This window comes from Podarcis bocagei (genome assembly GCF_964188305.1).
Source record: "Podarcis bocagei genome assembly, chromosome: 6".
NCBI classification, from domain to species: Eukaryota; Metazoa; Chordata; class Lepidosauria; order Squamata; family Lacertidae; genus Podarcis; species Podarcis bocagei.
This window is the reverse complement of record NC_138130.1, coordinates 90,902,200-91,004,575: the sequence shown is the minus strand read 5'-3', so window position 1 is coordinate 91,004,575 and position 102,376 is coordinate 90,902,200. Positions and strand designations below refer to the sequence as shown.

The window sequence follows — 102,376 nt, the reverse complement described above, 5'->3', positions numbered from 1 at the left end:
TTTGCTTTGTAAGTAAAATTGCACAGAAATCATTAAAATAATTGCCAGTTTTGCAGTTATGATGATGATAATGTAGCATTACCTGGCATTTTCAGAGGGTAAAATTACAATCTTTTGGTTTCCCAAAAGCAATTTATGTGCTTCTTCATCAGATGTAGTCAGCAACCTTTTTAAGCTGTGGGCCGGTCCACCATCCCTCAGACCATGTGGTGGGCTGGACTGTATATATTTGGGGGGGGGGTGAACGAATTCCTATGCCCCACAAATAACCCAGAGATGCATTTTAAATAAAAGGACACATTCTACTCATGTAAAAACACGCTGATTCCCAGACCGTCCATGAGCCGGATTGAGAAGGCGATTGGGCCGCATCCGGCCCACGGGCCTTAGGTTGCCAACTGCTGGTGTAGACAATACAAAGCTTGATGGACTTAGACAGCTAACTCGGTTTAAGGCAGCTTCCTTAGTAGAATCCTTTCCCGCCTCCGCCCCAGGCAGCTGATTTCAGGTTTCATGCAAGAGCAGCAAACTGCTTATTTATTTTATTATAATCATTGCACTTTTATAACCTGGACAAGGGCTCCTGGCTGTGGGATTTTAATGCCTCGGGTGCCAAAGCACCTTCTCCAGCCTTGGGCCACCTTGACTTTGATGGAGGGGGTGGGCATTTTGCTGCTCAGCCACTGCGCGCTGCTGCTGCGTAAAAACCCTTCCCTGTGACCCGCTGGCTGGAGAAGGGCGTCGCAAGCGCGCCATGATCGGCTTAGCCGGAGCCACTGACCCGCTGCAGCCTCTTCTCTCTTTCCCCCTAAGTGGGTGGCAGGCCGGGCTGGCAGGGTGCTGCATGGGCGCGCGGGGAGGCGATTCTGCCCGAGCCACCCGAAAGGCGTGCTGCTGGGGATCCCCACTGCAATGCGGTCCTCTCTCCGCCCATCCTCTCTCTTCCTCTCCCTCCGCCTGACACCAGCCGTGGCCCGGAGCCAAAAAAAGAGAGGAAGATAGCCTGGCGCTGATCTAGTGACGTAAGGGAGGCAATAACTCGGGATCTTTCTTCCTCCCCTCCCCTTCCTTCCTCCCTCTTCCCGATCGGCGGCCTGCATGCCTCTGAGCGCGTGCAGAGCGCCCATTTTCGCTTTTGCGGCGTGTGTCACCACGTGTTGGCGCTGCGCGCGGAAAGCCTCCTCGCGCCTGCCTGCGGTTTCGGGTTTCACTTCCCTCCTTTAAAGGCTGCGCCGCGCGCCCAGGCGCGCACACACACAGTCACACACCCGCGCGCCTCTGTCGCAGCAGCGTCTGGTCTCGCCCTTTCCCCTCCGCTGCCAAGAAGAGCCAAGCGGATCGCATCCTCTCCTCGCCCGGGAGAAACTTCAGGCAATCCTCGTTGCTGCTCAGTGAAGATGCGGACCTCGCTGCCTCTGCTGGCGGCCGTGGCGCTGGCCTTGGCCGGCTGGGCGCAGGGCGAGGTGGTGGCTACGAAGGGAGGAGAAGAAGCCGCGAGCTTCGGAGACTGCGACGGCTTCTTCTACCAGCGGACACCCCCCGAGGGGCTCCAGGGGCAGTCCGGGGATCAGCACGTGAAGATCTGCCAGAAATACAACCAAGAGCCGCGCTTCGCCACCCTCTACAGCACGCGGGACAGGATCCCCCTTTACGCGGCTTTTCTGTACACGGGAGGCGGCCAGAGCGGGGAAGAGAGATGGCTGGTGGAGCCGCAGGTGAGGAGGGAAGTGGCGGGTGGTATTACTGATGATGATGATGATTTCTATCAATATGTTGTGAATCGCCCAGTGATCTTTGGATGAAGGCCGATACACACATTTTATTTATTATATATATATATATACACACACACACAACACACAATATCTGTCCTTCTCCAGCAGTTCCAAGGCTGGGTTACAATCTAAAATTCATAATTCAAAACAGTTAAAATAGATTATAGGAACAGTGTAAGCTGGCCAGTTTTCTTTTTTTGTGTGTGTGTTCTGCGATATTATGTTGTGAACTGCCCTGAGATCTACGGGTATAGGGCAGTATACAAATTTAATAAATAGAACAAGTGGGGGGGGCAGGGGGAGTGGATTTTGCAAAGCACCAGGTCAGGGCAGCTTGCTGTGAAACTGTTTGCCGCCATCGTTGTTACTTAAGGGAAGCTATGGGCTTTGGAACTCGCTGCCACGAGAGGAGATGGCTTTTTTCGTCTTCGAAGGAAGGGATTAGGCACCAGAACAGAGCCTGGTACTTGGATGAGGCCAGTGCCCTGGTCTTGACAGGTGCCTGCGGCAAGCCTGTAAGCAGGAGAGGGTGCCGCTGGACAGCCCTGCTTTTGGAAACCATGAGAGAGGATTGGCTGTTGCCTCCCTGCTTTGCTCTTTGCCACTGTGGGAAGGAGGATGCAGGAGGGGATCACCCGGCAGGGGCACGTAGGTCATTGGAGGTTAGGCATTTAATGGCCTTGGAGAGCTCCCCTCCTTCGCACTTCAGAAGGCAACGGCCATTACTTCAAAATGTGGTAAGCCAGCAAGCCAGCCTCCTCCCTTTTGATTATTCAGCTGGCTGAGACTCCAGACTTCTAGTGCGACACCGTTGTGCTGGGTTTGTGTGTGGAAGACATAGCTTCAAATGTGATCTCGGAGCCTTCTTCCGTATTCTAGGGCACCTTGGAGACCAGACAGGGAGCTATATCCAATCCTGGCTTTTTTTTTACCTGTGTTATCTTTCTGATGGAAGTGTTTGCTGCATTCTGGAGTGACGGCTCGTCTCTTCTTTCTCCCCCACCTGTCTACTCCGACTGCCAATTCCAACAGCAGTAAGGTTCTCCTCCTCCTCCTCCTCCCCTTGCGCATCGAGAGCATATCCGAAAGCACATTACTTTGTGCTGCGAGATTCAGAGCACAATGATGTCAGGGGGAGGATTGTCACATGGGGTGGTGGTGGCTCCATGTGTCTTTTTCGTTGGCCCTCTCTGCATTTAGCACATATTCATGGCAATCCCATTTTATACTCTCAAGAACCCTGAGAGTTTGGTTCGGTTGAGAGGCAGTGTCACCAAAAGCCACCCATTGAGTATCATGAGCGGGGATTTGAACCCAGGGCTCCCAGTTCATTGTTCATGCTGGCACTCTCTTACATCTTAAAGTGGACCCATGCTTCTGACAGCGATCGATCGTGCAACTTGCCAAGGCATGCACCCGTGTTACACCCATGTAGGGGCCTCTCGAATGTGTACTCGGGGATGTTGAGAGTTGCCAGGAGGCCCCTATTCCTCTCACGGAGCTGAGAAGAGGGATTGATTGTTAAACCGCTCTGGGGATCATAGCTCTGTCAGGGAAATCTAGGCTGAGACTGGCAAAGCCATACTTGGGCCAGGTGGGTGAATGGGAAAGAGCAGCCTTGGGGATTCCCCAAGGAAGGGGAATTAAAAAAAAAAACCCCGCTGCAAAAGCTTGGGAGCTATAGCTCCTACTTTTACAGATGACAGTTTTCAGTTTGAAAGGCTGTTGGGTCCAATCCTGGCTTAAGGATAAAGAGCCCCAAGAAGGGAGAACAAGGCTGCAGAGAATCCTGGGAATTGGCGTACTAGAAGGTATAGCTCTGTGAGGAGTAAGCTACAGTTCTCAGGGTTCTTTGCCAGGGGTGGTGGCATATGAACTTCGTATCTATGGGGTGTAGGCTGCCTAGAAAAGGCCGCAAAGTTGCCCGTCAGCCATGAGCACCTAGAGAGCAGATTGAGCAGCTGCACACAGGTCAGTCTTCCTCACTGTGGAGCAATGCCAATTTCTGTTTAATCTGAAGCAATTGCTTCTAAATTTGCACCTGTTCATGTAAATTGGCAGATGCAAACTTGTGCCTTCTTTTTAATTATGATGTTGCATTTCCTCCCTTTGGGAAGTACAGTGGTGCCTCGGGTTACATACGCTTCAGGTTATATACGCTTCAGGTTACAGACTCCACTAACCCAGAAATAGTGCTTCAGGTTAAGAACTTTGCTTCAGGATGAGAACAGAAATCGTGCTCCGGCGGCGCAGCAGCAGCAGCAGGAGGCCCCATTAGCTAAAGTGGTGCTTCAGGTTAAGAATAGTTTCAGGTTAAGTACGGACCTCTGGAATGAATTAAGTACTTAACCCGAGGTACCACTGTAGCTACCTCAGGAAGGAAATTAGAAAGTGTACTGATAGAGTCTCTTAGCAGGCAGGAGGAGCAGAACATTGGCTTCATCATACACACACACACACACACACACACAACCAGATGTGGGGGACCTTTGGCCTTCCAGATGTTGTTGGACTACAACTCCCATCTGCCCCAAGCAGCAAGCAGTGGTCCAGAAGTCATAGTCCCATAACACACCTGGGTGAACACAGCTTATTTCTCCCCAATATGTATAATTAAGAAAAATCCAAGAAACCAGGTGAGGGTTGTTAGGGATGATCTCCACCTTCCCCTCACATCTGGCAGGGTTGCCAACATTTCTTTCCTCATCCAGCAAGACTCCTGCACCTGCAACACCTGTATGGCAGGCAACAAAGAACTATCGAAAAGTAGAGGCATTGTCACACGGCTGCACATCTATGCTGGAGGGAAATAATTGTTCAGCTCAGTTTCCTCCTTTTGGGTCATGTCTACAGGCAGAAGAAACCTCGGCACTCTTGGCTAAACCAGAGGTGGGAGCCCCTCCAAGAAGTTGTTAGACTACAACTCCCATCATCCCCAGCAGCCAGCATGGCCATTAATCAGGGGATGGTGGGGGTTGTGGTTCAGTGACACCTGCAGTCATTCTTTGGGGGAAGCTATGGTTGCTTAAGGGGACACAGGTGGCGCTGTGGTGTAAACCACTGAGCCTTGGGCTTGCCGATCAGAAGGTTGGCGGTTCGAATCCCCACGACGGGGTGAGCTCCCGTTGCTCGGTCCCTGCTCCTGCCAACCTAGCAGTTCAAAAACACGCCAAAAAGTGCAAGTAGATAAATAGGTACCACCCCGGCGGGAAGGTAAACAGTGTTTCCATATGCTGCTCTGGTTTCACGAGAAGCGGCTTAGTCATGCTGGCCACATGACCTGGAAAAACTGTCTGCGGACAAACGTCGGCTCCCTCGGCCAGTAAAGTGAGATGAGTGCCGCAACCCCAGAGTCGTTCGCAACTGGACTTAACTGTCAGGGGTCCTTTACCTTTTTTTATGGTTGCTTAAAGTGGTGTAACATTGCTTTAAATGTATACAGTGGTACCTCCAGTTGCGGACAGGATCCGTTCTAGAGCTCTGGTCGGATCCCCAGGTTTCTGCAACCGGAAGGACCACTTCTGTGCATGGTAGAGCACTTCTGTGCATGCGCGCACGGCGAAACACTCCTGGGTTTGCCGCTTTCGCAACCCGAAGGTTACGTTACGTAAGCCGAGGTGCTACTGTACTGCGGACGGAGACAAGTGCCCTAAAGTTTGAGTAGCCAATCTGCAGCAAGGGGCCAACAGGTGACAGAGACAGTTTGTGGCGCACCTGGGCGAAAGTAGGCGGAACCACAGGCTGTCTGTGGCGCAGAGCCAGCCTTACATTCCTAGCTGCCTATCCAGAGCTGTGCTCGCTGCTGTTGCCTGTTCCCAGGCTCAGTGGAGGAGAGGTTAAAACCACACAAGCCACTGAGATGGGTGGGGCTGTTCTTGCAGCGTGCACTGCAGCGACTTGGGCATGCTTGCTGAGAAGGATGCACATGGGTAGTTGTCAAGACTTCCTGTGCTTTGAGAAAACCATTGGATGCAGGAAAACAGGAGGAAGGCTCATAGCTTAGTGGTAGAGAATCACGCTTTGCATGCATAAAGTCCCAGGTCCAATCCTTGGAATCTCTAGATAGCAGCTTGGTGGCCGTCGCAACACCTTGCGGGAGCAAATCCGCTAGTTTTAACTCTATGTTGCATGAAGAAACTGCTTTCTTTTGTCTCTCCTGAATCTTCCAACATTCGTCTTCATTGAATGGCCCCGAGTTTTAGTGTTATGACAGAGATCCACCGACTTTCTCCCCAACCCCATCCATCATGCTTTCGCCACTTTACTTGGCTCCCCCCCCCAAACTAAAAATACTGTGACCTTCCTCATTGGGGAGCTGCTCCAACCCCTTGACTGTTTTGGTTGCCCTCTTCTGAGCCTTTCCCAATATCCCTTTGGAGGACAAAATAGGAGTGTGCGCAGTTTGTCCTTCTGGGAAGGAGCGTCTGTCGTCGCTGATTTCTTGGAGGACCTCTGGCCATGACTGTGGTTCCCACAGGAAGGAGTCGGAGGCTGTCTCCTGAGGGAGCCAAGAATGGTGCCAACCTCTGCCCTGACCCCTGCGGTACACAAATAGTCTTCTCCAAACAGACAGAGGCTTGACTCCAAAAATGAACAGGGAAGGAAAAAGGCAAGAGGGGTGGGCGGTCGTCAGCTATTCTTTGCACACAAACGCATCCCATTGTCATGGCCCCTTGCTTATCGGCAACAGAGCCGTCTGCAGAGGCTTCAAGAGGGGCATTGTCTGCCCAGGCCATTAGCCTGTTTGGCAGCGATGCTTTTAAGCATGCGCCTGTGCCAGCTGATGCTCTGCAAGGATCGCCCTTTCAGCTGCAGGGACATGCATAAGGCACTTCCTGCTAGCCCCAAGGGGGGAGAAGGGCTTGTTACCACTCTAATCTTAGGAGCTGTAAAGGGAAGCATCAGCAACATTCAGAGGCAGATACCGCTTGCCTCTTGGGACCTTGAGGAAGCAAAACCTCAGAGATACAAAACTGGCATGCCAGTCACAGAGCCTTTCTCCCCCACTGATGTCACTGTCAGCCTGGCTCTCTTAGGGTTGTCAGCTGTGGGCCAATTATCTCACCACAGGAGGGAAGAGGCTTTTTAACTTGGAGCTGGTGCAGCACAACTGGGCAGGGAGAAGTTTCTCCTCTCGAAAACTTGGGGGCATCCAGCAAAACTGACTCTGTTGGAAGATTCGGGACAGGCGCGAGAAAATGCTGCTCCATGCAGTGCACTATTGAACGGTGGCGTTTTCTCTCACAGGAGGCAGCAATCGCCACAAAATTGGATGGCTTGGGAAAAAAGGATTAGATTGGGGTTTCCCAAACTTGGGTCTCCAGCTTTTTTGGGGGGGGACTACAACTCCCATCGTCCCTAGCTAGCACTGTTGGTGAGGGATGATGGGAATTGTAGTCCCCATACAGGTAGGGAAACCCTGGATTAGATAATGGAGAATTAGGCCATCAACAGTTACTATATGGCTGTGTTCTTTCTACACTGTCAGAGGTGGCAGGCCTCTGAACACTGGTTGCTGGCAGTCCCAGGTAGGAAAGACTTTTGTTGTACCCGGGTTCTCCTTGGGAGATTCCCACAGACATCAGGTTGGCCACTGTGAGAACAGCATGCTGGACTCGATGGGCTTTTGTCCTGAACCAGCAGGGTTCTTCTCATGTTCTTAAGAGGCATTCTCCACTTCCTCAGTCCTTCGGGGAGTGGTAGAGGAATGTGCAGAGAGCTTTCAGCCAGCTAGCCCAGGGGGGAAGGTGTGTCTGGCAAGGTTGCCAGAAAACAATAAAGTATTTTGAAATAAGAAACATTGGCTGTGGTGCAGGGCACAGCTGAAACCCAAGGTTGCGGGGCGGGTGTGTTTGCAGAAGAGACTGGTTGCTCTTTTCTTCATTTCCCGAACTCGCTTTCTTTTGCATTTTCTGCTTCAGGCTGGGAGAGAGCAGATTTCTGCAAACCGCCTGTCAAACTGGATGGCAGTGGCCTGGTACATGGATGCAACCCCCCTCGCTTGATAACTGCAGTGTCAGATGGGTGGCTTGCATGTCTAAAAGCTGTGGACAGTGCTTTTGTACTCTCCCCTGAAAGCCGGTGCTTCTCAGTGGAGGCAGATCACACATTCAGCGGACAGTGGAGCATTTGAGGGTAGGGTGGGAACTGGCTCCAAGCATGGAACAATTAAGTGCAAGGAAACATAGGCATGTCTGAAACAGGCCTGAGTGAGGCTTTGCACTTGGGCATTCACATTCTAAGTTGAGAAGACTTGCCCACACTGAAAAGTGTCGCCAGTCATTTGTGATGCTGTTGCCGTCATGGTGATGTGGCTAGGGATGGGCGAATGTGCCAATCTCAGTTTGTCATTTTAGTATTTTAAATTCTATACGTTTTAAGGTACGGTTGTAAAACTTTACTAGTAGTTTCCTCTTTTGCAAGCCGCTTTGAGGTTTTCCCGCAACCAAGCGGTGTATACATTTTATGAAATAAATAAATGGAAATTCAAAAATTGCAAAGCCATTTCCCCTAATATAACGTTTTTGGGGGTATATTTTCATGTGTTTATACGCACATTTTACCTTTATGTGTGCCTCTCATTGCTTACCTAGACTAGAGAACTGCACAGCAAATTTGGGGAAACGTGAAATTTGGAGGTTGGCTGGGCTTTCTTGGTCCGTGCATTATTCTGAAAAGTGCAAATTTAGATAAGTTTGCATTTAAACATAAAGTGCATCAGATCCCACCCCTAGCTGCCAGGTACTGGTCTGATCTGATCAGGGAGGATACAAAGGAGTGCCGTGGGATGTGTTCTGGACCCGTTCTACCTGAGGAACTGCATGACAAAGCCGGGTGCAGAAGTAGCCCCAGAGCTGGGGCGAGTGACATAGTCAGGCCATCTGCTCTGTGAGATTGCAGAGGCTTTAATTGCTGGGGACCCGCATCAGATTACAGGCAAGGGGGCAAAGCACATGCTCTACCCCAGCCCTTGAAATACCAAATAGCCTTTCTAAATACCAGCGAGAGTAATGGACATAAATTTTTAATAGCCGTGTGTTCAAGACGGAAAGGGCAGGAAGCTGCAGACAAAAGGGCAACATCTGCTAGCGCAACAGAGCGGCACAAGATAAGATGCCCTTGCCTGTGCTCCTGTTCAGCTACCCACGTCCATGTGTACACACATTGTTGCTAAAGAATGTTTTTATCCAGGGTCGTGGGCAATAGCTTAGCTCTGTGTGTGTTATGTACAGTGGTTAAGAACTTAATTCGTTCTGGAGGTCCGTTCTTAACCTGAAACTGTTCTTAACCTGAGGTACCACTTTAGCTAATGGGGCTTCCTGCTACCGTCTCCTGATTTCTGTTGTCATCCTGAGGTAAAGTTCTTAACCTGAGGTACTATTTCTGGGTTAGCGGAGTCTGCAATCTGAAGCATCTTTAACCCAAGGTACCACTGTATTAGGCTGTTTCATAGAGGATAAGTCTAGAAACCACTGTGATAGCTAAGCTGAGCCTCTCTGCAGAATGGCAGCTACCTGAGAATATCAGGTGCTAGGAACGAATTGAGAGGGAGTGGCGTTCACTACCTCATGCCTTATTTGTGGCCTTCCTGGGTGCTTCTGCCTCCGCGGACAGAACCGGAAACAGAATATGGAGCTGGAAGGAAATTTGGTCTGAACCAGGCTCATGTCATGTTCTTACCTTTCTTCCCCTATCACTGTAGTCTGTGCCTATGCACGACTGGGCCACTTTTTCTCTCTCTCAGGCTCTTTCAGCACCAGCAGGCATGGGTTCAGCAGGTAAAGTTTTCCCCTGTGTCAGGATGATGTGATGGGGGAAACGTGTGGAATGTCAGCCATGCATGCAGCTATTTAAGCTGCAGGAATTCAGCTTGGGTTGAGAGGGGTTAGTTCTGTGTTTTGTCAACTCCTCCCTAGTCCCAGCCTCTCAGTACATTGCCTCTTCCTTTTGGAATCCTAAATATTCCTCTACATATTCTAATAAGGGGCATTGAATTTCCTCCTACTCTTCAGCACCTACCGTAACTTCCCATTCCCCTCTGACTGACCAGGAGATTCTCTTTCTCCAGCTGCTTAACCCATTTCACCCCCTCCAACAATCTCTGGTGAAGCACAGTGGCTCCAAACTATGATTTTGGTTAGTCTTCCCTAACCAGTTGCCCTCTAGGTATCTGGGACTGCAACTCCCATCAGCCCCAGTGTGTTGGCAGGGGCTGACAGGAATTGTAGTCTGAAAACCAGGAGAGCAACAGGTTGGGGAAGGCTGATTTTGGTGACGTCGCTTTCCAAGTGTCCCAGTGGACAAAGCACTGGATTTGGAGAAAAGACTCTGGTTAAACCTCTGACCTCAGTGTTTGGCTGCAGATCAATAACCGTTTTTCCTCAGCTTCACATCTCTAAAGAGGGAAGAACACGTACCTGCGTTTCTGACTGAGTTGGGCATGGGGCTGAGATAAAGTTGGCAGCAATATACAGTATCAGTAGTAAATAGCAGTTGCTGTCCCATTTTCCTTGTTCCAAGTATTTAGTTACATGAAGAAAACTTTGGATCACTTATCCAAAACCTAATACATAGGCTGCAATTTGAGAATGATCGCAGGATGTTGTTTGGCTGATAAAAGTGAATGAGTATAAAACTAGCAAACAGTGGACACAGGTACACAGCCCCTCCCCTCCCAATACAGTGGGAGAAAATGGTGGTACCCAAGGATTCCATTTTGGCGGCAAGATTCCATTGAATTCCATTTTGGCAGCAAGAATGCGTGTTTCTTTATTAAGATAATTTCTACCCTACGCTTCTGTTCCAATAGTAATATTCAGGGCCAAATGTAGCCCCCTCCAAGAGACCCCTCTTTCCCTCACAGAGCTACAATTCCTAGAGTTCCCTGGGAAGGAGAGCTTGATTGTTAAACCGCTCTGGCTATTGTAGCTCTGTGCGGGAAATAGGTGTTTCCCGAAAACTCTCGGCACCCTTAACGAACTGCACTTCCCATGATCCTTTGAGGGAACCAGTGACTGCTTAAAGTGGTATGACGCTGCTTTAAATGTTTAGTGCACATGGAGCCTAAAATAACGGTAGTGTGGTCTTCCCAGGTTCCCCTCCCTCCAATTTTGACAAGTAGCCGCAGGCTGTGTCTGAAAGGCACATGAGGCCCCCTCTTTGCTGAAGTGAAGGAGGTCTAGATCTAGTCAGGGCCTGGATGAGTGCCCACTTGGGAACCACAGGGCTCATTGATGGGAAAACAAGTGTGATATAAATGTAATTAGTAAAACAGAAGAGGCTCATCCAACTCCTGTTTGGACTAGTAGCCATGGCTGGCGGGGCTGTGCGTGCTTTTGCATGGGCGGTGGTGGTCTGGGTGCTGAGAAGCATTCTCCCCTTGCAGCAAGCTGGTACCCATCATTATCAAGCTTAGTGTCGTCCTCTTTGCAGGAGCTGGAGAAAGAGAGGAGGGATGTGGGTGAGGACCGGGTGGTTGCTAGGCAACCGCAGCACAGCTAACCAGTTGTTAAGCAACTGCAGCAATCGGGAGCCATCCTTCACGGCATAAACAGCTCCTGCTCCCTCATTAGGAAGAGAAGAAGGGAAGAACATTGTCCAGATGCTTCTGTAATTGCAGGCAACACAGCGCAGGGGGATGCTTCCGCCTGTTAAATGTAAGAGGAGCTAACCTGATTAGCAGCAGTCAGGGCTTGGTTTTTGAGCTAGGAATCAGCACTGGAGACAAGGAACAGCCATGCGCTCTCCTGGAATACGTAAAGCAGTAAGAGACTGGAGGAGTGGATGAAGCAGATAGAGAGATGGTTGATACTCAATGAAGTTGAGTATTGGGGGTTCAGGAGGACAGGCAAAAGGAGGTGCCTTTTTTGTAGAGCACATAGTTAAACTACAGAATTCACTACAAGATATCCCAGTGGCCACCAACAACCCATCAGCCCCAGCCAGCATGGGCAATGGCCGGGGTGATGGAACTTGAAGTCGGTAGCATCTGGAAGGTCAGAAGTTACCCCACCCCATCCTCATCCTAGAGACTCAACGACTCCCAGCCAGCCAGCCGAAGATCTGGAGTTAAGGACAAGGTGGAGAGACTATTGCTTGCAGGATGGCTGGAGCCCCAGTCCTTGTCTGCTTAGAAATTACACAGTAGCATCAGAAGGACTATGACAGCCTTGCAAATAAGCCCACAGACGTTACTAGCCTGTTTCTTCTTTTTACCAGCCAACTAAGAAGCTACTAGTTTGCATCTTTGGTTGTAACAGAAGGAAGTCCCCTCCTCCATAGTCCTCATGAGAATTCGGGCTACTCGCAGGGTAGTTGAAAAAAAGAAAATTGACTTCTACCAACCAAACTGGTGGGATGGGTGGAATGTTTGTCTCTCCTCTGCCAGCCGGTTTGGCTTCCATGGTGGCCACAGAGGAAAGGGCTCTTCTACCTTCAAGGCTTGCATGGAAGCCAGGTGGACTAGCAAATGAGAGAGAGGGCAAGAGATGGACCCATACTTCCTCTACCAAACCACTCACTCACCTGTATGGAATCTCTGATTGCCTCTGGGTACCAGGTGAGCTATGAAGTACAAGGCTAGATGATGCACATTCCAGGAATGGCTCTTAAGGATGGAGGCTGACTGGCCATGATTCACATTGACTCCCTGACATTCCATTCATTTGTATGTGTAATTGAGTTGTTCCAAAAGCTGGTTCTGATGTAATCTCTGCATCATACACACATCAAGCTATTTACAGTGTCATTTGGAAAAGGTCATTCTAGTGGTCACTCTGTTACTAGAGACCTCTGGAACAGGCGCATTCCTTTAGGTGACTCAGGAGAAATGTGTCCTCAACCAATGTAATAATCTGAACCTGGCAAAAAGCTGTGTAATGTAAGAGGTGTGTCCACCTGTTCAAAATTCTACATTGATTGTGGCAAAGGCACTGATTGGCCAAGTTGGCATGGAATGCTGCTTACGGATATTCCAACTGCTCAATGAAATGAGGTTGTCAGGATGTTTGTAGATCAGCTTCTGTAAGGGAAGGGAGAACTGCCAGTTTGGCTGGAATTGTAATAACTTTGTTATTGTAACAACCTTGCAAGAGGTGGGGCTTTGCAGGAGAATCTAGGAATAGAGATGCAAAGGGCCAGGAAGCCCTGAAGGTAAAGTGAGGAATAGGTCTCATATTAAAAGGTAGCAGCGTTACTGGGGATACTGTTGACTGTATCAACATAGAGGTTTTATTAATAAATGTTGTGTACAACAGTAGTTGTATCTCGGTAATTTGGAGACAGCAGTAATTACCAGTGTGTCTTTTAAATATGATGGGTTGGAGCTAATGCTAGTCCTACTCAGAGTAAACCCATTGAAGTAAACATACATTAATTTCAGTGGGTCTACTCTGAGTAGCAATTAGTTGAATGCAATCCAGGGCATGGACGTAGCCAGGATTTATGTTGGGGGAGGCAGGATTTATGTTAGGGGAGCAGAACTGAGCTATCTGTGACACGTTTGTCAGCTAAGTATTTTTATTTATTTTCTTGATGGGGGGCAGCTGCCCACTGCCCCCCTGGCTACACCCCTGATCCAATATTGAGATTTATGGAACCTTGGATGGTGATGAAAAAGTTTTTGAACCATAAAGTTACATTGCATGAATTGCAAATTTTTCAATGTCAGGTTTTGACGGTTTTTTAAATAAATTTAAAATTCAAGACTTCAGAAATACCACAAACACTGAACTCCAGCTGGTTTTGTGCTGAATTAGAGAAATGGCTGGCAAGTTTTAAATCATAAACTTTTGTTGTTCTTGTTTAAAGGCTTGAAACAAAATGTAAATTTTGAAATTAGACAGTCTTAAGATTTCTAGAATCTGTATTGTCCAGGAAATTGCACATAGGGCCCGAGAAATTTAATGAGTGACCTTTGTTCTAAAATCCAGTTATTTCTCTTGTTCGCATTTTAGATCGATGATCCTGAAAATGGCCTGGAAGGAATGATGCCGGAAGTTGAGGTCACGGGTTCAGTGGACAACTTGGGGTCTAAGCAGGCCCTCACAGCAGACTACGTGGACTCTGGCTATGAGAGGGGGCAACTAAACCCTAGTTCTCTTCATAAGGGCGACCACGAGATAGCCACCTACACACTGACCAATGCCGTGCCATTGACCCCGCCTCTCCATGAGATATGGCACTGGGAGATTGAGAGCCTGGTAGGCCAGGCCTTGGCTCCACACTGTGACAATGGAAAGGGACTCTATCTTGTTTCCGGGGCAATTCCTTCCACCCTGAAAGTGAAGGACAAAGTCTCTGTCCCTGAGTCTCTCTGGCTGGCCGCCTGCTGCGATGATGGCTCCAAGACCTGGTCTTTGGGATTTATTAAGCAGGCAACTGCTGAGAATCGCCTGGAAGACCTCACTGTGGAAGCCCTTGAGAAGAAGCTCCACGCAGGAGCTCAACTGTTTAAGAACCACTGCGGCCAAGACAGACACGACCCCAAGAAACTGGAGGAGGTCCACCATGCTGTGAAACACGTCCGAGCTAAGGAACCGGTGCCACAAGCGAAGAAGTCCACCACAGGCCAGCACGCCGGCACACAGCCAAAGGAGGAGAGCGGCTTTCTGAAGAAGTTATTTTATTTCATCGTTACACCTATCTTCAAACTGCTGAAATTGGTCGTCTACCTGGTTGTCCATATTGTGAAATACACCTTCTCTCTCCTGTGGCGCCTCATCCAGACAATCGTCGGAGGGGTGTTCACCTTCATCAAAGGAATTGCCACAGCGCTGCTGAATGTCTTTGTTGACGTGGCTCGCGTGGGCGTCAACATCCTGAACGGCATTGCCAAAAACATCTACAGCGTCCTGATGGTTACATACAAGATTCTCAGCATCCCTGTGAGTGTGATACTAGACATCGTGTCCTTCCCTTTCTACGTCCTGGGTGCCATCCCTACAGTCCTCCGAGATATCGCCTCAGGTATTGGTGGATTATTCTTGCTGGCAATTGATGCCACGACAAGCATTGTGACGGGCCTAAATTACATCGTTTCGCATTTAGCCAAAAGGTTCCTTCCTAAGATTTACGATGCCTGAAAAGCGGTGTGAGAAAGTGAATGGCTATGAAGAACTCTGGGGAAAGAAACCCAAAGCAATACTTTCCGATATGTTGCTAATCTCCTGCTGTTCCTATAAAGTATTTATTTGTGATGACATTAACAGTAATGAACCGATGTTCTGGTAACATGGGTGAGCTTCATGCCCCCTTCCGCTCTCGAAGGGGCATTTTATGGCAAAATTAAATGTTCACTTATTGTAAAATGTTGCACTTTGGGTGGCTGGTTGACCTTTCTGTCTCATGTCAAGTCTTTTGAGAACCAGGAAAAGTTCTGAACAGGAGAGAAACCTTCATCCTCTCTACTAGAATATATGAAAATGGTGGATACAGAATCCTCTGCAGTGACTGAGCCTGCCAAAATACTTCTCTTTGTAGTAAGTTTGCAGCATAAGCAGAGAACCTTACTGGGGGCAAGGGGTTTTTAGAGATTTTGAAGAAATCATTTTCCCAAGTCAAGAATTATCCATGGAGAGGAGAGTCGCTTTCAAAATTTCCCTTTTTGGTTTAGGCTTTAACTCAATGATAAGAGAGAATCCTTGGCATGTCGTGGGTCCCACATTCAATCTTTGACACCTCCAGTTAAAATAGAGAACTGGGCTGGAAAAGACCCCAGTTGAGCGTCTGTCAAGCAAAGGATACAGCATTTGGCTGGCCAGTGCTCTGACTCATTGTAAGAATTATTTCTGCACTTTTTTGCACTACTTCCGCCTTCCCCCCACTCCTCTGGCAAATAATAATAATAATAGTTATACCCTGCCCATCTGGCTGGGTTTCCCTGGCCACTCTAGGCGGCTTCCAACAGAATATTAAAAATACAATAAAACATCAAACATTAAAAACTTCCCTAAACAGGGATACCTTCAGATGTCTTCTAAAAGTCAGATAGTTGTTTATTTCCTTGACATCTGATGGGAGAGCGTTCCACAGGGTGGGCACCACTACTGAGAAGGCCCTCTGCCTGGTTCCCTGTAACCTCACTTCTTGCAGTGAGGGAACCGCCAGAAGGCCCTCAGCGTTGACCTCAGTGTCTGGGCTGAATGATGGGGGTGGAGACGCTCCTTCAGGTATACCGGGCTGAGGCCGTTTAGGGCTTTAAAGGTCAGCAGCAGAACTTTGAATTGTGCTCGGAAATGTACTGGGAGCCAATGTAGGTCTTTTAGGACCAGTGTTATATGGTCTTGGTGGCCACTCCCAGTCACCAGTCTAGCTGCCGCATTCTGGATTACAGTGGTGCCCTGCAAGACGAATGCCTCGCAAGACGAAAAACTCGCTAGACGAAAGGGTTTTTCGGTTTTGCGTTGCTTCGCTAGACGAATTTCCCTATGGGCTTGCTTTGCAAGATGAAAACGTCTTGCGCTTTTTTTTTAAAGCCGCTTGAAGAGGCACAGTTGCGACGGACCGTGCTTCGCAAGACAAAAAACATCGCAAGACAAAAAGACTCGCGGAACGAATTATTTTCATCTTGCAAGGCACCACTGTAGTTGCAGTTTCTGGGTCACCTTCAAAGGTAGCCCCACGTAGAGCACATTGCAGTAGTCCAAGCAGGAGATAACTAGAGCATGCACCACTCTGGTGAGATAGTCCACAGACAGGTAGGATCTCAGCCTGTGTACCAGATGGAGCTGGTAGACAGCTGCCCTGGACACAGAATTGACCCCTGCACCTCCATGGATAGCTGTGAGTCCAAAATGACTCACATAAAGCATTTCAGCTGGCAGGTCATCTGCTGCTGTCCCTTGAAGGTAGAAGAATGAGTTCCTACAGGGAGGAATTCAATCTAGCGCTGATGGAGCAATCTCCCCTCCCCTTGTGTGCTGTTTTGGGGTTCTTCCAACCCCCTCAAGCCAATTTCAGAGGGGGAAGGGAGGAATCCCTGTTGCACTAGTGGAAGCCCTTGTGTGAGGTTCTGCTAGTGTCGTTGGTTAGTTGAACCTGGTCAATACTGGTGTAGAATATCTGTTTAAGAAACGGAGTAATGGACTGGGAAGTTCCCGGTTGAATTTCATCTCTGCGATGAACTAAACTAGGCAACCTCAAGCCCCTCCATCCACAATATGGAAAATAATTATGCTGACAGGAAGATGTGTAAGGTAAAGGCATACTGTATGTGATGCACCTTGAATCTTGCAAGCGCTGTGCACAATTCACACAATCCATTTAAGGTACTACAATACCTCTTGAAACAGTAATGGGTTGCCTCAAAGGATTCTGGGAGCAGTTTGTTAAGGGTGCCAAGAATTGTTCAGCCTTCCTTCTTCCCCGAGCTACAATTATCAATCCCTCTTCATGGAAAACTGGGAATTGTAGCTCCGGGAGGGGAACTACAGGTCTCCTAAGAACTTTCAGCACGTTTAACTACTCCTCCCAGAATTCTCTGAGGCAAGTCACAACTATTTAAATGGTATGAATGTGGCCGTAGTGCAGTATCTATTCTATGCTCTGTTCTTTTCAGAGTGAGGCTCTTCTAAGGCAGGTCTGGGTTTCAAACCTGTGCTTAGATTAACTTCTGAATTGGATTGTTGTAACACATTGGACATGGCTCTGCCCTAGAAGAGTTTAGGCCGTTTTAGTGAAAAATGAGGCAGCTAGACTTCTTATCTGTGGCTAGATGTAGGGAGCACCTTACAAGTTTTTTTGTTTTCGTTTTAAGAACTAGCCATGAGGCTCCTGGTCGATTTTAATCTTTAAAAAGCCTTTAAAAGGCTTGAGACAAGTTTAGCTTAAGGACCACTTTCCCCTCCATGAAGCTTCTCAGCTCAGGAATGCTTTCCCCATGGTGACTGGCAGGGCACCAACCCATATATCTTCCATGTTCCTGGAGAGGATCTTTCTATTTGCTCAGCCTTTTGAAGTCACAGAGTTTTAATCTGGTTCTCTGCTTTGATCTCTGCTGCTGTTTTACATTGGATTTTTGGTTTCATGTATTTATTGCTAACCTTTATTTCTGATTTTGTTTGCCACTCTCAAGACGTTTCACATGGAGAGTGGTATAGAAACACCACCTAAGTGAATAAATAGTATTTTCACTACCTCTATAGAGTGAGGTTTCTCACAGCAATCTTTATTATTTATCCCTTGCCACATACTACGGTGTCGGCAGAAGAAAGGTGGCAGTTCTGTGCATAAGAACCTATAGCCCAAGGGCAACTTCCATCACCCATGCCCATTGGCCACACTGGCTGGAGCACCTGGGAGCAGGAGTTCAACTGGAAAGCCACAGTTTCTCCATCTCAGTCTTAAAAGGTGGCATGGCTGACAACCACAAATAGGACCCATCTTTCCCTAATTTGTCCACAAAAAGAGTTAGCCACTAGGGAAACTTCTTCTAGTTTGCAAAATAAGTGGACCCAATTGGGGGTCAGGGAGAGGAAGAGAAAATCCTGTGAGTGCTTTTATGAACTGTCAGATACTGCATCAGGTCATGCCTCCATGTTTAAGCTGCTAAATTGCAGACAAATAATTATCTGGTACAAGCAACGCCAGGAAGAAGTGTATTTGCAGCATTTAGTGCCCCCCTGTGTTCAGATCAGGTTAAACAGGCAACAATCTCCTTTTAACTGGCTGGTTTGTATCCTTGTTTTGGGGCGACTGCCGTTCCTGGGAATAATGGGTATGATCCAGCCGAAGTTAAGGATTTTTAATCACACCTCATGGAGTAAAATGTGGAATCCCTCCCTTTGAAAGGCACAGGCAAGGCAAAACAAAACACATCAAGTTAGCTGTGTATTTTGTGTTTTTTTAAGTGTGTAACAGCAAGAAGTTGAAACATAGGAAGATCATTCTGGAAAGCTACAGATTTTAATTACATTCTAATTAAGCTGTCTGGAGATAAGTTTGAGGACAAAAGGAGTACTTCTACACACCAGGTACATGGGATTTACACAAACTCGTTACCACAATACGTGATGGTGGCCAGAATCTTTTAAAAGAAAGATAAGACCCATGGAAGATGTGCCTTATTAATGGCACAAGCCGCAAAAAACCTCCATGATTAGAGGTGGTTTACCTTTAATTCACAAATGTTGGGGGGGGAGGGTAGGGTAGATGGCTCTCTTGCACCACACATTGCCTGTGAGCCTCTCATGTCACACAACTGGCTTCCTGCTTGGAGACGGGAAAGCTGGATTTTAATACTGAATGTTTATATGTAAAATCAGACACACTCCAGTTTTCCTCCTAAGGCTAGAACCTGTGAACATCTAATGAAGCTGAATGTTGGAAAATTCAGGACAAAAGAAAGTACTACTTCGCACTGTACATAATAAAACCTATGGAATTTGCTCCGGACCAGAGGTAGTGATGATGGCCACCAACTTGGATGGCTTTAAAAGAGGACTAGACAAATTCATGGGGGATAAGGCTAGCAGTAGCTACGAGTCATGATGGCTATGTTCTACTTTCACTTTGGGGGGGCTGCATGCCTCTGATAAACCATTAATGGGAGCAATTCTTTTGCAGTCATGGCCTGCTTGCGGGTTTCCTATCTGGTCGACCACTTCGAGAATAGGATGGTGTGTTAAATGGGCCTTTAGGGCTGATCCTGCGAGGCTTTTCTCGTGTTCTCATGACTATATGGACCTTTGTTCTGATCCAGCGCGACGGTTCTCAAATCCATATATAAAATTAATTTCAAAAGCACCTTCCAAGAGAGCCACTGAACTGAAGAAAGAAAGACACGCCACATTACAGGGCTGGGGTTTCTCGCCAGTTTTTATTGAACCAATAAAATTCCTACCGATAACAATGAAAGAAATTTCAGCAAGTATAAACGCTATACAGTTTTTAAACAAACCCCATTGTTCCGTACCTATAAATAGAATTTTTCAAAACCTCATAAAAAGTGCAGATTTTATGAATTGCTGTTAACAGGTTAATAATATGCACACACAAATTCCTTTATTGAAAAATATGGTGTGTTTTTTTTCTTTTTGTCTCAGCTCGCTAAAAAGTTCCTTCCGCATCTGTTCAGATACAATTCAAGTTGCGTTAACTAAAAGCTTAACAGAAAGAAAAAGAGTCACACAAACAGATTCAGTTGGATAGGCTTGTCCAATAACCACGGATGTCAGGAAAATGCTAGCTGAACTCTTGGTTCTGTTTGCAAGAAGTCCTAAATTGACACAACTGCAGCAAGAGACACACGTGCAGTGCAACTCTATACCTGTCTACTCATAGCTAAGCCCCCAGGGAGCTCAGTGGGGATTACTCCCATGTTGTGTACGAGTTTGCACCCCGAGGGTGTGGTGCTTTTAGGATGGGCAGCATCTAGGCTTCACCCAAGTGCTCCAGCTATTCCTGGAGTTAAATATTTCTGGGGTGTAGGAAATGCTCTGTTGCTCCAGAGGAGCTTTATCCTGCACTTGTCCTGAGATAACAAGAGTTCTCCTAGACATATATGCTGTAGTAAAGATACGCTGTTAGCCTCTTCTCAACCCACCACCCTTCAGTGCCATTAAACTCCTTGTTGCCAAGATGGCACAGCCATTGGTAGGCAACCAATAGCCACTTGGTGAGGCAACCATCAGCTGAATGAGTTGCATACACTCTTAAGGAAAGAGTGTATTTGTTTTAGTCAGCTTCTCTGCACAAGGAAAGCTCTCACAAACATGTTGGGTCCATTGCTGCCGCCCTTGGAGTTTCTGACCTACTCCTTTTCCCTCCCGGGATAGTCTTTGGCTAACTGCATCCCTTGATGGCAAGGGAAATGGGCCTGGCGTCTTCTTATGGAGTTCAGCCTTAGTTAGGACTGCCTTGTTGGCCCGTCTAGGCCTTTGTGGTGGTTCTTCCTGGGTGATCATGGGAGGCCATCGCCTCCATTCACAAAGACTTTTGCATTCCCCCTTAACACATCCACTCAAGAGCTAGCACTGTACTCACTTAGTTTCGAAACAACCTTTCCCCTCGCGTGGTGCAAAATGAGCTCGTTTCCCCAGGCATGGGGTGGTGGTGGTCACTATTTGAAACTTACAAAGAACGTGATCTTGCCTCTACAGCAAGGTCTGTTCAGCATGGACAGTCCTAAGCGGCTATGGATTTTACCAAGTCAGTTACTTTACAAAAGGGAAAAGAAATAAACCAAAAAAGCTTAAGCCTATATAAAACACATCACCTTTCTCTCCCCACTCCCGCAATACACACGTACAAAATGCATACACGTGGACGTTAAAAAAAAAAAAAAGCTGTGCGAATCCTAAATTGCATCATCGATAAGCTTATTCTACGTACAGCCATAATGTAGAACGAACAAACTGAAAATGGGCAACCTTGGAGGACTGGACCACCCAACTCGGGTTAGCCCTACATTTCACAAACTTTTTTTTTATTAAAAAAAAGAAGTTACAGTAACAAAGTCAAGGACCACAAAGGCCTATCACAGCTTCTAGAAAGACACTACGTTTAAAAGGAGGGTGGGGGTGTAAAAAAAAAAAGATGCCGAAAGAATTAAAGCAACATCAATACTGATTATTTTGCAGAGACCAGGTAAGACGTTCACAGCATGCTACATATAGGACTTCAAACTAAGAAAAGAAAAAAAGGTCAGTTTGCTTGGCTACCCTGCATTTGTTCAGGTACCATTTTGGTTTTTACCCTAGAGAACCCCATGCATGGACTAAAGGATTATGTAAACCAGGGGGTGGCCAGCTTATGGGTCACCATAGTCTGCAGGCATTCATTGGGAGCCAGAACACTCAGTACCACTGCCACCCCGTGGATGACCAAGCTGAACAAAATATTTAAAAATGGCTCATGTGTGCCGAGATGGTCATTCAGGCTGCAGATGGAATGTGCAAGCAACAAGTCCAAGAGAATCTATGCAGAATGCTAGGTGGACATTCAATTGCTTCGCTGCCGTCTAAGCGAAACTACGGAGAAACATCTGACCACCAAGTTGATCAGAATGTATTTGATAGGGCTACCAAGAGAGAGGGGGCAGAAAAAGGTGCTTTGGGGGCTGGATCCTACCCTTGTATGGTTGGCTGCTCAGCCCATAGCTTTGGTATCTCAGCCTACTGTACGCTCAGTTAAATTGTGTACCTCTTTAAACAGGGAGCTCCTTTCTACTGTGAGCTCAGAAGTGAGAATTAAGGGGAAAGAAGGGGAGACAAAATAGCATGGAGCAGAATACTGATATAGCTGAGGTTTCTACTGCCTCTGCAAGTTTTATTCATTTATTTCCCAAGGTCCACAATAATTTAAAAGGCAAGGGCTCCTGGATGTTGCCTGGGCCATGGGAAGCTGCTGAACTGCTGCAGCTAAGCAGATGTGGAGCTGGTCATTCCTTTGGATGGGGGGCTGCTGGGAGCAGAATAAAAAGCAGAATAACAGCAGAATACAAGAACTAAAAAGGATTTTAGATAAGTACATACGCCTTCCTCTGGAACAGTGGTTCTCAACCTCTGGGTCCCCAGATGTTGTTGGACTACAACTCCCATCATCCCTGAGCTCTGGTCTTGCTAGCTAGGGATGATGGGAGTTGTGGTCCAACAACATCTGGGGACCCACAGGTTGAAGATCCCCATTTGTGACCAAATTTATACAGAGGGTTGTTATTTAAGAAAATGAAGGCCTCAGTCCGGAAATCAGAATGAAAGCTCAACAAACAGTACACATCATCTGATCTCTCTGCAGACAAATCTGGATGAGTGCTCAACAAACAGGCTGCCTGGAAGCGCCTTAAGGGTTGTGGAGCTTGTGCCTAAAACAAGCATACAAAAAACCCCCACATCCACTTGTGGCTTTCCTTGCTTTGTAACAAACATCTGTGGCAGGAGTCTGGCACCCTCTTCATTTAGTCCTGCCACTCCAATTACAGAGGAAAATGTACACTCCACAGAGGTGGGAAATCCTTACAGTTGTGCAGGAACCTCACATGCCAATTCTGATTTCTGTTATTCCCGTCTCATAAGATGTGCACCTTTTGACCATGTTCCACCTTTCGAAGGATAGACCTGAGAGCATACAAATCTAGAAGACGTTTGTGGGGGAAATGCGAAACTTTTAAAATTTATTTGGCGCTGTAGAAAGCAGAGCCCAAAATACCGCAGATCCAACTTTCCAACTCAAGCAACAGCATTCTGACAGAAATCTCCATTAAAAATGGTCCATGCCGTTCAGCAAATGTTTGTGTTGAAATCTGTCTTTGTATGATGGGACTCTATGCTCCTTTTATAATGCAGGCCCAATTTTCTGTTTTATTTGTGCAAAGAACCCTTCACTTACTAAAAAAAGAAGCACTCTTTTAAAATGTCAGCAAGGGATATAAAAAACCCGAATGGTTCTTTTGAGGGGCAAGAAGGTTCAAAGCTAGTTTGAATTTCACCCTCTTAACTAAGATGGGCCAGTTCTGGAAGGCCAGTTTAAGCAAGCAAATTTCCAATAGTATGATACCCGAGGCAATCTTAATCGGCTGTGAACGATCGCCAAAGAAGATGACGATGCAAGGTACCATACTCATTTGAAAAATCTGGCCAGGAGGTTTGTACATGCCTTCCTCAATGCAGGGAGTGTTAAGTGTGTACCCCATCATGGTTTAAGGGATTTCACACACTAGCTGGGCAGTGTACCAAGAGCCCTGATGCACCAGTCCAATGCCCATCTAGTCCAGCATCCGATTCACACAGTGGCACCGATTGAAGCAGACTCAGTTGAAAAGAGTGGATTGGCACTAGTAGCCAAGAAAGGTATCATTCAACCGCCTTCCAACAACATTAAGACACAGAGGAACAGCTGTACCCCAGTGTGGGGCAAACAAAGGTGGGATGGGGGGGCAGTTCTAATGACCGATCGGACCCTCAAATCAGACTTGGGCAAAATTTCAAGTAGTAACCATGCTATGTGTGCCTGCGCTTGCAGAGGGGAGGCTGAATACGCAGGGAACCTAGAAACCTGTTTGGTTAACATCAAATCACATAACAGTCCATTTGCTTTTGAGCCTGGCAGCTGCTGCAGATCGGAAGCACACCAAACGCCAAACTATTTAAACAAGTCAGTTCTGTGGATTAGGGCATCTGAACACTGTGGGACTTGCTTCAGAGTAAACATAACCTGGAGCTGGGCAGTAATGACCTGATCCCCTGCCCCTGACCAATATGCCTTTATTTATTTATTTTTTGTTTATTTCTTTACTGGAGCTAGAATCTGGAGTTTCCCCACACATACCTATTTCCTGCATCTGCACTTGCAGGCTCATGTTTGAAACTTCTCTCTCTCTACCGAATATGTGCAATTCCACCTGTGAGCCCTTCTGTCTCCCACCCCAAATAAATTTGATGCAGTTTCCCACACACACACACACCTAAAAAAGGAGGGGTGGGGAGCGGTCTTGACAAGTTCTTGAAGCAGCCATATTTTATTTTTGCAATCACAACAAAAATAGCAGAGGGAATAAACAAGCACTTGAGGGGCCTTTTTATGCACTAAGTGGCAGCCTGAGTCCCACCTCCCACTTTGGGGATTTATATCCTGCCATATAAAATCCACAGAGCCTGCTGGGGGACTCCCTTGCCACCAAGTCCTGCTGCTACCTATGGCTGCAGCCTATGACACTCTTTTGCCCCTTGGCTGACAACTAGGACAGATTTTGGCCCAAGGGTGCCAGTTGCTGACACGTAATCCAAAGCCATACTAGAAGAAGCAAAACAAAAACGAAAAACAAACCCCCAACTATGCCTACACTGCGAAAGAATGATATACATTTTTGACATCCATGAAGTTTGATGATTCATTCACATGTGCTATTTTATAAAAAAATAGATTTTGCACATTTTTAAATTTGGCACATCTGTGAGCTTAAGGGGTATATGTCAAGCAAAGAAGTACAATCATATTCACTTGGATGCCTACTCTGAATGTCAGCATTTAAAAACACACACGTACACACACACACACACACACACACACACACACACACACACACAACCCCATCACATTTGAGTATATAAAGCTATGCACCAGATCATGACCACATAAAATGTCTACTCTGAATCAAACATCATCACCTTGAAACATTTTGTTAACATTCAAGTTTGCCATTCTATTTCTAAGGAAAAAACACAAACTGGTTTTCAAAACAGCAGGTCCCAACCTTGGACACCACATGTAGGTCTGAAATCATGTGAAATCAAGTTTACGCTCCTGTTAATGGATTCACTTTATATATACTTCACAGAAGAGAGAGAGAGAGAGAGAGAGAGAGAGAGAGAGAGAGAGAGAGACCAACAGTCTTATTGATTTAAAATCTAATTGCCTCTCACTGAGATGACTATTCAGTTCGAACAATAAAAAAATCTAGAAGAAAAGGCACTAATGCTTCTGCAATTGGAACACCAGCCTCCCTGTTAAGGAGAAAAGCCACGACTGCTCTGAAGAAAACGTTTAAGCTCTTACAGTTACATACAAAGTCTGTTTATGTCTCTACCTCTAAATGTGAAGACAGATGTTATATCTGAAGAGCTGTGGGGCCAGAGGGCTCAGTCCTTCCCCAGCCGATTTCCCTGCATCCACGCCCTGCCTGGCTTTTCTCTGCAACATGCAAACAAGTGCCTGGAACAACAGCAAAGGGTAAACGAAAGAAAGAAAGGGGCAGAAGTTCCCCTGGCAGAAGTTGCTCCTTCCCCCTCCCACAATCACCAGGGAGGTGTTTGGTGGAGACCTGTCAGCACCTTGCTGCAGTTCAAATCCAGTCAGGGTTAAGCGTCTTAAAAGTCCCAGGGAGTCTCCAACGGAGCCCTCAAACTCTTCCACTGAAATCAACCCGGCTTTGGACAGGACAGGGGTCAGGGCAGCGCAATTCCAGCTTCTGCAATGGTGCCATGCCAAACACAACCCATAAAGGTAAGCTGCAGGCAGCGTTTGCACAACCCTTCCCCATTGCAGACCGCAGGTGCAAATGGCTGAATGCTCTTGTTAAATCCAACGCCATCCTTCAAAACGCTTAACTTTAGCTGGATTTTGATTCGGCTTTTTAAAACACACACACACACACACCCCTCCCAGTTTCACACATGCACAGACAGAGCAGTGAGCTACCATTCATCCTCAGCAGCAATGCGTCGCTCATTCAGTAACTTGTCATCACTGTAGTCATTTCCTTCCAAGGACACATAGACACACTACTGACTCCAACAGGTTTCAACGGTTTCTTGGGAAGCTGAACTGGTTTGGGAAATGTGTGTTTGGGGGTGTCTTTTAAGAGAAAGCCCTCAGCACTATTCCCAAACTGCAATTCCCAGACTTCTTTAGGAGGAGCAACACATGCAGCCAATACGAATCTGTAGTGTCAATATCGTCTGGGAGAGTTTCCATGTCAAAACAGCCCTGGCAATTCCAAGCGCAGAAGGTTACGTCTCTTCAAAGCAACAAACAATTTTTTCAGCAGCCAAGGGGTGTGTGTGTTGCAGGACAATCACACAACATCACAGCCGTTAAGAGAGAGAAAGATCAAGTAATTTTTAAAAATTTTTTTTTAAATAAACCCAACAAAATAACCACATCCAAACTTTAGTTCCTCTACCCCCTCTTTTTTTACTTTCCAAAATTGCTCTCATGAAAGAAACCACTGCAGAAGTCTTCAATGTACAAGCTTATTCTATATTGCTTTCTACAGCCTACTGGAATGAAGGTCCATCTCATTCATTTCCAATGTGTATAAAAGCAGGTAAAAATAAATATTCAGGGGGACACAAAATCTGACATCAATCTCAATTCAGCAAAAGTTAGTCACAACTGAGTCTTGTAAAAATCAAAAGAGAGGAAAAGACTGGGGCTTAAATCGCTTTATTGACTACCCAAAAGGCTTGAGGGCAAGTTAAGGTTCCTTTCCTGGATCCCAGATAACTGGCAGTGGGACACAAAGGGGTGGTCTCCAAGCCCCGCTGGGCCTAAGCAGTGTTGATTTCAAGGGGACTCAGTTGAGACTAGCTTTTCCTGAAGCAAGCCAGTCACGTGAAATTCTCTATCATGTCTTGTCTTTCTGGCCTCTCTTTAGGCACTTCACTGGATCATTAATGCAAGAAGGTAAAGCTCTAAAAACCAAGACATTTGTGCCCTGAAGGGAAAAAGTAATCAGTGTAGTCAAGCAATGCAAGGGCAGGACTCTCTTGGCTGCTCACTTCTCTTTCCCAACAATGACATCTGCCCATGGGCACAAGCCAATCGGCCCGGCACTCCTCTGGCACCTCCTCCATTCACTTCCATGGAGCTTGCATGGGGTCTCCCCTGCTAAAAGGAAGGTGTAGAAGGGCTTGGGGACATCCGATTAAACCAACGCTTTGGTGCTCGAGTAGGAGCCGATTGTTTGCAGCAAACACTACCCAAGTTTGGGAAGGAGAAGCCATTTTCCACCGCGGTTGTGTTGAGTGGGACATTTCAGCAGCGACTTGGTTAAGGAAAGGCTCGCTCTTCTGCTATATATTGCACTTCCTTTGTTCACTCACATCAACGTATAGAAACATGATTCTTAGCTTGAAAATATTGCAGAGCGTTCTGAAAAATATTTGACGGGAATCAATTTCCCCAAAGCTTAAGCTGAACACTGATATAATTACCCTTGAATTAAGAAGTGGGGGGGGGGGATGACAGTGGAGCAAAACGAGACTGCAACTCCGGGGCAAAGCACATTCTTTGTTTGTAGAAGGGTCCCAGGTGCGGTCTCCGACACTTTGAGTTAAAGGTTAGGGACGATTGTGACCCAAGACCTCAAGGAATCACTGCTGGTCAGAACAGACAAGTCTGACTCAGTAAAAGACAGTGTCGTACAAGCAAAGCTTTCAGGGGAGGGGGAAATCTAGCTAAGTGACTAATACATGCTCTGCATGCGAAAGGTCCTGGGCTCAATCCCTGCCATCTCCAGTTAAAACCATCTCAGGTAAGAGGGCTGGGAGAGACTTCTCCCCTCAACTTTGGAGGACCAGAACAGACAGACCAGTGGCCTGATTCAGCACAAGGCAGCTCTTTACAGTTTTAAGAGAATGTGCTCTTGCAGATTGCTCTTTTGTTTCTTTCATTGGACAGCATGTGTGCGTGCGTGTGCTGGATTTGCACGCATCACATTACCACCAGATCAATGAACCAGTTAAGGACGAACCTGGATTTCAAAACTTTTTTTAAAAAACCTCTTAAAGTCAAACTTCTACAAGTTCAGATATCCCAAGTTAAACTGGCTTGCTGGCTGGGCAGTAAGTACCATTCAAGCATCATTAGGGTCAGCAGAAAGAGCAATTGTAGGCAACACAGAAGAATGCAATCCCTGAACTGATTATGTACAGTTGAAATGGATATGGTAGAAAACCCTCTTCGTTCAGGAAAAAAAAAGCATTTGAATGCTGTGTCTCAGTAGCACGCTGCAGGATTGGCAGCAGTTCTTTTCACATTAAAAAAAAAAGGCAGACAATAGTTGCATCAGCTTTCACACAGCCTCCAAACTACTGCCAAAGTACTAAAATTCTAAGAAAACTCTAAGAATAAGCCAGTTGAGCACTTCAGTTTAAACACAGCACATACTGGATTCAGGAAAGCTGCATTAATATTCTAGAAAGAACTAAAAGGAGAAAATAAAATAAAATCCTTCGCTCTGGATTCCATTTGCAGGAAAAAGTGGGTAGGAACAGAACCTCGGAAGATGCACCAACAAGTGTTTTTCTTCCGAGCATGAGAAGAAATAGCAAAAGAATCAAATATAACAAACCGTTTTAGGGTTTGTGACCAATACTCCAACTGGAAACAACTTAAGAAGTAGTGTTCCTCAGTGCTATTTTTGCTATCGTTAGTAATGTTAAGCATCAAGAAAACAGGGGGGGAAATATATAGATCATTGCACGTTAACCACCGCGAGGAAGGCGGCTTCAGCTTTTGACACTAGAGAATCCAATAACCTGATGCTACAACCACAGGCAGGTGTTTCTGCACATCTGTTTGGAAGCTTTCTTCACACGCTTGCAACGGCGGTTCAGGTCAAGTGGCGCGTAATGGCACGAAGGGCGTAAAGGAGTTCCGCCTGCATGCGCGCTTCCATCAGGAGAAGGTTCACGTGGACCTGGAGGAAATATTCAAAGAAAAAAATGATGATGGCATCTTCTAAAAATACATAAATGTCATAGCTCACCATGAGGTCGACCAAAGGGCATTTATATTTCTTTCAGCTTTATCGTTCCCGAGTTGAGATTGTGATAAATGGGTTTGCCACTCGTCAGACTGCAGCATCCAGCAGTGACCTGCACATGTGAACAAGCCATTGCAGAGACGATCTTTTGTACTACCTTGTCATGCGGTGTGTGTGTGTGTGTGTGTGTGTGTGTGTGTGTGTCAGCATTCAGCAGAATCCAGTGTGTTCATTTTTCCAGGGTGTTTCATAGTGGTGTGATGTGGCAACCCCAAAGTTTCGCTCTTGGTGGCTGTGCAGTGCAGAACTTCACATTAATGAAATATGAACTTCGGATTTATGGATATGGAAGCTTCCCTTCTTAACAATGCCATTTCCCCTGTTTACACATGCATCCATCAATGAGACACTCACCTTCTCCGAGTGCTTGAACTGGCGCCAGTAGCTATCGTACATGCGCTTGGTAGTTCGCTCTGGGTAGCAGGTCACTGTCTTAATGTAAACCTTCAGGCTCCGTTCAAGTAACTGATTAACTTCTCCATAATCGTAGTCATCATACCTAAGCAAGATTAAGCCGGCCTGAATCTCTCTTTTCTGAGAATGCACATCTTAAAAAGAGCACCTTTCTACTGCACAATTGTTTTTTAAAAAAATATGCTGGGGTAAATCTGCCTGAAGATCAGATGATAAGTCTCCTAAAGCCAGGCTGGTATTGTTCAACTAGATTTGCAAAAGGAAGGGTGGCTGAGCTGTACAGCTCTTCCAGTAGCCGGCAGAACCCACATTTGGAACTGCACAGAGGCCACAAAGAATAATGCGCTAAATTGATTTGAATATAATTTACACCCTTGTAGATTCTTGGGGCCCAATTCACACTGTACATTTGACGGGCTTCAGATGATGACAACCATGACTCCCATCCTGAACACACACACATTTCTATGGTGGAAATGGATTGCACAGCCCTTTGGCTTCCTGGAAGTCGTTTTGAACAGCTAAAGGGAACCCATAAGATTACTGTTCAATTAATTTCCAAATAACTGGCTAACAGATTTTTATATGCACCCTAGAGAAATCACTTGAGGGTCTTTGATTCCAGAACACATGTTGCATGAGTGTGTCTAAATTTACTGTTCTGCTTGGTTTAAGAATACTTCGTCCACCCCAACATCACCCATGTTGTCTCCATATTTATGCTGATAAATACTGCAAACACCTTACAGGGTGGAGAGAAGACAAATGATTTTACCCTTTTATCCACTCTTTCTCCCTTCCACTTGAAACATGCTATTGTGAATGCTTAAAAGGTAAAGTTACCCCTGCCCATACGGGCCAGTCATGTCCGACTCTAGGATTGTGCGCTCATCTCACTTAAGAGGCCGGGAGCCAGCGCTGTCCGAGGACACTTCTGGGTCATGTGGCCAGCGTGACGAAGCTGCTCTGGCGAGCCAGCACCAGTGCAGCACACGGAAACGCCGTTTACCTTCCCGCTATAAAGCGGTACCTATTTATCTACTTGCACTTAGGGGTGCTTTCGAACTGCTAGGTGGGCAGGAGCTGGGACCGAACGACGGGAGCTCACCCCGCCACGGGGATTTGAACCACCGACCATACGATTGGCAAATACTAGGCACTGAGGTTTTACCCACAGCGCCACCCGCGTCCCTATTGTGAATGCTTAGGCCTGCGCTAAGCAAAATGCAACCACTGGTCCAATCCTAGCCCTCAACTTCATTCCTGAAACCAAGGACATACAAGCCTCTTTAATATAAGGCATAGCTGCATTCTGAACCTGAAGCAGCACCCCAATTACAGAATACCTCCAGAAGTGCACTTATTTAGCCAGTTCAGTTGGTGACATACCTGATTCCAAACATACAGTGAACATAATTAAATAAAGCTCTTCTTAACATGGTTGTGTCAACATCTTCATGTGTGGCCATAGTGTTGTACGTGAGGCTATAGACCATTCGGAACTTCTCATCCAGGAGATGCCCAATGTCGGAATAAAGCCTGTTCACAAGGGAGAATCCATGGTTTTCCCAGGTATAGTCCTGCAAAAAAGCACAGACTACCAATTTGTACATGGCATGTTTGAGCAGTCCTGCAGAATGGTTTTAATAATAATAATAATAATAATAATAATAATAATAATAATAATAATAATAATATCTTTATTGTCATTGCCCCCTCTCGGGGACAATGAAATTTTGAAGACACACGATGCCGTTCTACTGCTGAAACAAAACAGTGGAGGTAACAATTTGTTGTGTGCCCTTGTGTGAAATGCACAGAGCAAGGGGGTCCCAATTTAGTCTGATTATGCACCTGTATCCAAATGCATACTTCTGATTTAAGGTGAAGCATTATCAAGAGAAGAAATTGAATTAAGTAGGAACCGTGTATCATCAGAATGTATATAAACTGTAAGTGCAAATTTATATGTAATAATAATTGACACAATGAAGTTATATTAGAATATGAAAATCAATTTATTGTTGTTGTTATTTTAAAAAAATCAATAACTTTTGAATTCAAATGTAAAACCTCTTTCTTGCTCTGAGATGAGCAAACTTGTCGTGATTTTTGGGAATATCCAACTGATGTACTTGTTTATTCTCTACTGAAAGAACAGCGAGTCATGAAAGCCTGTCTCAAATCAATTTTAAGTTGCACCGACCATTACGTGGAAGTTTTGAGCAGCTTAATTTTGGAAAACGACTTTTCAGCTGTGGTAACTGACAGGAATATTAAGAGTGAACATTAAACCCACGTGGATAATAGGGGTGTGCACTGGCTTTGAGTGTACCTTGAATTACAAATCAAATCAGGGTAATTTGGGGAAAGGCTCTTATGTTTTTCCAAGTCAGATTGCACCGTTAACAAGGCATCGCAAGGCAGCCAGGGACTTCTGAAGCTTCCAAGGTGATATTTATTTAACTGAACTCAATCAGATCATGGGTGGCACCAAACTGGGTGGATATCTGCCTAATTTGGGGTGAATTCTCCACTCCCTCAGCAGCCCCCCATGCCCCATTCCACATTGTTCAGCGAATGTCCCCATGCCCCTGAGGCTTTTGGGGGGACATGCATGGCTGCAGGTGGGAAGAAGTCCCACAAACTTCCTTAAATTCACTTATCTCTAGATCTGAACCACTGCGTAGTGAGTGTGCTATCTGGAAACTTTGCATTCTGACCTCATGCAATAAACCACCTGGTTTTTCAGAGGGTTACAAACGTAAGCTACACCATGTTAAACGCACCTGGGCTCGGAAAGTTGGAAGATGCTCCTCACCCCGCCTGGCAAAGTCTTTGTACCCAAAGCCAGGATCTTCAACGTAGCGCGAAACGTCGGCTGTGGAAACTATTTCATCGTCAAAGGCTGGCAAAGGAAAATATTGAAGCCAATTAAGTGTACTCTTCTCATTCCTCCTCCAAGGTGTAAACCACTTAGAAGTTTCCTTTGTCAATTAAGCAGTATATAAATCTTGTCGATTAAAAATAAAAAATAAGGTGCTTAATGGGAAGTATTCTCTGGAGTGGCATTCCATTTTATTCTTCCTGGCACTATTTCTACATACGGAAGTAAAGCAATGGCTCGGATTTGGGTTAGCCGCTTGACCTTTTAAAGGTCAGTGCCAGGCAAAACAACAACAACAGAGACCGCTGAAGATTTGTTCCCCACTGAATACACATAATAGAGGCTGAGGGCTGAATTCAATGCTAGTCCTACTCACTCGTTGAAATTAATATGACTAACTTATGTGCATTAATGTCAATGGATCTACAATGAATAGGACCGGAATTGGATAGTGTGGCTGTCCCTGTTGTGAGCAATAACATTTCTGTAGAACCACGATAGACACCCACTTGCTGCAACTTCTGGAAACAATCAAAGACATTTTTGTTCCAACAAGTTTTCCCAGGTAGGTGGCTTCTGCCATGAGTGTCTACTTTGTATTGCTTTTAAACCCACCTATTGTGCTATGTTGTTTTAAACTTTCTCTCTTTTTTTGGCATTTTCATTGCATTTTGTACATCGTGTTGAGACATCTGAGGAGTGAGATTAATAACTAACTAACTTACTAACTAACCCTGAGGCAACGCAAGGAGCCGATAGGAAACAGACTGGAGATGTTCAAAGTAATCAAGAATGGAAGAGCCCTCCTGTGGTGCAATGGGCCAGTTTGTCTGGCTACCAACCCGAAGGCTGGTGGTTCTAGCCCACCCAGGGATGGCTGTGGGCAAAATTCCTGAATTGCAGGGGGTTGGATTAGATGACCCTCAAGGTCCCTTCCAACTCTAGAATTCTATTATTCTAAGAGACATTGTTTTAAAATAGCTCTAACAGAGGAGTCAAATTTAAGAACCAGGTGATCATAAATATTATACTTCAGAACACTGTGCAGTATATACATGCAACGGTATGGGGCCAAGGCTTGGGGGTCTTGTGCTCTCCCACACTGCACACAGAACCTTAGAGTTGAATAAGACCTTATGCACACAATGCCTGGGCAAGGAAGCCCAGCTCCTCGATGATTAGAAAGGACCTCGGAGATCAGGGTTCAAATCCTCACTCAGGTATGAAGCTCACTGGGTGACTTTGGGTGAGTCACAGTGTCTAAGTCTAATCTACCTCACAGGGTTGTTGCAAGAATAAAATAGGGAGGGAGAAATGCATGCAAACTTGAGCTCCTTGGAGGAAAGCTGGAATATACATTTAATTAATAAAACAGACCTAAGTCCAGAAAAGGGGTGGATAGGGACCAGCTAAACAGAGGCTACTTGAACAGGCATAGACACACATAAGCCTCAAATCACAGACATGGTTGTGTATCATAGTGGGGTGTTCGCCTAAGCCCTGGGGCTCACTTTAAGAAGGGGGAAAGCCCCTGTAGAAGGACAGAGGTCCTTTCCCATGACGCCAATTCAAGATTGCCAGCCACGCACATGACAAGAGATGCCACAGCCTGAGCATGTCTGGCAGGAATCATTGTTAGCCCTGTTGAATCAGTAAGGGACAATCATGAACCACCTTGGCGTCATGTACTGTGGGATATCAGATGCACTGAAAAAAGAAATCCAGGCGACCCAACCCTTTACATTAGAGCCATTTGGCTAGAGCGGAAGGGTTCAGCCAGTTGATTTATGGCTATGTAACCAAGCACCATGGAAGAACTTCAGCAACACCAGCACTAAGGAAGGCCAATTGCTCCCATCCAGAGATGACCTCCACCTCGTCGCCTCCTGTCTGCCAAGCGGCTTGAGCGCATTCATCACACTTCCGGAGAGCTGACTGCTGCAAAGTTACTGCAGTTGACCTTGATGGTCCAGCTTGGCTCACTTTCAGGAGCCCTAATGAGCCTGGGTGGGGAAAGTCTCCTGTGTCTACTGCTATAAAAATCACTACCCGGGGGGCGGGGGAGAGATCAGTTGATCCAAGAATCACAAGGCTGCCTTTATCCTCCCTTCTGGCTCATTAGCCAATCAAAACATAAATCTGTGTGGGAAGAAATCAGCTTGGCAACCATCCAAATAGGTCCTCAGTGCAGGGGGGGGGGGGATGAGCTATTGAGCCTGGGCTTATCCTTTGTTTCCTGGTTCCTGCAATCTGTTTTGAACTAATGCAGAAAGGAGGTCCATGCCTGCTTCTGCTTCTTTTAATGACTAGGCTATTAGACGCTGACTGTCAGGGATGAAATAATTTCCACCTTAAAGTTCCTTGCTTGCTTTTGAACTCTTCCATTCTAAGAGGCACAAGGAAATTTTTAGTTCACAAAATAAAAAACGGACCACTTTCTAACTGAGTTTCTTAGGCTGTGTTAGCCACCAGTCACTTTCAAAATCTAAAATCTTTTGCGTTATCTTTAAGTTAACTCTTCAGGCATCATGTGTGCCTGGATTAGCTCCAACATAAGATTTTCTGGAGCTGATGTGCCATTTTGGTCTTCAACAGTTGCCTGCCAACCTTTTTGGTTTCCCCAAGATTGCCACCTTCCTCTATGGCTACAGCATTTTAATGCATCACTCAACTGGCTCCGTGTTGGGTTGAACTGGGACTCACCTGGAAATACGGGACTCAAACAGCACAGAAGTGTGATGGAGAAAGTGCTCTAAGGTGTTAAATTCAAGGCCAAACTCTCCACCCAGCAAATGTTCTGCTAATAAATGTCAACTCCACCTGAACCAGATGTCAAAACCACCATTCTACTTCAGACACTAACATCTGAACAATTATGGGCATTTTGCCTGCAGCTCTGACAAGTTCTCTTTCTCTAAATATTTATAGCATGAATGCAGTAAGAGAAAGGTATTTTCTATATGCACATATGCCTATAAGCTCTTGGGGAATCCAAAGCAAATATTAATGCTGTTAAAACAGGCATACATGTCACCAAAGATGGTTCAGTTATTCATGTCAAGTGTGTAAAGGCCATTCCGAAATCTTCTCAAGGTCCCAAATAAACCTCTTTCCTAAGGATTATTTACCTACAGAAGGAGGCCCTGTGGATTAGCCTTCTAGATATTGTGTTGCTTCAGCCACAGGTGGTTAATCAGGCTGAAGAATGTTCCAAAACTCTCCACAAGTTTATTTCGTTTTTTAACAGTAACATGTCAGAAAGAAGGCTAAGCTAGAGGCTGTCAAGCTACTTTTCTATGGGCAAGTTGTTGTTCTTAAACAGGGGAGCAATCATAGCTCTGTTGGTAGAGCATGAGACTCTTACAATCTCAGGTTGGTGGGTTCAAGCCCCACATTGGACATTGCAGGGGGTTGGACTACTAGATAATCCATGGGGTCCCTTCCAACGCTACAATTCTATGATACTATGAAACAGGCAGCCTCTGACCTAGTGTATAGCTTTATTCCAGAGAAAATGGATTCCTCTGCATGTATAACTTGGCTCCAATCAAACATCAGAAAGTGGAATTCTTGTTTTCCTTTCCATCTGTTTTTATTTAACTTGGTTTTGTGTGTTCTTTGCTCTTCAGCAAAACCTCTGAAAACTGGATTAAACGAAAGCAACTAAAACGAAAAGGAGCAGTACCTTCAGTGACAACCAGGAGGCTCTCAGTCTTTTCCTTTTCAAAGCGAGTATCCATTTCCTCCTGAGAGGCCTCCTCGTCCTCCTTCTCCTCCTGCAGCCTTTTCATTCTGTCCATCAGGGCCTCCAGCTCACTTAAAGAATCTGAGATCTATAAACACATCACATCCTTCAGGATCGAATACAAATCATTCCCTCTCCGGCCCCCAGTTCCATACTCAACATTTTTGGGGAAACGCTCAGGTCTGTGCACTGCATGCACTAACAGATTTAAAATTGCGCCAAGCAAGTTTTATGCACTGCCTAAATCATGCAAACGTTCCTGGGGCTCATTAAAGAATCCTACCAATCTGATCCAGCCACTCCTCTGGCTAACGGAATTTCAGCAGGCATTGCCCACAGATGTTTAAGTGTATTGTAAAAGCAGTTAAGAGAAAGGAACTTCCTTTCGGTTTTAAAATGAAAGCAGAGAACCTCCGGAAGCTTGTTTTTGGGTCTAGAATCACTTTCTGTGTTTGCAATGCAGCTGCAGAACCCACAAGCTCTGACCATACCCAGCCCGTTCCTTTAGTTCTTTTGTGCCAGGCTCTTCTTTGCAAATTCCAATCCAATATGCTGCTGTGCATTTGCCAGTTCAGCCCCTAAGAGTCCGCACACTGTCACTTTTGCCTCCAATCTCCCTGTATCACTTTACTCTAAGCCAGTCAATGATATCTGATCCCCCCCTTTTAGTATCCCAAAGAAGTTGTGACACATCATTTGAGAAAGCCACTTTTCATTTCATAAGTAAGTCACTATTACATCATGAAAACCATTCGTTACCTCTGCCTACTGACGTTTCATAAAAAATAATTACATGATTTATATGGCCAGCAGAATCCTTGGTAAGGAATGCGAAAGCCATCTTAGAAAAGGCAATTTTTAGTCATCTGGAAGAACCCAAGAGCTCTTTGTAGCTCCTTCCTCTAGAAAGGTTTGCCGTTTAGGGCTATACAAAAGGGTCAAGCTCTGGTTGGAACAGGATGGAACTAGACTGTTGTCACTTGGAATAAAAACGGTAGCAGAGGAGAATTTGGTCATCCTAAGGATGAGGGTGAAAATGTTTATGATCATCCAGATGTTGGGAGGAGAAGAACGGAGCAACAGAGAAGAAAGGAGAAACATGATCCTCCCATGTTCTGGCATGGATCTGCCCCTCCCAGCAACCCACTGATTCCTCCTGACCTCACATGGCTATTAAGTGCTTTCAGATGCAACCTCAGACACTGCCTGGGCAACAGAATAAGGCTCTTTTCAAGACTGCCTGTCATTTTGCTGGTTCCAATGAAGACACCAAGGTATGGGGAAATGGGGCTGGGAGGGAGGAGCGAAGTAGTGTTCAATCAGTTTATTATGGCCATAGACCAGCAGTAACAAAGTGGTGTTCTGGTGAGAGTTTGCACACTTAAAATTTGCGAAAGAGAAATATATTTCATGTTAGTGCTGCGTTTGCAGTCCGGTGTTGCTTCCCCTCCCCTGAAACGGACATCTCGATTCTGTCCTGCAGAGCTAGCTTGCCTCTCAACTGACCTCTCTTTTGGATCTGCCCACAAAACCCCACCCAACTCGGATCCCAATTCTTCTGGGGTTTGCGTTTCAGCTCCCTATTCCCCAGCCCTGACAAACACAGGAAAAAGCTGATCTCTCAATCACAAGCAGGAAACACACCTCCTCTCCACCCTGCAAGCCCCTTCCAAAAAAAGAAGAAAAAGTGGGACAAGCAAAATGGGAATTAAAGAAAAGAAATCTGGCAAGACTAACCCCAAAGTTGTTACTTATGAGGGATGCGTTTTCGATGTTGTTGTCATTGGCAAGGTCGCAGACACAGAAATTGTTAACTGATATGAGCCTGTAGCCGTTCGAGGTATCGAGATCTCTCTCTGGATTGATGCCACTACCAAAGACAAAGCTTGCCAAGGCGTGGTAGTGTGCCAAGAGGACCACAGCATGCACCAGTTCCGGAAGAGACCAATTATTTTCCCCTGTCTTGACAAGTTTCTGAAATGAATGAAAAAAGGAAGACATATGCATATATGTTAGATGCAGACACAGGAAGGAGACGGAATATTCCAGTGGCAGGAAGGCAACAGTTATCTGGTCTCTTCCAAGTTTCCATTTTGAGAGGGGTAAGTTGGGAGCATTCAGTATCAAACGATGCCAGAAAGCTGCCAAGTCACAAGGGATATAAAATGTACAGCATGCTACCGTTTAAGAGAAAATTATATGAAAATGATATATCGATGGCATCTAACACCAAGTAAACTTGCAAAAATGTATAAAACCAAATCAAATGAGTGTTGGAAATGTAAAGAGAAAGAAGGTTATTTTTATCGTATGTGGTGGTCTTGTAGGAAGGTTAAGGGTTACTGGGAAATGTTATACAATGAAATGAAAAGGATGTCAAAAATAACGTTTGTAAAAAAAACCCAGAAGCCTTTCTCTTGGGAATTATAGGGATAGAACTACCTAAATTGTATAGAAATTTATTCATGTATGCGACTACAGCGGTAATGTTACTTGCCCCAAACTGGAAAGAAGAAGAAGTCCCAGCGAAGGAAGAACGGATACAAAAACTTATGGAATACCCAGAAATGGCGAAACTTACCAGAAGAATAAGAAATAAAGATAACCAACTTTTTATAAAAGAATAGAGATGGCTTATGGAATATTTACATATATATTGTAAACAAATAGAAACACTGGCATGATTATTGTAATAACCTGCAGCTACATAAGGGTATATATATATATATAAAGAAGATAAATGAGTATGTTAAGTTAATTTGGATATGCAGACGATATTGTAAAATCAGTGAAATGTATATATCTGAAAAGTACAAATAAAATACATTTTTTAAAAAGTCACAAGTAAGCACTATTCAGGCTCTACCATCCTTTTCCAACCCTTGCCTTTTTCTGGGCAACAGAAGGGGAGGGCAATGACAGAGCATCTGCTTTGTATACACATTATCCCAAGGTCAATCTGTACCAAATCCATGTAGGACTGGGAATGTCCCCTGCCTGACACCTTGCAGAGCCATTGCCAGCCAGTGCAGGCATTACTGAGCTAGATATACCAAGGTGGACCACTGGCCTAAGGCACTTTCCTATGCTCCTATGGGCTCTTGTGCCTTTAACCAGGATTGCAAGTGGCCGTTTCTGTATCCTGGATGCTCTTTTTAAAAAATCACTGTCTTCTCTCTCTCCCCCTGTTATTGCTTGAGCAAAAATGACTTAGCCATTACACCACTCTTCTGAAAAAAGCTTAAATAGGATTCCTAGGCAGGCCGACTGCAGAAGAAAGTCCCTACAAAGAAATTGGCTCCAAGGAACTCAAGCAAACAAACCCAAGCCAAGTTCACCAGGTTAAAAAAGAAGACGTTCGAATGAGATTCCCTCCTTCCCAGATCTTATTCCTTTTAAAAAACAACAACGCACACATAGACACTGTAGTAATTTACACATATGCAAATACTGAAGCGTTTCTCATTTGTAGTAAATACCTGAATGTGCTCTTTTGAAACTAGCCAGGGTCGATGTGCAAGAAGCTTATTGATTTCATTCAGGTTTTTCAGTCTTTGTGGAACGTATTCCAAGCCATTCAGCCATTCTGGGATCCCTCCAGTCTTCAGGAACTCATCCACATGCATGTTTATAAGGTAGGAACACTGGTGCCTGGCAGCAGCCTGGAGTCGGAAACAAAGATGAAAGTGAGCTGATCGAAACCTGCCTACTCTCCTTGAGGAAAGGAGGAAAGCGCAGGCACAAGAGAGAAAAATGCATTGTCATAAAGGCGGAGAACCACGCATTAAACACATGTGCAAGAAATTCCAGTTCGTTTTCTCTAACAGAAAGGCAGATGATAGAGCAAGAAACCTGTTTTGAAAAGCATGATTTTTAAAACCAAGCAAGCAATAAATGTGCATACTGAACGTCTGCAAGTATGCCCTAGCAGAGCAGCCAGGACACTTCCAGCCAAATCCCTACTTCAAATTTTGCCGTGAATTCAAAACGTGGCCTTGGGAAAAGCACCAGCTTTCAGCCTCAGTCCTCCCATCTGCACTATGGGGATAAGAATATTGATTCATTTTTACAGGACTTCATAGATTGTTGTTGACAGACTAATATATGTGAAACACTTTGAGCATTTGAATGCTAAGTAATATATTTTGACTACTTGCAGGATTTGGCAATTTAAGAACTATGCTTTGCATTTTATTTATTTTAAATGGAAATTTAAAGAGGAGCAGGTGGTGTGTGGTGGCTCAACTGCTGGGCCTGGACTGGAGATATTGAAGTTCAGATCCTTACTGAGCCATGACATATTCCAGCCAGGCAAGAACACAAAGACACCTGGTGTGGAAAGCAAGGCCAATGAGGGGAGTGCTCTGAGGAGAGGTCAAACAGCCAGATAGAGAGGCCTGGGGAACCACATTCTGCCTTGGGCCTGAGGTTCCAAGGGAAGCAGATCACTGCTGAGAATTTATAAATTTATTCTGTAAATAAATAAAATTTATTTACTGAATAACCTAATCCATAAAACTTATTCAGAATGCAGCACTGAGTGTTCCTTTGCGTGAAATATGTATTTTATAATAGTATTCGGCACATAGTCCATGTAATTGATCGCAGGGAAGCAATTTCATTTATGGCTGCATGTCAATCACCTTGGGATGCAAGCTCTGGTATAAATCCCTTAATACTCTGGGATTGGTGCCTTTCTTCTGAAGCCAGGCTCAATCCTGCCTCAAGCCCAGCTGCTGAAATTTAAAGCTCTTAAAAATGCCAGACTTGTGAGATCTCACCCTTTTTCTTTTCTTTTTAAACCCTCACAAAGTGAAACAAATAAATGTTGGTTTGATTTACAGAAGCGCTGGAAAGGATACAAATGTCAACTACAACCGGGAAGGAAACAATAAGAGGTAGAGTTTCTGAGTACATACCATGATTGCAATGTAGTGCCGGTAGGGCAAAGGAAGAGGCCCGTCCATACGCAACATATAGAACTGGCTGCGAAGGAAAGACTCCAGGTATTGAGTGTGTAAACTCATGACCTGGGTGATGTTGTCTAGGCGGCCCGATGTAGAATATTCTTCCACAAGCAGGTGCATGCGTTCATTCAGACTGTTGGCTTGGATAACCTACAGGGAACATAAGCAAAACAAGCTAGCTAGAGAGGATACTTACCTCTATACTGTACTATAATCAGTCGTACTAACAGGCTAAAAAACAGTTTCTATCCGTGGGCTGTTAAGCTGCTGAATGGAAAATAATATAGTGTAACTGACTTTTGGGGTTGGTGTGTTGTGCGACAAGCACACAGAGTGCAATGAGATTGAGTGTTGCGGGGGAGGGAGGCTCAGTTAATTTCATTGTACACAGATTGTACATTGACAATAAAGGTGGTATTATTATTATTATTATTATTATTATTATTATTACTATTATCATTTTCATCACCTTTTTTATGAGACCCTCAAGGGGCTGACCATTTCAAAAACAAACAACTACAACAACAACCATAACTGGAACGTGTCCAGAGGAGGGCAACCAAAATGGTCAAAGGCCTGGAAACGATGCCTTATGAGGAACGGCTAAGGGAGCTGGGCATGTTTAGCCTGGAGAAGAGGAGGTTAAGGGGTGATATGATAGCCATGTTCAAATATATAAAAGGATGTCATATAGAGGAGGGAGAAAGGTTGTTTTCTGCTGCTCCAGAGAAGCGGACACGGAGCAATGGATCCAAACTACAAGAAAGAAGATTCCACCTAAACATTAGGAAGAACTTCCTGACAGTAAGAGCTGTTCGACAGTGGAATTTGCTGCCAAGGAGTGTGGTGGAGTCTCCTTCTTTGGAGGTCTTTAAGCAGAGGCTTGACAACCATATGTCAGGAGTGCTCTGATGGTGTTTCCTGCTTGGCAGGGGGTTGGACTTGATGGCCCTTGTGGTCTATTCCAACTCTATGATTCTATGATTCTAACCACAAACTAAGTTCGAATGTTCGTGTACCCCATCTCTGTAGAACTTGTTGGTGAGATAGCCTCTACAGAATATCTACTGTTGCACAAACTTCTATAATCACAGCCTACTTTATTAAAGGGTTCCGTGAATCCAGAAATCTTTTTAGCAAATAAACATTCAGTAGAAAAAAAGCCTGCAGAAACACACAACGGAATGTATACTTGCATGCCCAAGAGGCTGGCATGAAGAACGCAGGTGTAAGCGTATGTTTACACCAGATCCAAGCCCCGTTCAGCGGCAGGGGCAGCGGCTACTGCTCTGCCTAAGCCTGGCAGAGGGAAAACAAGCCTTTAAATCAGTGTTCTATGCTAGGTTGCCAGGTCATGTGACTGAGCTGAACAGGTGAGTTTCCTAGGTGAGTTTCCTAGGTGAGTTTCCCTTTTGGAATTCTCATCCAAGAAATTTAAGCCAAGCGGTCACCTGCCTGATATAAACCTGGGGTCAAAGCTGTTTAGACACTCAGGAAGAAACATAGGGTGCAGGGGGGAACATCATTCAACAGGAATCTGTCCCATCATCATTACTGCACATTTAAGGTGGGGAAAATAAACTTACTTCCTTTTCTGGTATAAAGGCACTTGGTCCTCTTGTCAAAGGCAGAGACACTCTGATTTTCTTTTCCTGCAGAAGAAATAGCAGATGCAAGAATTACCATGCTTTCAAAATATTATGCCTAGAAAGCCTGCCCTATATTGAGTCAGACCATTGGTCCATCTGGCTCAGTACTGTCTCCACTGACTTGCTGTAGCTCTCTCCAGGGTTTCAGGCAGGGGACATTTCCTGCCCTGTTTGGAGGTGCCAGGGATCAAACCCGGGACCCTATGAATGCAAAGCAGATGCTACAGCCCTTCCCAGGCAAAATGGGCAAGGTTGTGTCTTCACTGAATTCTGTATGAAGAGATGGAACACTTCTAGAAGCCAAGCCTTATGAGGAACGGTTGAAGGAGCTGGGTATGTTTAGCCTGAAAAAGAGGAGACTGAGAGAAGGTATGATAAAGGTAAAGGTAAAGGGACCCCTGACCACTAGGTCGAGTCGTGACAGACTCTGGGGTTGCGCCACTCATCTTGCTTTATTGGCCAAGGAAGCCGGCGTACAGCTTCCGGGTCATGTGGCCAGCATGACTAAGCCGCTTCTGGTGAAACAGAGCAGCGCATGGAAACGCCATTTACCTTCCCGCCGGAGTAGTACCTATTTATCTACTTGCACTTTGTCGTGCTTTCGAACTGCTAGGTTGGCAGGAGCAGGGACCAAGCAACGAGAGCTCACCCGTCGCGGGGATTCGAACCGCCAACCTTCTGATCAGCAAGTCCTAGGCTCTGTGATTTAACCCACAGCTGTCTTCAAATATCTCAAGGGCTGTCACATGGAAGATGGAGCAAGCTTCTTTTCTCCTGCTCTAGAAGGTAGGACTCGAACCAATGGCTTTAAGCCACAAGAAAGGAGATTCTAACTAAACCCATGGAAAAACTTTCTGACGGCAAGAGCTTTTTACATTGGAACGGTCTCCCTCGGGAGGTTGTGGACTCTCCTTCCTTGGAGGTTTTAAAGCAGAGGTTGGATGGTCATCTGTCATGGAGATTCCTGCATTGCAGGGGGTTGGACTAGATGACCCTTGGATCCCTTCCAAGATTCTATGATTCTGACCTGTATGACCTGGCCCCTCTTCCTGTTGTGGGGCAAAGATTCATCTACCATGCAGTACCTCTGAGAACATCCACAGCACGTCAATTTCAAATAGCACTACCTCAAATCATCAGGTATGACATACTGAATAGAATGGGTGGTGCTAGAAGAGGGCAGAGCTTGGAAAATACCCAGAGGAGGAGCAACAGCTAGACTGTGAATTCCTAGGATGCTGGAAACCAGTCCAGCTTGCCAAGCAAGCTCCCCACTATGTAGCTTGCAGCATGGTCAAAACAATGATCCCAGCAAGAAGCCACTCACTTTTAAATATCTGTTTTTATACGCTTTTTTTGTTTTGTTAGGAAAATGTTTACTCCAATGCAATTTACACAGAGATGTGATAATCGTACGCCATTAATACAAAACCATTCTGTGTAAATTAGGGATGGGTGAATCCGTCCATTTAGCTTTATTTCAGTTTCTCATTTTTCCAAATCTTAAATCGACTTAACTGTACAGTGGTACCTCGAGTTAAGTACTTAATTTGTTCCGGAGGTCTGTTCTTAACCTGTTCTTAACCTGAAGCACCACTTTAGCTACTGGGGCCTCCTGCTGCCGCCGCACTGCCGGAGCACGATTTCTGTTCTCATCCTGAAGCAAAGTTCTTAACCCGAGGTACTATTTCTGGGTTAGCGGAGTCTGTAACCTGAAGCGTATGTAACCCAAGGTACCACCGTATTTCTATATCCGCTTGCAGCTTTTTTTAAAAAAAGCCCCCATGAAAATTCATCAACATTTTAGTGCAAATTTCCCCTAACAGTTATTTGTCCACAATTTTGCCTATCTCAGTATTTTCGCAAAACAGTATGTTTGTAAAGCACCCCTGCCTGAAACCAATCCTACTCGCCACAGGTGACCAAGCCATCTGCAAGCCTGCTGTAAGACTGGACAAAAGAACCCAAAGGGGTTTTGTTTTTTCACATATGGGCAGAGAAGCACATTCTACACACATAAGCAATTTGTTTAAGGGCTCCAAAAGTCATTAACAACGCTGCAGTTCTTGGAAAGTTATCAGAAAAATATATTGTAGCAAGTTCCAAAAAGAAGGGGGGAGGGCAGAGAAGGAAGTGAAGCCCTGCCAAGTTAAAACACACACACACGTTATGTCAAGCTTCTTGGACAGAAAAGGCAGAAACGTATGAAGAACTAATGCAAATTGTTTCCCAAGTGGTGAAGATTTTGGACGAGGAAACATACAGAAAAGCACAACCAAATGTTTACTGCCTGGGAAAACAGCAAGCTGTAGGCTGGCCACCCGTTTATATAGCCTCTTTTTGCAACAACTGAGCCAGGAATGGCTCGAGTTCTCTTCGCCTGATACTTTCCCACTCAATTCAAAACAAGTTCTGATTTAATTTAATTAACACGTTGAGTAATACGCTGCCCTGGCTGTGCAAGTAGATGTCTCCTCATCTCACTGCGCAGCGAACTAACTCTGTCGTTCTTCTTAACCCTTCACAGGTTTCCAAGAGCTGGGGACCTCACGTTGTGTTCCGCTGCCTCCGCATGATCCTGGCATCAACCTCAGACTGCCAGTATTTTGTGGGAGGGATTCAAGTGCATACAGGAAACTTAGATCTGGGCAATTAAAGTGAATTAGTTGTACCTGAGATGAGCAGATAATAACCTCCGATGTTATTAGGCTCTTGTGTTTGTAGGGGGGAAGAGTTCTAGGGTTTGCTGCTGGGCAGACTTATTTATTAAACACCACCAATTCCCCCCCCCCCAAAAAAAAAGTTGACAGGGTGACAAAATTGACCCTGATGCTTATTATGTACTATTAAGTATTCTTTCGGCATTATGCATTATTATACATTGCTAATTATTATGAACCGTGTTTATATAATTATATTATGCTTTTTGTATTTAATGAAGATTATGCTATGTATTTGCATTAGGTGGTTTATGTTGCTATGCTGTAAAAAAAGGTGGCCTTTTGAAGAAGGGTGGTATATAATTTCTTAATGGTTATTATTATAATAATAATGCTCTGCTGCTGTAGCACAGCAAATCTACTTTTAAAACAAAACAAAAACACTTCTCCCTTGAGAGGCTGTGGACTCTCCTTCCTTGGAGGTTTTTAAGCAGAGGCTGGATGGCCCGTCTGCCATGGATGCTTTTGTTGACATTCTTGCATTGTAAGGGGGCTGGACTAGATGACCCTCGGATCCCTTCCAACTCTTAAGATTCTATGATTCTGTGTCCATGACATATCCTTCTCTCTCACGGTTCCACTTCTCCACTGAAAATCTCCCCCTCGCAGCCTCCACTCTGTAAAGGAGAAGAGGAGCCAATAGTCAGAAACTGAAGACATGTGGTTGGAGGTGGGGATTTCTGTTGAGATCCAAGATACTCTCTGGAACAAGATTTCAAGCCTGGGTCAAAACAATAAGGGCTTTTTCTTTTATTTTTTTGCGACTTGTCAGGTTTTGAAAAAGAAGGCGTGCCATGCAATAATATTGTATATCTGAGGCTTGGTTTAATTGAAACATTGTCTATGTGCCCTTGAGAAGGGATTGGAACATAACACATGTGAAAATAAAATTTCAACCTCAGGCGGAAGTTTACTTTCGGAGGTGCAGCTTTCATCCATGTTTGGGGTTAGCAGCAACTGGCAACCTAGGTGCAAAATTTAGCCTCTAAACCTTATTTCCTCCATCCTCCAGTTCCCAACTTTGCATCGATAAGGGTCAGTTTAGAGGCAGGACAGCAGTCCCTCAAAGCCCTACTTCTTAGAAGTGACCTTCCAGTGAAACTATTGACTTGATCAAAAAATAGGTGCTTGGCTACTAAGTGCTGTGTGTGTTTAAAGTATTTCCTTTTAAATCCCACCTTTCCTCCAGACAGTCTCCTGCTCAGGTACTAGCCAGGCTCAGACCTGCATATCTTCAGAGATGGAACTACATCAGACAACTCCAGATACATTCTCTGGGCTTGAGCCATTCTCTGATTGCTATTGTTCCAGGAAAATATGAATTGGTGCAGTTCCTATGAATTAGGTACATTTACGAGTCGTGGTTGGGGAAAAGAGGTAGGAATAGTCCCCCCCCCGTCCCCCGCTAATGAAATGCAGCCTTTTGAGAGTGTTTATTATTTAGAGAGCTGAATGAAATAGTGGAAAAACATCATAGAGCTGTAGGAACTGCAGCTTTCTGCTGCATGAAATGCCAACACTTATTCAGCTAATGGTCTAAGTCAGGGATTCCCAAACTTGGGTCTCCAGCTGTTTTTGGACTGCAACTCCCATCATCCCCAGCTAGCAGGACCAGTGTTCAGGGATGATGGGAATTGTAGTCCAAAAACACCTGGTGACTCAAGTTTGGGAAACGCTGGTCTAAGTAACCTAATGGACAGTAAGTACAGTGGTACCTCGTTTTGAGTCCGCCTCGTCGAGCGTCCATTTCGGCAAACATTCGCGGCAAACCTGGAAGTACCAGAGCGGGTTACTTCCTGGTTTACTGCTCTGCGTGCATGTGCAGAGTGGTGCGTTGTTGTGCATCCTTTTCGTCTAGCATCCGGGGCTCCGGAATGGATCCCGGTCGCAAAACAAGGTACGACTGTATCTGGAGGGGGGGGGTGGACTGAGAAATCAGATGATTAACCTGGTGCCTTACTAGTCTGCAAAGGACTTCGAACTAGTTTTATGGGAGGCGGAGGCACATGAGGAGCGCATGGAAGATGGTAGTCCAGCCCCACCCCAGTGGGCTATTAGGACATCCCGTTTGCCACAGCCATTAGTCCCTCCCCACGATTGGGCTGGCACCAAGGGACTGTGATAGTGACCAGTACTCTGTCAATCTGTCCTGGATGCTTTCCAACTCTACAATTCTATTATTCTTAAGGGGCATATTCGGCAAACCCTGCCTTATACAGACTTCTTCCCTGAGGAAGACTGTGCTGTGCACAATATAATATCCCAAGACATTTTATGAAAAGGGGGGGGGGAGGAGCCAAGGTATGATCTAGAGTCCTTGTGCCATCCTGTTTTTAAATAAATAATCTATAAGACTCTAGGTCTCCCTGCCTTTATGCAAGCCGAAGGCGAACGGCACCTTGGCAGAAACAGAACCACAAACTTGGTTGGGATGCTTTTCTACAAGGCACGTGGCATTTCAGAGCCTTAGAACGACATTGCCTTCAGGCAGGTTTAGGCAAGAAACAGAGGACTGCTGGGTAGGCAGCACAGAAGAGAATCAGCCATTCTGCAGGCAAGTTGGTTGAAGGGAGCTCATTAGATGGCAGCACTAAACAAGCTATTGCTCAAGAAAGCTATTTCAGATACGTGCAAATGTATCTGCGCAAATGCTCCAGAGATCATCATAAACATCCACATTTAACCTAGAAGAAAATGGGCCCTTCGTGTCCCATTCAAGTCATTATTATTTTAACCACAGGGATCTGGCATTCCTGTCTGGGTAAGGGTCATCCGCACAGCAGTGTGGGAGGAAGATGGATCGGTGCCCCAGGCCACCCCCAACCCCTTTAGCGTGAACAAAGCTGCAACTCCCGCCCTGCCCGCCCTTGCCAATCTGTTCCATAGACCACAATTGCAGGGCCAAAGTAATATCCTTATTTTTTTTGCTTTTCCATGTTGTTGAAATAAAAGCACAGGAAGCTGCCCATCTTGAAACACCCTTCAAGGGCAGAGAGACAGCCTATGGGCCAAATGAGATGATGCATAAAACGTGCGAATAATAATCATTAATGAGAATGGTGAGAAGTTCAGGGTAATTTTTTTAACATTTTGACAGAAACAAGTTATTATTACTAATTACATTTTTACACTGCCTTTTCAGTGGTACCTTGGTTTACAAACTTAATCTGTTCCGGAAGTCCGTTCTTAAACCAAGGCGTGCTTTACCATAGCAGCGGGGGACTCAATTTACAAATGGAACACACTCAACAGGAAGCGAAACATCTTCTTATTCCAAGGCAAAGTTCACAAACCAAAACACCTACTTCCAGGTTTGCAGCGTTCTTAATCCAAGTTGTTCATAAACTAAGCTGTTCTTAAACCAAGGTACCACTGTATACCTGTAGATCTCAGGACTGTTCACACTACCCAAGCTTATGCCCTGGGGAGGTCACTTCGGTGCTGCTAACACAGTGGTTTTACTTCACCCCCAGAGACGCACTTCATTGTCTCTCGAGATAGACGCATGCCAACTATATCTTCCAGGCAGCTCAAGCTGGCATTCATGGTTCCCCCCGTCCCCACTATCTCCTATGACAGGCATGGCCAAACTTGGTCCTCCAGCTGTTTTGGGACTACAATTCCCATCGTCCCTGACCACTGGCCCTGTTAGCTAGGGAGGGCCAAGTTTGGCCATGCCTGTCCTATGAGGTAGGTTAGGCTGAAAGAGAGTGAATGACTGAAAATTGCCCCATGAACTTCATGACCAAGCAGGGATTTAAACCCTCCCTGGTCTCCCAATCAGTTGATGCTTTGCTATATAGGAATACTAGTACTCCCAATTCTGTGTCAACTACACCCTCACAGCAGCCATTTTGTGTCAAGCCACGCCATCTTGGGGTAGCCATTTTGTGACTGGTGCCCACACAATTCTTTAAAAATTCCAAATTTGTCCCCTGGCCCAAGAAGTTTCAAAGCACTGTACCAAACTATGCTGGCTCTTTAGCAGACATAGGCAGGCTGTCTTGCTCAAAAGAACTGCACTGGAAACATATAAACTGAAGTTAATTTGAAAGTTATAATGTGCATAATTAAGAACAATTCTTCCAACGTTTGCGTGTATATGGTGGATTAGAGCCATCTGCCTTTTGGCTATGCTTTCTGTAGCACATTCATCCACTTTCAAAATGTAATTCCTGGCATTGATGAGTCTTCTCCTGGCCAGCTGAATCCATGTGTCAACCAAAGTTATAAGAAGGCCTGATACTGCCAGACTCAAGTCCAGAAATCATTTTTACCTTCCCACCCACCAGCCCGACATGGAGTACTGAGTGCATTAACTTGTGACATTTAAACATTGTGGTGTTTTTGTCTTTACTGCTGCCTTTCTTTCTTTAAAAACTGAGGAGAAACTGATATTGGGTACGCACCACAAACTCCCTCCCTAACAAAAAGCACCCTCCTTTACATATATTTTTTTCCAGGACACTGCACACATGGGCAAAGGCAGCCACCCATTCAGAGGGACTTCAGGAAACACGGCCTTCAACTTTGAATTGATTTCATGGCATCACTACATAACCAAAGCAGACGGGCTACGACGGCGCCACCACTGGGCATGTGACTCCAGGCTGCGGGATCACTATTCCCAACATGGTTTCATAAACAAAAAACAAAGAGGCAGAAAAGATGTCAAAGAAGCAGAAAAATAGGGACAACCAAGAGGTGCAATAAAAGAGGAACATTTGGGAGGAATATTCTGAAGAACCAATGGTTTCAAGCAAGGTAATCATAGATATGGCATAGCGAGCTCTGAGCACGGATCTTTGTGTAGTCCAAATGGCATCATTCACACACAAAGGAGATTTCAGCAGGCGTGGAGGAACTCTAAGCTTGCAGAAGTACCGAAAATTATAACAGAAAAGTGGGGGAAGAGTCCAAAACAGACGAATGAGGTCTGAGCACATTAAATGGCTTTTTTTGGGGGGGGGGGGGAGAAAGGAGAGGAAAATCAGGGGGTGGAAGAACTGAATGAAATACCCTGAAAGAAGACATAGCTGGATGGCTCCCTAAGCAGAAGCATTCCACACTTCAGAAATTTGCTTCTGGTCCCACTTGAAATAATCTAAAAGCCAGTTTGCAACTCTCTACCATGCTATAGGGTGTCCAACGAAAACCATTGATAAAGCTTTTGGGGAGGGGGGAGTGCTTGACTCTCATTGGCTGGGGTTTACTAGGGCCAGAGAACATGTTTGGTCCTCATTCCAAGTGTGCTAAATGCATCCCTTTCCTTCCTGCCACATAAATGAAGGATTGCCATTTGCTTACATGGGGAAAAGTCAACTGCTGCCCTTTGGGATAGTGCTGCAGTATGGACAAGAGCCAGAACCCCAAAAACCCTATTGCACCTTACTGTCCATTCCTGACACAAGCGCCCCAGCTCTCACAGAGTAGAATCCAGCAGAGCAATGCCAACTTGGGGCAGAGGTGGATATAAACTGCACCCGCCTCTAAGAGTCCTTGCAGTAATCAGGACTTTTCTCCACGCACAAACCATCTTGGCACAATAGAGGCATTTGCAAGTCAGCCTATATAGTAATACACAGCTCGGGAGCAATAGCAAAGAATACAGTCAAGTTTATTTTGTTGACTTCTGCTGTTTTATTGCCTCTGTTCAGCAGCTTGAAACGGAGAGATATCTGGTTGCAACAGAAAAAGAAATCTTTTCTTGCTGTGGAAACTTCCACAATCTCAGTGAGACAATTCAGCATTAAAATTTCATACTGCACCACTCAAGAGAAGAAACTCTGAAACGTGACTGTACTGTTTGCCAAAAGGACTGTGTGTCATCCAAGCTATGCATAAGTTCAGACGGAGGACTTTGTCCCAAGAATCTTCAGTTCTATAAACTTAAAAAAACTAGTCAATCCCTTCAGACTGATTATTACAGTCAACGAATCCAAGCACGTTTGCAAATTATTCCCAGTTTAGCTCCCGTAACACCCAACCTCTTTTTGCTTTATCTGTTTTTCCCCCAAATGAAGCTCTCCTGCAATTATTTTACTTCAATAATCACCATCTGCTTTGATAGCCTTTGCTTGAGCATGCTTTAAAAGGAACCTGCTCCAGCCATGATGTGCCACGTTTCTTTGGAGTAAAGATCAATCTGAACTGCTGATTCATTTAACATCCATCCGCCCAGATGCTTTTTCATGCTTTTAAAGACAATCAGGGAAGTGATGTACCTGTGGCTCCTAGCAGTTTATTTTAATACAGTTAGCCCGCAATTTACGCACGGGTTACATTTTGGGGGTCGCATCTGAAGCCAAAATAGTCAAAACACACTGGCAAGTGGGAATACAAATGTCTTCCCCCCCCGAATGCCCACCCCCTTTCAGCCCCCTTTCAATTTTAATTTTTTTTTTTGCCAACACATAAAGCTGAATGCATGCAAGCTGATGTGCACAAGTTAAATCTGCATAAATTGTGGGATTACTGTACATACACATCTCACCTTTCCTCAGAGTTCAAGGCAGTGCACATAGTTCTTTCCCACCCCATTTTATCTACAATACCACACCTGTGAGGTGAGGTTAGACCAGGGTTTCCCAAACTTGGGTCTCTAGCTGTTTGTGGACAACAGCTCCCACCATCCCTAGCTTAGCAGGACCAGTGTGGTCAGGGATGATGGGAATTTGTCGTCCAAAAACAGATGGAGACCCCTGTTTGGGAAACCCAGGGTTAGACCAAGAGATGGGCCCAAGGCTACCTGGGTGAGCTTGGTGGCTGAGGTTTCACTGGTTCGGGTCCAATACTTTCACTACTGGCACCACACTGGCAGATAGATCTTCTCCCTGCCATGCTCAAATACCTTAAGGAGCAACAGGAGGCTACTTCAACTCCCACACTAGGGTTGCCCACGCTTCCAGGAATGAAACCATCATGAGGAGGAGCTGTAAGATAGTCTCCTCCTGTATGCCCAGTCTCTCATTACCTTTGGGGTATTGCAGTGCACCTACTTACTGGCATCACTCTGCTAAAGTAAGAAGGGAGAGACAGAGAACAGTTCTAGACATTGTATGGACTAAATCAAGGGTCAGCAAACTTTTTCAGCAGAGGGCTGGTCTACTGTCCCTCAGGTCTTGTGAGGGGCCAGACTACTTTTTTTGGGGGGGGGGGAATGAACGAATTCCTATGCCCCACAAATAATCCAGAGATGCATTTTAAATAAAAGGACACATTCTACTCATGTAAAAACACGCTGATTCCCGGACCGTCCGTGGGCCAGATTGAGAAGGCGATTGGGCTGGATCCGGTCCACGGGCCTTAGTTTGCCTACCCATGGACTCAACTGACATGATTTTGGGTTGCACCTTCTGGGATGCTTCCCTGTACGTTAGACTGCAGGGGACCAGAGACCTACTGAATTCTTTCTGTAACATAAAGTTTGCTGCATGCTCTGAACTGGCAACTCAAAGAGCAAGGAGGCTCTTTCCCTGGTGTGCTACTTTACGAGCATTCAGAAATGCAACCCTCGTGTCCATCTCTAGTCTGAAGCGGCACAGCCCAGAATTCTGTCCCCCTCAATCTGTATAAAGCACAGGAAAATATCTCAGTGATTCACCCAAGGACACAAGAAGTGTCCCCAATTCTGCATTTTCCTCTGTATGTTGGGAGAATCCCTGGGTAGGTGACTCAACTTACAAGAGAAGTTGCTCTTTTAAAAAAGGAAGAAGTTATTTATAGATCGGTTCTCCAGACCCAGAACTATATGGTTGTTCATTCTGGGTTAATTTAAAAGCAACACTATAAATAGGGATGGGAGTTGACGACATCCAGTGATGCAATCCTTGTCTGTGGTGCGCTAGAAATGACATTTTAGAGGCCCTCTTTCTACGACCCCAAACTGTTTTACTGCTGCAGTTCTGTACATGCACACATTTCTAAGCATGTGAAAATATTTTATACATCAGTTTGGGTTGGGGGGGCCCCTAGAAGAGCTAAACTGCATTGGTAAACAACCGAAGTAAAAATATTTGTGAGCCAAATCTAGACTTTATCTTGCAATCCAAGGGTAATTCCTATTTTTGTTTCCTTTTTAAATTGTGAAATGTTCCGTTAGGCACCCTGAAGGCATTTGAAAAATAGCTTTTTTCAAATAATAAAAATAAATGATAGACTAGAAGGAGCATTTTTCCTTTAGCCTCCGTGAATTCAATCATGTTGGAAGGTTGTTTTGCCTGTCCAAGTTTGAATTTGGCAGAGCTTGGTGGGTGTGGGAGATGATATTCTGCACAGGGTGTTAGGAGGAAGAGGGAGAGGGAGAGCTCAGCAGGGAGAAATCATTTAACAACTGAAACAGAAACCTGACCTGCAACTCATACCATACTTTCATTGATGAACTGTAAATTTCTATAGGAATCAGCATTTTTGATTGTGAAAGCAGTCTGTAAGGCATCCAACTTATTCTGAGCCAAAACTGCTTCAAATGCCATGTTTACTTGAGTCTAATGCGCCATCGAATCTAGCATGCACCTCAATTTTCAGACCCTTGAAACCAAAAAAAGTATTTGCTGCTGAATGTAAATGTGCCATCAGATCTAATGCACACCTTGATTTTCACAACATAATGTGGCCAAAAAAGGCGAGCATTAGATTCGAGTAAATACGGTAATCCTTCAGTAACATGTAGGAAATTGCTAGGTTATTTCCAACTATGAAACAGTGCTTGTGCATTTAGAAAAGGAAAGCATGACATCGGTTTCTCTTAATTTCTAATCACCTTGCTCATAGCAAGACTCTTTTATTAGTTGAGCTGAAAACAAAAATCTGCTTTATGTTCTTTCAGAGCCTCAAAGTTTTAAATCTAACCAGCACATCATTTCAACTATTTTCAAAGAGAGAGATTAAGGTGCCAAATGCAGCAACATGGAAGTAAACACCTTAAAAAGAAGATTGCTTTGCTTCACTGCAGAATGCATAAGCAGGAGCATTTACTCAATTCTAACCAACTCCTTTGCTCTTATATGGTTTTCCTAATGCTTCAAATCTAGGTCAACAAGAGCTGAGCTTGCATGTAATGCTTGATTCACGAGCATGGTTTATTTGTGGTTAAACTATGGTTAAGACACTAGGGAAGGTTCGGATGAGCAAATCAAACCTTGATTTGTAAGCCATGACTTGACGTGTTATGTGCAAACAAGGCCAATGTGTGAGATGAAAGGGAATCCTGATTTTTCAGGAAAGCTGCAGAACTACACTTGTGCAAGAGCCATGCATGGGTGCAGGTATCTCATTTCCTTACAGCCAAACCATGAATTGACCTCCAATCTGCACCTGTGGATAGGTGGGAAGACAGGGGGTTCTGAGTTCAAATGTGAGGTACCAAGTGTGCATTGAAACAGCACCAAATAAATGTCCTGGAGAGGTTTTATATGTATTCTGGGTCAATTAAAAGACAATGCCCTTCAGTTCTAGAAACCACAGAAAGGGCCAGTACAGTCATACCTTGGATCTCGAACGAATTGGCTCCCGAACAAATCGGCTCCCAAACAATCAAAACCTGGAAGTGAGTGTTCCGGATTTTGAACAGATTTCGAATTGGAAGCTGAACGTCTGGCGCGGCTTCCAATTGGCTGCAGGAGCTTCCTGCAGCCAATCAGAAGCCGTACTTTGGTTTTCAAACTTTTTGGAAGTCGAACAGACTTCTGGAACAGATTCCATTCGACTTCCAAGGTACGACTGTAATCGTAAGCATTTAACATTAGCCAAGGAAGAAACATGCATCCTAGCCTCTAGGCAAGCTCCCCTTGCTGGCAACAAGTCTCTCCAACTACTAAGCCACAGAATTCAAGGTAACCCATCAAACCATTTGCCGCCTCTTGGTTTGGCATTTCCTATGTAATAAAGCAGCTGTAAGAATACCATCTTTATAGCTTTTAAATTAACTACACCAGGAAATGGGGTGGGTGTTTCTTGTGTCCTTAAGGTTCTCTACACAGAAGAGCAAGTCACTCAATAGTCAATATTTTTCTCAGTGCGAGTCCTGAGCACCACAGACTGAGATCCATGCCAAGTTGTACAAGGCTGGCTAGAGGGCAGCCAACACATGAGGATCTTAAAAAAAAAAAAAAAGTGGGTCAAAGTTCAGAATTCTTGCTTTTTATAACAGAGTACAGATTGAATGCAAATCTCGACATTGTGCCAGATCTACTCACCCTGCAAGCTATTTTTAAAAAGGCAAGACATCCCCAACCAGCCAATCTTCCCTCTAGAATCGGAGCAGTCATTGGGAACTTATTTCCAAATATATTACAGTGGTGCCTTGCAAGACAAAAAGAATCCGTTCTGTGATTCTCTTAGTCTAGCAGTTTTTTCGTCTTGCGAAGCAAGCCCATTGACGGATTAGCGGATTAGCACTATTAGCGGCTTTTAGCGGCTTATCAGCTTATTGGATCAGCTGATAAGCGGCTTAGCGGCTTAGAAAAAGGGGGGGAAGGGGAAAAAACTCGCAGGAACTCGCAAGACATTTTCGTCTTGCGAAGCAAGCCCATAGGAGATTCGTTTTGCGAAGCACCTCCAAAACGGAAAACTCTTTCGTCTAGCGAGTTTTCCGTCTTGCTAGGCATTCGTCTTGCGGGGCACCACTGTACATTCTCTCCATTAGGGCTCATTCATGCAGCTCTTCCAAGGTATCCTGTAACTCACTTTCACTGTGGATTTTGTCAGCACAATCAAAAAGCAGACCCTCTAAGTGTCACTATTTTCCAGGGACATCCCTGATTTAGAGAAGACATCCTGGTTTCTGATTTGATCCCAGAATGTCCTACTTTTCCTTATGGCGTCCATATTTTCATTAGAGAAATGTTGGAGGATATGGACTTATCCACCCCCTGAGCTGTCTGAAGGCAATCCTGTATAGGAAAGGTTTTTTTAATGTTTAATATTTTATTATGTTCTTATATATGTTGGAAGCTGCCCAGAGTGGCTGGGGCAACCCAGTAAGGTGTGTGGGGTATAAATAGTAAAATTATCATTATGGAATGGGACGTCCCTGTTTCCATTGGAGAAATATTGGAGGGTATGAAAAAGCAAAGCGAAGACAAGAGTGAATAAAAGTGAGGAAAGAGGTCTAGATAGGGGGCTCATCCCTTCGGCATGGCTGCAACTACAGATGCAGCAAAAGTCTTTAAGTCATGACACCATGTTAATGCTTCTCCACATTAAAAAAAAATCTCCTTGCAAGCTGAAAACTAGCAGAGCATGGAAGATGGGCTACCACCTCTCTTTGATGTGTCATCTTTCTATGTGCAGGGAGTTGATTTTAATGCGAGGAGAGCTTTAGAAAATCATTCTTCCCCATCAAAACAAAGTCATCAACCAGAATTCCTACAATTCTTTGGAAGAAGCTGTGAAAAGGACTAGAAGAACACCAATAAAAAAATGTAGTATGTTTAGGCTCTTCGGCGCAACCTACCTTTGTGATCTGGTTATTTGAAAGAAAACCCAGGACACTTCTGTCCTATTGCACAGTTTCCAACGGGACAGCTCAAAAGATCTGATAAGATGCTGGCTGCATACCCACCCAACCCAACGCATTGCTCAGGATTACCAGAGCCTTATTTGTAGGCATTTCTAGCCAAAAAAACAGTACAAAACTGATGCAACAGGAATACTGCGAAGAGAAAGAGTTATGCTGTCTGATAGCCATAGTCAAGCGCTTCTGGATCAACTCAGAAGACTCATTATTTTAAAGCTGTTTCAGCAACTACCAACACTGCACAGAATGCTGACGCAGGTCTCCAGGAAACAGATACAAAAAGTTTTAAGAGTGTAGACTGCTCGGTATCTTGGAAGTTGATTTTAGAGCACGGACATTTAAGAACTCTCCCAACACACTCAGCCTATTTTGTCTCTGCCAGCAGAAACCTGGCTTAGTTGTCACAGGAAGGGCTGAGCTTCACATTGCAGGTACTTTCAGAATTCTTTTGTAATGCTTAATTTCTCTCTCTAGAGTAATGTACATAATCACAGAAGCAGCAGTGTGATGCAGAAGACCAGCACGTGTATCTTTTTCCCAGGGGGCGGCGAAAGGGGGTGTCAAAATCAGCTTGGAGGGAGACATATTCATCAGAACAATGGCATAAATATTCAGCAGGACAATGGGTCAGGCTTCAACTCCAAACCATGGCCTCAGTAGTCTTGGTTTTTGTTTCAAAGGAGCCCCATCCTAAGGCTGCACCCCAAACAAGCTTACCTGGGAAAAACCTCATTGAAATTAAAGGGATTTTCAAGGAAACATGCTTAGGATGGGGGTACAAGTTGCACATCTCTCCCCTACTTGCCACAAATCACTTTGGCAGCCAAACGTTAAGACTACGGGAAATGACTGGCAGAATCGGAGACCAGGGAGAGGAGTCGGTGGAGGAAGATTGGAAGAAGTTTAAAATTTATTTGCAGAAATATTGTAAAATTTTTGAATGTTGAGGACATTGAAATGAATCGCAGGGGCTTTAGCAACAAAGTAAAATGTAAGATTGGATTAATAACAGATAAATTAATAGGATATGAATTTGCTGAATTAATTTCTAAAAGGGATACAAGAACGGGAGACGTGAGGAAGTCGGGAAAATAAGTTAATTGAAGATGAGAAATTAAGAAAGAGGGAATTTTTGTTTTTTTGTTATTATATGTGTTTTTATCTCTTTTTTCTTTTTCTTTTGATGTGTTCAATGTTTGTATTTTTGTATTGTATTGTTTTTTGTGATTTTGTATTTTCTTTGTCTTGGTATATTTTCTTGAATGCTTTTCTATTGTGAAAACTTAATAAAATATTTATAAAAAAAACAAACAAATGTTAAGACTCACTTAGCTCTCTCACCTTGGCCCACAGCAACTCTGCCCTGAATCCTGCTCAAGTGTTCTTTCCTGGCTGGAATGTGTCCTTGAACTCTGATAGTGACTCTTTGCTTGCCTACATGGAGGATAAAGTGTGTGCATGGGTAGAAAGTTAGCCTTTGCACAAAGGTAAAATTGCTCCGAAGACAGAGGTGCCTGGCGTGCTCTGGTCCATGGGGTCACGAAGAGTCGGACATGACTAAACGACTAAACAACAACAACAACAAAAATTGCTCCATCGCTTTTGGCTCTGGCCTCAACCCCTCCGGGACCTGGAAGGTCACCCGGGTGAGAAATGCCCTTCCCTAGATTTAAACACTCCTCATCTTTAAATATTTCAGGCGTACACCTAAAATACACACCTAAAAATGTAAAACGGAATTGTTACAAACATGTGTTTCTAAACTTGAGCATTCTATCAGGAAGCCCCAGTTTGCTGCTGCTCCCTGGAGAGAGAGTTTTGTTTATTTACAGTAATACCTCTGCGAACGTCCGCCTCGTCTAGCGTCCATTCCGGCAAACGTCCACGGCAAACCTGGAAGTACTGGAATGGGTTACTTCCAGGTTTGCCACTCACACATGCACAGAAGCGCAAACTGCTCCGCGCACGTGTGCAGACGCGGCGCTTTGCCCTGCGTCCTTTTCGGCTAGCAGCTGGGGCTCCGGAACAGATCCCGGTCGCAAAACAAGGTACAACTGTATTAAATTTGTGAAGTGCACACTTCCTGGGAAAACCATGTGTGAAATGGCGCTGAGAAAGCTGATCACAGCATTTGATAAACAAATCCTACAAGTCTCCTCTGAAAAAGGATCCTCTCATTGCCGTTTCTTTAGTCCTATATTATAAGTCTACTTTTTCATTTCTCGGCTTTTAATCAAAAAGATACCAGAGATCCAAAATGCTGTTCGAGACAAACGGCTTCTTGTTTTCAAGCCAGTGTCAAGACTAAGAACACATGTTATAGCCACATCTGAAGACTGCCTGTGTTTTGGATGCTAGCCAGTATTCCCCACCCCAAGGAAAACCAGTTTCCCCATAGCCACAGCTGCAGAGCCAACTTTTACGGAGCAAGGAAACGCCGTCACATTCTCTGCTGCAAACTGTCTAACTGGTTGCTGATGAAAGGGCAAAACTGTACCCATTTGCTGCTTCCTGTGTAAAGCCAATTTCTATTCTGAAACACCAGTTGGGGCCACGGCACTGAAGTTAGGTGGGTTAAAATGGGTACAGGGGTATGAAATGGGCTGGGGGTATGAACTGATGCTCCACCTTTGCTGAACTTATTTCTCTGTTTAACAAAACACATATTCCGCTTGATTGTAGTAGTAGTAGTAGTAGTAGTAGTAGTAGTAGCAGCAGCAGCAGCAGAAGAAGAAGAAGAAGAAGAAGAAGAAGAAGAAGAAGAAGAGGAGTTTGGACTTGATATCCCGCCTTTCACTCCCCTTCACTCCTCTCAAAGCGGCCAACAATCTCCTTTGCCTTCTTCCCCCACAACAAACACTCTGTGAGGTGAGTGGGGCTGAGGGACTTCAGAGAAGTGTGACTAGCCCAAGGTCACCCAGCAGTTGCGTGTGGAAGAGCGGGGAATCGAACCCGGTTCACCAGATTACGAGTCCACTGCTCTTAACCACTACACCACACTGGCTCTCTTTCTTTGTAGCAAAGCCTCCAAGCTTCATAGAATCATAGAGTCTGAAGGGACCCCAAGGGTCATCTCGTCCAAGCCCTTGCAATGCAGGAATCTCAACTAAAGAATCCATGGCTGATGGCCATCCAACCTCTGCTTAAGAACCTCCAATTAGAGTTATCAATAGAAACAGCGAAAAACGATGAATTGAAAGCATTTTAAAAACAAATGTACCGGTATTTAACAGAACATTTTTGCTGTAAAAATAGTCACATAGAGAGAATGGCAGTGCTGTTCTCTTTGCACCACTGAAGTGTTTAAACTTTTCTTCCTGCTTTGCTTTAAAAAAGGGAGAGCCCCTCAAGAATTATTATTTTTTTGCACTAATTTTCTTCATTAGCTATATTAACACAAGGTGTATGGACTGGTTGAGTGACTCTAGGACATGAACCTATCTTCAGCCTTACCTCAAGGGCCAAGTTCATAACATGCAATGTTTCTCTACTTGCCATTTTCAAGCATTTTAATTAAAACAGTATTAAAGAGTACGAGACAAGTCTTGAGTGCTTGCAGTGAAAATAGCTCCCTCTTCTCTTTGCTTCCTTGATGTCTGATGGCACAAGTCCACCAGTAGCAGGATCACCATCCTAATTCTTTCAAGAGTAACAAATACAGAAAAAAACATGAAACTTAAGTATGAGCAAACTGAAACTCAAGAACTGTACTCTATCCCCAATAATAGGGATAAAGGGATAAAACAGTGATGGCTTTATACGACAGATGGGGAGCTTTTTTTTTTTAAGCCTGAGGGCCATATTCCCTCAGAGGCAACCTTCTAGGGGCCGCACGCCAGTGGTGGATTGGGAAACAGGAAAAAGTGGGCAAAGCAATGAGTATGACTCTTATGTTTGTACAGTAGGCTACATTCTAGGCACAAAAAAGTCAGAGGTTTACATGCACACAAACACACAAAACCCCTCCATCTTCCATACAAGCAAGCAAGAGAAATCATTACAGCTCAAGGAAACCTTCCGGTCAGGCACAACTCCTCAAAAGGTGTGGAGCTGGGATGGTAGGGGAGATGGCCTGGAGAAGACTCCTCAGGTTCAGACAGAGTTTTGAAGAGCTGAATTTTGGGCCCCAGCCCTGAGTTTCACCACCCCTACTTTATATCAAAGCAACTATGTGCAGGTTGGAATGAGAGGGGAAAGTGACCTATGGTGAGGGAACAGATGAGGGCCTGAACTGCGTGAAACACACAGTACATTACAGTAACTCACAACTGTAAATTCCTAAGAACTAGGAATGAGACTCGCCATCGAGCACAATCCAGTCCCTTGTATTGTATTGTATCTGCTTATGATGATTAGCCCTCACCCAGTCCATGTGAACACACCAGGATCTAATGCTGAGAAGAAGACTTTATTTCATCAGCATACTGGCAACACCCATGTCCAAATCTCCCAATGACCTCTCCCAGTGGTTTCATAGAAACACAGAACTTTGTGGTACTTCTCAGGATTAAGAGTCATTGTGCTGAACCAGCACACCCGTCCCACTTTCTGGAACAGACCTATCAGACAGGAGTTTAACTGCTTTTAGACAGCGTCTCCAACCTTATCTAGGGCAGGCAACCCAGAAGGATACCATTGGCTGATGCTATTGAACGGTAAAGAAAGGTCTAAGAGAGCCAGGAAGGATGCACTTTCCTGTTGCTCTCCCAGCAAAGGTCATTCACTAGGCTGACCCAAGCCATTGCTGCCCCCAAATCAGGCTGGGAGCTGCAATGAAATGGGTCTAAACAAATCTGTACCGTCCAGCAATGCCTTCAGTTGAACAGCCACAAGCTGCTGAAATGTTGTATCACCAAAAAGCCAAGAAGGATTAACTACAGTACTGGTTTATAGCTGGCTGAATCAACAGGTCCAGAGAAGGCCTCACTACTCCAAGGCAGCCAGAACATCTCCCTCCCTCAGTCAAAGCCTTCTAGACCCAACTAGCAATTCTCATGTACCCTGATTTCACCAGACAGGATGGGCAATGTTCAAGCAGACAGGCGACAGGCTACAACTCTCCAACCACACTGTTCTTCACTTAAAAAAACAACAAAACTCTTCAAAAACTGCATTTTCCCAAGATGGCAAAAAGCAGCTAAGAAAAATGACCCACAGGCAGCGAGCATTCCTGACTGCAGCTTCAAGCTTAAGAGAAAAACATAACCAAGGCCACACTTGTGGAAGCATTCATGCAAGCAAACATCACAAGTAGCTAGGCCTAGGTTAAGGTTGCAGAATTGCACCTTCCCACCTCCCTCCTTCCTGCAGCTGGTCTTGCCTGTGGTTAAGCAGTGTCAGCAGCAATGCTAACCACACAAGGTTTGAAACTAAGTGTTTTGGAAATGGTTAGTACATTTGGCAGCATTGCCCCAAGTCTCTGTGCCCTCTTTACGACTCCCAGAAGATGCCCCTTGCCCAGGCACCCACAACTTCTAGTCAATGCCCTTTGTTGTGGTTCTTTGGTCCTGTTGGTTGGGAATGTTGGACCACCGTGGAAAAAAAGAGGTTTGCCAACATGCTCAGCATAGAACAGCATGTTGTTGCAGTGCTTGCGAACTGAACCCTTAATCCATAAACTATACCCTAATTCAAAGAGGCAGACTACAGAATGCAGCCAGTCTTTTTCTCTACAAGGTGCCAATTCATTCTTATTTAACACCACCTCTCTATAGGGGCCTCCTGGCAACCTATTTATTGAGTGATCACCCTGATTTGCTTACACAGAGGTTAACTGCTTTTAAAATTATTTTTACTGTACGCATCAGATGTATACAATATAACATAATAGTATGAGATAACATTTTTCTCCAATTACAGTGGACCGCAAAATGCTTATGGTACTATAATTTCTTGAATTCTGTTGCATCAATATGTGACAAACATGCTCCAATTTTCAATTAAAAGGTTGTTTATTTGCCTGCCCTTTCGCCTAACGTATTAGTTAACTTCACCATATAAACTATGTCCCAGATCCTTAAAATCCACTCTTCTAATGTTAATTCCCCTGCTTCCCAGTTTGCAAGAATTGTGATACCTGCTGCTCTCAAGAGGTTATTATCATTTCTTCAGATAGGACTAGGTCTTTTGCATAGTCAAATAATACAATTGATGAATCTAATGGTAGTTTATATCCCCGGAAAGATCACTCACCCAGTGTCACACCCCAACAGCATTCTGGGACAGTGAAAACCTGCGAGAAACATCTGCTTTAGAAAATCTGAGGTAGGTAAGACATTAAAAAAGCCGTACCATCACCATAGAAACAGAAACTAACAATTACACAATCCACATAATTAAGACAGCCACTTTTCAATAAGCATATTTGTTTCTTTTGGCAGAGTTACTTGTTTGGTGTTTGCTTAAGATATAAAATTAGATTCCTTTGTGATCTCAAGACATCCATCCATCCAGAGTGTAATTAGAAGGCAAAGAGGCAACATTACCAGGTTGTTCTACCAGGTGTACCTAAATTGCAGAAAGATCTCTCTATCTAAGATTGCTATTATTCTCCCTGGGCAAGTTCAGCTCTCCACATTTCCACCTGAATTTGCAACTTGGTAAAAAAGCCCTTATTTGCCAGCATTTTAGTATGAATTTCTCTCCATACAATGTTTTGATTTTTGCCTAATATACACATTTTTGCAAAGCAATTTTCTCTAATAAAGTGCATGTTTGCATGTCATTTCCACCAATATATGCATTTTTATGCACACTGAACCCTATGCATTTATGTACACATTAGGTGGCTGGAGAATTGCATTGCAAAATCTGGAGAAGTGCAAAATTCAAAGGATGGATATGATTTGGTTCGCATGTTGTTTCAGAAAGCTTGAATCAGGTAGATTTGCCTTTAAATGCAAACCAAATCAAATTTCTCCCCAACCCCTAACTGGAACATCTGCAACCATCAGTTTTCAGAACTTTGATGTATAAATCCTGACACATGAACTTAAATTGTAGACTATTACTCAGGTTTTAAGTCCTACTGAGTTCAATAAGATTCTCATATGAACCACCTTTGCTTGCTCAGGTCTCCAATGAAGCTCTGTCTTCTGTGGCAGGCTCCTAATACAACTCTCTCCCCCCAGAGAAGTTGAATTTAACAAATTTTCATTTCTCAAGGAAAAATTTAGGTTGAATAACAGAATGCTGACTTTTCCTTCCTGTAACTCTGTACTATTATTTCTGTGTGGCCCTTTAGATTGCATTTCTATTCACTTTCATGTCATCATTGCTGGACTTTTAAACTGCCTCAAGGGTTGAGCACAGATCCAATGGTAAGTCATAAATTTAAACGTAAGTAACTTAAAATTTAAGCATGACACAACCCAGGGCAGGGGGTGTGCTATAAGGTTCTGCTGCACTGAGAAGAAGGGGGGAGAGAAAAATACATGCATGGGTATTTCAGAATGGGGAAGTTTAGAAGCATTATAGCCGCTTTCCTTTGACTTCTCAATTCTACAGGCACGCGATGGAAGAAAAGGGAACTCGGTGGTTGTGAGCTGCTGTGCTCAGCTTGGCAGGCTTCCAGGCAAGACATGTTGACCCACCCACTCAAAGCCAGATTTTGAGCCCAGCAAGTCAGACAACAGCATCCCTTTGCAGTTGTTTACTCCTATCCTCTGTGGAAATTAGAAGCAGAAGTCAGAGCCCAACCCCCCACCAAAGCTTGTTTGGATAAAGAAAACCCAAAGACTGTGTATGCACCCTTTCCTTACTGGTTTGCAACCGAAAAAGATATGGTATGCATCCAAATGTAACAGGGTGCCTTGAACCATGGTGCATCCAATCACCAGGCTGCCATGTTTTTTAATAAAGGAAGAAAGTGGCGCCACTCAAACATTACCTTTTTGCTGTACATCAAACATGGTTCAGGTGTACAGATAAAACAGGTGTAGGGAACCTTTTTCAATACAAGGAGCACATCCCTTGTGGTGGGAGGGTTTAGAGGCAAAAGCAGGCGGAACAAGGAATATAAATTTCACCTTTGTTCTGTAGGTTAGTTTCTAATACAGTCATACACTCTTCCTCCTGTCAAGCAAGTGACATTGTCAGAAATTAAGGACACAGTTGGTAGAGCATGAGACTCTTAAGCTTAGGGTTGTGGGTTCGAGTCCCACGTTGGGCAAAAGTTTCCTGCAGTGCAGGGGCTGGACTGGATGACCCTCACGGTCCCTTCCAACTCTACAATTCTATGATTCCAGCCAGGCAAAAGCATTCAAGGAGGGTACAAAGCAGGGTCTGTGAGGGGCAGGGCCAGTGAGGGGCAGGGACAATCCCAACAGCCAGATCGGCTTGGAGAGCCACACTTGGCCCCAGGCCTAAAGTTCCCTAGCCCTGAACCAATGGATGAGTGCAAGAAATATTACCATCTTTGCCACTTTACTTATGCATCACTTTATACTGTAAGTGTCTCAAGGCAACCCAAACCACAAAATACTACATACAACACTAAAAAAAAAAGAGATCATGCACCAATCTAAACATCCCAATCCTAGCTTTCTGTACAATCACCATGAACAGAAGACTGAAACAAAATGCAGACTGTTAAATAGGAGGAAAAAAATAATAACAACAGGCAGGTGCCTGGGTGGAAATTTTCAGTCTGATGCTGAAAAAGCGGTAATGCCAATGCCAATGCCAGGCAGGCCTAATTGGACAGGGCATTCCACAGACAGGGAGCCACTACTGAAAAGGCCCTCTTATGTAAATGACCTATGTAATTTCTCAAGTACATACCATGCATATATACACCTGCCCAGAAGCACGACTGAATCCAGCTCCTTACTTAGCGCACACACTGTGAGAAACTCAGTGTTGCTTCGGTGTAACATAGGAAATTATCCCTTCTTCCTTCATCCAAGCAACATGTTGGGTACAAAGCAATATTGTTCTTGTTCTTACATAATGATCACCTTTCTTCATTCAGATACGACAATGGGTTGCATTCAACTAACTTCTACTCAGAGCACAGCCGCTGAAATTAATGGCCATGACTAACTTAGGTCAATGGGTCTACTCTGAGTACACATTGGTTGACTACAACCAACCAAGTATCTCAGGGGCTGTACAAACATTCTGTAAAGTGGATTTAAGATTGGTAAAGCACATGAGGACCTCATGGACCAAATAATCCTAAAATGGCAGTAAAAGAAACCACAATATGGAACACAACAGCCACCTCTATGGCCAGGTAGCAATTCGGAGTCCCATTTTGGTAAATGTGGTTGGATCCCAAGATATAGCAATTCTAGTGCACCCAAAAACCTGCTAGGCCTTGGTGTCCCTGTAAGCAGCTTTCATTGTGGCATTGGGTCAATTAAATAATCTGCCCTTCAGTGAACCAAAGGCATCAGAGATTTACTTTGGTTGAGAAGACACTGAAGGTACTGAAGAGCCTTGCCAGATTCTAGCACACTGAGTTTCTGCTCTGGGTGGGTTGATGCTTCTGCCAGATTCTTGGCATCGATTCCAGAACCCTGCAACATCCCTCATCTAAACCAAACCTGGTTGTGGGCTCACACACTGAGTTGCCTAGCAATGACAGTGTGATTATTCCTCCTCCTTTTCAGTCTAACAAAGTAGCTGAATTGGCACAGGAGGCAGCAGCAAAGCAGCAAATGGAGGATGCACAGAGGCCTGGCCTGCTGCCCATACCTCGGCCTGCCTTGGGAAATTAGGGTTTAACTTAGCATGGATGCCGATGGGTAACACCTATATGGAGAGGGCAGGGTGTGACAAAGGAGCGGCAAAAGGCAGGGACAGAATGATATAGTTAATCTTTTAATATTCATTTAACGCTAACTGGGTGTGCTAATCATAATTTTTGTTGTTTAAGCACAGCGAAGCAGTAATGCTACAGCTAACTGGGAGGTTATTCTGCTATTGTAGCCTGAGAAGATAGGAGGCTTGGTGCCATAAAGTGTTCCCACCTGTCTAGCTTCAGCCAGGCGGTATAGGCATGGAAGATCTCTATGGTCTGATCTCTATGTCCCAGACACTCAAAATCTGGGAGCGGCTGGTGAATGGTGCAGACACCCACACCCACCTTCTCCAGACCACAACAGGGCTTGGGCTTGTTTTGCTCAGGAACCTTGAGAGATTTTGCTGGGAAAGGAGGAGCCGATTGGTTACGGCAGTGTCTACCCCTCTTCTGCCTTCAACTTGGCTCTCCCAGTGCTCAGCTCAAGTTGCTTGGCTTCGGAACCTCAGTCTGTGGTCAGAGAGAGAAAGATGAATTATGGCAGCATGAGCCCTGGGTGAGACCATTAGTAGCTGGTGGCGGGTGGAGTGGAGATACACTGCCCAACCCAATCTGATCCCTTTCCAGCTGTTTCTGTCTTTCAGGGCTGTTGGGAGGTTTAAGAAAGAACAAGAGCCCAGATGGATCCGACTACGGGCTCTTCAAATCCAGCATGCTGTTTGGAACAGCAACCAGCCATATGCTGCTGGGAAGCTTAAAAGTCAGTAAGCCTTCCTCTGTTATCTGTCCCCAGTATCCAGCATGCAGAGACACCAGCATCACTCGACAACAAAATGTTGCAGCACGCAGTGCTTCTGGCTCAGGTTTCTAGCCACTTCATTTCATCCACCCACTCATTTCCCTTCCTCTCCAGTCATTCTGTGCTCAATGTTCATTCTCTATCCTCACGGCTGTTTTGGAGTTTGCTTCTTCTTCTTTACTTAAGGGGGTGGGCTTTGGACAGACTTGTGCCCAGCTGCAAGAATTCTTTACTCAGAGGGCAAATCTCCTGGTGTAGTGGTTATAGACTATCGCACTTGGACTGGAGAGACCCAGGTCCACATCCCACTACAGCCATCAACTCACTGGGAGACCTTGGAGCACTCACTATCTCAATCTAACCTACTTTACAGGGTTGTTGTGAGGATAAAAAGGAAGGGGGGAAAGAAAGCCATGAACACAGCCTTGGACTTCCTGGAGGAAATGTGGGACACAAATGTAGTAAGAAACTAAAATTGTTTCTAAATTCCCCATTGAGAACTATGCAAAGTTCTCTCTTTCACTCCTGAGAACCAGGAAATGGCCCATCTGTATAATGAGGCGGATCATTCTACTCTCTCATCCTGTTCCAGCCACTATTTTCAGCAGAGAATCATCAAGGTTGGGATGATTTAAATCAACTATAGTTAAATTATGTTTTCATTTATTTAATCAAGTAGAAAGTGAAAAAATAAAAGAAGTGCTTTATAGGTATGTTAAGGGGTTTTATGGTACAATGGCAGCTTGGCCATATTGTGCCAAACAGACATGCTCAGAATAAATAATTTATAAGTCAGACCATTGATCTATCTCGCTCAACACTGTTTATGCTAGCTGGCAGCTGTTCTTCAAGATTCCAGAAATGGGTCTTTCCTAGCCCCACCTGGAAATGCTTGGAATGGGACCCTGAGACCTTCTGCACCCAAAGCAGATACTCTACTACTGAGCTAAGGCCCTAGCGGTAAGAAAGTCTTGTACACTTTCTCAAAACTTTTCAAACAAGAAACCTGAAAACAGTTTTTTATTCTGCCATGCTAGATATAGATTCTGACCGAAGGCCTGAAATAAACTGCAAATCTATTTATAACATAGAGTTGAGATGCTGGTCAATTGACCGCCTATTACTTGACTGCCGTCAAATATTCCATGAAGTCAAGAATGCCTTTGTATAAGCGGCAGATTACTTTTCTTTTCTTTTTTACTGCATCCCATGGTCCTCTTGAGAGCAATGATACAAGGGCTTCTGTGTACTGGTTACTTGTAAATAAAACCTCTAAGCAGTTTATAATAGCAGCTGCCTGGTGTCATTAATTTTTATTTTTACTTTAAAAAGGTAGACTGTATCGCACTTTTCATCACACCTGAGTCTCAAAGTGGCTCACTATGGGCATGAGGATAATACACTATTTGGAGACAGTACTCTATCAACTATGTAATTCTCTATGCTGTTGTTCTACCAGATTGATGCTTTCAGCAATATCCAACTGAGTCCAATCAGCTGTTCATCTTGCTAGGACCGTGTCTCAAAAAGTGGGCAGTCCCAGGTGCATTAATAGGGGCAGGATGCAAATGCTGCCAATTTTCCAATAAATACATTGAGAAGACCTGAAATCTTGCATTTGCACCATTGGTCACAACTATATTTTCTGGCAGAGCACTCCATGGGTTATCAGTAAGAACACATTATTTTGCTTGAACCAGGAAGTTCCTCAGTTTCGCTGAAACCCTATCAGTTAATGTTATGTACATATCAATTCAAGGATATATCTATGCACATGGGTCTATTTTAATATCTTTTTAAAAAGCATCTTAGAAGCTTTCACAACTAACTTTCCAGTCAAAGAAGCCATAGGTGTTTTATCAGGTGTGCGGCATGAAGACGACCAATAAAGTTAGTGGTGAACACTTAATTATTTAAGCTTTCATTAGATTTCAGCAGCACTTTGAATTCCTGGCACATTTAAAACAAAGTATATCATGTAATCCCTTGATGACAGAGGTGGTGGCCAAACAGTAAAATATTTGGCAGCATTCTTAATTCCCCATCCTAAACACAGCCTACTCTGAACAGGCAAATTCAATCAGTTAATCCTTATGGAATGTCTTATCTTTCTTGATCAACCATTCAAAAGGCCTCGTGATGAAAAAACAGAGATGCCAGTGTTTCTGCCCACCATGCTACTTAAGCAGTACAGTGGTACCTCGGGTTACATACGCTTCAGGTTACATATGCTTCAGGTTACAGACTCTGCTAACCCAGAAATATTACCTCGGGTTAAGAACTTTGCTTCAGGATGAGAACAGAAATTGTGCTCCGGCGGTGCAGCGGCAGCAGGAGGCCCCATTAGCTAAAGTGGTGCTTCAGGTTAAGAACAATTTCAGGTTAAGAACGGATCTCTGGAACGAATTAAGTACTTAACCCGAGGTACCACTGTATTTGTAATTGCCAGGTCCTTGGTAACTGAAAATAAGCTTTCCTAGATTGCGCTCAAGGCAGGTTTGGGTGTGTGCCTAAGAAGATTATATGGGATTAAGTCGATCTCCCACCACTATGAATATTGCAAAAGCCTATCAGTTTTCACCAGACACTGAACAGTCTGTTAGCCCACCCTACTGCTTCAACAAAGCTTGTTGAGGAGATACTCAGCTAGACTCAATGCCCAAGAAGAGACTGGGGTGGATGGTGGGGGACTCTGGACTGTTGGAAAGTAAAGAAAAAATAGGGGCAAAAACTGAACCAACCAACACCTTCAGCAAACATTGCTGTGCCATTAAAGTAGAGGAGGCAAGGCCTCAAGAATCCCCTCTTCCCAGCAGCAACAAAGATTAAAAAAGAAATCCTTCCACAATCTCATCTCTCTCTCATCCTGTTCACACATGCTTAAGGTACACACTTGGGTAAACTTAAGTCTCATGCCAGCAGATGCAACCATAAAGTGTGAATGTGACAAACCAGCAGCTGAAAACATGCATCCAACACACATGATTAGAGACAGCCAGGATTGGCTATGGCTTCTGGTAGAGAGTATGGTCAGAGGCAAAGCCAGGTAATGTATAAAACAGCCATCCCTACTTCTGGAAGTTGGCAGAACTATAGAAGAATTGCATATTGAAACCATGGAAATCAGGATGCCAATTCAGCACATCTTTGCATAATTAGTACAGGATTTCCATATTATACAAATTGTGTCACCTGGAATGTGGTAACTAAAAAGACATTGCACACTGCAATCCAACCTGCAATCATAACCCTCCAATGGTTTGCATGAACAGCAGTAATTTGCGTAGCAATCCATAAATAGTCCCTGGGAAAGTCAAAGCATCGTCTGAATTAGAAGCAAACTACTGCTAAAATTATATGTGGAGACACTCCTATTGTTGCTATTACTAAAGTACAGTACAGATGGTGTGCTAGGTGCTGTACAAATTATATTAAGGCAATAAAGTATCTAAATAAAATTAATGTAATTTTGGACAGGAGTAAAACACCAGTTTATTAGAACTTGCATGTCACCCCATCTTTGTCCCACTCTCTATAACCTACTTTTCTGGAGCAAATAAACATATTTCACTAATTAGATTTATAGCATGCCTTATCCCTAAGGCACTGGGTGAGTACAAATATGTCATCACCTCCTTTATGCTCACAATAACCCTGTGAGGCAGGTCACAATTACTGATACTTTGCAGTTGGAAAACAAATGCAACAGCAACTTGCTCAGGGTCACCAAAAAGACAATTGTTGAAACCTGGCATCAAATCCCAGCTCAGAACAATAACACCACCAGGACATACAGCACCAAGCAATCTGAAGCATATTTACTCAGAATTTCTAAATATTTCAGTGAGATTTGCTTCCGAGCAATAAATTTTTGGGTTGGTCTTTAATGTCACAAAAAGTCATCTGCAGGCGTTCTCTGGTTTGGTACTGCACTCTTGAGTTAGGAACCCTAGTCACATACAATCTATACAGTAGTACCTCGGGTTAAGAACTTAATTTGTTACGGAGGTCCGTTCTTAACCTGAAACTGTTCTTAACCTGAGGTACCACTTTAGCTAATGGGGCCTCCCGCTGCTGCCGCGCAATTTCTGTTCTCATCCTGAAGCAACGTTTTTAACCCGAGGTACTATTTCTGGGTTAGCGGACTCTGTAACCTGAAGTGTCTGTAACCCGAGGTACCACGGTATATTCAACACTAATCCCCATCCTAGCCCATGTGGCTAAGCTAGGTGAGTGGTAAAGCTTCTACAGTGGTACCTCCAGTTATGAACAGGATCCGTTCCAGAGGTATGGCCAGATCCTGAGCTTTTCAAAATTGGAGAGACCGCTTCTGCGTGCACACATGCGGCAAAAACCTGGAAATATACTTTCGGGTTTGCTGCTTACCTATCCCGAAGTTTACGTAACCGGGGGGATACGTAAGCGGAGGTACGACTGTACTTGTTAAAGACCACAACAGTGACTCTATACCCAAGTATTATGAAGTACCTCTTCTCTGAGGTACTTCCTCTTTTGCACTACCACCCCTCCCAACAGCAATGCTGGGAATTGCCCTTAGTGCTCAACCCCCATAGATTAACTTCAGCTTGACTCCTGACTCGCTGTTCTGGAGATTGCCACTCTCCCCTGCAACTGATTAGTTTACACTGGCATGTGAACCAGGCCTAATTCTGGCTTCCTGGAACCGTGTGAACACGCCGACTCCTGCTGAGAAGCCCTTAGCCACCTCCTCCCCAGTCCTCTTTACTACCATGACATGCTGAGTAAAAACAGAGGAGCAAAGCAACCTCTCTGGAAGCCACTTGCCAACACGATCCCAATAAACCATAATTTGGCTTACAATGGCATGTGAGTTGTGAATCAAGCCATATTCACACCAGTTGCTAGCACCCCGTTCGTGCATGTGTGATTTCCTCAGATCAGGGAAGAGGAACCTTTCTGGCCACTCCTGAGGGTCAACTCTGACAGGTGGGTGGGACAACCCACACATCAATCACATGATGCCTCACCTACCTGTCAAAGTCCCCTTGAGCACTGCTTCCCAAGCTCCCGACAACATTGTGAACCACAAAGAAAGGGGGTTCGCCAGTCCTACGCCCAGCACTTCAGAAGCTCTGAGCACTGGCCTTGCTCAGCAACTCCCAAACGCCTGGCAATCAGCTGGTTGTCTGGAATTTGGGAAGCACTGTGCAAAGTGCTTTGCAAGCCCTGTGGTCAGCACTTCTCAGCTCCCAAGCATACGGCTGACATAGCTGCTTTCTGCAGGGATCAGCTGTGGGATCAAGTTCCCCATGAGAACCTGAACTCACAATGCATCACCCAATGGGAGATGACTTTAACCCTTCTATGTGCAGGGATAGGGCATGGAACTTGTATGTAGAGACAACTCCCAATTTACACGGGGTTACATTCCAAACGGCGGTTCGAGTCCCCGCAACGGGGTGAGCGCCCGTTCCTCGGTCGCTGCTCCTACCAACCTAGCAGTTCAAAAGAACATCAAAGTGCAAGTAGATAAATAGGTACCACTCTGGTGGGAAGGTAAACAGCGTTTCCGTGCACTGCTCTGGTTCGCCAGAAGCGGCTTAGTCATGCTGGCCACATGACCCAGAAGCTGTATGCCGGCTCCCTCGGCCAATAAAGCGAGATGAGCGCCGCAACCCCAGAGTTGGCCACGACTGGACCTAATGGTTGGGGGTCCCTTTACCTTTAACATTCCAAAGTACCATGTATATCTGAAACACAATTGAAAATGCCAGCAAACACCCCGTTCCGCCCCTTTCTGTGACATTTTTGGGTCACTTACAGGTTCAGCACGGTCACACACATATCGGACGTGCCTAAAACGGTCGCTCCCTGCAACTGATGCTCACACTAGCTGTTACTGCCCCATTCATACATGTATGATTTTTCTAGATCTTCAGTGCATCCCAAGAAAACTTGACAGCCCAGACTGGACTGATGGCTTAGGGAGTGACAAAGATGCAAAGACTTCAGAAAGCCCAATGTGGCCTGCAGGTTACTTAAGTGGGAAGCTGAGAAATGAAACATGAAAGGCAAGTTCTCACTATGCAACTCTAAAGTTGGCCAATACGTGCAAACCTACCTTATGCATGTTTACACAGAAGCCAATCCTACTGAGTTTAATGAGGTTTACTCTTAAGCAAACATACTCAGGGCTTCCAGCCAAATCTGACAAACAGGACCACCAGATCTATACTTCACATCTTAAAGCAGTTTAGAACCAATTTCACAAAAAAAGACTTCCCAGAAAGATCCCTGAGGAATTATGGCTTTTGTGAAGGTTCTGGGAATTCTGTGCTAAGAATAGCCTCAACACTTCACAGCACTCCACATCCAAGGAGTCTTCAATCTGGAACCGTGGCATTTATAAACCAGTATGAAAGTGCATTCATACCCCTTTAACAGTCACAGCTTTCCCCAAAGAATCCTGGAAACTGCAGTTTATCCCCACAGGCCTACAATTCCCAGCACCCTTAACAAACCACAGTTCCCATGATTATTTGGGGAACGCTATGTGCTTTAATACATGGTGTGGACGTGACTTAGAAATGCCCAGAAAAATAGATGACAATATACCAGAACGGGTTTGATCACATAAAGTAACACCACTATTTAGAAAACATATATTGCCTTGGGAGTTTTGAGATCACTTTGTTCCCATTAACTCTGTGATCTGTAGAACAACCCTGCCAATTAACGCAGCACTGTATTTCCCAAACTACAGCTTGGGACAGGGCTATAATAAGGGGGGGCCTTCATAAGACCATCTAGCTAGTATGCAAGACTTTCCCTGGCTCACAGCTTATTTCCACCCTCTTGCAAAACCCATGTTTGGGGATGGGGCAGAACTAATATGAACCACAATACTCTGGAGCAGCCTTTCTCAACTGCCATCATCCTTGACCAGTGGCCATGCTAGCTAGGGATGCTGGGAGTTGTAGTCCAACGACACCTGGGGACACAAGGTTGAGCAAGGCTTCTCTAGAGTGATGGGGAGAACTCACCCAACAGGAACACCTGGCCCAGAAATGCAACAGTTAAATCGAATGGTATTGCTCTGTGCTTCTCAAATCCATGAAACTTCTCACAGATTAGAAAGCAGGAAGAAACATCAAGTATGATGTATAATATGATCCAAGAGCTTAGAAGAGGGGGAGGAGAGGGATAAATAAATGCACGTACCAAACATACACATTTGTTAGCACAAAACACATTTTTATAAGCCTACAGACAGTCAACTTTTTTTTTTAAGTGTGTATTATCCTACCCAGCCCTCCCCCACACCAGTTCTCCAAAAGCCAAACCCTTCTTTGGAAGACAGCAGGGCGGGGGGGGGGGCGGAGCTGTTCTACAATTTCACTGCATGGCTTGAAAAACAACTTTGATTGGCACTTGGCCTGACCCACAGAGCAAGAAAAAAAGAAAAACAGCTTTGGGACAAAGAGTGCAAATATTTGAGCGCAATGACTTACATGCTTTCTTCATATTTACAAGAAAAAATCCTGGTACAAAGATATAATTAGAAAGAGGCTGCCAAACATACACATACACAGCACATTTGCCTTAGTTGCTCCAAGATCTGCCCAGCTCAGCAGTTTTAATTCATTTGTGCTGGACAAACAAGAGGCAACTCAGTTAATCAGATGTACAGAGTGGAGGCAAACCAATCAGAATATTCCTGAAGGGTGGCTTGCTGGATAGCTAGTATTGTTAGAAATAGTGGCAGATGTGTCTGGTTCGGCTTGGGGCTCCATAAACCAAGGTTTTGATGTGGTGAACAAGCATTGCAGTCAAATGCTTATCTAAAAGGCCTCCCCTCTCCTTGTACATCACTTTGGAGTTTAGTTTAGTTTAGTTTAGTTTAGTTTAGTTTAGTTTAGTTTAGTTTAGCTTAGCTTATGCATTATTCCGCATTCTGACTGAACCAGGGAAATCTGGTTTAATGTCATTTAACAAGCCAGGACCAGATCCCTTCAACCCACTAGTGATGTGTCCCAATTATTACGAAGTGTTTTAACCCACCCCCCTCCAAATCACTTGCCATTACTGGCAGGGGCAATGCACACTTCTTCATAAGGATGTCAGCACACATGGAGAATTGAATTAGCTGTTATTATGGAAGGTGGGGGGAAATTCGACATGCAACTGCTGTCTTCAGCGGCAGCCTCATCTTCACTGAGGTACAGTCTTAAGAAAAAATTTTAAAAACCATGTTTTCTAGCTATTGCTGGCTCTTTCACTTAAAACTAAATGGCCTAAGCCTAAAACTAGTTCAGGGAACGCTTTCCCCCATATTGACCCCTTCCCATTCTTCAGTCACTTTGGTCTTGTTCCAGGAAACACTTCCATCTGAAGTAAGGCCAGTATCCACTGGGAGCAGGGCCTTCTAAGGTATGGCACATTTCTTCTCAGAAGAGCTTTCCTATGAAGAAAGGTCTTCATCTGCCTTCTGAAAACCATTTAAATTATTTTATTATTTAATGCCAAGAAGACTAGCATTATTAACGCTCCTGCTAAGATTCTGGCATTTAAATTAAACTCTTTTTTCATCTTTTTATGAATTTTATATGCATTTAGGGCCAATTCAAATCTCCCTCGGGGGTAGAAAGCATGATAAAAATGTAATAAAATAAACTGTGTAATAAAATAAACTGTGACAAGAAATGCATGGATAACTTTGCCACAAGAGGGTAAGGCAAAGTAGCTCTGCGTGACCTGTGCCCAAATCATTAGTCAGCCTCCATTTCTCCCCCCCCCCAAATCAAAAAAAGGAAACTAACTTAATTTGCCCGATTGCATTGGCTTTGAAGGTTTTCAAATACTTTCCCCCTCTTTTAGGCAAAGGAACATGTTGTTGACTACTCATACAGTGGTAATGAAGACTGCAGAAGCAAGGCACATAGGAAAAGGGAAGAGGCATCATTCAGTTTGGATACACACAGAAAAGCAGGAGGGGGAGTAACAGGTAGCCAATTGGCCTCTATTCAATTCTTGGCTTATTTTCCAAACACAGTCAGCTTATTTTCAACCTCTTATTCACAGCCATGAGGGCTAGGAACCACACCTCAAGAAAGAAAAGAACGATATTCTCAGGATGCTAACTGCACCACTGATTCAGAGGCTGGTCCCATGTTTATAGAACCCTTCCCTAGGCCAGTGTTTCCCAACCACTGTTCTGTGGCACACTAGTGTGCCGCGAGATGTTGCCTGGTGTGCCGCGAGATGTTGCCTGGAGGGAGGCGGGCGAGTCGGGCGGCGAGAGGCGGGGCGGCGGCGGCGAGGAGAGGCCGCCCAGCGCGGGGCTATCGCCTTCTGCCTGCCTGGCTGCCTGCGAGCTCGGCGGGCAGCGCCTCCATCCGCAGCACCTGCCTCGCGGCTCTCATTCCCTGCCCCTGCCAAAGCTCACCCAGCCAAGCCGCGCTTTCCTTCCTGCCTCGCTTTGCTGCCTTCTCCCCCCCCCACCCCCAAAGCTTGGAGGTTCCCCGGCAAGGGGGAGGGGAAAAAATTGAAACTTACACTTTCGTGCGTCCCTCCTGGCGTGACGCTGCGCGCTGACGTCACGGGGCTGTAATGGTGGTGTGCCTCGAGATTTTTTTCATCAAACAAGTGTGCCTTTGCCCAAAAAATGTTGGGAAACACTGCCCTAGGCATATTCATATGGCCCCTGTGTTGATGGCTTGTAAAACAGCCTGAAGACTTTTTTGTTGCAAAATGCTTTCACTTGCTATTTTAGCTGTTTTGTATTTCACAGCTGTTGTTCTTTTAAAACTCTTTATGCTGTGCCATTTGTTTTTTTTATACTGATACTGTTTATTGCTGTTGCTATAATATTTTTAGTTGTTTTAGTGTTTTACGGATTGTGTGCTTTCACAGTTTATAATCACATTATGAATTTTATGCTTTTAATATGTTGTGGGTAGCTGGGGGGGGCGGTTTAACACCTGAAAGGCAGCCTATAAATATTGATCTTTTTAAACAGAATGTAAATGACACAGAGATCAAATATCAGAGAGGTGTTGTCATAGGAATTTACTTACCCACATCTCAATAAATCAGAAATCTCCTCAACAGTACAAAATAGTTAAACTATTCCTTAAAAAAAGGGATCCAAGGGTGAAAATATACTCATTCATCACCCCAAACACACAACTTCCCAGGTAAAGTAGGAGTTCACTCTAGAAATATTACTTTCTGCAAAGTATACAGGCAAAACCAGCCATGTTTATATTACTTATTACATCTGAACAGCATCCATACACCATTTTTTAAAAAACTGCATTTTAAGGAATTCATACTAGGAATCAAGATTCTCACTAACAAGGGAGCCTTCCTACATACAGACAATGATTCATGATTCTAGCAACAGATTATGTGACCAGCAGGATTTGGTTCTCTTTTGAGCACATTATTACATAATTTTAAAACTGCAAAGAATTGGGGTATCGTATCTTTCACATACCACTTTTTTCTGTCATCCAGTAGCCCTTACTGCATCAATTAATCTGATGAATAATATCCATCTCAAAATCTTCACACATCACTTGGTATTCTGGGACCTTACATGAAATGTATGGAATCCTGACCAAGCCGCCTTAATAAAAAAGTCATCACAATAATTTGTCAGCATTTTATTGTACGTTTCTCCTAATATATACATTTCTGCTTGTAATTTTGTTCCCTAATACGCCTCAACATATTTTATGTTATTTTCACCAATATATACATTTTTATGCACATGCTTTTGTGCACATTATCTGGTTGGAGAACTGAATTGCAAAATTCAGAAAAGTGCACATTTTGAAGGATAGCTTCATTTGGATTCACATTTTGGGGGGTGCGAGAAGTACAAATAAGGTAGTTTTGCATTAAAATGCAAACAGAATTTCTCCCCTACCCCTTGCTGGATCCCACTTGGCCAGTATGAAGCATACTGTGCCATAGTACAGTCCTCCCTCCCCAAAAGGGAAGAGACATAGACACTGAGGTGAAGGGACTGCAAAGTTCTAGGCAGGGAGCTACCGGTAATCTTGCAGCAAGTAGGGCCAAAGATGCTTCACACCCAGCAACAGAGGATTAGCTTGCAGCCCTCAAATTGCTAAATATGGCAGAGAAGCAGGCAGCACATAGGAGCTTCTAGTCAAAGGTATTCTTCCCACTCCTGTTTTGTACCCTGGCTGGCTGGATTCACAAGGAAGCTTGAAATGCCCTCTTCTAATACCAGTGTTGGAGTACTGCTCCGGTCTACTGCATGCATGTAGCTGTGTGCAAGGAGCCCCCATTCATTCACTTACCAAAGAGATGCCTACTGGTAGAAGGCAGGAGGAAGGGGAATCCCATGTTTGAAAAACCCTGCCAGTGAAACATACCCAGCACTCAACAGGAGATGTGGGCAAGATATCTTCTAGAGAATTTTGCTTGGCATTGCTGTAGTAATTTTACTGAGGAACCCCCAATAAGCTTCCAAGAAAGCCAGATTTTCTGAGTACACACACAGACATGATGTTCATATACAGAAAGGGGAGGGGGATCTAATAATAAGAGATTTGTCATGGAGACAAAATCTAAAATCAGACACACAATACAGATATAGCTGCTACAGAAAGTGTAAGCATAAAAAAGAGCAGGGAGATTATATAGAGTTGGGAGGCATTTATTTTGACATACTCTACATATACAGAGAGGATACAGTTCAAAAGATAAAAGTTTCCTTCCCCTTCTCTTTCTTCACCCTCATAGCAGACCCACACACTGAAGTCAAGGTTATGAAGAGGGCAGTGCTCCTTGCAAAAATGTGTGTCAGATGTGGGTGGAGATAAGGAAGATGAGATGTAGTCCATCTCTCTTTCTCTCTCTCCTGCTGCATGTCTTCAATAAGATATTATATGCAGAACTGAGGCTTGGTGTTGCAGAGGCAAAACCAACATGAATCAATATCAATACAAAAGGGAGAAATAGTTAGAAGGTAGGAGGTTTCTGCTTCAATCATACATTAAGGCTGGAGGGTATTCTCTGCATTCTAGTCTGACAACACTGAAACCAATGAAAACCCTGGTTTGCTTAGTGACATCATTGGTATTGGCTGCAATCTTACAGGATGAAGCATATTCAGTGTCTGTCTGATATATGTGTCTAGTTACAATCTATCCCCAACCCTCAAAAAGGGTTCTAGTCTGGCTCAATGATTACTTGGGGCAAAGATCCTATTTCCATGGTAAGGGGGTGGGGGGGAGACTATGATAGCTAAGTTTTACACCCAGCAGACCCACTGAAAAAACGAGTATGACTAAGTTAGGTCATTTAATTGCAAGATCCCCCCCTCACTTTTTTTTAACTAGAAGGGACAGAGCTGTCATAAATAAAGAGAGGAGCACAAATAAAATTTATATTTATTCTGCAAACTATCCCATAGGCTTTGCGCTGATAACAATATCCAGGAGGATAAACCACTCAGTCAGTCTGACCTTACCATCAACTATACCACCATTACCCACTCCTTCAATGTACTCCAGCCCTCAGTCAACATCATAAGCTTAGGCATTAAATATTTTGATGGGCAGTAATGCAAGGAGAAATCATCTCAATAGTCACGCATCAGTTTTGCAGCCTCCCACAAAGTTACACCACAGCCAAAACCTGAATTTCTTCTAGAAGTAAATCAAGACCTCTCAATCAAAATTAAGCAAAAAGCAGGAGAGAAACAAGAAACACATGAAAACACCTACATATAAATATTTGTCTTTAAAGTACATGCATGCTTGCACTTGATATTAAAGTGGGATTTTTTTGAGCATCTTCTGGGTGGCAGGAGGAAGCTCAACCTGGAGCTGTGAAAAGGGAGGGGGCATAGGAAGCTGCCTTTTGCTGAGTCAGACCGTCAGATCCATCTAGCTCAGTTTTAACACTGACCAGTAGCGGCTCCCTAGAATTCCAGACAGGAGTCTCTCCTAACTGTACCTGGAGACACCTGGGATTGAACCTGGGACAAGTAGATGCTCTACCACTGAGCTTCAGCCACATTCAAGCTTCCTCTCACCTTTGGAAAGAAGGTGCACAAACCACATATAGAATTTAGACAGTGTTTGTTCTTATTCTTTTGAAGGTCTTGAGACCTCAGGGACAAGACATATTTTTAAAATTCCAATGGATAAGTGAAGTAGTGATACAGAAGGCAAAGGTACAGCAAAATAAGAATTTCATACAGACACATACCACATCAAGTACAGAGAGCACAACCCTGCCAAAGTCAAGCCCCCTTAATTGATTTCACTAGACACTGAAACCCTGGGAAGGATATCCCAGGGGCCATAGGAATCATTGCAGCACCCTTTATAAGGACAGAAAGAAAACTCCTCAACCTTGGAGAGGGAGATCCAGTGTTGGATCCCACCTCGCCATTGCTATGGAACCTTCCACAGCCCTTCCTCTATTGTTGTCAGAACTGATCTCAGCAGAGCAAAAAAAGGGGGTGGGCATGCCAAGGGTGTGCTTGGATCCAAAAGATCCAACGCCTTCCCATTCCCCTGGCACACCTCCAAACCAGGAGCACACATACAACAGTGAATTTCATTCCCTTTATTTCCCATGGGAGGTGAATGGTTTTGGGGGATGTAGAAAAAACAGAAAAGGACAAAGGTGAGCAAGAGCCGTCCTCTGTTCTCAGGGCACAGGAGAACCCAGGAGGTAGATGAACTGCCTTCAGTTCCCTTCCTTTCAGCCCTGCCCACCCAGGATCACACTGTTTAAAGGTGATTATCTTTACCATACTGTTTAAAGGTACTTGTTTTAACAGGATCACACAGAGAAAGAAAAGTATACACTTATTACAGTAAGTGTCAGACTTAGTGAATGTTAGCATTTACTAGCAATTCTTAAGATTTTTGGAGGACTGCCCACAGTAAATGTCAGAAATGTGCAAGTCATTAACCTGCGTTTTTAGCATTAGCACATCATTTACTTCTAAGCAATGGAAATATATAGGCATATTATATATAACCTAATTAAGGCAATTAGGTTAGCTCTGAGATTTACTGGTAAATATTTTCTGACATATCCCACTGAAACTTTTTTTTCTTCAGTACAATTACAAACAGAAGACAACATTCCCCAGGGCTGGAATTCTATACTTTCTTATCTGGAAGTAAGACCTGCTGATCTCAGTGAAGCTTTATTTTCAAGTAAACATGCAAATTTGTATTTGTTATACTTAGAGGAGACACATTAAAAACTCAATGGGCAATTGTATAAATCAGATGTCACCCGTATTCTATACACAAACACAAAGACACACACCCTATTGCACTATATTCATTTAGATGGCATGTGAAACCAATCCACCACCAAACCACCCCTTTTTCTTTTACTGACAACATGATCGGCTATTTTTTGATGTTGCCAGGCTGTATACAATTTTATCATTTGCTATTATTATTATTATGCTTTTGTTTAAGTGGTTCAGTACCAACTGTAACCACACTGAGCACCTTTCAAGAACAAGTCACACTAAAAGCACATGAACAAATAATAAATTATGCATACATTGTATTAAAATGATAATATGCATATTTTATGCAATTTTAATATACAATATATACATATAATATGTACAGTATTATCCTACTTTACTATGCAATTATAAACAACCTTACATTATAAACAAAAGAACACAGTTTTAAAACTTTTAAAAACAACCAAATAACCTTAATATAGCTAGCACTTAAAAGCAGCCAGCCCAATACACTTTGTAATATAAAAATAATGGTCCGGCTCCAGACTAATTTAGCCACGCTTTACCCTCATTAAAAATGATTGGACTTTTCTTAGTCGTAATTAAGAGCACAAGCCTAACCACATCACATCTCCTTAGAAGTAAGTCCTATTGAGCTCAACAGGGCTTAGTCCCAAGTAAATGTGGTGACAGGACTGTCAGTTGTCCCATGCACTACAATGGGGCTACTGCATGGCTAACTTAAGGCTGCAGTCCCAACCCCACTTACCTGTGAGCAAGCCCCACTGGGAAGCAGCACAACTTACTTGTGAGCAAAAAACGGTTAGGACTGCAGTTAAGTCTACATCCAGCTGGATATGGTTATTATTTTTACCCAGCTGTACCATGCAAATCATACCTATTTATACAACTTTACTACTGGATAGGAAAACACACAAACTGCTCTCTTGATATATACATATGTACTTAGAGATAGGGTTGTATCCAAATTAAGTCCTGCTCAGAGCAGACCCACCAAAATTAATGGGCATGGCTAACCTGGATACATTCCTTTCTGAGGGTCCTAGAAGTTGCAGGAACAGTCAGTTGTCCAAGTTCTATTTACTCACAAGTAGAGCCACTGAAACCAGGAGACCCAAGTCAGTCATGCCCATGGGACTTCAGTGGGTCTACTCTTGAGGAGAACACGAGCTACCAATGTACCTCACAGGCGCACCATATTTCAAACTTGCACGAATATAACGCCTCATTATAGATGCTTTGGGATAACCCTGACACATACATACACAAGCAGCCCTACGCGAAGGTGAAAGAGCCCCCCCCCCCTCAGCGGGGCCCGCGCCTCCCTCCCCCCCCATTTATAAGAGTTAGCCGAGGGGGCGTGGCCCGAGCGCAGCAGCCCAACGGTCCGCAATCCGGGAGCGGTGAGCAGCATCTCCGAGCGCCTTCGGGCAGCGCTCCGAGCGAAGTCGCCTCCTCCAATGGGCTCCCCCCCCCCCCGCGCACCAACCGCCCGCTCCCCAACGTTCCACAGCCCCGCGCGCACGCGCGGAGGGGTGTATGTGTGTGTTTGTGTGAGGAACGTGACGGGGGTCGACGTACACCCACCTGCCTCAGCACTTTCCGGCAGTTGCTACAGACCCTCCGGCACTCTCCGTGGCCGCTGCCGCCGGGGACGGACGAAGGGCAAGAAGCGGCGCCCCTGTTCATGGTTGCCGGAGCCAGCGGGGGCAGAGGGAAGCGACTGGCTGCAGCGGCTGCCTGCGCTCAGCGCTCAGCGCCTCCGGCCGCCGCCCCCATCCGCCGCTCCCCTCCTCCTCCTCCTCCTCTTTCCCCCTCCCGCCCCCCTGGAAGCGCTTCGGCTTCAGCCGCTCAGGAACAGCCGCTGCCATCCCCGCCCCGCCCACCAACCGCGGCTCTCCCTCGCGCGCACACCCCTCGGCGGCGGCCAATCGCCGCGCCTCGGCCACGCCTACCCGCAACCCCCGGCTGGCCAATCGCAGGCGCCGGCCACAGCCAGCCAATCGGCCGAGCGTTCTCCCGCTCCTCATCTCCGGGCAGTCTCCGAGTTGGAGGAGGGGCCGTCGCGCAAACGGGGCGGAGAGAAGAGGGGAGCTTCTCGGCAACCTATAAGGGGGCGGAGGAGGTGGGGCCAGGTGGCACGAGGCGGAGCTTCCCTCGGCCAATGGGACGTGGGCGATGTCCATGGGCTGGAGGTGGGGAAAACGCACCCACGAGGTGGTCACGCCCCCGTCTCTCAGTGCTTACTGCTGCTGCTTTGGAAGGCGCAGGAAAGGGAGGCAGAATGATAGAATGGTAGAGTTGGAAGGGACACCGAGGGTCATCTAGTCCAACCCCGTGCAGTGCTGGAATATTTTTGCCCAATGGGGGGTCGGGTCTCAGGACTCCCAAAAATATTAATATTTGCTTTTACATTTACATTTCTTCTTCTGCAAACACCCTCCACAAACCAGCAGAAAAGGGAAAGCCAGTATTTAAAAACACATAACTTCCTCTTGCTTTGCTATATGCTATATAAGACGCTGGCCCTGAACAGTCAACAGTGCACAACCTTATATATGCCTACTGAACCTGACCCTGCGGTCATCGTCTGCGGCCCTTCTCTGTGTGCCCACGCCACAAGAGGTCCAGAGGGTGGCAACACAAGAATGGGCCTTTTCTGCGGCGGCTCCTGTTTGTGGTATGCTCCCCTCGGGGAGGCTTGCCTGGCGCAAATACTTTTCTCTATAACCAGGTCTGCCTTTAGCTATATGTGACCTTTTAGAAGTGGGTGGGATTTTTTAAATGCATTATTTTCCCCCTTGGTTTTAAGGTAGCTATGTGGGGTTTTTCGTTCGTTTATTTTGGGTTGCCCTGCTCAAGAGAAAGCAATTAACACATAATAATAATAATAATAATAATAATAATAATAATAATACTGTTTGGATGTGTTTGACTGAGTGCGGTGGGTAAGTGAATGTAGGACTGCAGTCCCACTGAAACACGGAAACCTGCGAGTGAGTACACACATAGGATTCCATTGTTGCTGCTTTATTGTGGATTTAAATCAGTTGGCCTGTTGTTTTTAATTATCTGCTTTTCATTACCCCTAGAACAGCAATGAACATAAAAACACCGTGCTGGATCAGGTCCATCCAGCCCAGCATTCTGTTCTTGCAGTAGCCACCCAGATGCCCGTGGAAATGCTGGAGGTTGGGCTGGAAAATGGTTTTAAGTAACTAAAATAGGGTGTTTTCAAAATTTCAGATCCAATTCAAATGTGGGAGCTTAAGCAAAAGGGCATTTTCACAGATGATGTTCCAGGGTTTAGTCACTCCCTTCACCCCCCCCTCCACAGCTGTAAGGAAAGCATCAAGTCTAGGAAGAATATGATACATGTATGGTTTTGAAATGCTTATCTTCTTCATTCTATCTTAATTTAAAACTGCGTTCACACCTTTGCACACATGGCCTGCAGATAGCTCTGAAGTACTTTTTTTCATGTCACACGTAAAAATGTCAGGAACAATGTGGGACTGGAGAGCCAGTGCTGCCACCATATCTGCCGTCTGCAATGCAGGTTAGCAAGCGGTGAGTAAAAGCTCAACACAAGGACCCACCTTTGGCATTGGAAGCAGATGGGATGAGACTGGCCTCCACTAGACGGCTCCTAAAAACTTTTCTTTTTTTTTATGGCGACAGGCCTTTGCAGCTCTTTAAACTGGTCAGCCAGACACTTTGACGATCGCTTGTTTGAACGGTGTTTTGTTTTTGTACAGCGCCATGATACGTTACGATATGGAAGTACAGAAATATTTTTATAAATTGATTGACATTACTGTTCTTTATTAAATCTGTATACCGCCCTTCATCCAAAGACCCCACACAATAAAACAAAAACCAAACTAATAACCTCCCTGACTTTCAATGGGTTTACTCTGAGTATAACTAAAACTGGACACAACCCAGGCTACCAGGATGCTGTTGGTTCCTCTCACCTCCCCATAGCACATGACGGCATCACCATTATCATGTGCAATGGATAATTAGTAATGCAGTCACTGGTATTATTATTTGCGGGGGACCAGAACTGGAGGCAATTTGGCTGTGTGTGTGTGTGTGTGTGTGTGTGTGGTGAGGATTTCCCCCTTCACCTCTCCACGACACCCCAAGTCTCCTTGGGATTTATTAATAATGTAATAATGAATAATATTTATTAATAATTAGTCACTTATTACTAGTAACAAACCAAATTTCTGGTATTTGCGAGGTGAAGGGGTCATGCCTTGCTTCCATTGGTTGAGAAATTTTGTCGTCTGCTAACAGCTGTAGCACAACCCTTCTAGGGCTTAAGTAGTCTACCTAGCAGGCTCTATAGTAGCTCATAGAATCAGGCAATCTTATGTTTCATCTTCCTATTCAAGGCTCTGTCATCAACACCACATCCAGCTGCAAAAGGCCAATTACCTTGCAAGGTGGAAGGAAAATAAGTTGTACACACATCTGCAAAACACGGTGCTGACTGTCGCTGGGGTGCTCCTCCAGGAGGACAGCCGTTGCCCCCAGCAAAAAATAATAACAATTAATTAATAGCCCCAGCGATGGGATAGTTTGCTTGCACATGTAGAAACAAGACAGCTGTGCTGCAAGGCAGGACAAGGTTAGATATTTGCTCAAGGGGAAGTTGGGACTGTTTGGAGAGTGCGCAGCGAAGTCTGTTTGCCTCGGGTCGCGAGGATGGTGAAAAAACGATGAGTCAGGGCTACTTGTCCCTGTGCTAATGCACAGCTAGACAGAGCATATAATTAGGACGAAGGCAGACCTCAAGTCCACAGAGCCAGGCGGAGGCAAATTTTTATGTTCTGCAGTACAAGGATGGCCAACAAGGTGCCCTCCCAATGTTGTTGGGCTTCAGCTCCCACCAGCTCCAACTAGCAATGGGAGGAACAATGGGAAGTGTAATTCATTGGCATTTGCTTGCAAGTATGTTGGCTATCCACAGAGCCAATTCAGTGCCCCTCATCAGTGGACTAGACCAGGCATACCTAACCTAAGGCCCGGGGGCCGGATGTGGCCCAATCACCTTCTCAATCCGGCCCATGGACTGTCCGGGAATCAGTGTGTTTTTACATGAGTAGAATGTGTGCTTTTATTTCAAATGCATCTCTGGGTTATTTGTGGGGCATAGGAATTTGTTCATTGTTTCCCCCCCCCCAAAAAAATATAGTCCAGCCCACCACATGGTCTGAGGGACGGCGAACCAGCCCCCTGCTGTAAAAGGTTGCTGACCCCTGGACTAGACTATATAGAAGCTATCATGTCAGAACCTCCAAGTGAGTATTCCTCTTTTCAAGGGACAGTCTCTGATTTACAGAAGCCATCCCAGTTTCTGATTTGATCCCAGAATGTCCCGCTTTTCCTTAAGATGTTCCTATTTTCATAAGAAAAAATGTTGGAGGATATGGAGTTATGTGACCCTTGAGCCAAGGTGATAAGTAACTATCCAACCTTTAGAGGACATGTGAAAGCAGCCCTGTATAGGGAAAGGTTGTTGTTTTTAATGTTTGGTGTTTTATTATGTTCTAATATACAGTGGTACCTCCGGTTACGAACAGGATCCGTTCTGGAGGCCCGGCCATATCCCAAAATCTTCGTAACTGACCCTTCTGTGCACGCGCATGGCATGATTGAGCACTTCTGCGCATGTGTGAGCGGCAAAACCCAGAAGTATATACTTCCGGGTTTGCCACATTCGCAACCCGAAAGTTACGTTACTCAAAGGTAACATAACCCGAGGGTCCACTGTATGCTGGAAGCTCTGCTCTCCTTTCTTAGGGTTAATATAAATCTTTAAACTGCACATGGGAGTGGATAGCCCTTCAAACAGAGGAGTCCTCGAAACTGAGGGATTCCAGCAGGCCAATGCAGAATTGGTTGAGTTAGCCAGAAGTGGAATGTGTTTAGCTGGCTTTTCTGCACGGATGTGCAAAGCCAGCTAGCCCCGTACTTCTGTTTCATTCTCTTTTGCGAAGCTGAGCAGTTCCTTTACAGTTGTACAGGAAAGATTAAAAAACACGCACACTATACAGACTAATCTGGGGAGCATTGTTAGATATTCCAACTCAGAAGAAAATGAGAAGCTACTTCTTACCATTTTAAGGATTCCTATTACTGAAGCCCATTTCCACCTTTCTCCTTTTAAATGTTGCACATAGCCTGTGACATATACAGTAAATAGTCTCCTGCAAAATAAATGATTTTATTTTACCCACAGCTCACCTTTGCCCTTCCAGGCCGCCTCCCCTCCCTCTCCCTTTCTCTCTCTCTCTCTCTTATGAACAGTAGGACTTCTAAGGCCTTCTAGCCCAAGAACTCTGGTGAGAAGTGATTCATGTGAGGCTGTGTCCTCCCTGGACTGTACAAATTCAAACTGCAGGAAGGAGGTAGCATTTTGAATGATCCCTGCATTAGAGTTGCCAGCTGCCCATTATCTGGGAAAGGGCCTTTTCAGTTGTGGCTCCTTGCTTGTGGAATGCTCTCCCCAGTGAGGCCCTCTTGGCACCACCATTAACATCCAAGTAGAAAATGATCTCTTCTCCCAGGCATTTCACAGATGGCGGTGATTGTTCTACTGTCTGTTGATTGTGTGTTTAAGCTGCTGTTTTGTTTTTGTTTCACAATTGTATGGTTTTAATGCACTGTTCTTTTTCTGATGTTATGCCATCCTTTATACTTTTAAATTTTGTAAGTTGTTTGGAGACTACATATGTGTCAAGCAACTAATAAATTGAAATTCTTTGGTGATCACTCGTAGCCGAGTAAGATTGTCTTCCATACACACGGTTTTAACAATGAGTCCGTAAGTGACTGTGGAGGCCAATTCTGGATCCACACGTCCTTTCACAGTGGAGACATTGGTTTCCAGGCGGGAGTTGATCACAGTGTGGATTTGCCAAGTGTGCCTTCCTCTTCATACGTTTCTCCCTTGCGTCCTGAGTTTGAGTGTCTTCAAAGCCCATGACACTTTGGTAAAGGCTGTTCTCCAACTGGAGCACTCGCAGGCCAGTGTTTTCCAGTTGTCAGTGCTTATACTGGAAGAAGCAAAGATCACCAGCGTTGAAGCAATGATTCTTCAACATCAACTTCGTCCCACCCATATAATGGGTGGCTGTCCCCTTGGTCTTTAACAGCTGCTGTGCTCAGGAGTGCTAGGGACTGAGGGCCTTGTATTTTACCATGTGCCATTCATTGAAGGCATTAGACCTTACCATTCCATGCTGGCCTGTTTGAGGGTTGTAATGGGCCACAGGCATGGCCAAACCTGGCCTTCCAGCTGTTTTCGGACTACAGTTCCCATCATCCCTGACCACTGGTTCTGTTAGCTATGGAAGCTGGGAGTTGTAGTCCCAAAACAGCTGGAGGGCCAAGTTTGGCCATGCCTGCTTTAGGGCAATCAATTTTACTACGGCACTACATTCCCTTAGTGGCTTAGACCCAGTCAAAGCAGTTATCTTGCTGTACCTGGGTGTTCAGAGCCTCGTTTGCATAAACATGGCATACCAAATCCAGTGTGGACAGTAGATGAAGTAGACATTTGGCTATATATTCATCACCCCATCAATATTTTGATCACAGGGGCTGGGTCATTTCATATGGGGAGAGGCAGTATTGGCTTCCTAAGCTGCGTAAGATTATATAGGTCAAAATGCAGCCCTTTGAATTGGGCCTAGAGACTAATTGGCTCTACTACAACGGCTCACAGGGACCTAAATATGAATTCCATAGATCTGAGGCCAGAAGCTGGGGTGCTAGTAAATGCAGAATTATTTCTGCATGAGACCTGGTAGCATCTTCACAGCAGCACAGCTGTCTCCCAGATTCTCAGGGTTGGGGAACCTAATTTATTTTATTTAAACAATTTATATACTACTTAACTACAGTAGTCTCTGAGCCGTCTACAAAGATACAATGCCAGAAATAAAAAATAAGGGTTGAGTTCCTTTCTGGGCAACCTCTTGAGGACAATATGGCAGTGGCAGGCGGAGACATAGGCAAAAGTGGGTGGAGCCATGAATGCAATTTTTGCCTTTGTACAGAATCCCGGTTTCTAGACTCACAAGCAAGGACATGCTTCTCCATCCAGGAAGGAAACAAGCACTATCGGAATTCAAGGATACATTTCAGCCAGGAAAATATGCAGACTGAGGGAAGCTCACATGGAATGATTAGCACATGGATTGTATATGATTAATTAATTAGTTAATAAATGGTTTCCTATCATTGCTAGGCCATGGCTAACAACAACAGTCAAATATTTTCTTTCAAAAAATCGTTTTTAGTGAAGCAACTGGAATTGCCAGGCTGCACAAAATCGTAATGTTCAAAACTGCAAAAATAAAACGAAACCTAAACCAGTGAACCTGCAGAAAAGCAAAGAAAGGAGAGCATTTGTCTGAGTCTAAAAATGTATGACACAACAGGAAGGGCAGAAAGGCAGAGAAAAGTATGGGGAAGTAGAGGGAGATGGGGGAAAACACAAAATGAAATGAAGATTATAAAAGAAGATTATAAAAAGCTTTTTAAAAAAGGGACCTGACTAGGTCACATGGATTTTTTGCACTCCTGATGTGGATGATAATTGTGTGGTTTGAAGCAATTTAAAGGAGGGGCTGTCTGTCTATGCATTTGTATTTCAACACCTGTCATGACAAGCACCAGTTCTCACGCCAAGACACAGTGTCACATGCATTGTTGACACTAGTGAGCATGCAGGACATCACCCCCATTTTGCAGGTAGGGTAATTAGAGGTGAAAGCGATTTGCCAAAGGCCAGAAGGTTGAGCAGTGGCACCACAAACAACCAAATCCAGGTCTCCTGTCTCCCAGCTTTTTCATCTACTGGGACTGTGGCACCACCAACACCCAGGTGAACAGGTCCAGACTGAGGTTGTTCAAAGGGCCCAGTGCAAATAGCCCTCGAATCTGAGACCGCACATGACTTCCCCCAAAGAATCATGGAGACTGTAATTTGTTAAGGGTGCTGGGAATTATAGCTCTGTTAGGGGGTAGACTTCAGTTCCCACGATTCTTTGTGGGGAATGTCATATGCTTCAAATGAGCTTGAAATACATGGTATGAATGGAGTCCGAGTGCAGGGAACGTCGGTTAAGGATTACGGAAAGGAATGTCGCCAAGTTAGCAGATTCCTCCGCTATTTTGAGTGTTCCCCCAGCACCTTCTGTTTGCATTTTATTTTGCTTGTAAAGGAAGGCTAGGAAGGATTTAGCCGCACAGGACAAAATCCAAATGCAGAGCAAGGTTCCTCGCTGAAAACTACAGCAGAATGGTCCCCACCCTTTTCCCACCAGACATGGAGCCTCTGGAATGTGTACACAGCCTGCTCACTACCTGGTTCCCGTCTAATCAAAGCCTCACCCAGGTCACAGTTTTAATTGGCTTTTTTAGAGCCCTCCAAGCAAGAGTTATGGGACTCCCATTCCCATCAGCACCAGTTAGCATGGTCAGTGGTCAGGGACGATGAGAGGTATAGTCCCAAGAACGTTTGAAGGACTACAAGTTCCTCATCCTGGACATAGAGGAATCGTGCACCATACAGGAAGCCCCACGAAGTCACCTGTTGGAACAATACCATCCATGCATTATGAGAACACAAGAAGGGCCTGTTGGATCGTGCCAAACACCCATCCTGGTCTCACCAGACACCTCCAGGAAGCTCACAAGAAGGCCTGAGTGCGAGAGGACTGAGACCTTACCAGGACCCATTAAGACTAGAGATCTATACCAGTGGTTCCAAGCTGGGGGGGCCACAGACCCCAAGTGATCCAAATAACCGTCAGCTGTCTGGGACATCCTGTTTTGAGGGGCCATGCTTTTGCACGAGAGCACAGCACCCCAAAACATATGAGATCGCAGCAGCCAAAACCGTTCATCTCAGTTCTGTGCTGGGACAGGTTGGGAAGGTATGGCGGCACCATTCACATAACAAAAACTACCAGTACTTGCCTAATTGGGAACCAAAAAGCAGAGACATCACCTTGCCAACAAAGGTCCGTATAGTTAAAGCTATGGTTTTCCCAGTAGTGATGTATGGAAGTGAGAGCTGGACCATAAAGAAGGCTGATCGCCAAAGAATTGATGCTTTTGAATTATGGTGCTGGAGGAGACTCTTGAGAGTCCCATGGACTGCAAGAAGATCAAACCTCTCCATTCTTAAGGAAGTCAGCCCTGAGTGCTCACTGGAAGGACAGATCATGAAGCTGAGGCTCCAGTACTTTGGCCACCTCATGAGAAGAGAAGACTCCCTGGAAAAGACCCTGATGTTGGGAAAGATGGAGGGCACAAAGAGAAGGGAACGGCAGAGGATGAGATGGTTGGACAGTGTTCTTGAAGCTACAAACATGAGTCTGACCAAACTGCAGGAGGCAGTGGAAGATAGGAGTGCCTGGCGTGCTCTGGTCCATGGGGTCATGAAGAGTCGGACACGACTAAACGACTAAACAACAACAACGATCTACCCCACTTTGCAACATCCCACATGTGAATCTTGTACTAAGCACTACTGGAGGGAAGCACAAATCCTGCTGCTATCACATAATGCACCTTTGCCCTCCTTTGGAGTATAAGAAAAACACTCTTTATAAACCAAACCATTAAACCCAAATCCCTTTGAAAACTCAGCAGCAGTGGAACTGAAAGGGGGGAATAGGGGCATTCCAGGATCAGACCAGAAGCTGGATTGGCTTTCATCATTCTGGGATTGTCCTTGGGAAATAGGGACACTTCGTATGGATAACCCCACCTGCAAGACACAAAATCCAGCCCTCCTCTGTGCAGTTCCTTGTTGCCATTTGGGACTGACTCCCCACAGTCCCCGGCTGCTCCCTCTCTTGCTTGGAGCCTGGAGTCTTTGTATCTTAGACAAGTAAGGTACATTTTTAAAGTTAATTCCACTAGGGTTGAAAGTTCATTCAGCTATAGAGGAAACTCGGGCCCAGGGAGATGGCAAACGCAATCTTCCTGGCCTCTCTGTCTGGTTCCTAGGACTCTCCCCAGCCAACATATTCTCATCAGCCACACACCCAATCCTCAGGGTACACCCCTTGCCAATCCTATTTCATGCCCTTGAGTGGATTTTTTTAAATAAAAAAAATACGCCTTCCTGGAATGTGTCCTTGGACTCTGGCAGTGGTTGCTGGGGAGGGAGAACAGAGAGAGAGGTGTACGAATGCATGAAGGAGCTAGCACACTGTATAAAGGTAATGTTTGCATTCTTTGCTTCACCTGCTTTTGTTCCTGTCTCTGCCCATCACTGCCTGTCCAGAATGGATGTGACCTTCCAAGATGGAAAAAGAAGTCCCTCCTTCTCCGACCTAGGCTCTGTGATGGCTGGGCTCCTGGACTGCTGCAGGAAACAAACCACATTCACACCATCCAGTTAAAGCACTACAATACCACTTCGAACTGCCACAGCTTCCCTCATGGAACTGAGCTGTGAGTTGTTAGGAGACACCAGTCCCTTCCGCACAGCTACAATTCCCAGAATTCCCTTGTGAAGAAGGAACCACTCTGGGAGTTGTACTTCTGGGAGGAGGAATAGGGACCTCCCAACAGCTCTCAGTACTTTTAGTGAGCTACAACTCCCAGAATTACTTGCAGGGGAGAGGGAGCTACGATTGTTTAGACTGGTATCATGGTGCTTCAAATGTACGGCATGAATGTAGCCTCTGATTGACAGGAGGTTCTATCCAACCGAGCCAAGTACACAGGGAAAGAGAGCAGGCAGGCAGCCAGCTAACAAAAGAGAGATCCTGGCCTGGAAACAGACCATGGGTGGTTCTGGATCAGCAGCCCAAGTAAACAAAGCAATGCAGAGCTGGAGAGATCAGACTTATCCAGCCACAGAAAGAAATGGTGAAGAGGTTCAGGCTTGGGCTGGGATGGGGGGGGGGGATACTGGGGGTCACTGAAAAGAGGTAGGGGAGATTTTTAAAAAAATCTCTCCTGTAAAACAGTACCTAAGGGGGGTATCAGGAGAAATATTAAGAGGTTGGGCAAGATCTCTGTAATCCAAGCATGGGCTGTTTTTGGATCATGCAAATTAGCTCAACGCGAATCTCCATCATGCAGCTATAGCACTGGTTGTACTTTTCAGAAGCAATAATTCACTCGCTCCCTTCACCATGGAAATAAGTCTGAGGTTTGAATCGTAGCATTAGAGAATTGCAAAGTTGGAAGGGATCATGAGGATCATCTAGTCCAACTCCTTGCAGTGCAAGAATGTTTTGCCCGACATGGGGCTCAAACCCACAACCCCAAGATGAAGAGTCTCATGCTTTTCCGACTAAGCTATCTCATTCTGCAAGCACACCATATATATAAAGCACCCCACCCCAAGAATCCTTGGAGCTGCAGTTTACCTCTCACAAAGCTACAATTCCCAGTACCCTTAACAACTACAGTTCCCATGATTTTTTTATTTTTTTTGGCGCTTTAAAATGTACGCAGCCTGAGTTAAGTTTAAGTGTTGCAATGCTATAACCACAGATGGTAGTCTAAGGTGTTGCTAACAATTGAAACAAGAATTTAGCTAATGTACTCATTTAAAAAACAACTACAACACATCCCACTGTTTTAGAAAGTGCAGGTTGCCAATTAACTTCCTAAGCTGTTTGCTAGGCGACCGTCTAATTTTTCTATTTCTTTCCCCCACTGCAAAAACAATCAGCTCGACAGAGTCATTTTCCGAACCCGCTCACCGAAGACAACATCAAGGGTTGTGCTTCAGATGTTTTTAGCCTGGTAACAAGATGATGTCAGTGGTAAAGGAAAGTGACCAATCAGCAGGGAGAATGAATCAGATAACTGCTGAGATTTCACCCAGGCTGTTTCCTAGCAAAGTCGGAGCTGCTTGCAAAGTGCAAAGCAGGGGGGAAGGGGGGGGGAGATCTCTGCACTTCCTTTGCACTTGCTGCACAGACAGGATGTCTCCAGCCACTGTTTGATAGCATTTGCATGAAGTCAAAGAAACAAGTCTGTGTGTGTGTGTGTGTTTGTGTGCGCGCGCACGCATATGTGCACATGAGTTTGTGCTCGTAATATAAATATTGATAGCTTTCCTGGCAATACCAACCTTCCCAAGACCACAGTGATATAGAAACTTACGAACATCAGCTTTGAACAGTTGCTGCTTCTAAATGCTTTTGTTCTGTAAACAAACCCTCAGCAACCATATGATGTAACTCCTGGCAAATTAATCTTATTCCCAGGCCCTTGAAAAATATTGACGAAGCTGCTGCCCTTCAGTCATGGTTATTTTTGCTGTTAAGAGCATTAAAAAAACCTCTGCCGGATCAAACCAATAACCCATCTTTTTTTAAAGCTGGGTGACCATCACTGCCCCCGTGGGAACACGTTGCACAGTTTAACTACATTGCTGGCAACGTATTTCTCTCAGGAGACAACAGAGGAGCATGGCTTTGGGGGTGAAGTCAAACCATTGGAGAGTTACAGTGCCTGCTGTGGCTGTAGAGACCGATACAGGAGAGACATGTTTTGTTGCAGCTGGGGCAGATGAAGGCGTCCGGTTTGAGCTGTTGCAGATGCACCATGGCTTTTCTTCTCTCTGTGCTCCTCCCAACGGCCATTTCTCCTCCGGTCGCTGCTACAGATACACAACTTGACTGTCCGTCTCCAGGCACTGCGATTGTCTGTAAGGGATTTCCACACGGCGGGGTTGACGTTGCCAGCCTTCGTGTCTCGTCTGCAGACATATTTGTAACACAGAGTTGGCCTGGTGCCTGAAGCCAGCTCCCTGTGGAGCACATATTTGGGGAACCTGCCATTTTCCATTTTGTGGACAGGACCAAGCCAGCATAGACGTCGCTGAGACGGGAGCGTGAACATGTTAGGAATGTGGGCTTCAGAGAGCACATATTTGTAAATAAGTACTCTCTTTTATAGGGACGCGGGTGGCGCTGTGGTCTAAACCACAGAGCCTAGGGCTTGCCGATCGGAAGGTTGGCAGTTCGAATCCCCGCGACAGGGTGACCTCCTGTTGTTCGGTCCCAGCTGCTGCCCACCTAACAGTTGGAAAGCACGTCAAGTGCAAGTAGATAAATAGGTACCGCTCCGGCGGGAAGGTAAACGGCTTTTCCGTGCGCTGCTCTGGTTCGCCAGAAGCGGCTTAGTCATGCTGGCCACATGATTAACCCCAGAGTCGTCCACAACTAGACCTAATGGTCAGGGATGCCTTTACCTTTACTCCTTTTATGTGTCTGAATCCTACAGCATTTAGCTTCATTGGATACCCAACAAATCTACTGCTAATGTCCAAGGTTATCATACACCTTGGTGGCTTCAGGGAATCCTATCCCTCCCCCGGTGCGATGCCAAGAAGCAGATAAACAAGAAGAGTTCTTACCACGTAGTTTATTCAATATTCACAGAGAGAGATGAAGGAATGTGGTCTCTCTTAGATAATGGTGTTGCTCCGAGTAGGGCTGGATTTATGTTTGATGAGGTCTGAGGGACAGTGCACTGGCCCCCTCCTGAAAAAGTTTGCTGATCCCTGCCCTAAGCTACTGAAGGTAATGGGACACTTTATGTGTCCAGCTGTCGATTGTCAACAACAAATTGTCACTATTTATTTGTGTTGAATCGGGGTAGGCAACCTAAGGCCCGTGAGCTGGATGCGGCTCAATTGCCTTCTCAATCCAGCCCAAGGATGGTCCGGGAATCAGCGTGTTTTTACATGAGTAAAATGTGTCCTTTTATTTAAAATGCATCTCTGGGTTATTTGTGGGGCATAGGAATTTGTTCATTTTTTCCTTCAAATTATAGTCCGGCCCACCGCATGGTCTGAGGGAGGGTGGACTGGCCAACGGCTGAAAAAGGTTGCTGACCCCTGTATATGATATATGGTAATTTATGGACCTAATAGGTATCTAAAGCCATTTGCCTATACAGTGGTGCCTCACAAGATGAAAAGAATCCGTTCTGTGATTCTCTTCGTCTAGCGGTTTTTTCGTCTTGCGAAGCAAGCCCATTGAAGGATTAGCGGATTAGCGCTATTAGCGGCTTTTAGCGGCTTATCTGCTGATCGGATCAGCTGATAAGTGGCTTAGCGGCTTAGAAAAAGGGGGGGGAGGGAAAAAACCAGCAGGAACTCACAAGACATTGTCGTCTTGCGAAGCAAGCCCATAGGAAATTCGTTTTGCGAAGCACCTCCAAAACGGAAAACTCTTTCGTCTAGCGAGTTTTCCGTCTTGCGAGGCATTCGACTTGCGGGGCACCATTGTAACAAAATATGTATTTTATTACACAAAACGCTGTTGCTGTATGTAGGTTTTATTTGTTTTTTATCTTATATTTTGGAAATGTACATCCAGTTTTCCCCCCTTTAATTTTTTGGCTGCCCTCCAAGAGAGGGGGCCCCAAAGCTATAGCTTGTTTAGCTTATACGTAAATCCGGCACTGGCTCCGAGTAAAGTCCACTGCTCAGTCCCTCCTCTTCTACATCACCCCTGCGCCGACTAACCTGTGCTTTCTGCCTTTGAGTTTTCTGTTCTATCACACTCAAGGCATGCCTGGTCCTGGGAGAAGGGGGCGGGGCGGGTCAGGAATGCTTTCTAGAGACACTGAGTCTGTTAGCTGTCTCTCCCCTGGTCCTTCTTCTTCCTGCTGCTCTCCCACTATTTCCCAGCTTCTCCCCTCTGCAGCCTCTGAACTCTGACCTTCTGCAAACCACTGTTCTAAATCCCTTCTTGGGAAGGTGCAGGAAGCGGGACCCTCCTCAGTCCAGTCCCTGACACCTGGACATGCTGGGGGCTGAATTTGGACCTTTGCATGCAAAGCAAATGTTCTACCACTGAGCTGTGGCCAGTGCTCATAGTTTGTTTATCACAAAGGGCTTGCAAGCGAAGGGTCTTTCTACCAGCGACGAGGGCCTTCTGGCGGTTCCCTCATTGCGAAAAGTGAGGTTACAGGGAACCAGACAGAGAGCCTTCTTTGCAGTGGTGCCCACCCTGTGGAACACCCCCCCTTCAGATGTGAAGGAAATAAGCAGCTATCCTATCTTTAAAAGACATCTGAAGGCAGCCCTGTTTAGGGAAGTTTTAAATATTTAATGCTGTATTGTTTTTAACACTCAATTGGGAGCTGTACAGAGTGGCTGGGGAAACCCAGCCAGATGGGCGGCGTATAAATATAAAGTTGTTGTTGTTGTTACCAATCTCTCCTCTTAACAGCCAGGGATCGACACCCGTCCTGTAGTCCCAGGTAGCCTGCATATCCTCTTAAGTCCACCTTTGCCCATCAGTAACACTGTCCCGTGCCTTGTGTCACAGCCGCTGTGGAGAAAGTGTCACTAAGCTAGTCGAGGCGCACATAACATTTTTAGAACAGCTGTTCCTGTTATGTTCAGTCCAAACACACCTTATTTCTCTCCCGGGTTCCTTTGTTTGTTGATTGCAGTTATTTATAGCCTGTCTTTCAGGATACAAATCCTTTCACATTAGGAGGCGCATGAAAAACTCACCCTCTCTGAAACGCAAACACTCGCACAGACAGGGGAGGAATTTGATCTCATTCGCCTCGAAAGGCAGGCTTGCCTAATTTGCAGTTCGCGAAACAATATGTGAATTGTAGCACAACCACCTCTAGAAATTAACACTTCTTAAATTAATGTATGATTTTGACAAGTCCACCCCCACGAAATTATTATTTTGTTTTGTTTTATGTTTTTTCCTTTTTGTGTGTGTTCTTATTTGTAATTTTTAATGTGCAAATAAAGTTTTATAGTTTATAAAAAGAAGAAGAAGAAATTAACACTTCTCTGCATTTTGCTCTGCAGTCAAGTAATGTGTGCAAAAATTTGCACACACTAAAATGCAGGTATTAGTGAAAATAACATACAAAATGCATTATATTAGGGGAAATGTAAATATTAGGGAGAAATGTGCTTTACAAAAACACATATATTGGGGAACATTTTATTTTAAAATGTGTATATTAGCTGGTGAATATTCATATTCATTAACAAACTAACAGAGAAACAAATGACAAACCGGTGTGAAAATGTGGTGAACTGAACTTAAAAGTGGCAACCAGTGGCGTAGCGTGGGGGGTGCAGGGGGTGCCGGCGGCACCGGGCGCAACATCTGGGGGGTTAGGGTTAGGGGGCGCAAATCCACGGGTTAGGGGGCGCAAATTACTTGCCTTGCCCCGGGTGCTGACAACCCACGCTACGCCACTGGTGGCAACTATGCCTGATGGCTCTGCTCCACTTGCAAAGTTGGAGGCAGTAATGCTTCAGAATACCAATTCCTGCAAACCACCAGAGCAGACCCTCCAAATATCTCTATTTCCCAGGGACGTCCCTGATGTTTTAATACATGTTGGAAGCTGCCCAGAGTGGCTGGGGCAACCCAGTAAGATGTGTCGGTATAAATAGCAAAATTGTCATTATGGAATGGGATGTCCCAATTTTCATCAGAAGAATGTTGGAGGGTATGCAGGAGGGGAGAGTGGTCTCATGCTCAGGTGTTGCTTTTGGGCTTCCCACAGGAAACTGGTTGGCCCCTGTGAGAACAGGAAGCTGGTCTAGATGAGCCATTGGCCAGATCTAGCAGGCTCTTCTGCCAGTGTGGTGTAGTGGTTAAGAGCGGTAGTCTCGTAATCTGGGGAACCCTGTTCGCTTCCCCGCTCCTCCACATGCAGCTGCTGGGTGACCTTGGGCTAGTCACACTTCTCTGAAATCTCTCAGCCCCACTCACCTCGCAGAGTGTTTGTTGTGGGGGAGGAAGGGAAAGGAGATTGTTAGCTGCTTTGAGACTCCTTCGGGTTGTGATAAAGTGGGATATCAAGTCCAAACTCGTCCTCCCCCTCCTCTTCTTCTTCTGTTCTGATGAAAAATAAGGAACTGAGAAAATCGGAAACGGACAGATCCACACATCTCTAACACACACAGGGCTGTGTCTAATGACCTTCCACCTAAGCAGCAAGGCTTCTCCTCGCCCCATGTGCCCCTTTAACTCTGCTCTGGAGGGCAGGGAAACCCCCAGAACAGATGGCAAGGGAGGGGTGGGCATGAAGCCCCACTCTGAAGGTGGAAGATGACTGTCCTTATCCTGATTGGTCCTCCTTGCCCCTATAAAACTGTAACTTAGATATCCACTGATGGACAGGTAAGTGGTCCTGCCCACCTGTCAAAGTCTGGCCACAGAGGGTGGAGACATAAGGATCTGGCCTGCTGGCTAAAGCCAGTTCCTTACCCCTGTCTTGAAATATATGTCCAGCAAGCCCAGTACTGAATACTCTGAGTGACAGCAGCTGCCCAGAGTCTCCAGCAGAGGACTTTCCATCTCCTGCAACATGCTCCTTTTAATTAGGGGTGCTGGGTGTTGAATCTGAGACCTTCTGGAGCTAACTCTATTATGGCTGCCATCCTAAATGGTGATAAGCTCCACTGAACTCAACACACCAGCCTTTTGGATCAGTTAAAGTTCCACATCTACCTGCAGTAGATCCATTTGGTTCCACCATGACTGACGGTCGCATGGAACCATTCTACGAACCAACCGCAAGGCACAAAAACAAGTTGCATAACCCTGAATAAATACATGCTAAATAGCAAATGACAAACTCGTGATCACTTTCAGATGCATTTTAAAAAAATGTGAAGTGACAGACATATCACTGAAAATCCGTCATGCAAATATACCCAGCACCTCATCTGATTCAGAGTTCACTTTAAATATTTGGTTGACTCACAGGTCAAAGATATCTGACTGGTAGCATTGAGACCTTTGTCATCATCAATTGCCACTGGTGTCATTATCATTGTCAAATGCCACTAATGATAAGAAAATAGGACCAGGGATATGTATGTTTGAAGGCTGCAACCCTACGCTCACTTTCCTGTGAGTAGGTATAACTGAACACAGAGAGTCTTACTTCTGAGTAAATCTGTCAATTTTTACTTCTTTCGCTTTCTTCCCCCCACCCCCAGTCTTGAGTTAAGTTCTTTACATTTCCACAATCACTTTGCAATTTATTTCCTTGTTAAAAGCCCTCCAGAAAACCCATCAATATTACAGCAAGAGTTTCTCCCAATATACTAGCGTACACATTTTTGAAAAGCAATTTCCCCATAAGCAGTGCAATTTGGTATGTTATTTCCACTAACATATGCATTTTTAAAACAAAATAAAATAAATAAAATTAAATTAAAAAAATTAAAAAATCCTTCCAGTAGCACCTTAGAGACCAGCTAAGTTAGTTATCCAGTAATGATGTATGGAAGTGAGAGCTGGACCATAAAGAAGGCTGATTGCCAAAGAATTGATGCTTTTGAATTCTGGTGCTGGAGGAGACTCTTGAGAGTCCCATGGACTGCAAGAAGGTCAAACCTATCCATTCTTAAGGAAATCAGCCCTGGGTGCTCATTGGAAGGACAGAGCGTGAAGCTGAGGCTCCAATACTTTGGCCACCTCATGAGAAGAGAAGACTCCCTGGAAAAGACCCTGATGTTGGGAAAGATGGAGGGCGCAAGGAGAAGGGGAAGACAGAGGACGAGATGGTTGGACAGTGTTCTCGAAGCTACGAACGTGAGTTTGACCAAACTGCAGGAGGCCGTGGAAGACAGGAGTGCCTGGCGTGCTCTGGTCCATGGGGTCATGAAGAGTCGGACACAACTAAACGACTAAAGAACAACAAGTTAGTTATTGGTATGAGCTTTCTTGTGCATGCACACTTCTTTCGATAACTGTTCATACCAATAACTAACTTAGTTGGTCTCTAAGGTGTTATTGGAAGGAATTTTTTTCATTTCATTTTATTTTATTCGTTTTGTTTTGACTAGAGCAGTCCAACGCAGCTACCTACCTGTAACTAGAAATATGCATTTTTAGGCACACTTTACACAGTATATTGTTATAGACTGAGGGGGGGGGAATCCCCCCAAACCCTAGCAATGAATAAACGCTAGGATTTTTATTAATTGGAGTAGGGATTAGAAACATAAACTGCAGAACTGTGCCAGACAGGGAATTCCTGGGCTGGCTTCTGCAAACCAACCTGGCCAAGCTACAAGCTATGGCTATCAAGAGAACAATAGAGACCATTAACAATACAAGGGAACTTCCCTTTTGCCCCCAGGTATGAACAGAGATTGGGGATTTGGGAGGTTGCCAGGGTAACTGCTCTGGGGGAGGGCAAGGGGTTTTCTGGGAGGACTGAGGAGGAAGAGGGGGAGAGATCCATCTTGGTGAGGGAAGCACAAGGACCATGCTGTAAGGTCTGGACTTCCTCAATGAAGACTGAAGGTGTAAATAAGTGAATAAACCATATTTCTTAAACAACAGTCTCCGCCGTGTCTTCTATTCTCCCAAGGGACACAGACCCTGTGTGTGGTCGGAAATCACAGTTTAGGTAGGTTTGCCTTTCAGTGAGAACAGCATCAATTTTCTCCTACTTCTGAATAAACCCGCTTAGGATTGTGCCGTTAATTAATCGGAAGTTTTTTGAATGTTACTCTGTGGCACTTGCATGCATACGTACGCACAGGGGCGCTCACTATTTTAAATCCCTCATCGACTTGCACAGATCCTGAACTAAAAATAAAACCCCTTGG

General features: G+C 44.9%; 2 protein-coding genes across 2 annotated transcripts; one reads left to right on the top strand and one right to left on the bottom strand.

Moving 5' to 3' along the window:
* The first annotated feature begins 819 nt into the window (after nt 1–819).
* Nucleotides 820–15,082, top strand: ENDOD1 (endonuclease domain containing 1). The gene is made up of 2 exons (XM_081197683.1): nt 820–1,715; nt 13,730–15,082. Exons 1-2 carry the CDS (start codon nt 1,398–1,400, stop codon nt 14,855–14,857), a joined length of 1,446 nt encoding a protein of 481 aa, XP_081053809.1. The 5' UTR covers nt 820–1,397; the 3' UTR covers nt 14,858–15,082.
* Nucleotides 15,083–19,571: 4,489 nt separating this feature from the next.
* Nucleotides 19,572–83,557, bottom strand: SESN3 (sestrin 3). The gene is made up of 10 exons (XM_081197681.1): nt 83,335–83,557; nt 42,637–42,702; nt 41,003–41,200; nt 39,563–39,745; nt 37,821–38,057; nt 36,024–36,171; nt 32,241–32,359; nt 30,841–31,031; nt 29,392–29,536; nt 19,572–28,911 (listed from the first exon to the last, which is right to left on the bottom strand). The coding sequence occupies exons 1-10, from the start codon at nt 83,434–83,436 to the stop codon at nt 28,825–28,827; spliced, it is 1,476 nt and encodes a 491-aa protein (XP_081053807.1). The 5' UTR covers nt 83,437–83,557; the 3' UTR covers nt 19,572–28,824.
* Between the last annotated feature and the right edge of the window lie 18,819 nt (nt 83,558–102,376).

Coding starts and splice junctions, on each gene's coding strand:
- ENDOD1 (XM_081197683.1), top strand. CDS start 1,398: ATGCGGACCTCGCTGCCTCTGCTGGCGGCCGTGGCGCTGGCCTTGGCC. Junction 1,716..13,729: donor GATGGCTGGTGGAGCCGCAG/GTGAGGAGGGAA, acceptor TTCGCATTTTAG/ATCGATGATCCTGAAAATGG.
- SESN3 (XM_081197681.1), bottom strand. CDS start 83,436: ATGAACAGGGGCGCCGCTTCTTGCCCTTCGTCCGTCCCCGGCGGCAGC. Junction 32,360..36,023: donor CCTCCTGGTTGTCACTGAAG/GTACTGCTCCTT, acceptor TTCCTTTGCCAG/CCTTTGACGATGAAATAGTT. Junction 29,537..30,840: donor CACTGTATGTTTGGAATCAG/GTATGTCACCAA, acceptor AATCTTGCTTAG/GTATGATGACTACGATTATG.